The 143,800-nt window shown below is 36.2% G+C and overlaps 12 protein-coding genes and 4 pseudogenes across 14 annotated transcripts; 1 reads left to right on the plus strand and 15 right to left on the minus strand.

Moving 5' to 3' along the window:
• Nucleotides 1-2,171: 2,171 nt before the first annotated feature.
• LOC148583472 (L-type lectin-domain containing receptor kinase IV.1 pseudogene) lies at nt 2,172-4,127 on the minus strand (annotated as a pseudogene).
• A 6,835-nt stretch (nt 4,128-10,962) lies between these two features.
• LOC148583473 (L-type lectin-domain containing receptor kinase IV.1 pseudogene) lies at nt 10,963-13,163 on the minus strand (annotated as a pseudogene).
• Nucleotides 13,164-18,985: 5,822 nt separating this feature from the next.
• Nucleotides 18,986-21,092, minus strand: LOC132192254 (L-type lectin-domain containing receptor kinase IV.1 pseudogene; annotated as a pseudogene).
• Nucleotides 21,093-28,375: 7,283 nt separating this feature from the next.
• Nucleotides 28,376-30,583, minus strand: LOC132191969 (L-type lectin-domain containing receptor kinase IV.1-like). The gene is made up of 2 exons (XM_088511057.1): nt 29,717-30,583; nt 28,376-29,641 (listed from the first exon to the last, which is right to left on the minus strand). Exons 1-2 carry the CDS (start codon nt 30,561-30,563, stop codon nt 28,536-28,538), a joined length of 1,953 nt encoding a protein of 650 aa, XP_088367183.1. The 5' UTR covers nt 30,564-30,583; the 3' UTR covers nt 28,376-28,535.
• A 6,254-nt stretch (nt 30,584-36,837) lies between these two features.
• Nucleotides 36,838-38,853, minus strand: LOC132162436 (L-type lectin-domain containing receptor kinase IV.1 pseudogene; annotated as a pseudogene).
• A 1,926-nt stretch (nt 38,854-40,779) lies between these two features.
• Nucleotides 40,780-43,031, minus strand: LOC132191261 (L-type lectin-domain containing receptor kinase IV.1). 2 transcript variants are annotated; one of them, XM_059606203.2, is made up of 2 exons: nt 42,168-43,031; nt 40,780-42,086 (listed from the first exon to the last, which is right to left on the minus strand). In XM_059606203.2, the coding sequence occupies exons 1-2, from the start codon at nt 43,012-43,014 to the stop codon at nt 40,987-40,989; spliced, it is 1,947 nt and encodes a 648-aa protein (XP_059462186.2). In that variant the 5' UTR covers nt 43,015-43,031; the 3' UTR covers nt 40,780-40,986. The 2 variants fall into 2 exon arrangements, with proteins under 2 accessions (XP_059462186.2, XP_059462185.2); XM_059606202.2 differs by having other exon boundaries at nt 40,780-42,092.
• Nucleotides 43,032-45,740: 2,709 nt separating this feature from the next.
• Nucleotides 45,741-47,872, minus strand: LOC132192011 (L-type lectin-domain containing receptor kinase IV.1). The gene is made up of 2 exons (XM_059607186.2): nt 47,026-47,872; nt 45,741-46,950 (listed from the first exon to the last, which is right to left on the minus strand). The coding sequence occupies exons 1-2, from the start codon at nt 47,870-47,872 to the stop codon at nt 45,845-45,847; spliced, it is 1,953 nt and encodes a 650-aa protein (XP_059463169.2). The 3' UTR covers nt 45,741-45,844.
• Nucleotides 47,873-52,274: 4,402 nt separating this feature from the next.
• LOC132192293 (L-type lectin-domain containing receptor kinase IV.2-like) lies at nt 52,275-54,526 on the minus strand. The gene has a single exon (XM_088511234.1). It carries the CDS (start codon nt 54,487-54,489, stop codon nt 52,477-52,479), a length of 2,013 nt encoding a protein of 670 aa, XP_088367360.1. The 5' UTR covers nt 54,490-54,526; the 3' UTR covers nt 52,275-52,476.
• A 7,182-nt stretch (nt 54,527-61,708) lies between these two features.
• On the minus strand, nt 61,709-64,367 carry LOC132191320 (uncharacterized). Its single transcript, XM_059606271.2, has 3 exons — nt 64,061-64,367; nt 63,130-63,340; nt 61,709-62,457 (listed from the first exon to the last, which is right to left on the minus strand). Exons 2-3 carry the CDS (start codon nt 63,277-63,279, stop codon nt 61,816-61,818), a joined length of 792 nt encoding a protein of 263 aa, XP_059462254.2. The 5' UTR covers nt 63,280-63,340; nt 64,061-64,367; the 3' UTR covers nt 61,709-61,815.
• A 3,207-nt stretch (nt 64,368-67,574) lies between these two features.
• On the minus strand, nt 67,575-70,015 carry LOC132191900 (L-type lectin-domain containing receptor kinase IV.1). Its single transcript, XM_088511184.1, has 2 exons — nt 68,941-70,015; nt 67,575-68,865 (listed from the first exon to the last, which is right to left on the minus strand). The coding sequence occupies exons 1-2, from the start codon at nt 69,881-69,883 to the stop codon at nt 67,760-67,762; spliced, it is 2,049 nt and encodes a 682-aa protein (XP_088367310.1). The 5' UTR covers nt 69,884-70,015; the 3' UTR covers nt 67,575-67,759.
• A 5,654-nt stretch (nt 70,016-75,669) lies between these two features.
• On the plus strand, nt 75,670-77,200 carry LOC148583474 (uncharacterized). The gene is made up of 2 exons (XM_088511430.1): nt 75,670-76,092; nt 76,178-77,200. Exons 1-2 carry the CDS (start codon nt 75,742-75,744, stop codon nt 77,198-77,200), a joined length of 1,374 nt encoding a protein of 457 aa, XP_088367556.1. The 5' UTR covers nt 75,670-75,741.
• Nucleotides 77,201-84,768: 7,568 nt separating this feature from the next.
• On the minus strand, nt 84,769-87,449 carry LOC132191319 (uncharacterized). The gene is made up of 3 exons (XM_059606268.2): nt 87,146-87,449; nt 86,190-86,398; nt 84,769-85,517 (listed from the first exon to the last, which is right to left on the minus strand). The coding sequence occupies exons 2-3, from the start codon at nt 86,337-86,339 to the stop codon at nt 84,876-84,878; spliced, it is 792 nt and encodes a 263-aa protein (XP_059462251.2). The 5' UTR covers nt 86,340-86,398; nt 87,146-87,449; the 3' UTR covers nt 84,769-84,875.
• A 7,352-nt stretch (nt 87,450-94,801) lies between these two features.
• Nucleotides 94,802-97,364, minus strand: LOC132161700 (L-type lectin-domain containing receptor kinase S.4). The gene has a single exon (XM_059571876.2). It carries the CDS (start codon nt 96,998-97,000, stop codon nt 94,943-94,945), a length of 2,058 nt encoding a protein of 685 aa, XP_059427859.2. The 5' UTR covers nt 97,001-97,364; the 3' UTR covers nt 94,802-94,942.
• A 5,829-nt stretch (nt 97,365-103,193) lies between these two features.
• Nucleotides 103,194-106,372, minus strand: LOC132161736 (ribulose bisphosphate carboxylase/oxygenase activase 2, chloroplastic-like). Of its 2 annotated transcripts, XM_088510929.1 has the most exons (8): nt 106,328-106,372; nt 105,696-106,018; nt 105,424-105,529; nt 105,256-105,341; nt 104,930-105,177; nt 104,626-104,850; nt 103,410-103,690; nt 103,194-103,292 (listed from the first exon to the last, which is right to left on the minus strand). In XM_088510929.1, exons 1-8 carry the CDS (start codon nt 106,370-106,372, stop codon nt 103,194-103,196), a joined length of 1,413 nt encoding a protein of 470 aa, XP_088367055.1. The 2 variants fall into 2 exon arrangements, with proteins under 2 accessions (XP_088367055.1, XP_059427902.2); XM_059571919.2 differs by lacking the exon at nt 103,194-103,292 and having other exon boundaries at nt 103,404-103,690.
• A 2,536-nt stretch (nt 106,373-108,908) lies between these two features.
• Nucleotides 108,909-110,770, minus strand: LOC132161927 (protein PSK SIMULATOR 3-like). Its single transcript, XM_059572148.2, has one exon. It carries the CDS (start codon nt 110,548-110,550, stop codon nt 109,111-109,113), a length of 1,440 nt encoding a protein of 479 aa, XP_059428131.2. The 5' UTR covers nt 110,551-110,770; the 3' UTR covers nt 108,909-109,110.
• A 6,532-nt stretch (nt 110,771-117,302) lies between these two features.
• On the minus strand, nt 117,303-120,117 carry LOC132161943 (glycosyltransferase (DUF604)). Its single transcript, XM_059572168.2, has 3 exons — nt 119,132-120,117; nt 118,501-119,046; nt 117,303-117,527 (listed from the first exon to the last, which is right to left on the minus strand). The coding sequence occupies exons 1-3, from the start codon at nt 120,050-120,052 to the stop codon at nt 117,426-117,428; spliced, it is 1,569 nt and encodes a 522-aa protein (XP_059428151.2). The 5' UTR covers nt 120,053-120,117; the 3' UTR covers nt 117,303-117,425.
• Nucleotides 120,118-143,800: the final 23,683 nt, after the last annotated feature.

Raw genomic sequence — 143,800 nt, forward strand, 5'->3', positions numbered from 1 at the left:
TCTTTAAGATGTATTTGTGTTTTGGCGTGTGTTTTTCCTTGTATTGTTTAATTTCCCTGTGTTCGGATTGTAATAAGGCTCTTTCCTTTCTCACTTGATCTATGTTGCCATTAGGTTAATTAGTTTTGGTCCAAACCTTTGGGTCGTGGATGTGATCATTATCCTGGCCTTCGGGTCGAGGAGGAAGAGTTTTGGCATGAGAGTCTTTCCACTCTCAGGGTCGAGGAATAATTGCTATTCATGCATTTGGTTGAGTCTGTCTGTTACAGATCTAGTATAAATCTGATTTTAGTCATGGGTTAGCGGATTGGTCTCGAATCTTGTACTAAACCTAGTAATCTTGTAGCTTCATACTATGATTGCTTCAGAGCTTTGCTCTGTGATGTAAAAGTTTTATGCTCGTGATATTATTGAATGAAATGTTATGTTTTTCTCAAAAAAAAGTAAGAGAATTTTTCATATAATATTATATGCGAGAGTTTATGGAGTAAAAATCAAATACACGTGGAAAATTATTCATTAATCACTTTTTAGTGACACATTCATTGTCACATTTAATTAATTTCTCTTGTAGCTTTATAACTCCTTGCGCCTCTGGATTTTATGTGAAAGATTTCTCAGATACATATTTTACTTTCACACCCACGCACATTGCCTTATGTATAAATTATATTGTAAATTGTTATGGTAACCAATATAATATCTTTAATCATCTACGATATGTCCATATCTGCTCAATTTTTTTCCTGTAGTTTTGACTACATTTACTAATTGCAACAAATCACTGTCCCAAATTTAGCTTAGATTTTATAAGGTGGATAAACAATTTATGATTAAGCAAGTAACTAACTATTAACTAATAAGATGTATGGTGTGTTATTGTTAGAGATTTATGTTGTTTTGTGATTTTTAGTTCTATTTGTTGGCTAAAATTCAGTGATCAAAATGGTGGTCAAAGTGCCATAATCACATGGGCGTCCGGATGGGTTGCATAGCCGTCCGGATGGACATGAGTGCCGCAAAGTGTTTCTTTAACCTGAGAGCTTTGTCTGCAAGCCCGTTTGCATGGCGTCCGGACGAGATAGATGAACAAGAAAACCCGAGAGTCTCGTATGCACCGCCGTTCGAACGCACCACACCAAGAGACGCTATGAAGCGATGTTGCCCTAGCCCTAACGACAATGTACGAGAACCAGTTTTCTTGTGATATTCAAGTCCCGTTCGGATGATCCCACTTACCGTCCGGACGGCCCGTAGCTTCTATGTCTGTTTTACAATGTAATTGTGTTTTAACTAGACTAGGGGTCTTTAGGCTTTATATATGGATCTCTACAGATCTGTATAAGTACGAATTTTCACCAGAGAGTTTGTGAGAGGTTGTGCTAAGAGAGAGTTTATGTTGTGAGCTGAATCGTTCCTCTTAGAGTATTTGTTGTTTGAATTGTGTGCTTCATTGAGAAATTTATCGGAAGGGTCCGATAAATGAGAATCACGTGTGAAGAAGATTGTGAGCAAGTAGACAAGTTTGAGGCTTGTCGATCTTACAGCGCCAAGGACTTGCAAAGGGTTGTAAGTGTTCCCCATATCTGTAATCTCGAAATATTTTCTTATAGTGATTTCTTGAATTTGGCTGCTTCGGAGAGATTTTACTTTAAAACGATTTCTAAAAAGTTTCATCTTTGTCACCAAAATCATTGTGTCTGATTGATTTACTGTTTTGTTTATTTTGGTGATTGATTCTTTATAGATTGCTATCTTTTAATTCTGCATATTGTGTGATATATACCTGCATAGCATTTTTCAGTGATGTTAATTTCAATTACCACATGCTCTTTAGATGATTCTCTTCTTTTACCTACAATTATTTAGAATCAAGGTTAATTTCATCATGAGTATAGAATTTGTGGGTCAAAATTGCTTTAATTTTTGGTCCAAGAGAGAGAGAAAAAAAAACGGCACCTTCAATGCAATATGTAATATTATAGAATTAAATGGAAATGTAAAAGATCTGTTTTGGTTTTCTTTCCCCTTTTCGGTTCATGCGGTAAAATATATTATTGAAATCTCTAATCTCCATCCCAGGACATGAATAGATATACTGTTTTTATTTCATGGGCTGTAATCCATTCCATAATTAATGGCTTCCAATATGAATCCAAAAACTATAAGAATCAACGACCCCCCGAGAGAAGCGAATCTGCGACGGGAGACAAAAGCGTGAACGCATTGTCCGTTGGAGCCGGAGAAGACATGGCAAACTTTAAGCCGCTGGCACAAAGACCAACCGACGGTAACTCTGGAAAATGAACATCCCCCTCCAGGAACTGCACAACTTGGCGCATGCTTGGCCTGGCTGCAGGCTCTGAATTAGAGCACAGCAACCCAAGTTTCAATACCAACTCTACTTCCTCTGCTGCATAATCTGCACTCAAATTTGGATCCCTTGCCTCAAGAATTTCGCCTCGGTTCCAGTGAGAAAGCAAGCAATCCACCAAAATGATATCCTTTGTTCGCCCCCATGGCTCTACAGGTCTTGTTCCACAAGCAACCTCAAGCAAAAAGGCCCCGAAGGCAAACACATCGGTGCTTGTTGTGGCCTTGCTGCTTCGAGAAAGCTCTGGCGCAATATACCCAATGGTTCCAGCCAGGGGCGGATCCAAGGGGGGCTCGACTGGGGGCATATGCCCCCAGTCAACCCCTAAAAATTCTCCTTGCCATTTGGTAAAATTTTTTTGTATGCCCCTCAGCCGTGATTATATCCTCTCTCAGGCATAAGTATGCCCTTTAGCCATGATTATGCCCTCTCCCTCGTGCTTTAGCCATATATTATGCCCCTTTGTAAAATGAAATTTGAAAAAATTTAGAAACGTAGTGTTTCAGACGAATGGAACGAAGAAGACGACGAATAATACTCTAAACGGTGCGTTTTCTTTTTTGGGAATATTGACTGGGGAGTGGGGACAGGCTGCAACAAATATAAACAAAACAATAAAAAAAATTAAAGAATGATGGGGAACAGCAGCCGTGTAAGTTAAAAAAAAAAAAACAAGAAGCCAAGCCCAAAGTGGGGAACAGCGGCTGTGTAAATTAAAAACAAAATAAAAGACTTTGTAAAAATAAAACACGCGTGCTTGCCAGCCTTGTAAAAATAATTGTTCTTTTAAATGAATTGTCTTAATATTTATATAATTATACTGCTATTAAGCCTATTTTTGCTAATTGTTTTTATATTTAATTATTTATGAATTTATATAATTTTTTTTTTTCATACTTTAATTGTATAAATATATAATTGTAGTTGTCTGAAATTATGGAGAAAAATAAGGATTCTATTGACCTCCAATCAAATTCTAAACAACCTCGTGTTGAAGTAGATTTAGCAAATCTGTCCAGAGATCCTTGCTTTAGGGAAAAAAAAAAAAAAAAAAAAGTGTGATTATCATCCTAGTGATAAAGACTAAATTCGAAGAACATATCTACAAATAGGACAATTGAATTAACACTAGTAGTGACAAAAAAAAAATTGTAAGTTCTATTTATATGTTTTAAAACATAATTAAAAATTTTGTTGAATTATTCACTTATTCGGTTCATTATATTTTTGTTCAACTTTGTTTTTGTATTCATTAAAAAAATACAGCAATGCAAAAAGAAGACCAAAAAATTATTTTTTATATTTAATTATTTTTATTATTTTATTCATTAAATAAATGCCCCCACATAGGAAAAACCCTGCGTCCGCCACTGGTTCCAGCCACATGGGTTGTTTGAGGGTCAGTTCCACGGTCATAAAATCTTGCAAGACCGAAGTCTCCTAATCTAGCATTCAGTAGTTCACCATCCAGCATGATATTACTACCCTTTACATCTCTGTGAACAACAACTTGCTCCCATTCTTCGTGTCGATGAAACAGCCCCGAAGCCACACCTTTTATAATTCCAAATCTCTGGCTCCAAGCCAGAGTGAGCGTAGGCTGGTGAAAGAGGTAATTGTCTAGGCTTCCATTGGGCATGTAGTCATACACCAAAAGCAGCTCTCTCTTTCTGCGGCAATACCCCAAGAGTGGTACTAAATTCCTGTGGCCGAGCCGACCCATACTCACAATTTCTGCAACAAATTCTCTCATTCCCTGCCTTGATTCATGGGAGACCCTCTTCACAGCAATTTCAATTTTGGAGGTTGGTAGTACACCTCTATAGACCTTACCAAATCCACCGCTACCCAATACCTCTTTCTCCCTAAATCCTTTTGTGGGGAGTAAACTATGGATGGAAGGAATTGAAGTATTGATAAACTAAGAAATAACCTATAATTTGCACTATAACAATCTTCAAATTGACTGGCAAATTTGTCGGCTGACTCACCTTCTTTTTGTGTATGTGCAACAGTTTCTTCACCAACATAACGCCATAATCTCCTCCCTCTCAAAAAGACTTCCATATTTTGAGCCCACAACATATAATTGAAACCATCTAAAATATTGTCGATGGGACGGACAATATTATCAAGATTGATAGACTTTTTTTTTTTTTTTTTTCCGGGAAAATAGAAAATATAAAATAAATAAACCTGAGGGCAGTAATCCGGTGTGGTGGAGGTGCAAGTACAACCTCAGAGAGTGATCTGGTGTCGCGCGCGCACAGGAGCTATGGTGCAACCTCGAGCAGCAATCCGGTGTGACGCGGTACACAGCAAGAACAATAGACCTGCAGGCACGGATCCAGTGTGACGTGGAACACAATTGTAGAGTGGATTTGGCGCGTGGAGAGAGTGGGGAGCGTGTGGCGCGTGCAACTCACGCTCAGAGAGAGTCTCTGGCGCGTGCAGATAGGTAGAGGCGCGTGGCGGCTTCGTTTCTTCACAGACTTTCCGATTTTGCACAATAAGACCTCTAAAATTTCCATCACGTACAAAAACAACCACAACAAGCGTTTGGTGTATTGTTGAAACAAAAAGAAACACCAAAAAAAAAAAAATTCTACGGACGGGGAAGGGATGCTTAAAAGAGGCACCAAGAAAAAGGTGGCTCTGATACCATATAGAAAAAGACAACATAAAGATTATTGTAGAGAAAAAAATTATATTTATGATGTGTGTTCAATTGTACAATAGAATGTCCTATTTATAGTTAAATGAGGCCCTAAAAGAAAGGAAATACAATAATTACAAAATCATATAAAATCAGCATATTTACAATAATGAATACAATATCAAATATTTCTATAATATATTGAGAATATTACGGGAATATAATATTGCAGAAATATTATATTCTAACAGTTACATCACTACAAAAAAAAGGTCATTTCTTCACGTGCCAAACAGTAATATTTTTTTGGCACGTCAGTAAATGCTGACGTGTTAAAAGTAGCACGTCAACAAATTATTTGCTGACGTGTTAAAAGTCACACGTCAACATTTACTGACGTGTTGAAAACAACACGTCAGTATTTACTGACGTGTCACTTTGGCACGTCAGCAAATTTGAACCAAATTTACTGAGACATCATTTTAAAATTAATAAATAATTGGTTGATTTATTTATTGACGTGTCAAATACTGACACGTCAGCAATTAGTGACGTGTCAATAATTAGTGACACGTCAGCAATTGACACGTCAATATTTCTTGACGTGTCAATTTGACACGTCAATAAATCTCTTGACGTGTCACTTTGACACGTCAGTAAATATTGACGTGTCAAAGTGACACGTCAGTAAATATAATATATATATATATATATATATATATATATATATATATAAATTACATATATATAGATAATAGGATTGATCCCAAGATTATCATATTAATTTAATATTGTACAATATGATCAAATTCCAATTAACATTCAATAAAATTAATTTTTAGAAAACAAACACCTACCAGTACTAAAATATATATATACTTTTCTTTTAAAAAAATATATATATATATATATGATAAAAGGAATTCCTGACGTGCCATATGTGGCACGTCAGGAATTCCTGACGTGCCAAATCTGGCACGTCAAGAATTCCTGACGTGCCAAATTTGGCACGTCAGGAATTCTTTTATGTTTTTTTTTTTTTCTTTTTCTTTTTCTTTATATATATATATATATTCCTGACGTGCCACATAGGCACGTCAGGATGTGCCTTGGAAGGCCAGCAGGCACCCATCGGCCATCGCATTTGCATTCAATTTTTTTTTTTTTTTTTTATCTGGTTTATATATATATATATAATATTATAAATTACTGACGTGCTAATTTAGCACGTCAGTATTTTTATTTTTACTTTTTTTTAAAAAAATATCAGGTATATATATATTGTAAATTTCTGACGTGTTGATTTGGCACGTCAACATTTACTGACGTGTCAAAACTAGCACGTCAGAAATTTCTGACGTGCTAAAATTAACACGTCAAAAAATAAAAAAGCGGGACATTCAATTTAATTTTCCCTCTTCTTTCTCTCTTTTATTATTTATTATTTCTCCAGCTACTTTTCTTATTTAATTCCAAATTTTTTTTCTCTCTCTTAATCTCCCTCTTCTCTCTCAATCTCTCTGAATCTCCCTCTTCTCTCTCACTCTCTCTGCACGGCTGCTAGAAGAAAAGCAGATCAAGAAGAAAAAAAAACAAAGGAGAAGAGAAGATCGAAGAAGAGAAGGAGAAGAAAAAAAAAAAAAAAAAAAGAAGAGAAGATCAGTAGATCGAAGAAGAAAAAAAAAGAAAAAAAAAAGAGAGAAGTCAGAAGCAGAAGAAAAAAAAAAAGGAGAAGAGAAGATTGCAGAAGAGAAGCAAAAAAAAAAAGGTCACAGAAGAGAAGCAGCAGAAAGAAAAAAAAAAAGAAAAAAAAAAAAAGAAAAAGAAAAAAGAAGGTCGCAGAAGAGAAGCAGCAGAAAGAAAAAAAAAAAAAAAAAAAAAAAAAAGGAGAAGAGAAGATCGCAGAAGAGAAGCAGCAGAAAGAAGAAAAAAGCAGCAAAAAAAAAAAAAAAAAAAAGGAGAAGAGAAGAGGATCGAAGAAGAGAGATTTTTGATTTGAAGAAGCTTTTATTTGGTTTATTTTGATTTGATTTGAGAGATTTTTTATTTTTTATTTGAAGAGAAGAAGATAGAAGAAGGAAGAAGGATAAAGTTTATATTTTGATTTGGGTTTTGGATTTTTTGAAGATTTTTTGGGTTTGAGTTTTTGAAAATGGAGGAAAGAAGAGAGAGAGAGAGAGTGCAAATGGAGGAAGGAAGAAGGCAGCAGGGAGAGAGCTGGGGGAAGAAGAAACGTACTATTCTTCATACTAAAAAAAATATTTTTAATTGAAAAAAAAAATCCAGAAAAATTTTAAAAAAAGAAAAATAATTTTTTTAATAATTTTAAATTTCCTGACGTGTCAATTTTGGCACGTCAGGAAATTTAAAATTATTAAAAAAATTAATTTTTCTTTTTTTAATTTTTTTGGATTTTTTTTTAATTAAAAAAATTTACTGACGTGTCAAAATTTGACACGTCAGAAAATTTGTTGACGTGTCAAAATTTGACACGTCAAAAAATTTTCCTGACGTGTTAAATCAAACACGTCAGTATTTTCTGACGTGTTGGATCTAGCACGTCAGTAGTTCCTGACGTGCCAAAAATGACACGTCAGGAATTCCCATTTCCTGACACCCACATTCTTCACGACCGAAACACGTCAGGAAAGCCCCGTCAGGAGGATTTACTGACGTGTCAGACGACCTGACACGTCAGTAAACCTATGTCAATAAAAATTGTGTTTTTTGTAGTGCATATGAATTTACTGCAAATTCATACAAATTAATTAAAATGACATATGTTTCTTAACATGTGAAAATTACATATTTTTTTAATAATTATGAGACACATGTTTTATAATAGCATGTGTTTCTCACGTGTTTTTTTTATTTTTTTAATAGTATTAATAAAAATATATATACTTCTCAATTCTCATGTGCTTTTTTTAACATATGTCATTGTATTAGACTAATTTGTGACGCCATTGTCAAAGTAGTAGTCATCTTAAAGTTGTGTTGTGCTAAGTGAAATTAAGTCATGCACGTCTGTGGCTTGTGTTACACTTATCTATGGAGTTGACATGATTGAAGTTCAAATGATAGTAGAAGAGTCCAGGATTTTTGAATTCTATCGCCTTCTCGTAGTTGAACTCTTATAAAGTCTTTATTTTATTTTATCTTATGGTTTTGTTCTTTTATCTTTTATTTATTATCAATAAGTGGTAGTTAGGTTATATAAGGTGATATATTGTAAATTAACCAAAATGAACAATGATTAAAGTATTTTTTTATTGAAGCTCTAAGCTATTGACATGAAGTTTCTCTTTTTGTGATGTGATTCACCTTTTTTTTGGTAACGAGATTCTACCAAAATCTATTGCGAATCGATGAAGCTTTGTTTAACGTAAAATTTATTTATTTATTTATTTTTTGGTTCTTCTTTCATCTTACGTTGTTGTTATTATTATAAATAATCAACTACTTGTACAATTTTCAAAGAACCTTAAAGATATAAGAACAACTTGGTATTTGAAACTTGGTGTTATAAATAATCAACTACTTATATAAAGCACCTTAAATAATCTTACGTTGTCATCTTAAGTGACTCATCAGAGAGGACAATTTGTAAGCTTTATGTTAAGAACAACTTGGTAACATTTAAAAAACAGCAATATATATATATATATATATATATATATATATATATATATATATATATATATCACAAAAAAAGGTGAGAAAAATTGTTCACTATCTAATCTACATCATTGCATTCTTGACGGATCCATTAGCGTGGCATTACATTGGAGTTGAAATCCAATACAATATTTTTAGAGAGTCGAAATCCATGAGTCACCCGCGAAGTATATATAGTCGGCAAACCATTTTCAGCCGCCACAAAGTACAAAATAATGAAATAACAACGGATGACGGATCCCTCATTTTCTTTTTCTCGACGGAATCGATCTCTGATTTTAAGAAGGGAAAAATCCACTTTACCCCTGAAGTTTCAGGGGTTTTTCAATTTAAACCTCAAAGTTTAAAAATTAGCAATGTACTCCCCTAATATTTCAAAATTTTTCAATTTAAACATTCCGTTACTAATTTCCGTCAAATTGGTCGGAAATCTATGAAATTATGTAATTACTCTTAAGCTTTTTTAAAAAAAATTTCGTCCAATTTAACGAAAATTAGTAACGGAATGTTTAAATTGAAATTTTTTAAAACATTAGGGGGTATATTGTCAATTTTTAAACTTTAGAGTTCAAATTAAAAAAACTCCTAAAACTTCATGCGTAAAGTGAATTTTTTCCTTTTAAAAATTATAAAGCTTAAATGATATATATATATATATATATATATATATAAGCAAAGCTTAAATGATAAGATTGAAAGTAATATGCTCAATATTGGTCGTTGAATGATGGAAGCTGATTTAAAGTGGCAGCCACACGATCAGCCGCCATTCTTGAAGAACAATGGGCAAAAATTAAATGAGTCAAACGTTTGCCACTTGTCATTGGTAGAAGCCACATATCCAGTGCTCCTTTTTATGTGCGGTAAGCCACTAACGATCCCACTAGCCTCTTCAATCATATGTGATAGAGATATGCTCCTTTGCATTCTCTGCACCATCTACTCACCATCTATGTGTCTTAATTTTATTTTATTATTATTATTTTTTTTTGAAAAAGTCATGATGCACTCACATGAGATGGTGAGTAGATGGTCTTGGGAATGAAGAGAAGCATTCCTCTATGTGATATGTCTATATCTATTTTAGTTCCAGTCATGTTTCTGTAGAGCCTGTATCATCCGAAGAGCGTCACCTTCCAATTCCACCTGTATGTGTCTCAGCTCGCCACAAAACTTAGGCTCCGTTTGATAATATCAAATCAAACTCAAAATCAATTACTTTTTGCTGCAATATCGAATTAAAATCAAAACAAAATTGTTTATCAAACGAACCCTTAGCAATTGTGGCTTTTGCATTACTAGGGTCAATAATATAATCCTTCGAAGCCGACAAAAGTAGCCAACACCTTTACCTTACAATCTCGGACAATGACACCAATGTCCATCCTCTTATATCATGTGTCCATAGTTGCATGCCAATTAATTTAGTCGAGACTTGGGGTATGGAGAATCACATTGGAGGGTGAAGCGGTCCAAACAGTACTAGTAAATGTCGTGAACGCTACATAAGGAAATTTGAGTACATATGGTCAACTATTTTAGGATACTAGTTAGTTGCATCTTGAATACGAAGCAAAGTTGGGAGATTTGTCTTGTTAAACGAGAATCAAATTCTATTGTACGTAGCCAAAGTAGCAAAGTTTGATTAGCATAGATTCTTAATTGTAACTGTAACTTAAAATTTCTTACTAATTAAGAATTTAAGACAATAGGGTATTGTATCTAAAACTCTAATCTCCATCCCTTCTGCTTCGGTGAATGTGTCCGTGCCTCCCTCTTCTTCTGTTTTTGTTTCGGATCATAACAGTGTCTTTTTTACTTTAACTTCTTTCAAGTGGTTGTTGTAGTTTTTTAGTAGGGATTCTTTTTTTGCTCTTCAAACCGCTTTATGCAGCCTCCTTGAGAGGACCAAAACACTAATTTGTCCCATTTTCGATGTTTAATTTATATGTATTTTTGCACTGTATTTTAATTTTTGCATTTTAGGGTTGGTATTGGGAATTCCACTCATTTTTCCTGTTTTGCTCCATTGTACCCTTTCCTTATTCAATTAGCCAAAAAACAAAACCCCTCAAATCTCCTTTCCTGTTATGATCATATATTTTGCAACTTTACATGCTCTAACATCCGTCTACATAGATGCAATGGGAGGAAAATAATTCATTAGTGTTTTGGATTCATATTGGAAGCCATGATTAAGGAATGAATTTCACCCATTTGAAAAAAAAAAAAGAAAAAAAGTCTACATATACCGCACAACCTTAAAGAAATAAATTGTACGTAGTTCGATCATTATGATCACAAACAAACTCAGAATGGGTAGCAAATACTTTTAAGAATCAGCGACCCTCCAAGAGAAGCGAGTCTGCAACAGAAGACAAAGGCGTGAACGCATTGTCTATAGGAGCCGAAGAAGAAATGGCAAACGTTGACGGTAACTCTGGAAGACAAAAATCCCCCTCCAAAAACTGCACAACTTGGCGCATGCTTGGCCTAGCTGCAGGCTCTGAATGAGAGCAGAGCAACCCAAGTTTCAAAACCAACTCTACTTCCTCTGCTACATAATCTGCACCCAAATTTGGATCCCTTGCCCCAAGAATTTCGCCTCGGTTCCAGTGAGAAAACACCCAATCAACCAAAATGGCATCCTCTGTTTGCCACCGTGGCTCTATTGGCCTTCTTCCACAAGCAACCTCAAGCAAAAAGGCCCCGAAGGCAAACACATCGGTGCTTGTAGTGGCCTTGCGGCTTCGAGTAAGCTCCGGCGCAATATACCCAATGGTTCCAACCACATGGGTCATCTGAGGGTCAGTTCCGCGGTCATAAAATCTTGCAAGACCGAAGTCTCCTAATCTAGCATTCAGTTCACCATCTAGCAAGACATTACTAGCCTTGACATCTCTGTGAACAACAACTTGCTCCCATTCTTCGTGTAGATAAAACAGCCCCGAGGCCACACCTTTTATTACTCGAAATCTCTGGCTCCAGCACAGGGTGAGCGTAGGTTGGTAAAAAAGGTACTTGTCTAGGCTTCCACTAGGCATGAAGTCATACACCAACAGCAGCTCTTTCTTTCGCCGGCAATACCCCAAGAGTGGTACTAAATTTCTGTGGCGGAGCCGACCCATGCTGGCAATTTCTGCAACAAATTCTTTCATTCCCTGCCTTGATTCATGGGAGATCCTCTTCACCGCAATCTCAATTTTGGAGGTAGGTAGTACACCTCTATAGACCTTACCAAATCCACCTTTGCCCAATAGCTCTTTCTCCCTAAATCCTTTTGTGGCAACAAAAAGATCTTTGTATTTGAATCTCTGAGGCCCATAGTCAAGCTCCCAGTCTTCCAGCAATTCTTCGAACTTCCTCTTCCTTCTTATGACATAAATTACACCTGAAATTGCTACCGACGCTAAACTAACAATAATCACAGGCAACCCAATTGTCAAAAATTTAGATCTCTCTATACCGACTAATATCGGAGGCAGCTGAACTTGAGAGAGAAGAAGTTCTGGAGCCTGGCCATTCATCTTAAAGCTCCAAGCCAGAACATAATGGTTCGCTAGGAGCTGGCCAGTTGCGGACGAGAAGCCAACATACATGTTGTTGCCAATGATAGGTGAAAGATCGCGGGACAAAGACAATAGCGGAATTTTGGGTTTACCGACGTCAAGTGGAGCTAAAGTAACATTGATTTGCTTCTGGACACCATCGTATTCCACCCAAACTTGCATTTGCTGCCCACTTTTAAGGCTCAGGGTCCTAAACCCACCATTGTCATCATCAGCATAATATCCCCCTGTAGCAGATGCCTCGGACTGCAACCCGTTTATATTAATCCCAACATGGTTATCATTGATGTCGTCAATTTCTGGGTTCTTGGTTGTATCGAGCTCTACGCCAACGAGTTGATTCTTGGGATTAACAAAGCTGGTAGTATTGAAAAGGCCAAGGAACTGGGATAAAAAACCTGCCGGGAGTCCTCTTGTTGGAGTAATCACGAAAGCAAGCCCATAACCGCTCAAAGCGGCATCTTCAGAAACGATAGCGAAGACGAAAGTCGTAGAGAAGGAGGAAACGGCGCCATTCGACGAGTTCCTGAAGCTTATTGGATTGGGGTAGAAAGCCTGACCCATTTTAGAGTTTGTATTATTAGTGAGCTTCAAAAGGCCAGTGGAAGTGATTTCTGCTATGCCGTCTAGGTTTAGATTTGCCGACTTAAACCCGTCGAAGGTGAAGCTGGTATCTTCGGAGGATACGAAGCTGATTAGGAGAGACAGAAGCAATACTAGCTTGGACATGAACATGGCTATACTGTGCATCCGCTCCCTCTTTTCACGGTTTCATACTTCTACTTTCAAGTTTAAGACGTGGGGCTTAGTTTATATGTTATTTGATTCCATCTATTGCTATAAAAAAAAATCAACTATTTGTACAATTTTCAAAGCACCATAAAGATATAAGTGACTCATCAGAAAAGTACAATTTCTAAGCCTTTTTTTTTTTTTTTTTTTTTTTTATAAATACTTCACTCAATAAAACAATTGTATGCTTTATGTTAAGAACAACTTGGTAGTTGTAACTTGATATTATTTCATACATATAATTATAAAGCTACTACTCCAATTATTGCTTCGTAAGTCCTTTTAACCAAAGAAAAGATCGAGTGAGTAAAATTATTGGATATCTAATGTACATCATTATTACGCGCTTACACGCACGGGCCAAAAATCTTACTCTTCCATTGCTGCTGTTGAAGGTTTTTTGCTCACTTTCTTGTAATTTGCTTTGTTTTATGTCTTGTATCTATGTTTGTTCTATTTTATTGTTCTTTTGTGGGTTTTAATCTCTCATAGCTACTACATATTGATCTTTTTGTGGATATTGTTTCATCAATCAGAGGTGGTTACTCTTTTGCAACGGATCTAGATGGAAATTTAGTGTCTCTCCTTCAACAGCTTCCTTTCAGTGGGTGTTATTGTTTCAAAGTTTGTCAGCTCTTTGACTTACTTCAAACACCACTTTGATGGTGCCTTTTCTTGGTCTGTTGACCAAGTTCCAGATGATCGGGTCATTTTTTGGCTCATTTTCTATTTGTTGGTATTTTATGCATTGTATTGTTGTTTTAAGTTTATTGTTGGGAAGGCAAACTTTTCTCGGTTTTTTGATTCCATGTATACCCTATCCTTATTTGCTTTTTTCAAAAAAAAAAAAATGTACATCATTATTACAATAGAGAGTACTCAGAGCAGGATGCATGTTTCACCCACGAAGTTTCGCCCAATTTCCCGAGAAAACGATTTTTAGCCACCGCAAACTACCAAATATCACGATTTTCTATGGGATCTCTCATTTTCTTTCACTCTTTTTTTCTGGGCGCGCAGAATCTAGATGGTAGGTATTATATGTTCCATCCATATGGTCGTTCAATGTTGGAGGCTGATTTGAAGTAGCAGCCACACGATCAGCCGCTATTCTTGAAGAACATCCTTTGCGTCTAGTCATGGTAACAGGCACAGATCCGGAGCCCGTTTTTCTATGCAGACCATTTTGAATTTGAATTTGTCAAATGGGCATGCCTGTCCCCGGTGGTAGACATTAGTCACATTACCCTCTCCACTTTAACCCATTGGATTTTCTTTTATAGTCATCAAAATCGTTTATACAGTAAAGTAACAAAGAAAAATGTTTGGCTTCCAACTAAATTTTATATAAAAAAAATTACATGACGTGGCAAATATGATTGAATTTTTTAGAAGTTGAATTTATTTCATTTCTAATCATATAATAATTTTATTTTGTAAAATTTATTTATAAGCTTAACATTTCTCGAGTAACAAAGCGGACACACTTCTAAACAATTTGACTATTCTTCTGGGCTGAATGGTGGGTCTTGACTCTTGACCCAACTCTAATTCTTCAATCTGTCAAGGGGTAGGACACAGCCGTGGGCTTCTTAATTTTTCTAGGCCGGTCTACCAAGTCTGCAACAAACTAAGACACCCCAACTCAAATGCTACCATTGTTTTGATCATGCATTTGATTTGAAGATGACTGGATTTAGCTTAGGTATTGTTAAAAAATATGTAACGATCAATGGAAAAGCGCTAGTCACATAGGTGTATCATCCCAAAAGGACTAGTCAATTTAGAGTTTTCTTAAAATTCATTATAAAACTTAATTTCACCGAGTAAGTAGGCAATATAGGATTTAACACTCACGACTATCTCTTTATAAACTACCCACTTTATATGGGTTACTCATCTCTTCTCAATATAAGACTCGGGTGTTACAAAATATGTTGTAACTTTTTTAATGGATCAGATTTAATTTCAAGTTTTTTCATGAAAAAAACATGGTGGAATTAAATCTGGACCGTCACCTAAACCCAATCCAAGGTGATTAGCATTTAGCAACAGAATATGCAGGCTTTCCATACTTTCTTGAATACATCTTCATCCTTCAACTCGACTGGGAATCTTTACACTGGCACCGGTAGATTTAAGTGGGAAATGGTATAGGTTTGCAAATCTTTCATATTGATGCATCCAAAATTTTTGCTTCTTCCAAAAATTTGTTATTAAATATCATTCTTCATATTTCTATAGTAGAAATAATCATCTTGAATTTTTTAAAAAATTCTTCCAAAAAAAAAAAAGGAGAATTTTTCCCTGCCGCTCATTTTTCTCCACACGTCACTCTCCCTGTTGTGCGTCAGGTATGGTCTTTGCCTCAAAGATTGTTTGTTTCTTCTTCTTATATATACACTTAATTAAGAGCACAAAGTGTTTTGTCAAATTTTAGCATCTTCTTGCCTTGGTTGCCGTGTGGTCTTGTAGTGGGAAAGAGAGATTTGTTTTCTTGTTTTTACTCCTCACGTGCAGCTATATATATATATATATATATATATATATAATGTTTTGAAGATTTATAAATATATACATGGACTACTTTAAAGTGTATATATATATATATAATGATGGAAGTATTTATAAATACTCGTATATCTGGAATGTTCAAGATATATAGATATATATGATGATCCGAAGTATATATATAGTTGTAGCACCTCGGCGTGCATATACAGGGGCAACAAGGTTTGAAGTATACTTAGCTATATATCTATATAAATATAGAATAAATGAGAGTAATCTTTTTATAAACAGAATAATTTAAAGTATATATATATATATATATATATATATATATATCCTAGGGAGTAAAATAAATTCTGGAAATTTATTGGGAAGCATACCTAAACACCTAAATAAGTTCATTCTCAATTGATTAGCAAGCCAACTCATAATAGTAGTAGAATGTTTTGTTGTGACGTGTATGAGGGTAGTAACGTGTCTGTATATATATATATATCCTAGGGAGTAAAATAAATTCTGAAAATTTATTGGGAAGCATACCTAAACACCTAAATAAGTTCATTCTCAATTGATTAGCAAGCCAACTCATTATAGTAGTAGAATGTTTTGTTGTGACGTGTATGAGGGTAGTAACGTGTCTGTATTTCCTTCAGGAGATTAGTTAGCAGTCAAAGGAAAATTTTATTGCAATCAAGAGGTAAGTGAATTTACTATCTCTTCCATAAAAATTATCATGTCATGCTATTTATGCAACTTTGTTTCAAACTGCAAATAATTATTTTGTTTATGTTATTAAATTATGTTACATGCATGACAAGTTTGAGAAAAATAAATATTGTGAAAATAGTGATGTTTATAAAGAGAATTTTGAGAAAATGATAATAAACCCTCATACATGTTGCCCTAGAGAAGTACAAGAAATGAGAAAAGAGTGTTATAAAATGAGGTCACATGTAGGGAGAAGAGTATTTTTGGCCCCAAGAGAAACAAGAAAGAAACTCGGTACCGATGCTAAGGATGGAGGCACAACCGCTGAAAGAGGCTCTGCCAGAAGGTGGTTCCATCATAGTTTTATTTTTGCCATGCTGAGTGCACCCAGAGTTAATCGGCTGGCCAGGGGACGGGGCTGTGGCCACAGTATCTCATCCCAGTTAGCAAGGACCGCGCAACCCTAGTATACGGGGGTAACAGTATACATGGGCCCTAGTATGAGATAAAAGGCCGTCATAAATTTTATTGATTATAATATATTTTATTTGCTTTCTTTTTTCTTTAAAAATATACTGGGAAGATATGTAGTTATGAGTTCCATTTTTCAAAACGGGACAATGAGTAAAACTGCTTATGGTTGTGGATTTCACTTACTGGGCCCCCTTTGGGCTCATCAGTTTTATTTCTTGTTTCAGGTGGTAATCAGGTTGCACTAGGAGGCCAGAATGGGGGCTGGCGTATTTAGGATTTCTTGTGATTTCATATTAGTAAAGTTAATAAGTGCATTGGCACAGTTTTCTTTCAGAGAGTGATGTATTTATTTTAATAAGGAACATTATTATCGTTTGTGAGACATATTTTTGTTAAGCATAGATATTTCTGTTTATTTTAAGGACGTGATATTCTAGAGTTTCATGCATTCATTTTTATTATAGTATTGTTTAGTTGATAAACCTTATGGATCTTTGCGAGTAAAAAATTTTTTAACAAATCTAACCCTAATGGGTTGGGGATGTTACAAATTTGTCCGATGCAGACTCAATTTGGGATATATGTAGCCATTCTCCAGGCATGAGCAAAAGCACTATGCCAAAACTAGTCCTTCTCGACCCGAAAGGCCAGAAAATTATTCACGTCCTAAGCCCAAACGCCAGGACAACAAAACAAGCAAGAAAATACAGTGAAAAAAACAAAACAACAAAAAAACCACAACTCAACAACAAACATCAGAGAAAGGAGCGAAGGAGGCTGTCGGCGGCGCGAAAAAAAGGGCGATGGAGATCGGTAGCACGGTGGAGATGGCAAGGCAGAGTTACGACGACCGTTGTGCTATGTGACATGAAGAGAAAAAAGCTCTAAACAAAAACGGAACAAACAGGAAAACCGAATAGGCAGGGAGGAGGGGGAGGGGGAGGAGGGAGGAAGGCTTGCTTCCTTCTCCCACTAGTGGAGGATACTTAATGGGCCTCGAAATACAATGCAAAGTTGGCAGATTTGCCATGCTATATACGTTAAGCAAATTCTGCTACATATGAGTTATTCAAAGTAGTAGACAAACAAGTATGGATAAAGTTTGGCTAGAAGAAATTAATTATTGTATTTGTGACATTATTTTATTAGAGCGACAGCGACAAGCTTAATATTTACGATTATGACTTAAAGTGTGATTTCTTCAAAAGAATTGATGGCATTTTACTTTTTGGTCCAAAACAATAAAAAGACTCGGTTTCAATGCGAAATGTTATGGAATTAAGTGGAAATGTGCTAAAGCAAAAATGACAGATCTTGATGCAGATATGGTCATTCAAGGAAGTTGGACAGAATGCACCGTTCGAACGGCCATCCGAATGTGCAGTTCTGAGGTGGATTCTAGGAGTTGGCAAAAGACCCCGTTCGAAGGGGCGTTCGAACGGCCTATGTTTATTTCAGTTTATTTACGCTTTCAGTAGTCCCCGTTCGGACGTCTATATGTCCCGTCCGGACGCGTAGCTGCATCTTTTTTATTTAATTATCTTTATTTCGTTATTAAATTAGGGTTAGGGTTTTAGGAGTCTATATTTCTTGTTTTATTAGGTTTATGAGTCTGGGCTATAAGTATATGTTTATAGCCTCCAAAAAGTCAGTTTATGTTGATTATTGATTTTTATTAATGAGAATTACTCAGAGCTGAGTTTATTCTTCTATTTTCCTTCAAAACTTAGAGAGTATCTTTCTTTTCAAGAAGAATTCTCAGATCTTTGATAGACTCAAGATCTTGAATTTACCTATCCACTGCTTTATTGTTGTTCTTCGCTACAACCCAGCATCATATCTTCATTTTATTATTATTTTTATTATTATTTGTTTTTCTCTCCACTAGACTTTAAGATTTTTGCTTTTCTCTTTTTCAGTTCATGCCGAGTACTTTCATAACATAAATCTAATCTCTAATCTCCACCCCACGACATGGAAGTGTAGAATTTCCCTGGGTTGGAGAAAAAAATAAAAATAATAATAATAATAATCTATTACTTAACAATGGCATCCGATATAAATCCAAAACGCAGCTCAATCATTGTGGAGCATGCAAAGTTGCAAAATATATGATCTCAGAAGGCCCCATTGAGCCACAGAGCTCATCTTGTTCTAGTTTGCACATCAACAAATATAAGCATTTTTCATACTGCACTGCCATAAAACAAACTATCACTTTACTGCAAATCTGAAATCCTATCAAGGATCATTACTCAAAAGCTCACACACTACTAACAAACTCAAACAAAAGATTTTAGAATCAGCGACCTCCTGAGAGAAGCGACTGTGCAGCAAAAGATGACTGCGAGAACCTGTCCCCAGAAGACGGATAAGACATGGCAAAATCACTGAAACTACCTCCCTTATTATGCGCAAATGTTAGGCCCCTAGCACAAAGGCCAAGCGATGATAGCTCTGGAAGAGGAAAATCACCCTCCAAGAACTTCACAACTTGGCGCATACTTGGCCTAGCCGCAGGCTCTGAATGAGAGCAGAGCAACCCAAGTTTCAAAACCAGTTCTACTTCCTCTGCTACATAATCTGCACCCAAACTCACATCTCTTGCCTCAAGAATTTCGCCTCGGTTCCAATGAGAAAACACCCAATCAAGCAAAAGGACATCATCTGTTGCTCCCCTAGGCTCTATTGGTCTCCTTCCACAAGCAACTTCAAGCAAAAATGCCCCGAAAGCAAACACATCGGTGCCTGGCGTGGCCTTGCCACTTCGACTATGCTCCGGCGCAAGATACCCAAGAGTTCCAACCATATGAGTAGTTTGAGGAGCAGTTCCACGGTCATATAATCTTGCAAGACCGAAGTCTCCTAATCTGGCATTCAATTCACCATCTAGCAAGACATTACTAGCCTTTACATCTCTATGAATAACAACTTGCTCCCATTCTTCGTGTAGATAAAACAGCCCCGATGCCACACCTTTGATTACTCGAAATCTTTGGCTCCAGCTCAGGGTAACCTTTGGTTGGTCGAAGAGGTACTTGTCTAGGCTGCGGTTAGGCATGTAATCATACACCAAAAACAGCTCTCCTTTGCGCCGGCAATATCCCAAGAGTGGAACTAAATTCCTGTGACGAAGCCGACCAATGCTTACAATTTCTGCAACAAATTGTTTCATTCCCTGCCTTGATTCATGGGAGACCTTCTTCACTGCAATCTCAATTTTTGAGGTAGGTAGTATACCTCTATACACCCTACCAAATCCACCAGTGCCCAACAGCTCTTTCTCCCTAAATCCTTTTGTGGCAATATAAAGATCTTTGTATTTGAATCTGTGAGGCCCATATTGAAGCTCCCAGTCTTCTAGCAATTCTTCAAACTTCCTCTTCCTTCTTATAACATAAACTACAGCTGAAATTGCTACCGAGACTACACTAACAATAATCACAGGCAACCCAATTGTTAAAAATTTAGATTTGGGTTTACCTCCTATACGAGGCAGCTTGGGAAGTTGAGAGAGAACAAGCTCTGGAGCCTGGCCGTTCACCTTAAAGCTCCAACCCAAAACATAATGGGTTGTTAGAATTGAGCCAGTTGAGGACGAGAAGCCAACATACATGTTGTCTTCAATGACGGGTGAAATATCATAGGACAAAGACAAGAGCGGAGTTTTGGGTTTCCCGACATTTATTGGAGCCAAAGTGACCTCGATTTTCTTCTCGACACCGTCATATTCCACCCAAACTTGCATTTGGCGGCCGCTGATAAGAGTCAGGTTCGTAAACCCACCGTTGTTATCAGCATAATATCCTGCGGCAATTGATTTCTCGGACTTCAACCCATTAATATCAATCCCAACATGGTTATCATTGATGTCACCGAACTCGCTGTTCCGGAGGGTATCGAGCTCTATGGCGACAACATGATTGGTGGCATTACCATTGTTGCTACGATTGAAAAGGCCAAACCACTGGCTTGGCAGAGCTCCTGGGAGCCGTCTTGTGGGAGCCATCACGAAAGCAATTCCATGACCGCTCAAAGTGGGATATTCAGGAAAGATAGCAAATACAAAGGTCGTGGAGAAGGAGGAAACGGGGCCATTCGACGAGTTCTTGAAACTTATTGGATTGGGGTAGAAAGCAAGACCCTTTTGCTGTTTGGTGTCATTAGTGAGCTTCAAAAGGCCAGTAGAAGTGATCTCGGCTATGCCGTCAAGGCTTAGATTTGCCGATTGAAACCCGAGGTAGGTGAAGTTGGTATCTTCGGAGGCTACTAAGCTGATTAGGAGAGGCAGAAGCAATACTAGCTTGGACAACATGCCTTTAGTTTGCATCTGGTCTCCTCCTTTCACGGTTTCATAGTTCCACCTCCAAGTTTAAGACATGTAGGGTGTGTTTGCCAATGGCCCTGGAACGGTACCGTTCCTGGGCCTCCCCCAATCCCAAAAAAAAAAATTTTCCGCTTCAAAATTAATTCCAACATCTCTATTTTTTATACTACATCAATCATTTTTATTATTATTATTTAAATAAAAAAATCACTACAAAACAAATTTTTTACATTTTTTCATATAAAATATATTTTTTCATTTTTTTCCACAAAACATTTTCACTAAAACCAATTAAACATTTTTTTCCTAAAAAAAGGTTACAATACCGGCCCTGGAATGGTACTGTTCGAGGGCCGTAAGCTCCGTTTGATAAACGGTTTTACCTTGATTTTGACTTTATACTATTCATCTCATTTTTTTATTTTTTCAATATTCTTATTTTTTACATCACATCAATCATTTTTTATTATTATTTAAATAAAAAAATCACTACAAAATAAAATTTTTTCATACCAAATATTCTTACATTTTCACTTTAAAAAAACAATTCTTAATTTTTTTTACATCAATTACTTTTTGCTACAGTATTAAACCAAAATCAAAACAAAATCGTTTATCAAACAAACCCGTAGTATTGTTATTTTTATTTTTTTGGGGCTGATTAAGACAGGGAAAAGGAGGGGGGAAAGCTACAAACAAGAAAAAGAAGGGTGGGAAAAGCTGCTATGGCATCTAGGCTTAGTCTTGAATACTATTAGGATTGTAAGTGATATGCTCCATAGTCGTTGTGGAATGACGGAAGCTGATTTGAAGTAGCAGCGACACCATCAGCCGCCATTCTAGAAGGAACAGATCCTGTTCCCATTTTTCTAAGCAGACCATTCAGCATTTGTATTTGTCAAATGGACATGACCAATGTGTAATTTGAAAAGAGCACCTGGCCCCCCTTTGCCATGACCTTCTTCGGATTTTAAGTTGAATGTAAAACGAAAATGTTCAAATTTGTAGACCCTTGATGTGCGCTAAAGTAGCATTAATGGGCTCACAAGAAATTTCCGAATGTGCCAAAGCCAGATAAAGACTTCATTACAATCTTGTCCAAGTCTCTATTCGGTGCTTAATAGGAGTTTGGAAAAGTGGTCGCATTCTCAACGCCAAATTTTCCCCATGTCCATGGAAGTTCGGACTTCACAATTGTTTGCAGTGGAATATCTTCATCTCGAGTAAAACACGTCTTTAGTCGTTTTCAAGCCTTTTAAGTGAAACATGCCTCTCTTTTTTTATGGCTTAGTATTTGTAAAGAACGATTTCTATTAAAATTTTGTAAAAAATTGAGATTTTGAAATGGGTCATTCCATTACTTTTCAGGCCAATTTTGAAACGTGCAATGTCAATATTTTTACCGCATCACATTAAAATGATAATTTTAAATTTTTAAATAATTTTATTAAAAATGAAAATATTAAAATTAAAGAAAAAAGAAAAAGCCCCACCGCTTGCAACCCCAATATGGATAGCCAGTGGTCGGTTATTTTCCATTTTATTTATTTTACAAAATTTTATTTCTTAACAAAATTGTTAATGTGAAGTAGTAAAAATGTTGACGTGGCACTAACAAATGTTTTAAAATTGGCCGAAAAAGTAATAGAAAGATCAATTTCAAATTTGCGCACGACTTATGCAGTTAAAACTTGTAAAAAAAAAATAAAAATTGAGGTGTTATTTATTTTTGTGTGTTGATTTAAGGGTTTATCTCAAATTTTCCCTAAATTTTTAATAAAAAATATCAAAGTTAATTTCCTTAATACTGCTTAAAATAGTATTATATTATGAGAGCCCAAATAAAAACCCTTATTTAAAAAAAAAAAAAAAAAAAAAAAAAAAACCCCTTATCTTACAGCCTCAAATAAAAATTTGACAATTAAAAAAAAAAACTAAATACAATAGCAATAAAAATACCGGATCAACCAATCTATCGTTTGTCATCAACAAAATAGCTATGGTTGCTCTTCCACTTTAGAAAACATCAAATCTACTTACACCCACCTCTTCTGTTGAACACCGCTGTGGAAATCAACGGAAGCCACCGCATTGCCTTCTCGTTTGTATTTTAAAGCCAGTTTTCTTTGTAAAAAAAAACCAAAATAATATCATTCCATATATATATATATAGACGGTTAGTGGTTAACAGTTAGTGATTTTTTCAAAACTTAAACCGCTAACCTTAATCACATAGGCAATTAACTAATTTTCCTAACTGCCCGCCTTTTCACCCTTATTTGTGAGGAGGTGAAGAGGGCGACCCTTCTTTGATGAAAGGTCAGTCTACAAAGGGGTGGCAGCCTCCACCCTCCCCATACAAGGGGTGGTCGTTGTCACGGGCATAAGTAAGGGGTCGAAAAGGAGTCAAATCCCCCGCCCAAAAGAAAAAATTCCCTCTCCCGATTGAACTCCTAATAGTTGTGACCTTATATATATATATATATATATATATATATATATATATATATATATTACTCTATCATTTACATTCTAGTAAAAAAGGACGATTTTAAGGAGCAAAAAACCCTAGCTCTTTTCTCTCTAGCCGCCAAAGAGAAAAGCGAAACCCTTCAGCCACACAGGGGATGAGGGTTGGCCGTTTGGCTGCCTCCCTCCTCCCCTCGTCCTCCTCGCTCCGGTGCTAGTTATTTACCTAATGCCCTAGCCCCGGTGCCTCATCTCTTCCCCTTCCTTGCCACTTCTTTCCCCCTCTGTTTTTCTCGGTTTTTGGTCCTTTCCTGCCGCTTTTCTTCCCCCGCCTTCATTTTCTGCAGCGGGCTCCTTGACCTTCTTTTGGCTCTTTGTGGGTTCGGCTTGTGGGGGGCATTCTTTCAAACTCCCCCCGGATTTTGTCTGTGGTTGCCGCTTCGCCGTCCGCTATTAGGGTTTTCTTTCATGCGTCCCCACCGCGTCAAGCTCACACGCCCCTTACGCGGTGGTTTCTGGCCTGCACTGGTTCGGCTCCCTTCCGGCTACCGTCTTCCCGCTTAGTGCTCATTTTCCCTGTTTTGGTGGTTCCTTATTGTTTTTTCCGTTTTTTTCTTGTTTGTGGTTGTTTTTAGGTCCTGCTTTGCCAGTCTTCTCCCCGCCTGTTCGCCGCCCACCGTCCACTGCTGGGCCTTTCAACGCGTCCCCGCTGCGATGAGCTTCCAACGCCCCTCCGGATTTCGGTTCCCGGCAAGTGCGTGATCGGAGTGTGCTGTTTCTTTTCTTGTTTTATTTCCCTGTTTTGTTGCTTCTTTAAGATGTATTTGTGTTTTGGCATGTATTTTTTCCCTGTATTGTTTTATTTCTCTGTTTTGTTCGGCTTGTAATAAGGCTCTTTCCTTCTCACTCGATCTATGGCGCCTTCGGGTTAATTAGTTTTGGTCCAGACCTTTGGGTTGTGGATGTGATCATTATCCTGGCCTTCGGGTCTAGGAGGAAGAATTTCAGCATGAGAGTCTTTCCACTCTTAGGGTCGAGAAATAATTGTTATCCATGCATTTGGTTGAGTATGTCTGTCACAGATCTAGTATTAAATCTGATTTTAGTCATGAGTTAGCGGATTGGTCTCGAATTTTGTACTAAACCTGGTAATCTTGTAGTTTTATGATATGGTTGCTTCAAAACTTTGCTCTATGATGTAAGAGCTTTATACTCGTGGTATTATTGAATGAAATGTTATGTTTTTCTCAATATATATATATATATATATAAGCCGAGTTTTGACATAAAGAGTGCTTATTGCTTAGAATTACGACACTTGTCCTAAACCCATATTTTAGAGAGTGCCTAGAATTGCGACACGTGACATTTTAAAGAATGAACAAGTTTTGGGTATTTAAAACCTAGGGGTTTTATTTGTAATGCATTTAATTATTTTAATGAAGAAAACAAAAGGTTCCGAAATTCTCTCTCTTTATATATCAATATTGTGAGACAATTAAAACGTAGAAATTTTATTTGTAATATATTTAATTGTCTTAATGAAGAATATATATATAAGCCGAGTTTTGACGTAGAGAGTGCTTAGAATTACGACACGTGTCCTGAACCCATGTTTTAGAGAGTGCCTATAATTGCGACAGGTGGTGTTTTAAAGAATAAACAAGTTTTGGGCATTTAAAACCTAGGGGTTTTATTTGTAATACATATAATTATTTTAATGAAGAAAACAAAAGGTTCCGAAATTCTCTCTCTTTATATATCAATATTGTGAGACAATTAAAACGTAGAAATTTTATTAGTAATATATTTAATTGTCTTAAAGAAGAAAACAAAAGGTTCCCTAATTTTCTCTTTATTTCTCTATTTTTCTTTTTATCTTCTCTTACTTTTTGTTTTCGTTTGTGTCCCTTATATTTTTTTTCAAATTTATATATTATTTGTATTCAAATTGATTATTTCTCTTTTGTAAATTTTATATTAAAACGTAGGGGTATTATTTGTTATATACATCAAGCAGAGATAATGCAATTGAGCCCTGCGTCTATAGGTTTTTGATCCACCCGTGTAATAAATAGTTTACAACCTGACAATTACAATTACTAGTCTAAACACCCAATAAAAAAGAAAAGGATATAAAGTTAACCCAAAAAAAAAAAAAACAAACAAATTAAACTCGATTGAAACCCTCTCAAGACAAGTTGATTGTTAATTTAATTCTCAATCTCAAAATAATTTAAACAATAAATTCTAAATTTCCACGTTCCATTACTAGCAGCAATAATATATATATATATATATATATATATATATATATATATATATATATATATATATATATTCCACTTAGTTTGAGGTAGTTGAATTTTGTGAATTCCCTCGAACTAAACAAGGATTCATAGATAGATCCTGAAGCTTATTGATGATAGTCAAAACACCCTCCATGTTAGAGCCGTAGATTGATGGCGTGATTAACTTTGTTTAACCATCTGAATTAAGGACAACATATTTCAAACCAATTAAGGTTTCATAGTTGTCGGTAGATAAAATTGGATGCAACAAGTGTCTGAGATGCATGTAATTATGTAAACATAAAAAAAAAAACACCCCTTTTGTTTATGTCATATAGAAAAGGAGAGATCCTAACCTGTTGCTCTGCTCCTATTTCTTGCTGCTATTCTTGTCGGGTTTGCATAAAAATGAGTTTCTTAAAATGAAGAGGTGACCAATTAATTAGCAGATAAATAGATATTATTGAGATAGAATTTAATGGGGTTGGCAGTGAAGGACAATTGGTGTTAGAGAGGACCATTTGACAGCTTTTCATTTATTTTTGTAATGAATAGAATTTAATGGGGTTGGCAGTGAAGGACAATTGGTGTTAGAGAGGACCATTTGACAGCTTTTCATTTATTTTTGTAATGAATATTGGTGGTGACTGCTGACCAACTTAATTAATTTGTCGGTGTAGTTGGTTGTCTCCCCTTGCCAGTAAATTAAAGTGACCTGTATTTATTTCTTCACATGGTTTGGGTGGCAGTTGGGGGATAAATACGGAAGGAAGATGGATTTTTAGACTTTTATAATATTTCTATGAAAGTCTATAAGTGAAGTTTCTTTTCTTTCTAAAAAAAACTATTTCTAATTTAAAAAACTATATTTTCTAACACAATCACCTCTTAGAATCAGGGAAATACTTAACAATATATATCTCTTTAAAGTAGAGTTTTGACGTAAAGAATGCTTAGAATTATGATATGTATCTTGAACTCATGTTTTAAAGAATGCCTAAAATTACGATACGTGGCGTTTTAAAGAATTAACAAGTTTTGGGCATTTAAAATTTATGGGTTTTATTTGTAATGCATTTAATTATTCTAATGAAGAAAACAAAAGGTTCTAAAATTCTCTCTTTATATATCAATATTGTGAGACAATTAAAACGTATGAATTTTATTTGTAATATATTTAATTGTCTTAATGAAGAAAACAAAAGGTTCTCAAATTTTCTCTTTTTCTCTCTATTTTTCTTTTTATCTTCTCTTACTTTCTGTTTTCGTTTGTATCCCTTATATTTTTTTCAAATTTATATATTATTTTTATTCAAATTGATTATTTCTCTTTTGTAAATTTTATATTAAAACGTATGAGTTTTATTTATAATATATTTAATTATCTTAATGAAGAAAACAAAGGTTCCCAAATTTTGTCTTTTTGTCTCTATTTGTCTTTATGTCTTATATTGCTTTCTGTTTATATCCTACAATTAAAACCTAGGGGTTTTATTTAGGTTTTATTTAGGATGCATTTAATTGATGTCTTAGTGAAGAAAACAAAAGGTTTCATATTTTAGAGAATGCATAGAATTGCGACACGTGGCGTTTTAAATAATGAACAAGTTTTGGGCATTTAAAACCTATGGGTTTTATTTGTAATGCATTTAATTATTTTAATGAAGAAAACAAAAGGTTCTGAAATTCTCTCTTTATATATCAATATTGTGAGACAATTAAAAGAGATAAAACTACTAATATGGGAATAAATATTTTAATATGTTTTATGGGTCTTATGTTTTAATTGATGTCAAAGTTTTATGTGTTTTTTTTTTTTCTTTCTTTTTTTTATGATTTACTATGTATTTTTTAATGTGCTTAAATTAAAATTAATTAAGGATCTTATGTTTTAACTTATTCCAAGTTTTCTTCTCGCTGTTTTCTTTTTTCTGTACACTTTCATTTTTTTTTTTTTTTTTTTGGAAAATTGCTGATTTTATTGCATTCTCAAATTCATAATCATCACGTATACAGATCACTCTGCTCTGACTCACAAATCCTTCTTAAAGCTTCAGGGAAATCTGAGCTCCACGTTTCATCCCACATTTGATTCGTTGCCATCTGGGCCACCATATGGGCAGCTTGGTTCCATTTTAAATTACATATACGGGAATGTTTTAATATGTTTTAATTTATATGGATTAAAATTAAAATTATATATGGTCCTTATGATAATAAATTTTTATGTGATTTATATATTAATGCAATCTTATGTGTAATTGTGTCACTATGTTCAATAATATACTGTTGTATAATTTTTAGTATTTTTATTTTATTTTATTGAAATATGCATAATAGATTCTTTTACACAACTTTTTTGACTTACAATAAAAAATACAATGGAGATGTGTTATAAGTTTTAAAATTAAATTATAAAACGCTAATCTCCATCCCAGGACATGAATATATACTCTCTTTTTTCCCAAAACACTGACGAATTATTTCGGAACATGCAAAGTCATGGGAGACCCTCTTCACTGCAATCTCAATTTTTGACAACAGAAGACCCAATCGACACAGAGAGTTCATCTTGTCCATGTTTACACATCAATAAAAATTATCTACTACTTCACAGAAATCATTTAAAAGATCATTACTAAAAGGCTCACTCACTACTAACAAACTCAAACAAAAGCTTTTAGAATCAGCGACCTCCTGAGAGAAGCGACTCTGCAGCAAAAGAAGACTGTGTAAACCTATCCCCTGAAGACGGATAGGACATGGCAAAATCACTGAAACCACCTTCCCCATTATGCGCAAATGTTAAGCCGCTGGCACAAAGGCCAAGCGATGATAACTCTGGAAGAGGAAAATCACCCTCCAAGAACTGCATTACTTGGCGCATGCTTGGCCTAGCTGCAGGCTCTGAATGGGAGCAGAGCAACCCAAGTTTCAAAACCAGCTCTACTTCCTCTGCTACATAATCTGCACCTAAATTTACATCTCTTGCCTCAAGAATTTCGCCTCGGTTCCAATGAGAAAACACCCAATCAAGCAAAAGAACATCATCTGCTTCTTCCCGTGGCTCTATTGGTCTCCTACCACAAGCAACCTCAAGCAAAAATGCCCCAAAAGCGAACACATCGGTGCTTGGCGTGGCCTTGCCGCTTCGACTATGCTCCGGCGCAAGATACCCAAGAGTTCCAACCACATGGGTTGTTTGAGGATCAGTTCCATGATCATATAATCTTGCAAGACCGAAGTCTCCTAATCTGGCATTCAATTCACCATCTAGCAAGACATTACTAGCCTTGATATCTCTGTGAATAACAATCTGCTCCCATTCTTCGTGCAAATAAAACAGCCCCGACGCCACACCTATGATTACTTGAAATCTCTGGCTCCAGCTCAGGGTAACCTTTGGTTGGTCGAAGAGATACTTGTCTAGACTACCGTTGGGCATGTAGTCATACACCAAAAGCAGCTCTCCCTTGCGCCGGCAATACCCCAACAGTGGTACCAAATTCCTGTGACGAAGCCGACCAATGCTTACAATTTCTGCAACAAATTGTTTCAGTCCCTGCCTTGATTCATGGGACACCTTCTTCACTGCAATCTCAATTTTTGAGGTATGTAGTATACCTTTATAGACCCTACCAAATCCACCACTGCCCAACAGCTCTTTCTCTCTAAATCCTTTTGTGGCAATATAAAGATCTTTGTATTTGAATCGGTGAGGCCCATATTGAATCTCCCAGTCTTCTAGCAATTCAGCAAACTTCTCCTTCCTTCTTATGGCATAAACTACAGCTGAAATTGCTACCGAGACTAAACTAACAATAATCACAGGCAACCCAATTGTCAAAAATTTAGATCTGGGTTTACCTCCAATCCGAGGCAGCTTGGGAAGTTGAGAGACATCAAGTTCTGGAGCCTGGCCGTTCACCTTAAAGCTCCAACCCAAAACATAATGGGCTGTTAGAATTGACGCAGTTGAGGACGAAAAGCCAACATACATGTTGTCTTCAATGACCGGTGAAAGATCATAGGACAAAGACAAGAGCGGAGTCTTGGGTTTTCGGACATTAAATGGAGCCAAAGTGACCTCAATTTTCTTCTCGAGACCGTCATATTCCACCCACACTTGCATTTGGCGGCCACTGATAAGAGTCAGATTCCTAAACGCACCATTGTTATCATCATAATATCCTGCGGCAGCAGATTTCTCGGACGTCAAGCTATTTATATCAATCCCAACATGGTTATCATTGATGTCAGCAAACTCGCTGTTCAGGATGGTATCGAGCTCTATGGCGACAACATGATTGGTGGAATTACCATCGTTGCTATTATTGAAAAGGCCAAGGTACTGGGCTTGCAGAGCTCCAGGGAGCCCTCTTGTGGGAGCAATCACGAAAGCAAACCCATGACTGCTAAAAGTGGGATATTCAGAAATGATAGCAAATACAAAGGTGGTAGAGAAGGAGGAAGCGGTGCCATTGGACGAGTTCTTGAAGGTTATTGGATTCGGGTAGAAAGCATGACCCTTTTGCTGTTTGGTGCCATTAGTGAGCTTCAAAAGGCCAGTTGAAGTGATACCGGCTATGCCGTCTAGGCTTAGATTTGCCGATTGAAACCCGAGGTAAGTGAAGCTGGTATTTTCTGAGGCTACTAAGCTAATTGGCAGAAGCAGAAGGAATACTAGGTTGGACAACATGTCTTTATTTTGCATCTGCTCCCCTGTTTTCACCGTTTCATAGTTCCACTTCCAAGTTTAAGACATGTTGCGTTGTTGACAGGGAAAAGGAAGAGGGGGGGGGGGGGGGGGTGTGGAAGCTACAAACAAGACTTCAACAAATAGTACAAAAAGGAAGAAAAAGGGGTATAAGCAAAAATGCTATGAGATAGCCCACTTGGCTGCCAGGTGAGCCCTTCAATTGGTTTTTCTTCCAACTTTAGATGCTTCCCAACTAGAAAGACTGTTAAGCGGACTAAATGCATCTTTGATGAGGCATTCTATCCGCCATTATTGATAAGATGTGGAAGTTTTGAAGCTTACCCAATAATTAGAAAAACACCTTCGAGAAGAGTAGGCCTAGAGACAGACAACTCAGACAAGAGAAAATGCCAATTAGAAACTTGGGAGTTGAAAAATCTGCTAGTATTCTGATATTCTCACAACAATTTTCCACATGTACTTTAAACATTTCATTTGAATATCTCCATCATGCCTATTTCCACATGTCATGACAATCTTGTCCTAGTCATCTCTCTTCGGTGCTTAACAGGGGTTCGAAAAAGTGGTCGGATTCTCACGCCAAATTCTCAATTGATTGCTGTGGAATATCTTCATCATTACTAATCCACACCGTTTAAAGTTGTGGACACCAATTTACCACAAAGAAGGACGATTGACCATCTTTTGTTTTGAATTTAGCCATGGATGGATAACACAGATTCACCAAAGGAGTGAGTTGATATGGCAAATCTTATGACCAGGCTCGAGAAAATAATCAATCAATTATCCAGTCCCAAAGACGGAGGGTCTCCTCTGTGAAAAAATTTGTAGGCCTAACTCATCTCATAAAACTGGTTCAATAAGAGATGATTGTTTATTCTTTATAAACATGTTCAAGGTCTTGTCCACATGCAATATAGGACTATTTCTCAACACCTTCCCTCATGTGCAGGCCGATATTTTTCTTGGTCCTTGTCCTGGGGTAAGTAGCGTGGACCTCATTTGTCCTGTGGTAGGTTCTGATACCATGAAGAAATTCGTAAGCCTAACTCATCTCATAAAACCGGTTCAATAAGAGAGAGTTGCCTATTTCTTATAAACATACTCAAGGTCTTGTTCACAGGCAATCTAGGATTATTTCCTCAACACTCTCATCCCTTGAAATTTCACATTAAAAGATCAATTTTATACTGTGTTTTGAGCCAATTTTAATTATTTGATCTCTACCCATTATCTCAAATTTTTCCTGAAATTTATTAAAAAATATGAAATTTTATTTATGAATACATAAACTGGGTTATATATCTTTTATTTCTGTCTCAGTTCAGTATTTATAAAGATCAAATGTTTGCTTAAAATACTATTATATTATTCTTTAATAATATTTAAAAAAGATAAATATATTTAAGCCCATGAATTAACACATGTTTTGAATTTAGCCCCATAAACTCACAAGTGTGAAATTTGTATGTACCAAATTACCATTTTGTGTAAAAAAATAAAAAAATGCCCCGCTGCTGGCCGCATCAAACATTTGAATGGATGAAAAACTGGTCATGTGGCTCGCATGTGACCAATTTTACTAAAATCTTTTAAAAATACCCTCACTTTAACTACTAAAAACCATAGGTGTGTTTGTTAAAGGGTTTTTATTATATTCCTATAATATTTTTATTCTCTTAAAAATTAAAATAAAAAATAAAATAAACTATTTTTCAAAAAAAATAAATAAATAAATTCTATTAAAATATTTGACGAATTTTGTTAGATGTTACATCAACGCCAATAAAATGGTGATATGTGTCATTTTTAATAAAAAAATTAAATAAATATATTAAACTAAAAAGATTTATTTTCTTATTTATTTATTTTTTGAAGGAAAGGGGTGGCTACTGGTTGGGCAGCCACCCTTTCCTTTTTCTTTTCTTTTTCGTTGTTTTTTTAAAAATAATTTTATTAAATTTTTATTTCAATTTTTAAGAGAATAAGAGTATTGTAGGAATATAATAAAAAAGTGGTATTTTTTACATACTTTGGTAGTTTGATGTAACATTTTAGTACACTTTAAACTACATGGGCTATTTCAAAAAAGACTGTTAGTTCAATGGGTTTTTTTTTTTTTAATATATTTTTTCCAAATGTTTTTTTATTTAGATTTGTATAAACAATATTAAAATTAATTTCTTTAATATTATTTAAGAATACTTAACTTGGGTTACCGTGTCAAAAAAAAAAAAAAACTTGGGTTACATAATCTTTAATTTTTAGCTAATTATTTATGAAGATAAAAAGTTTGCTTAAAATAATATTCCAAAAAAAGTGTTTAAAATCGTGAACAGTTGTTCTTAGGGTTCGTTTGGAATTGTAATTTCAAAGAGTGCATGATGTGATTCACCTTTTTTCGGTAACAAGATTCTACCACTCTATTGCGAATCTATGGAACTTTCTTTAACGTAAAATTTATTTTTAATATATATATTTTGGTTCTTCTTTCATCTTAAGTTGTTATTATTATTATTATAAATAATCAACTACTTGTACAATTTTCAAAGAACCTTAAAGATATAAGTGACTCATCAGAAAGGACAATTTGTAATTAAGCTTTATGTTAAGATTAGCATGGTATTTGTAACTTGAAATTATTCAATGTACATAAAGCTACTCCTCCTGTTATTGCTTTAAGAGGTTAGATGGAAACATTTAAAAAACAGCAATATATATATATTTCACCCAAAAAAAAAAAAAAAAAAAGTGAGTAAAATTGTTTACTATCTAATCTACATCATTATTACGCTAGAGAGGGAGAGCATTCTCATCCAGCTCGCTATTTTGAGAAAATTCCTACTTTTAAGTGCCAAAATGCACAAGTACTCAATTTTTAGCATCCAACAGGCTCCCTATTTTTTAGGAGCATGATCACTATTCACTCCCAACATAGGAAAAAAAAAAAAACATATTAATAAAACAAAAAAAATTAAAGGGAAAAATTATATTTAGTTCTTAGGTTTTTATTCAATTTAAATTTAGTCACTGAGTTTTCAATTTTAAAAATACAGTCTTTAGATTTTGCCCAAATATAAAATAAGTTAATTTGTTATTTTATCGTCAAAATTAACGATTTGTCATCTGCTACATGTTTCATTTGACACATCATGAATGCTCTAATACAATATCACATCAACCAGTGTTAAGTCATTCATTAGAAAAAAAAAAAAAAAAAAAAAAAAAATCGATCTATTACATTGCATTCTTGACGGATCCGTTAGTGTGGCATTACATTGGAGTGTTGAGACTTGAGATTAGGGCCGGCAATTTTGACACGACTCGCGAATCCGACACGAACACGACACGAAAAAACAGGTATTGGGTTTGGGCTAATCAGGTTCGGGTCGTAATCGGGTCTACCCGATTAAGACCCGGAAATTTCGTGTCTGGCGGGTCGACCCGCCAGACACGATTACTGTGCGGGTCGACCCGCCAGACCCGCATAGTATCCGGGTCTGGCGGGTCGACCCGCCATACCCGGTTTTTTTTAAAAAAAAAAATCTTTTTCTGGACCCGCCGACCCAGTTTTTTTTTCTTGGTTTTTTTTCTGGACCCGGCAGCAGCTCACGCACAACTCTCACCTCACGTCAGTTTACTTTTTTTTTTTTTTTTTTTAACAACGTCAGTTTACTTACTTAGTTACTTTACTGAGTTTACTTACTTAGAAGACCAAGACCCTTATAACTATTCTATTATATTACACATTTTGATAAATGTATTTGTACAATTAAATAAGGGTCTTGGTCTTCTATGGCTCTCATGGAATTCAAAAATATTGAGTCTTGGCCCAGGGTTGGATGCTAAAAAAAATGTCTGAGAATTTGTGTCTTTGTTCAAATTAATTTTTTAACACTTTTGTTACATGTGGGACTAAATTATAAGTGGACTATTTTAATAAATGAACTTACTTGTTTTAACTTTTAACTTTTAAGTTTATGTGAAATTATGAGTTTAGTAATTTATTTTGGAGTACAATTTGTCAATTACGGACCATTTACGGTCACTTTCCAATTTTTTTTTTTTTTCTTATCCTTTATTAAAGCTTTTAATCTCTTAGAACTCAATTTTTTGCATTGACTATATTGATGTATTAGTATTATTATTACAATTTTGAATTTTAATTTTTTTTTAAAAAAAAATTTATAGTTTAGGGTAATCGGGTCGTGTCTACCCGTTTATACCCGGTTATTTTAAACGGGTAAAACGGGTCGTGTCGGGTTACCCGGTTATTTTCGTGTCATAATTGTGTCAAACCCGATTACTCGTTTAGCTAAACGGGTCGTGTCTGGGTATAGGCTAATCGTGTAACAGGTACCCGCGGGTCATAATCAGGTCGTGTATGGGTACCCATTTTGCCACCCTTACTTGAGATGGATATTGACGTGTCAAATGAGACACTAGTAGCCGATGACAAACTGTTAATTTTGACAGTAAAGTGATAGAGAGACATATTCTAAACTTGGGTAAAACTTAGGAATTTTATTCTTGAAATTGAAAACTCAATGACTAAATCAAATTAAAATCTAAGGACTAAATATGATTTTTTTTTTTTTCAAAAATTAAATTCTCTCTCCTTACGATTTTTTTTTTTTTGTCCCATTTCTCTCTCTCTTTCATTCTTTCTCACGCATGCATGCTCTCCCAAAACTCACAAAAATACTTCATTCCAGCTCTGGCTCCGTTAGGAAAATATAAATTCTGAAAATATGAGTGCTAGCCAAAAAAAAAAAGAAGACAAATTTAAAAAATATGACAATTAGGAAAATATAATTTCTCAAATATATAGATAATATTGGAGACAAAATAAAGAAATATTTAAATAAAAGAGTAAAAGTAGATCCTTAATTTAGGGAGCAGGATGTAGCATATTATATATGAAGATACTTTTGAAAAAAAATGAATAATTTAAATAGAAAAAAATATAAATATTTTCTTCAAAAAATAAAAATATTTTTAGAAGAGGCTATATATATATATATATATATATATATATATATGTTTGCGCACAAAGTTTGGCTCCCATAAATCCATGAGTCACCCACGAAGCATATATAGTCGGCAAACCATTTTCAGCCGCCACAAAGTACACTATCTGCCGCCATTCTTGAAGAACAATGGGCAAAAATTAAATGAGTCAACGTTTGCCACTTGTCATTGGTAGAAGCCACATATCCAGTGCTCCTTTTTATGGGCTATAAGCCACTTACGATCCCACGGGCCTCTTCAATCGGATCCGAATCACATGAAATTTTTAAGAGCATTCTAGTTTTAGATACATGCCATCTATTTTTATTCAAGAGTTATTATCTTTTCATGTTTCTCACTACTAATAAAATAATAATAAAATTTTAATGATATTAATAATCATCATTATTTTATTATTTTATTAGTAGCGGGACACGTGACTGGATAATTGTTCTTGGATGAAAATAAATGACTTCAATCTAAAATTACAAAAACTAGAATTCTCCTAGAAATTCCAAGAGATCCGAATCCTCTTCAATCAGATGTCTATATTTGTTTTGGTTCCTGTCATGTATTAACTTAAAATTTCTTACTAATTAAGAATTTAAGAAAATAGGCTATTGTATCTAAAACTGTAATCTCCATCCCTTCTGCTCCGTGAATGTGTTCGTGCCTCTCTCTCCTTCTGTTCTTGTTTCCAATCATGACAGTGCATTTTTTTTACTTTAACTTCTTTCGAGTGGTTGTTGTAGTTTTTTAGTAGGGATTCTATTTTTGCTCTTCAAACTGCTTTATGCGGCCTCCTTGAGAGGACCGAAACACTTATTTGTCTCATTTTCGATGTTTAATTTGTATGTATTTTTGCACTGTATTTTAATTTTTGCATTTTAGGGTTGGTATTGGGGATTCCACTCATTTTTCTTGTTTTGCTCCAATGTACCCTTTCCTTATTCAATTAGCCAAAAAAAAAAAAAAACCCCTCAAATCTCCTTTCCTGTTATGATCATATATTTTGCAACTTTGCATGCTCTAACATCCGTCTACATAGATGCAATGTGAGGAAAATAATTCATTAGTGTTTTGGATTCATATTGGAAGCCATTATATTAAGGAATGAATTTCACCCATTTGAAAAAAAAAAAAGAAAAAAAGAAAAAAGGGTTTACATATACCGCACAACCTTAAAGAAATAAATTGTACGTAGTTCGATGATTATGATCACAAACAAACTCACAATGGGTAACAAAAACTATAAGAATTAGGGACTCCCCGTGAGAAGCGAATCTGTGACAGAAGACAAAGGCGTGAACGCATTGTCGATTGGAGCCGGAGAAGACACGGCAAACGTTAAGCCGCTGGCACAAAGACCAACCGACGGTAACTCTGGAAAATGAACACCCCCCTCCAAGAATTGCACAACTTGGCGCATGCTTGGCCTGGCTGCAGGCTCTGAATTAGAACACAGCAACCCAAGTTTCAATACCAACTCAACTTCCTCTGCTACATAATCTGTACCCAAATTTGGATCCCTTGCCTCAAGAATTTCGCCTCGGTTCCAGTGATAAAGCAAGCAATCCACCAAAATGATATTTTCTGTTGGCCCCCGTGGCTCTATTGGCCTTCTTCCACAAGCAACCTCAAGCAAAAAGGCCCCGAAGGCAAACACATCGGTGCTTGTTGTGGCCTTGCCGCTTCGAGCAAACTCCGGCGCAATATACCCAATGGTTCCGGCCACGAGGGTCGTTTGAGGGTCACTTCCATGGTCATAAAATCTTGCAAGACCGAAGTCTCCTAATCTAGCATTCAGTTCACCATCCAGCATGATGTTACTAGCCTTTACATCTCTGTGAACAACAACTTGCTCCCATTCTTCGTGTAGATATAACAGCCCCGATGCCACACCTTTTATTACTCGAAATCTTTGGCTCCAGCACAAAGTGACGGTAGGTTGGTGAAAGAGGTACTTGTCTAGGCTTCCATTGGGCATGTAGTCATACACCAAAAGCAGCTCTCTCTTTCGCCGGCAATACCCCAAGAGTGGTACTAAATTCCTGTGGCGAAGCCGACCCAAACTCGCGATTTCTGCAACAAATTCTTTCATTCCCTGCCTTGATTCATGGGAGACCCTCTTCACCGCAATCTCAATTTTGGAGGTAGGTAGTACACCTCTATACACCTTACCAAATCCACCTCTACCCAATACCTCGTTCTCCTTAAATCCTTTCGTGGCAACAAAAAGATCTTTGTATTTGAATCTCTGAGGCCCATAATCAAGCTCCCAGTCTTCCAGCAATTCTTCAAACTTCCTCTTCCTTCTTATGACATAAACTACACCTGAAATTGAAATTGCTACCAAGACTAAACTAACAATTATCACAGGCAACCCAATTGTCAAAAATTTAGATCTCTCTATATCTAAACCTCCTAATTTCGGAGGTAGCTTGGGAAGTTGAGAGAGGAGAAGTTCTGGAGCCTGGCCATTCATCTTAAAGCTCCAACCCGGAGCATAATGGTTTGCTAGGAACATGCCCGTTGAGGACGAGAAGCCAACATACATGTTGTCTTTAATGATCGGTGAAAGATCGCAGGACAAAGACAATAGCGGAATTTTGGGCTTACCGACATCAAGTGGAGCTAAAGTAACATTGATTTGCTTCTCGACACCATCGTATTCCACCCAAACTTGCATTTGCTCGCCACTTATAAGGCTCAGGTTCCTAAACCCACCATTGTTATCATCAGCATAATATCCTGCGGAAGCAGATTTCTCGGACTTCAACCCATTTATATCAATCCCAACATGGTTATCATTGATGTCATTATATTCGACACTCCTGAATGTATCGAGCTCTATGGCAACGACTTGATTTTTGGGATTACCATTGTTTGTCGTATTGAAAATGCCAAGGAACTGGGCTGGAATACCTCCAGGGAGACCTCTTGTTGGAGCAATCACGAAAGCAAGCCCATGACCGCTCCTATGGACATCTCCAGAAAGGATAGCGAAGACGAAAGTCGTAGAGAAGGAGAAAACGGCGCCATTGGACGAGTTCTTGAAGGTTATTGGATTGGGGTAGAAAGCATGACCCATTTGCTGTTTGGTGTCATTAGTGAGCTTCAAAAGGCCAGTTGAAGTGATATCGGCTATGCCGTCAAGACTTAGATTTGCCGATTGAAATCCGAGGTAGGTGAAGCTGGTATCTTCGGAAGATACGAAGCTGAAGAGGAGAGGCAGAAGGAATACTAGGTTGGACAACATGTCTATATCCTGCATCCGCTCCCTCTTTTCACTGTTTCATACTTCCACATTCAAGTTTAAGACATGTAGCGTTGGTTTACATGTTATTATAAATAAAGAATCAACGATTTCTATAATTTTCAAAGAACCTCAAAGATAGAAGTGGCTCATCAGAAAGTACAATTTGTAAACTTTATTTTAAGAGCAACTTGGTAGTAGTTGTTACAAAAAAACAACTTGGTGGTTGTTACTAGAAATTATTCCATGTACTTGAAATATAATATGGAATAACTTGGTAATGGTAGTTGCAACTTATGACCATATGGCACCAAGGTCTTGGTCTTCTTTGTTCATCATATTTTAATTTTTAGGAAAAATTATCATACTTCTCTCACACTCTCATTTCGATCTATTTTATTATGATGTTTGGGTCCTCCTTTTGTTTCTATTGATGGTTAGCCTTACTGTATTTGTCTTGCAAACGCTTTTAGCTAATTTACATTGTTATTTCCTCTTGCTTGAAAATCTAGTGTACAACTCATATATATACCATCTTCGAAATTCAGTTCAAATTGCAATATTCTTTTAAACTTTCAATTGAATAAATGTCCTTTCACTCCACCCACAAAATGCCAATAAATTGTAATATACTCTTTTGTCCTTAAAAAAAAAATGCCCTTAAAAAGTTTTCAAAAGACATTTTTAAAAAAATTTTGAAGGAAAAAATAAAAAGAGTGACCCACCACAAAAATTGTAAAATCTCACGGCTTCTATTGTAGGTCAAGTGACTCACGTTGATTGTGGGTCTTGCGAAGACCCACAGTGGCCTTGGGTCTATTGAAAACCCATGGCTGCTATTATGGGTCTAATGACCCACAACCATCGTGACTTACCTCTTTATTTTATTTTATTTTTTCAGTTTTTTTTTTTAAAAAAAAAATTCGAATATTTTTTTAATTTTCTATTAACAATTTTTTTTGTCATTAGGGGTACATAAATATTTTTTAAAATTAAAATTACTCATGGGTTGATTTGTCAACACACTAATGATAAACATGGCTTTGCCAAAAGAAAACATCACCACATTATAGAGTCCAAGCTTTCTCTCATGGCCTAATTCTTTGTTCCTAAAAGAAAAAAACAAAAAAACAAAAACAAAAACAAAAAAAGAAGAGTAATGTTATACATGATCCTATTTCTTTGGTGTCCACACCGATTTTCACTCCCTTAGGTAGCTTTTAAAACCGCCATTAGATTTGATGTCAATCCTTATTGTAGTTTTAAAAGCCACCTAAAAGAATGTGAAAATAGATATGAGAAAGTAAAAGTGTTTTTAGCATTATTAAAAAAAAATAGCCTAATGCTTTTTGAACGGTTATAAATTAGATACAAATTGGTTTATAGTTAATTCCTACAAAACAGTCTAATAAATTGTCAAATGTCATTTAGCATGTCAGAAACACGTATTTTTTTAATAGTATGTGCTTCTCACATGCTTTAGAAATATATGTCATTGTAGAATTAACAAAAAATTAGCCCTTTTCAGACCACTTGTTATTTTATTAAGGGGGTTTTATCTCCGGTGATCCAAATTAAATCTCATTTTGAACTTTTGTTTCGAGTCAACCTGATTATAATTTCCTTAAAAATTTTAGTCCGCCTTGTTTAATGCCTTATAATTCTCACAAAATAGAATATGAATATGTCATGTGTGTCTTTTTGGGCTACAAAAGTGTTGCACATTCCTTTGGGCCGTACCTTTATTTCAATTTTCAACACATGTATATTTTTTATGAACCTCCCTTCCCTTATAAAAAGCCCACTTCTTCTTACAAATTTTCATCTTGCTTGAAAATTTGGCTGAGAAGGAATGCAGTGGGGGGAAAGTTTCTTTCACCCAAACAATTCGAGGGGCAATAGACTGGATGAATATAAAAGAGTTAATATAAATCTCTCATAATATAAATCTAATCTCTATTAACTGTGGCATCCAACATAAATCCAAAACACTGACGAATTATTTTGGAGCAAGCAAAGTTGCAAAACATATGATTGCAAATGGCCCTATCAACCCAAATATACTGCACTGCCTTAAAACAAACTATCTGCTACTTCACTACATTCATTTCAAGATCATTACTAACAAACTCAAAACAAAAGCTTTTAGAATCAGCGACCGCCTGAGAGAAGTGACTCTGCAGCAAAAGAGGACTGAGTGAACCTGTCCCCTGAAGACGGATAGGACATGGCAACATCATTGAAACCACCTTCCTTATTATGCGCAAATGTTAAGCCGCCGCCACAAAGGCCAAGCGATGATAGCTCAGGAAGAGGAAAATCACCCACCAAGAACTGCACTACTTGGCGCATGCTAGGCCTAGCCGCAGGCTCTGAATGAGAGCAGAGCAACCCAAGTTTCAAAACCAGCTCTACTTCCTCTGCTACATAATCTGCACCCAAACTCACATCCCTTGCCTCAAGAATTTCGCCTCGGTTCCAATGAGAAAACACCCAATCAAGGAGAAGGACATCATTTGCTGCCCCCCGTGGCTCTATTGGTCTCCTGCCACAAGCAACTTCAAGCAAAAATGCCCCGAAAGCATACACGTCGGTGCCTGGCGTGGCCTTGCCGCTTCGACTATGCTCCGGGGCAAGATACCCAAGAGTTCCAACCACATGAGTTGTTGGAGGATTAGCTCCATGGTCATATAATCTTGCAAGACCAAAGTCTCCTAATCTAGCATTTAATTCACCATCAAGCAAGACATTACTAGCCTTGACATCTCTATGAATAACAACTTGCTCCCATTCTTCGTGTAGATAAAACAGCCCCGAAGCCACACCTTTGATTACTCGAAATCTTTGGCTCCAGCTCAGGGTAACCTTTGGTTGGTCGAAGAGGTACTTGTCTAGGCTGCGGTTAGGCATGTAATCATACACCAAAAACAGCTCTCCTTTGCGCCGGCAATACCCCAAGAGTGGTACTAAATTCCTGTGACGAAGCCGACCAATGCTTACAATTTCTGCAACAAATTGTTTCATTCCCTGCCTTGATTCATGGGAGACCTTCTTCACTGCAATCTCAATTTTTGAGGTTGGTAGTATACCTCTATACACCCTACCAAATCCGCCAGTGCCCAACAGGTATTTGTCCCTAAATCCTTTTGTGGCAACGTAAAGATCTTTGTATTTGAATCGGTGAGGTCCATATTGACGCTCCCAGTCTTCTAGCAATTCTGCAAACTTCCTCTTCCTTCTTATGACATAAACTACAGCTGAAATTGCTACTGAGACTAAACTAACAATAATCACAGGCAACCCAATTGTCAAAAATTTAGATCTGGGTTTACCTCCAATCCGAGGCAGCTTGGGAAGTTGAGAGACATCAAGTTCTGGAGCCTCGCCGTTCACCTTAAAGCTCCAACCCAAAACATAATGGGTTGTCAGAGTTGAGCCAGTTGAGGACGAGAAGCCAACATACATGTTGTCTTCAATGATGGGTGAAAGATCATAGGACAAAGACAAGAGTGGAGTTTTGGGTTTTCCGACATTAATTGGAGCCATAGTGACCTCGATTTTCTTCTCAACACCGTCATATTCCACCCAAACTCGCATTTGGTGGGCACTGATAAGAGTCAAATTCCTAAACGCACCATTCTTATCAGCATAATATCCTGCGGGAGCAGATTTGCTGGACGTCAACCCATTTATATCAATCCCAACATGGTTATCATTGATGTCACCAAACTCGCTGTTCCGAAGTGTATCGAGCTCTATGGCGACAACATGATTGGTTGCATTACCATTGTTGCTGGTATTGAAAAGGCCAAACCACTGGCTTGGCAGAGCTCCTGGGAGCCCTCTTGTGGGGGCAATCACGAAAGCAATTCCATGACCGCTCAAAGTCGGATATTCAGGAAAGATAGCAAATACAAAGGTGGTAGAGAAGGAGGAAACAGAGCCATTGGATGAGTTCTTGAAGGTTATTGGATTGGGATAGAAAGCATGACCCATTTGCTGTTTGGTGTCATTAGTGAGCTTCAAAAGGCCAGTAGAAGTGACACCGGCTATGCCGTCTAGGCTTAGATTTGCCGATTGAAACCCGAGGTAGGTGAAGCTGGTATCTTCTGAGGCTACTAAGCTAATTAGCAGAAGCAGAAGGAATACTAGGTTGGACAACATGTCTTTATTTTGCATCTGCTCCCCTGTTTTCACCGTTTCATAGTTCCACTTCCAAGCTTAAGACATGTAGTGTTGGGTTTTTTTTTTTTTTGTCAGATTAAGACAGGGACAAGGAGGGGGGAAAAAGCTACAAACAAGACTTTTAACAAATAGTACAAAAACAAAGAAAAAGGGGGATAACCATACGTACAATGTGATGCAAGGTGAGCCCTTCAATTGGTTTTTCGGCTGAGTGCTGAGTTTAGATGCTTTTCAAACTAGGAAGATAGTTTAAGAGGACTAATAGCGTCTTTGGTGAGACATTCTATCCTCCATTCTTTCATAAGATGTGGACAGTTTTGAAGCTTTCTCAATGGTAAGAGAATCACCTTCGAGAAGAGTAGGCTTAGAGCCAAGAGAAGATGCCAATTAATCTAGAAGCTAAAAAAAGCAATTTTATTGATATGCTCCATAGTCGTCGTCGAGTGATGAAAGCTGATTTGAAGTAGCAGCCACACAATCAGCCGCCATTCTGGAACAACAATGACAAAAATTAGTCTTGGTTTGCTTGCGAGTTGTCATGGTAAAAGCAACAGATCCAGTGCCCCTTTTTCTATGCAGGTCCCTGCAGCAACTGGATTTGTCAAATGGGGCATGACCGATGTGTAATTTGCAAAGAGCACCTGGCCCCATTGCCATGACATTCTTTCAATCTTATGTTGAATATAAAATGAAAAAGTTTCAAATTTTGAGACCCTTGGTGCTAAAATTGCACAACAAATTTCAAAGTTTCCTTAAAACATTGCAATTGAATTTCTCCATCATACCTATTTAACACGGCATTGTAAAGCCAGATGGAGACTTGGTTGCACATGTCATGACAATCTTGTCAAAGTAAACATTGCATTTGAATTTCATTTGTTATTTTATTAGAAGATTTTTATTGAGAGTAAACTCTTAAGAGTATGTATAGCACTCTACTTTTTTTTTTAAGAAAAAAAAAAACTTACAAAACATTAAAAATTATTTTTATATTTATATTACATCATAACAATTTTTCAAATAAAAATAAAATGCATATTAATCCAAAACACATTATCAAACTATCCATTCCTTACGCCTTTGTGAGGGGTATAGAGGGCGACCCATCTTTGACCAAAAGGGGTGGCAGCCTCCACCCTTAAGGGGTGATGGTTGTCACGAGCAAAGGAAACTAAGATTTAAGGGGATCGAGAGGGGTCAAATCCCCTCTCCCCCAAATTTCTTTTTTTCCCCTCTCCCCCGTAGAACTCCTAATCGTTGTAACCTTAAGGTTTAAGGTTTAGGGTATCCTCCATTTTGTTTTTATCATTTTTTTTTTATTATGGATATAATTTTAATTTTTTTTAAAAAAATACATTAAAAAAATAAAATATCAATTTAATCATTTTTTAAATTTAGGAATAGTTTTAGTAATTTTGTTTAATCATTAAAAACTTTAGGAATAGTTTTAGGAATATCAATTTAATTTTTTTTAAAAATAGTTTTTTTTTTTTTTTTTTTTGTTACTCCTAGACTTGATTTAGTAATTTTTTTTTCTTTTTTAATCCTTTCTTCGCATACCATGTGCTTCAATTGAAAATTTAATACCCCATTCCTATTTGCTTTATTTATTTTTAACGCAATGATAATAGTTTTTGAAAATTATAATTTCTTATTTTAAAAACTAATGCATTAATTGATATTCCTTAAAAAAAAAAAAAAGATTTAATAAGGTGGATAAAAAATTTATGATTAAGCAAGTAACTAATAAGATGTATGGTGTGTTATTGTTATAGATTTATTTATTTATTTATTTATTTTTGAAAGGAGATTTATGTTGTTTTGTGATGTTATTTCCTTGGACTGTCATTTACGATAATCTAGCTAGGCCCCAAAACTGATTTTATTTTGTCTGACTGTGGCCTTGGAACCACATTGTTTTCTTTTTTATTTTTTTATTTATTAATACTTGGAGCATACCCAATGGTGTAGCCATATTTGGGTTTAATAGGTCAAAATTGTTTTAATTTTTGGTCCAAGAGAGAGAGGAAATTAAAAAAGAAAAAGGCACTTTCATGCAAACTGTTATAGGATTAAGTGGAAATGTGCTAAGCAGGTATGATAGATCTCCCTTAACTGTGGCATCCAATATAAATCCAAAACACCGACCAATAATTTTGGAGCATGCAAAGTGTTAGAAAATGAAAACAAATAGAAAATCGAAATTGTTAGCAATACAAAAATAGAACAATCATGTCGGTACAAAAATGAATGGAGATGATCAGAGTGTTTGGAACTTCGATGCTTTGTGCCAAGTGCACCATCAAGGCGCAACAAAAGCGACACTAGTGACCTAGTACCCACATGCGTAAGGTGACTAGAGTATAAAAACAAGTGAATTAGGATCCTTAGGATCCTTCTGTCCATTTGATATATAGATAGGATCCTGTTTTTAAACAAGTATTTACACCCAAGCATTTCTATATGTTTAAAATTCATCGGGTCTTATAAATGCTAACTACACTTTCTCTTTTTTCAATGTGAAACTCTCTTTATTAAATACTTTTTAAAATCTTTAATTTTAAAACTTTCAATTTTAAAAATTATATATATATATTAATTTTGAAAATCTTTCAACATAAAGTTGGAAAGTATATGATCACACTATCACAGAAGGCCCCATCGACCCAAATATCTTATCTTGTCCAAGTTTACACATCAATAAATATATATTTCAGTGCCTTAAAACAAACTATCTACTACTTCACTACAATCATTTCAAAGATCATTACTCATAAGCTCACTCACTACTAGTACTAACAAACTCAAACAAAAGCATTTAGAATCAGCGACCGCCTGAGAGAAGCGACTCTTTAGCAACAGATGACTGCGTGAACCTGTCCCCTGAAGACGGATAGGACATGGCAAAATCACTGAAACCGCCTTCCTTATTATGCGCAAATGTTAAGCCGGTCGCACAAAGGCCAAGCGATGATAACTCTGGAAGAGGAAATTCGCCCTCCAAGAACTGCACAATCTGGCGCATGCTTGGCCTAGCTGCAGCCTCTGAATGAGAGCAGAGCAACCCAAGTTTCAAAACCAGCTCTACTTCCTCTGCTACATAATCTGCACCCAAACTCGCATCCCTCGCTTCGAGAATTTCGCCTCGGTTCCAAAGAGAAAACACCCAATCAAGCAGAAGGACATCATCTGCAGCCCCCCGTGGCTCTATCGGTCTCTTGCCACAAGCAACTTCAAGCAAAAATGCCCCGAAAGCAAACACATCGGTTCCTGGGGTGGCCTTACCGCTTCGACAATGCTCCGGCGCAAGATACCCAAGAGTTCCAACCAGATGGGTTGTTTGAGGATCAGTTCCATGGTCATATAATCTTGCAAGACCGAAGTCTCCTAATCTGGCATTCAATTCACCATCAAGCAAGACATTACTAGCCTTGACATCTCTGTGAATAACAACTTGCTCCCATTCTTCGTGTAGATAAAACAGCCCCGATGCAACACCTATGATTATTCGGAATCTCTGGCTCCAGCTCAGGGTAACCTTTGGTTGGTCGAAAAGATACTTGTCTAGACTGCCGTTGGGCATGTAGTCGTACACCAAAAGCAGCTCTCCCTTGCGCCGGCAATAACCCAAGAGTGGTACCAAATTCCTGTGACGAAGCCGACCAATGCTTACAATTTCTGCAACAAATTGTTTCATTCCCTGCCTTGATTCATGGGAGACCCTCTTCACTGCAATCTCAATTTTTGAGGTAGGCAGTATACCTCTATACACCCTACCAAATCCACCGGCACCCAACAGCTCTTTGTCCCTAAATCCTTTTGTGGCAATATAAAGATCTTTGTATTTGAATCGGTGAGGCCCATATTGAATCTCCCAGTCTTCTAACAATTCTGCAAACTTCTTCTTCCTTCTTACGAGATAAACTACAGCTGAAATTGCTACCGAGGCTAAACTAACAATAATCACAGGCAACCCAATTGTCAAAAATTTAGATCTGGGTTTACCTCCAATCCGAGGCAGCTTGGGAAGTTTTGAGAGATCAAGTTCTGGAGCCTGGCCGTTCACCTTAAAGCTCCAACCCAAAACAGAATGGGCTGTTAGAATTGAGCCGGTTGAGGACGAGAAGCCAACATACATGTTGTCTTTAATGACCGGTGAAAGATCATAGGACAAAGACAAGAGCGGAGTCTTGGGTTTTCTGACATTAATTGGAGCCAAAGTGACCTCAATTTTCTTCTCGACACCGTCATATTCCACCCACACTTGCATTTGGCGGCCACTGATAAGAGTCAGATTCCTAAACGCACCATTGTTATCATCATAATATCCTGCGGCAGCAGATTTCTTGGACGTCATCCCATTAATATCAATCCCAACATGGTTATCATTGATGTCCTTAAACTCGCTGTTCAGGATGGTATCGAGCTCTATGGCGACAACATGATTGGTGGAATTACCATCGTTGCTATTATTGAAAAGGCCAAGGTACTGTGCTTGCAGAGCTCCTGGGAGCCCTCTTGTGGGAGCAATCACGAAAGCAAACCCATGACTGCTAAAAGTGGGATATTCAGAAATGATAGCAAATACAAAGGTGGTAGAGAAGGAGGAAGCGGTGCCATTGGACGAGTTCTTGAAGGTTATTGGATTGGGGTAGAAAGCATGACCCTTTTGCTGTTTGGTGTCATTAGTGAGCTTCAAAAGGCCAGTAGAAGTGATACTGGCTATGCCGTCAAGGCTTAGATTTGACGATTGAAAGCCGAGGTAGGTGAAGCTGGTATCTTCTGAGGCTACTGAGCTAATTAGCAGAAGCAGAAGGAATACTAGGTTGGACAACATGTCTTTATTTTGCATCAGCTCCCCTGTTTTCACCGTTTCATAGTTCCACTTCCCAGCTTAAGACATGTAGTGTTGGGTTTTTTTTTTTTTTTTTTTTTTGATCAGATTAAGACAGGGAAAAGGAGGGGGAAAGCTACAAACAAGACTTTTAACAAATAGTACAAAAACGAAGAAAAAGGGAGATAACCACAAGTACAATGTGATGCAAGGTGAGCCCTTCAATTTGTTTTTCGGCTGAGTGCTGAGTTTAGATGCCTTTCAAACTAGGAAGATAGTTTAAGAGGACTAATTATACCATTGTTAGAATATACAGAAAATATAATATATTTTATAATTATATTGATATTAAATATTCTCTATTTATGGGCTAATTATAATTAAATATTGGGACTGTAATCAAATCAAAGGAAATTAATTACTAAACTTGTATTTAGACCCTATAAATAGGGACATTTGTATTATAGACAAATCAAGTTAATCAGTACAATGTAACCCTTAAAAAAATTCTAAGTGGTAAATATAAGTGTCTAACACAAAATCATCCGTAAATTCTTTACTTTCATTTTTCTCAATATTCTCATATCATCATTATTTCAACAGCATTCTATCCTCCATTCTTTCATAAGATCTGACAGTTTTGAAGCTTTCTCAATAATAAGAGAATCACCTTCGAGAAGAGTTGGCTTAGAGCCAAGAGAACATGCCAATTAATCTGATATGCTCCATAGTCATCGTGGAATGATGTAAGCTGATGTGAAAGTAGCAGCCACACGATCAGCAGCCCTTCTAGAACAACAATGGCAGAAATTTGTCTTCGTCTGGTTGCGAGTTGTGATGCTCACGGTAGAAGCCACAGATCCAGTGCCCTTTTTTTCTATGAAGACCAATGTGTAATTTAATTTGCAAAGTGCAACTGGACCCCATGGCAATGACATTCTTTGAATTTTAAGTTGAAGATAAAATGAAAATTTTCAAATTTCTAGACCCTTGGCAGCAAATTTCAAAATGTCCTTGAAACACTGCATTTGAATGTCTCCATCATGCTTATTTAACACGGCATTGTAAAGCCAGATGGAGACTTTGTTGCAGGTGTCATGACAATCTTGTCCAAGTCGATCATCTCTATTTGGTGCTTTAATAGGAGTTTGGAAAAGTGGTAAATTTTTCTCATGTCCATGAACAATTGATTGCAGTGGAATATCTTCTTCACCATGACTAATCCACACCGTTTAAGGTCGTGGACACCAATTTCCTACAAAGAGGGCAACAAACAATATGCCACGAACAAGGACTATTGAACATCTTTTATATTTAATTTAGCCTTTGGATAACACAGATTCACCGAAGGAGTGAGTGGATATAGCAAATCTGATGACTAGGCTCGAAAAAAAAAAAAAAAAAAATCTAGAGGGAATGAACCCACTCGTGTGTGTGGACGTGGGATAAGGATTTTTCCAATTTTATGTTCTTCGTTTTTATGATTATAATTTTATTTTGTTATATTTAACGATGTATATAGTTACATAATAAATATGTTGTCACATTATTTAAAGACACCACATATATCATTAAATATAAAAAAAAATAAAATTATAATTATAAAACAAAGAACCTAAAATAGAGAAAATCCTTATCTCACGTCCACACAAACAAGTGGGTTCAATCCTTCTAGATTTTTTTTTTTTTTTTATAACATATTTGCACAAGTGGGAAGAAAAAGGAATATAAATTTGAATTAGTAATTTCTACTTCATAAGTCATTGTCTCCAATGAATCGAGTTACCTTTTAGATATTCTTTCTTCTTTCTTCTAGATTTAAGCCTTAACATCACAAAAGTTCAGACGTACTCCAAAGTCCTTATTCTAGATTGATGCATGAGGCCACCTTATTTATTTTGGTTAATTTCTTTCCTAAGTCTTCTAGAAGTGGCAAAGTAGTCGTCAATCTAGATTAATGTTTAGGTCCACCAAACCTTATTAATTTTGGGTAATGTCTTGTCAGACTCTTCAACAAATAGTTTATGATGTAGGACCCAGCTTGTGTATTAGATGAGTGTGTGGATTTGATATGAATATGTTAAAATATTGGTCAAGTAAATTTTATTTTTTTTATTAGTTTAAGCTTTTGAGATAATTGGTAATTTGATATGCTATCAAAGTTAAATGTCCTGAGATCAAACCTTAATTCCGTCAATTCACTCCATTTAAATTAAATATTCCACGTGTTGAGCTTCACTTATTAAAAAGAGTTTGAACTCACACGTGAAAGAAAGTGTTAAAATATTGATTAAGTGATTAAATTTACATATTTCTATCAACTAAATCTTTTGTGATAACTCATTACATGCATGTAATTTTAAATTGCACGTCTATTAAATTTCGACCAATGCATGAATATTAACAATTTTTTCTTTTAAATTTTTATAACAAAAAAATATGGATATTTATGATATTTTGACCAGATTTAATAAAAAATTCTAATAGATAAAAAACATTGTAAAAAGTTAAAAATTCCATACTCAAATTACGAGTTTTTGAACATTAAAAAGTAATGTCAAAACACATGAAGATTTGTGAACATTCCCTATAATAAATATAGAAGTAACCAAATTCATCGAGACGAATGTGAGGTGCCAAGGTTCCTCCCAATCTACGATCAACCCAACAAACCCACATGAAAAATACTAGAGAACCAAATAAATGAACTCAGAAAAATTTTCAAATTGACATAGCAGACCGTGAGTATCAAACAAGAGAGAGAAAATTGCATTTTTTTAATTTAAAAACCATTGCCACGTCAGTTTAAAATTTTTTCTGAATTTATTTGTTTGACTCTCTAACACTTCTCAACCCACATAGACATCTTCCGATAATCCTATCTTAATAAATCTTCCCCATCCATTTTTGGTGAAGCTTTCCTGTGATAACTAATTATTACGGAAAGCCCAGATTGTCCCTTATATGGGCCAAATGGTGGCTCTCAGCCCAACTCTAATTCTTCAATCCGTGGAATGGGCAGGGGCACAGACATAGGCCTCCTAATTTTCAAGGCTGGTCTACCAATTCTGCAACAATCTCCGACACCCCCAACTCAAATGCTACCAATCAGATATTTGGATTTGGCCCATGTTTGTAAAAAAAAAAAAAAGTATTATAATTTTTTTAATGGTTTAAATTTAATTTCAAATTTTTCATATATATATATATATATATATATATATAGTGAAATTAAATCTGAACCGGCACCGAGGCCCAATCCAAGGTGATTAGCAACAGAGTATGCATGCTTTGATTGCTTCTCTTACTTTCTTGGGTCATCTTCATCCTTCAACTCAAATTAATGGGGTCAAAAGTTATGGAAATTCAAACCACTAAGAGTCCCATAAAGGTGAATTGAAATGTGGCATTTCATACTATCAACAAACCAATTTCATACTTTCTTGTGTCATCTTAATCTTCAACTCAAATTAATGGGGGTCAAAAATTACGGAAATTCAAACCACTAAGGAGTCCCATAAAGATGAATTGAAATGTGGCATTTCATACTATCAACAAACCAATTTCATACTTTCTTGTGTCATCTTAATCTTCAACTCAAATTAATGGGGGTCAAAAATTACGGAAATTCAAACCACTAAGGAGTCCCATAAAGATGAATTGAAATGTGGCATTTCATACTATCAACAAACCAATTTCATACTTTCTTGTGTCATCTTAATCTTCAACTCAAATTAATGGGGGTCAAAAATTACGGAAATTCAAACCACTAAGGAGTCCCATAAAGATGAATTGAAATGTGGCATTTCATACTATCAACAAACGAATTTCATAGGCGTCATTGTGAGGGATCATGAGGGATATATACTTGCAACAAAGAGTACAACCAAATTGGCATCTTAGAATAGGTAGTTATGGAGGTATTGGCTGCAGTGCACAACATGTACTGAAATTTAGTCAAGATTTGGGACTATAGAAAATCGGATTGGAGAGTGATGTGGTCTAAATTATGAATGCCGTGAAAGCTACGGAATGAAATTGGAGTAGATATGGTCAATTAACGAAAGATACTAAATGGACGTTGAAATAATGAAAAGTTAGCGTAATTGTCATGAATAAAGTATAATTTTGTCAAAAGAATTGATGGTATTTTACTTTTTGGTCGCGAAAAATGGAAAGAGTCGATTTCAATGCAAAATGTTATAGAATTAAGCTGAAATGTGGTCAAGCAAATATGATAGATCTTCCTACTCTTTTTCAACTAATATTTTAAGATCTTTGCTTCTCTCTTTTTCAGTTCATGCCGACTACCGAGTACGACTTTCATTATATAAATCTAATCTCTAGTCTTCATCCGAGGATATATTCAAGGGTTGGAAAAAACAAAAAAAAATTAATTCCTTAACAATGACATCCAATCTAAATCCAAAACGCTGATGAATTATTCTGCAGGATGCAAAGTTGCAAAATAAATGAACACAGAAGGCCCCATCAACCCAGGGAGCTCATCTTGCCCATGTTTGCACATCAATAATAAATATACTGCACTGCCTGAAAACAAACTATCTACTACGATCATTTCAAAGATCATTACTAACAAACTCAAACAAAAGTTTTTAGAATCAGCGACCTCCTGAGAGAAGTGACTCTGCAGCAAAAGAGGACTGTGTAAACCTATCACCTGAAGACGGATAGGACATGGCAAAATCACTGAAACCACTTTCCTTATGATGCATAAATGTTAAGCCGTTGGCACAAAGGCCAAGCGATGATAACTCTGGAAGAGGAAAATCACCCTCCAAGAACTGCACTACTTGGCGCATGCTTGGCCTAGCAGTAGGCTCTGAATGGGAACAGAGCAACCCAAGTTTCAAAACAAGCTCTACTTCCTCTGCTACATAATCTGCACCCAATCTTACATCTCTTGCCGCAAGAATTTCGCCTCGGTTCCAATGAGAAAACACCCAATCAAGCAGAAGGACGTCATCTGCTGCTCCTCTTGGCTCTATTGGTCTCTTTCCACAAGAAACCTCAAGCAAAAACGCCCCGAAAGCAAACACATCGGTGCCTGTCGTGGCCTTGCCGCTTCGACTATGCTCCGGCGCAAGATACCCAAAAGTTCCGACCACATGGGTAGTTCGAGGAGCAGTTCCGTGGTCATATAATCTTGCAAGGCCGAAGTCTCCTAATCTGGCATTCAATTCACCATCTAGCAAGACATTACTAGCCTTGACATCTCTGTGAATAACAACCTGCTCCCATTCTTCATGCAGATAAAACAGCCCCGATGCTACACCTTTTATTACTCTAAATCTCTGGCTCCAGCTCAGTGTAACCTCAGGTTGGTCGAAGAGGTACTTGTCTAGGCTGCCGTTGGGCATGTAGTCGTACACCAAAAGCAGCTCTCCCTTGCGCCGGCAATACCCCAAGAGTGGAACTAAATTCCTGTGACGAAGCCGACCAATGCTTACAATTTCTGCAACAAATTCTTTCATCCCCTGCTTTGAGTCATGGGAGACCCTCTTCACTGCAATCTCAATTTTTGAGGTAGGTAGTATACCTCTATACACCCTACCAAATCCACCGGCACCCAACAGCTCTTTGTCCCTAAATCCTTTTGTGGCAATATAAAGATCTTTGAATTTGAATCTGTGAGGGCCATATTGAAGCTCCCAGTCTTCTAGCAATTCTGCAAACTTCCTTTTCCTTTTTATGAAATAAACTACAGCTGAAATTGCTACGGAGACTAAACTGACAATAATCACAGGCAACCCAATTGTCAAAAATTTAGATCTGGGTTTACCTCCAATCCGTGGCAGCTTGGGAAGTTGAGAGAGAACAAGTTCTGGAGCCAGGCCGTTCACCTTAAAGCTCCATCCCGTAACATAATGGGCTGTTAGGACTGAGCCGGTTGAGGAAGAGAAGCCAACATACATGTTGTCTTCAATGATGGGTGAAAGATCACTGAACAAAGACAAGAGCGGAGTTTTGGGTTTTCCGACATTAATTGGAGCCATAGTGACCTCGATTTTCTTCTCGACACCATCATATTCCACCCAAACTCGCATTTGGCGGCCGCTGATAAGACTCAAGTTCCTAAACCCACCATTGTTGTCGGCATTATATCCTGCGCGAAAAGCTTTGCTTGACTTCAACCCATTTATATCAATCCCAACATGGTTATCATTGATGTCAGCAAACTCGCTGCTCTGGATGGTATCGAGCTCTACGGCGAAAACATGGTTGGTGTCATTACCGTTGTTGTTACCATTGAAAAGGCCAAGGTACTGGCTTGGGAGAGATCCTGGGAGCCCTCTTGTGGGAGCAACAACAAAAGCAATGCCATGGCCGCTCAAAGTGGGATATTCAGAAATGATAGCAAATGCAAAGGTAGTAGAGAAGGAGGAAGCGGTGCCATTCAAGGATTTCTTGAAGCTGACCTGATTGGGGTAGAAAGCATGACCCTTTTGCTGTTTGGTGTCATTGGTGAGCCTCAAAAGGCCATTAGGGGTGATTTCAGCTATGCCGTCTAGGCTTAGATTTCCCGATCTAAACCCATTGAAGAGAAAGCTGGTATCTTCAGAGGCTACAAAGCTCACGAGGAGAGGCAGCAGGATTGCAAGTTTGGGAAACATGGCAATTGTTTTTTTGCATAAGTCGCTCTTCTCACGAAAATAGGTCCCCTTTTATCAGCATCCCAAATTCGATTGGTCAACCACCAAGTCACCGTCAACTTGCCCAGCATCGGTGAATATCTTATCTTTGAGTAGTGATTTACGGCTGCCTCAAGTGTCAGACCTTCTTTTTCTTTTTTCTTTTTTTTTTTTTTAATTGAAGAAGATAAAATATTAAAGGAGAATTTAAGTTTGAGGTATTAGTATTAAATTTGAGGTGAGAACAAAATTTAGAATGATTAAATCACTTTTGGGTGATATAATTCCTAAATGATTAATTTTTTACCCTTAGGTTTTAGTTTTAAATTCAAAAATAAATTTTGAGGCATTAGAAACTAAATATTAACTCATAAAAATTTAACCAAAAAAAAAAATCTAACAGGACTAGGAAGAGAGATTTTCCTACAATTTTTTTTTTTTTGGTTAAATACTCCAAACCCCCGGGGTTTCCCAACTTTTTTTTTTTTGGTTGAATACTCCAAACCCCCTGGGGTTTCCCAACTTTATTTTTTTTTCCCTGGAGTTTCATTTTTATCACAAGAGGTCCCTGTGATTTTGATAATAGACCAAGTTAGTCCTCCGTCAGTTGACCATTAGTTGACTTAACAGAATTCCACGTGGACCAATCACATGTTGACACGTGGCACTTCCTTAAATTTTTTTTTTAAAAAAAATAATAAATAAATAAATTGGGGGTGGCTCCTTGGCCATTTGGGGGTGGCCGAGCCACCCCCTGGGCACCAAGGGGGTGGCCGAAACCACCCCTAGGCTCCATGGGGGTGGCCGAGCCACCCCCGGTACCCACTGGGGGTGGTTTCGGCCACCCCCAAGGCTCCAAGGGCCAAGGGGGTGGCTCGGCCACCCCCAATCTTTTTTCTTTTTGTTTTTGTTTTTTTTTTTTAGAAAATACTTTTTTTAAAAAAGAAAATTAAATTAAATATGTGCCACATGTCAACATGTGATTGGTCCACGTGAAATTTCGTTAAGTCAACTAACGGTCAACTGACGGAGGACTAACTTGGTCTATACCACAAGGACCTCCTGTGATAAAAATGAAACCCCAGGGAGGAAAAAAATAAAGTTGGGAAACCCCAGAGGGGGTTTGGAGTATTTAACCCTTTTTTTTTTAATAAAGCCACATCAAACTTTAGCAGACACTTGTCTGACTCTTGGCAGCTTGATAGCCGGACTCCTTATCTTTCGGTCTTTATTTGAATTAGATTTTTTTTTAGTCTTTTATTTAGTTTACTCGTCTTTCATAAACTTTTAAATTAACTTTATTTCATTGTTATCTTAGGACTAGGAGTCTTGGGTTATAAATATATGCTTATAGCCTTTAACAATTCAAATTTGGATTATTATTGAGTTTGTTTAATAAGAATTACTCAGAGTTGAGTTTCTTATTTGTTTTCCTTCAAAACCTAAATAGCATCTAACTTTTATGAAGAAGATTTCTTAGATCCTTTAATAATCTCAAGATCTAGAAGTATTTATCTGCTGCTTAATGTTGGTATTCGCTGCAGCCCACTAAGTCATGCTCAATTTCTACAAAAGGATTATTATGCATATAAACTACAAAGAGAGAGGTTTAACGGGGGGATACTTTATGCATATTGGCTTTATATAATTTGCTTTCAAGAATTGTAATGATTAAAGTTTGAAGAAAATTAGTCCTTAGTTGTCTAATGATGTGTAATACCCCGAAATTTATAACCTAAAATAGATGTGTTCTTAGTATCAAGGAGAATGCGGATTTGTGGTTTTATTAAGATTAATGTAAAAGATGAAGGAAATTGCTATTTTGAAATTTAGTGGGTTATTAAGTGATTGGATAATTGGAAGATAATTTTTGGGTTCTTATTGTGTTAGCCGAAAATTGGGACAAGCCTTGAGTTTGCTTTGACGATCGAAAATTGGATTGATGCACTAGACGACTCTTTGATTTTGAGGAATTAATGTATTGATGATGTTTCGGTTATGAATTTAGGTAAATAGATAATGATTAACACATATTAGGTAACCTATCTAAGACCTTACATGTTAGATTTCAATTTATCAATAAGCAATGCAAATTGGTGTTTAATGATTAATGAGAGGATTTGAGGTTTCGAATAAGACTAGGAATTTCTTGTAAAAATTCCTTGTAAAAATCGGGTTTATAAATCTGTATGATTCTATAATCTTCACTGTAAGGGTAAGGTGGATTTATGATGTATTACTTTGGGTAAAGTTGGATTCACAAGGAACTATAGGATCATTGTTATGGTGCAAATTAGTGGATTTAAGGATGATTTTCTCAATGGAAATTACATTAGAATTTTATTGCAGTGCTTTGTTTGGAAGTTGTTTTTCCATAGGTATGATCCATGTTATTGTTTGAGGTAAATAGTAAGAAATATTACTATTGGTCAACAATAAATTTTTAATATCAATATGTTACAATTGCTTACAATCGCTCTACCTTTAGAACTTGGGGCATTTCATGATGGACAACAATTTTTAAGTAGCAGCCACATGACATGATCCCAAAGTCAGTTTTTCCCAACGGAGACATAATTAGGTTTAGTAAAAACTATGTTGTCTCGGGTGATAAATATTTTCATCAAAATTATATATATATATTTGAAAAAAAGAGAGAATTTTCAAAAAATATTTTTAGTCTGTTCCTTCTTATCATGTCATTTCCGGTGGAGACATAATTATGGTAAAAATTATATTCTCCGCTTGTTTCGATGTAAAATATATATTTTTTTAATTTTTGGCTTGTACGAAAAATTAGCGAGGAAACAAAATTTAAAATTTAAAACTAGAAACTATTTTCCAAAACAAAAGAATTATTTTATTTAAACTAAAAATATTTTCGGTCACATCAAAGACCGGAAAATACAAAAAATAAAAATAAAAACATTTTTCAATAAATATTTTAAGCAAAAACAAACAAAGTCTAAATTACATGAATTTAGTACACGGTCATATCTTACAATTTTTTGATATAAAACTGTAAAAATTAACTATTAAACTAATACTTACAAATAAAAAAAAAATCAATAACTAATTTTTATTATCACATTATTATAATTATGACAAACATATAATAATATTACTAAAAATCATATGATTCTTCGTATTATAATTTATAATGATACAAGTTGCAATGACTATGGTCCACACTCCATAGTGGGGGGATGATGGAATTGGAGGGTAGTGGCCACATGGTCATATTCACAGCCGCCATTCGAGAAGAAGCATGGCCGCATGTGCAAAACAAAAAACGAGTCAATTGTTTCCACTTGTCATGTCTCTCGTCACAAATTCACGCAGACAATTCGTCTCACTCGTGTTCATATCTCATTCTCAATCCTCCAAAGAAATCCAGTGATCCGTAATTGATTTGTGGCCCAGTGGCAGTCCACCTAAGATGCACTGCTCGTCTGCCTTTTTTTTTTTTTTCTTTTTTTTCTTTTTTTCCAGCAAATGATAAAAATAAAAGCATAAAAAAAAATTAAAAAGTGTTTTTTAATATTTTTTTTTTTTTTAAAAAAAATAAATCCAAACAGACGTAGAAGGGAAAGGAAGAGGAAAAGAGAGCCAAAGGTATATTACAAAGAGAAGAGAACCCCAAGTGATAAGGCTGTGAGCTCAATGATTAACACTTTCAGTCTTTTAAAAAAAAAAAGGTTTTTATTTATATATGTGTGCTAGCTGTGATTCCTAATATTCCACAAAGGCCAACCACGTGGGATCTTCATTTCCTAGTTATTTTCTGTTAAAAAGAAACAATTATTTATTAGGAGCCTTCGGAAAAGAGTAACGTGCATTTGTTTTCTTCTTTAGAAGCAGGTCACACTAAGCGGAGTTCTTTCAATTTCTTGTTGTCTACACTACTTGATTTATTCTCTACCCTTCCATTTAATTTGATTAATTGCATAGAAAGGGATATGATTTTGACTAAATAATCAAAAGAATCATATGGGTGGATTAGTCATGTAATAAAATAAAATAAAATAAAATAAAAATGTGTTAGTTCGTGCTTAGTACTAAGTGCATTTTAAATTGTGTGACGGATAATAATAAAAAAAAAGGCTTTTGAAGAAATGAATAAACTGAGGAATCAGGTAAGAAAGTGCTTATTTTATGATTCAACAACAATCACTTGAGATGGTGATGCAACTTTAGAGGTTAGTTTAAGGGTAACCTTTAAATTGTTAACCATGCCTTTGGTTAACACAAGAATACTTTTGGATCATTTTATACTGCAATGTAATTGCCTATAATTTGTCATGGATGTGCACCATTTTTTTAAAAAAAAAATTTATATATGAAGCTTGGATCTCCAAAACTGAAGACATAATTGGCCTAATTGAGCTCATCCTCTGAAGTCTTTAATTTGATCTGTATGGTTTACAAAAAGTCTTCAAATTGGAAACGTCAAGGACCCCTTAGAAATTTCATGCATCACCATCAACATTAAAGTTAAAATTAGGAGAAACTTTATTTTATACTCTTGAATTATTACGCGATTTGACAAGACCCCAAACTTCAAAACATCTTAATTTGAACTCCTCAACTTTCAATTCCAGTCAATCTGAACCCCTACGTCAGATTTAGCCATTAACTTCTAACGGCAATACCTAAAAAGATCAAAATATTCCTAATTTTTTTTAATATTTTTTATTTTTATTTTTTTTAATTGGCCTAATTGAGCTCATTTTCCAAGGTTTTTAATTTGCTGTGCATAGTTTTGTTGCGATCCTCTCTTGATTTGGAGAAATAAATTTCTAGGTAATAACTATTTTATGTAATCGTTATTCTTTTTATTTCCTTGTTAGTGTTGTTTCCACAATAAGCAGTATAAGTCAAATCTAGTCATATTAAGTACGAATTTTCATAAGAGTCTTGAATATTAATGAATTGGCCCTAATTTTTCTTGGGAATATTGTAATAACTCCTTTATTTAAAAATTGTAATGTTATGAATAAAGGAAAGAGAATAATTAATCTAAATTAGCTCTTGCTTTGTGAGGTCTACGTTTCTTCTAAAAGCCTAAATTATTCCATTACGGACTTAGGTTCGTAGCAAGTTTCTTTCTAGCTTTTTTGAGCAATTACACAGACCCTTCTCTCCCTTTTATCATAGCTTAAGAGCATATATCAAAAATATTCAAAATAGAATACTTTGGTAGCAACAACTTGAGCGACAATTTCGATAAAAAAAAAAAAAAAAAAACCAACTTGCTTGATGTTTGAGGTTTTGGCATGGTATACAAAAGTCTTCAAATTGGCAACGTCAAAGAAATTTTAGAGCAGAAATCCAAGACTTTGCATCGACATCAAGGACTACTCACTAAGGAGATCCACAAAACCATACATAAGAAAGAAATATCAAAGTAGAAATGATGAAGATCAAAAATAAATAAATAATTTAGGCTTCCACTTTTATTTAGAATATTAGTTTTATTTAAGTTATTTGAAATAATTTTATATTTATATTAAATTTTAAGAGTTAGTGTTATTTTATAATTTAATAATAGGTTTAACCCAAAATTAGTCAACTTAGCTAGGATTAAAATTTGGTCGGTATTCAATTAAGTGTTCTTTTGTATTTCAATAAAAATTAATGAATAAACGTATTTTGTTCTTTAAAATACTGTTCTTTTGTGGAATGAAAATAATGACAAGGCCCACAAGGGAATAGATGGGAGTCGGCTATTGCTGTGGGGAATCATTTGGCTACCATTTGTGTGCTTTTTTTGGGAGAATGAGAATTTTGGAATTTATAAGATTATTATGAAAGAGAATAGCACAGAATCTAATTACCATGGACGATTTCCTGGCATGGCAGTAGAGTTTAGAAAGATATATGATTCTGCTTACGCATGCAAGCTAGCTAGTCACATGCAGGAGTAGAGATGAAAGTTACCCTAAACAGTTTCATAGAAATAATGACAAGGACGGCTGGTTGATGTCGGAGAAGAAATAGAAGTGCGCAAATCGATTTACCATAGCTATGACATTTTGACTAGTAAATCTCATAGCTCATATACTTTCTCAGTTTCCAAACACATCTACTCATCATCTAGACGGAGCAATAATATAAAGAAGATTAATTTTTTTTTAAATGTAATGTAACATTTAAAATTATTAATAGATCAAAATTCAATAATTATTACTTCAAATATAATAATAATTTTAAAAATTTGAGATAATATGAAAATGTTACATTCGCACGTACAATCCTTATCGGATTGGCATGGCGGGGCAGTGGGAGCCCTAGCTCACAAGTTTCCTACAATCAGAAAATCTTGTAACTGGCAGCTGAATCTTATAATGAACGATTTCCCGGCATTGCAGTAGAGTGTACCTAAAAATATATGATTCTGCTGCTACTCACAAGTCACATGCAAGGTAACTTTCATCAGTTATCCTAAACGGGTGTGTTTGGCAAATGACTTAAAAAAAAGACAATTATTTCTCTTAAAATTAATTTCAACATTCTTACTTTCTACATTACATTAATTATTTTTTATTATTATTTAAATAAAAATATCGTTATAAAACAATTTTTTTTCCCACTTTTTCATATGAAAGCCTTATTATTTTCTCACATGAATCAAATCTACTTACCATTCTAATTCATTACCTTTTTCAAGTCCTTTGAAAAATATACCGAGAAATGACAATGGCGGCTAGTAATTGATGTCGGAGAAGAAACGGGAGGGACCCAAATGGGCAAGCTTTTGACTTTCACCTCATAGAGACGCGGGCAAATCGATTTACCACGGCCTTTTCTTTTGAACCAGCTCATACTTTCTCCAACACCAAAGCCACACTGCCACAGTACCACACAGTATACGAGTTCCTGTGAGGAACAACGACAAGACGCATCACCCACCAACTATAATAATACTTCTCACTATACAAAAAAAACTTTGGCATAACCGGACATTTTTCAAAACCATTGTTTTCTTCTGTAATGTTTTCTTGTTGCGTAGTTTTTACAGACAACCAACCTTTTTAATTGTCCGGTTTTTATTATCGGAAGAGGCATCTCTGACGTACACGTACACCAGTGTCACAGCGTCCTATGTAATTTGTATAACTTTTTTTTTTTTTTTCACAACAAAAAATAATGCTGCGCAAAATAGTATTAAGGTAGCTCTTAGCACATCAAAATAATAATATATTAGGAAACGCAGTGTTTTATTATGTTGAATTTAAACCACAATAAATACATGTGACATATATAGGCCACACTTTAATATCCTAGAGAATTTCTTACGCATTGATTCTACAAATTCCCCACTCGTCCAATCCTCAAAGAAATTGGAAACTTGACAGTCTTCTGGTCTTGTCCATCTTCAGTACTCCAAGCATGCTTAAATTCCTCAACAACACCATCGCTCAAAGGCTCCACACCCTTCTCCCTCGCCGTTTGATACCCTGACCATGATCTTAAGTAGGTGAAATAATGATCCAAATCCATCAATTTTTCAGTCTCAAACTGAAATGGCCCAGTGTGATCAACTCCATCCACCGGCTCAAATGGAAAATCGATGCTTCTATACTTGTCCTCTACTAATTTAACTGGCGGCTCCAAATAGGGATCAACAGTGTTGTAATAGCGATGGAGGACTGCGTCGACTGAGTCATTGACTTGTGGGATGAAGTAGGTCCATGCAGCAATGACACCATGGGGTTTTTTGAGCACCCATTTCACTTGTTGATAGAAATTAGGAAGGTCGAACCAGTGGAGGGCCACAGCAATAGTCACAACATCGATGCTTGATTCGGCGGCAACATTTCTTTCAACCTCGGCTATAGACATGGTGGGAGGGGTTTGTTGGTATCTTATATTGGGTAGCCTCGGCGCCAATGAGAGCTGTTTTGGGCTTGTATCTGTGGCTATCACATTCTTGTACATCTCAGCTAACTGCAAATATGGTTAAACTGGAATTACATGTCTCTAATCGACACCAATGAGCAATGACATGACAATTATATGTCTCTATGTTGCTTGGGCAAGATAGGACATCCTTATTCCTTATAATAAAAGTGTAAGAAACAATGCAGAATGTGTTCCTATTTCTTAGTGAGCATTATCTATCTGTTTGTTAGTTTATCATGTTGCAAGTTGAGTCCTTTAGTTTAGGAGTTTAAGTTACTTAATAGTCCATGTCATTCTAGTAGTGGTTAAGTGGGTGCTTGTTTTTAGGAGAGAGTGGTTCAATTGTAGTCTATTTAAATATTTTACTTAATGAATGATAATATCAGTTTATCTAGATCTAGAATATATCTGATTTCACTTTGTTTTCCGTCTCTCATCCTAACAATTGTAGGGAAAAGACTATTGCTTGTGCATCTATCCTTTTTTATTCTTAACAAAAAGAGTAATGATACAATAAATTTGTTCTATTAAGTTATTTTTACTCTCCCAATATATTTTGGATTCCTCCGCATGATTTGGGAGTGTTAAACTCCATTCATATTCGTCTGGTCTAATGCTAATAGGAGTTTAAATACCCTATACAAAATTCCCAATATTAACCTATACAACAAAATGTTAGAATTTGTAGGAGAGAAGGAAAGGAAAAACGAAACTCACGGATCGAGCAGCCTGGCCGTTTCCGGTGCCGGCGTCCCACGCAAGGTCATGAGAGGGTGTCTTGGAAGCAATGAATTGAAACAGTTCTTGAGGGTAAATTGGCCGGCCGTCTGCATAATTCTCCGCTTGATTAAGGAACAATTCTGCCATCTCTCTCTCTGTCTCTGGTTTTCAGGTTTGATCAAGTTTAACTTTGGCTATCATTTATAGGCTGAAAAAGATTGAAGACAATAATATCGCATGTGAACCAAACCTACTTGCTACCTGCCAATAGACTCACGACTTTATGGGAAGGACGACTTTTTCTTCCAACAGACTTTTTAACTCTTAAAAACACTTTAAGGCTACGCAAACAGGCTCCAAGTCAGGAAGCATCACGGTAATTTCGTATCTCATTGTGCTAGAATCACTTTTGACCGACATTTCATTCCAGCCGATGCCTATTGTTGTGGGGAATCATTTGGAATAGCAAATAATTTGGCTTTGTCTTTTTCAGTCAATGTGTTCCAAGTTGGTGTTCCATTATTTTATAAAAATTATTCTCTTTGAATGAGTGTTCTTTGTGTGATAATGATGTAAAGATAAAAGGAGTTTTGAGTTGTTTTTTTTCTTTTTTTGGGTGAAAATGTATAAGGCGACTGCTCAGCGTAGCCCTCTAAATTCTTTTACAAAAGCTACAATTGAAGATTAATAAATGGGATCTACATTCCAAACAACCTCTACAAAACACATAAATGATCATTTTCATTATATCTCCAACTAATTAAGCAGTCTATCCCTTGTTAATTAAGTCTATTCCGGACAACCAGCCATAAAATGAAAGGTTGTCGTGAAAGGGTCCAAGGGGGAACCAAATCAGGCTCCACCATACAACATGCATGTAACTTTTTATCTCTAATATATTCACATATCTCAGTACAATCATACGTACCTATTTTAGAAATACTCCAAGTGCGTTGATCGGGCGAGTTGGAGGTGTTCAAGATCGGCTCGTATGTACTGTTCACAAGCTCAAGCTCGAGCTCGTCTTCTAGGCCAGCCGAGTGTCTTATCGAGCACTCGGCTCGGCTCGCCAATTTCTCACCTTTCTTGACCCACTCTGTCGGCTAAGCCCCAAAATCGCCACCATCTTAGCCGCACACAGTGTTTCTCGCTCTTTCCCCCCCCTCTCTCTCTCTCTCTCTGATGTAAAGCAATATGCAGGGGAGCGGAGACAACGGCGTGGGAGAGAGAAGGGGAAGAAGAAAAGAAAAATGAAAGATTGGAAAGGGCTACGTGTTTTACCTCCCTTTTTTTTGTTTTCTTTTGCTAAGGCTAAGGGGATAAGATATCCCCATATAGCCAATCAAAGCCACACACGTGGCAGTATGTACATTTTCTTTTTAATTCAAACCTCTCACTTTTTTAAACTACACTACTGCCCTCACCTTTTTTTATTTCCATCATTTGTTAATTAATATTTAACCCCTTATTTAATTTAACTACAATTTACTATTACAAATAATTATTTATGACACTAGTACTTATTATTCCTATTTTATTATTCTATTCAAGATTAATTCCTGAATATCCCTTTAATTTAATTAATTCAAATTACTTATAGAGATATTCAACGTGAAAATCAAGTGGACGTGGGATTAGAATTTTCTCAATTTTAGGTTCTTCATTTTTATGAGTAGAATTTTCTTTTGTTATATTTAACAATGTATATAGTTACATAGTAAATATGTTGTCACATTGTTTAGAGACACCATATACATCATTAAATATAACAAAATAAATTATAATCACAAAACAAAGAACCTAAAAAGAAGAAAATCCTTATCCCACGTCCACACACACAAGTGGGTTCAATCCCTCTAGATATTTTATTTTATTTTATTTTATTCTTTTTAACATGTTTGCACAAGTAAGAGGAAAATGGGATGTAAATTCGAACTAGTAATCTATATTTTATAAGGCGTAGTCTTCAACTGATCGAGCTACTTTTTAAGTATTCTTCCCTCTAGATTTAAGCCTTAACATCACGAAAGTTCAGATGGACTCCAAAGTCCTCATTCTAGATTGATGTATTAGGCCACCTTATTTATTTTGGTTAATTTCTTGCCTGAGTCTTCTAGAAGTAGCAACGTAGTCTTCAATCTAGATTAATGCTTAGGTCCACCAAACCTTATTAATTTTGGGTAATGTCTTGTCAGACTCTTCGACAAATAGTTTATGATGTACTACCCAGCTTTTGTGTATGCGATAAGTGCTAATTTGATATGCTCTAATATGTTAAAATATTGATTAAGTAATTAAATTTATTTTTTAATCAGTTTAATTTTTTGAAATAATTGATAATTTAACATAGTATCAAAGTCGAATGTACTGAATCGAATATTGACTCCGTCAATTCACTCTCATTTAAATTAAATATTTCACGTGTTGAACCTTATCTATTAAAAAAAGTTTGAGTCCACACGTGAATGAGAGTGTTGAAATATTAATTAACTGATTAAATTTACTTTTTCCTATCAACTAAAGCTTTTGAGATAACTCCTAATTTAACAAGATAGGTATTTGGATTGATGGAATTTCAAACTGCCAGAATAATTACTTGAGCATGTAAGAGCAGCCTCTTACATTTGCTCATTACATGCATGTAAATTTAAATTGCACGTCTATTAAATTTCGACCGGTGCATGAATATTAACAATTTTTTCTTTTAAACTTTTATAACAAAAAAAATATCGATATTTATGATATTTTGATAAGATTTAATGAAAAATCCTAATAAAAAAAAACATTGTAAAAAATTAAAAATTTCATTCTCAAATTAAGAGTTTTTAAACATTAAAAAGTAATGTCAAAATACATGAGGATTTGTAAACTTTCCCTATAATAAATATAGAAGTCTCGTCGCTGAAAAATGTGAGAGAGAACCAAATTCACAAAGACAAATATAGAAATCTCGTAAATTTTTTTTTTTTTTTTCCCCGGCTTCCCAAGGTGCCAAGGTTCCTCCCAATCTACGATCAACCCAACAAACCTGCATGAGAAGTGTTAGGGAGCTGAACAAATGAATCCAAAAAAAATTTCAAACTAACGTGGTAGACCGTGAGTGGCAAACAAGGGAGAGAGAATTGCATTTTTTTTTTAAAATTTAAAAACCTTTGCCACGTCAATTTAAAAATTTTCTTGAGTTTATTTGTTTGGCTCTTTATCACTTCTCAACCCGCAAAGCCATCTTCCGATAATCCTATCTTAATAAATCTTCTCCATCCATTTTTGGTGAAGCTTTCCGGTGATAACTAATTATTATGGAAAGCCCAGATCGTCACTTATATGGGCCAAATGGTGGCTCTCGGCCCAACTCTAATTCTTCAATCCGTGGAATGGGCAGGGGCACAGACATAGGCCTCCTAATTTTCTAGCTGGTCTACCAATTCTGCAACAAACTCCGACACCCCCAACTCAAAAGCTACCATTGTTTTGATCAGATCCTTGGATTTGGCCCATGTTTGTAAAAAAATGTATTATAATTTTTTTAATGGTTTAAATTTAATTTCAAATTTTTCATAAATCTGAAACGGCACCGAGGCCCAAACCAAGGTGATTAGCATCAGAATATGCATGCTTTCCTTACTTTCTTGTGTCATCTTCATCCTTCAACTCAAATTCATGGGGTCAAAAATTACGGAAATTCAAACCACTTAGAGTCCCATAAAGGTGAATTGAAATGTGGCATTTCATACTTTCTTGTGTCATCTTTATCCTTCAACTCAAATTAATGGAGGTAAAAAATTATGGAAATTCAAACCACTAAGAGTCCCATAAAGGTGAGTTGAAATGTGCCATTTCATACTATCAACAAACGAATTTCCTAGGCATCATTGTGAGGATCATGAGGGATATATACTTACAGCAAAGAGTACAACCAAATTGGTATCTTAGAATGGGCAGTGATGGAGGCATTGGCTGCAGTGCACAACACGTACTGAAATTTAGTTGAGATTTGAGACTATAGAAAATCGGATTGGAGGGTGATGCGGTCTAAATTATGAATGCCGTGAAAGCTATGGAATGTTTTTGTTGTAGATATAATCAATTAGCGAATGATGCTAAATGGGTCTTGAAATAATGAAAAGTTTGTGTAATTGTCATGAATAAAGTATAATTTTGTCAAAAGAATTGATGGTATTTTACTTTTTGGTCCCAAAAAATCGAAAGAGTCGATTTCAATGCAAAATGTTATAGAATTAAGCTGAAATGTGGTAAAGCAAATATGATAGATCTTCCTTCTCTTCTTCCACTTATATTTTAAGATTTTTGCTTCCCTCTTTTCCAGTTCATGCTGACTGCCGAGTACGACTTTCATTATATAAATCTAATCTCTAGTCTTCATCCGATGATATATTCAAGGGTTGGAAAAAACAAAAAAAAAATTTATTCCAAAACGCTGATGAATTATTCTGCAGGATGCAAAGTTGGAAAATAAATGATCACAGAAGGCCCCATCAACCCAGGGAGCTCATCTTGTCCATGTTTGCACATCAATAATAAATATACTGCACTGCCTGAAAACAAACTATCTACTACAATCATTTCAAAGATCATTACTAACAAACTCAAACAAAAGTTTTTAGAATCAGCGACCTCCTGAGAGAAGTGACTCTGCAACAAAAGAGGACTGTGTAAACCTGTCCCTTGAAGACGGATAGGTCATGGCAAAATCACTGAAACCACCTTCCTTATGATGCGTAAATGTTAAGCCGTTGGCACAAAGGCCAAGCGATGATAAATCTGGAAGAGGAAAATCACCCTCCAAGAACTGTACTACTTGGCGCATGCTTGGCCTAGCAGTAGGCTCTGAATGGGAACAGAGCAACCCAAGTTTCAAAACAAGCTCTACTTCCTCTGCTACATAATCTGCACCCAAACTTACATCTCTTGCCGCAAGAATTTCGCCTCGGTTCCAATGAGAAAACACCCTTTCAAGCAGAAGGACGTCATCTGCTGCTCCTCTTGGCTCTATTGGTCTCCTTCCACAAGAAACCTCAAGCAAAAACGCCCCGAAAGCAAACACATCGGTGCCAGTCGTGGCCTTACCGCTTCGACTATGCTCCGGCGCAAGATACCCAAAAGTTCCGACCACATGGGTAGTTTGAGGAGCAGTTCCATGATCATATAATCTTGCAAGGCCGAAGTCTCCTAATCTGGCATTCAATTCACCATCTAGCAAGACATTACTAGCCTTGACATCTCTGTGAATAACAACCTGCTCCCATTCTTCATGCAGATAAAACAGCCCCGATGCTACACCTTTTATCACTCGAAATCTCTGGCTCCAGCTCAGTGTAAGCTCAGGTTGGTCGAAGAGGTACTTGTCTAGGCTGCCGTAGGGCATGTAGTCGTACACCAAAAGCAGCTCTCCCTTGCGCCGGCAATACCCCAAGAGTGGAACTAAATTCCTGTGACGAAGACGACCAATGCTTACAATTTCTGCGACAAATTCTTTCATCCCCTGTCTTGATTCATGGGAGACCCTCTTCACTGCAATCTCAATTTTTGAGGTAGGTAGTATACCTCTATACACCCTACCAAATCCGCCAGTGCCCAACAGGTATTTGTCCCTAAATCCTTTTGTGGCAATATAAAGATCTTTGAATTTGAATCTGTGAGGCCCATATTGAAGCTCCCAGTCTTCAAGCACTTCTGCAAACTTCCTTTTCCTTTTTATGAAATAAACTGCAGCTGAAATTGCTACGGAGACTAAACTGACAATAATCACAGGCAACCCAATTGTCAAAAATTTAGATCTGGGTTTACCTCCAATCCTTGGCAGCTTGGGAAGTTGAGAGAGATCAAGTTCTGGAGCCAGGCCGTTCACCTTAAAGCTCCATCCCGTAACATAATGGGCTGTTAGGACTGAGCCGGTTGAGGAAGAGAAGCCAACATACATGTTGTCTTCAATGATGGGTGAAAGATCACGGAACAAAGACAAGAGCGGAGTTTTGGGTTTTCCGACATTAATTGGAGCCATAGTGACCTCGATTTTCTTCTCGACACCATCATATTCCACCCAAACTCGCATTTGGCGGCCGCTGATAAGACTCAGGTTCCTAAACCCACCATTGTTGTCGGCATTATATCCTGCGGGAAAAGATTTGTTTGACTTCAACCCATTTATATCAATCCCAACATGGTTATCATTGATGTCAGCAAACTCGCTGCTCTGGATGGTATCGAGCTCTACGGCGAAAACATGGTTGGTGTCATTACCGTTGTTGCTACCATTGAAAAGGCCAAGGTACTGGCTTGGGAGAGCTCCTGGGAGCCCTCTTGTCGGAGCAACAACAAAAGCAATGCCATGGCCGCTCAAAGCCGGATATTCAGAAATGATAGCAAATACAAAGGTAGTAGAGAAGGAGGAAGCGGTGCCATTCAAGGATTTCTTGAAGCTGACCTGATTGGGGTAGAAAGCATGACCCTTTTGCTGTCTGGTGTCATTGGTGAGCCTCAAAAGGCCATTAGGGGTGATTTCAGCTATGCCGTCTAGGCTTAGATTTCCCGATCTAAACCCATTGAAGAGAAAGCTGGTATCTTCAGAGGCTACAAAGCTCACGAGGAGAGGCAGCAGGATTGCCAGTTTGGGAAACATGGCAATTTTTTTTTTTGCATAATTCGCTCTTCTCACGAAAATAGGTCCCCTTTTGTCAGCATCCCAAATTCGATTGGTCAACCACCAAGTCTCTCTCAACTTTCCCAGCATGCGTTTCTAAGCCCGCCGAAATCTCCTATAAACTGCGTTCTTATTGAACCTCTCTATCTCCACGAAAGGATTATTATGCGTATAAACTACAAAGAGAGAGGTTTAACGGGGGATATTTTATGCATATTGGCTTTATATAATTTGCTTTTAAGAATTGTAATGATTAAAGTTGGAAGAAAATTAGTCCTCAGTTATCTGATGATGTGTAATACCCGAAATTTATAACCTAAAATAAATGTGTTCTTAATATTAAGGAGAAGGAGGATTGGCAATTTTATTAAGATTAATGTGAAAAATGAAAAAAATTGCTAGTTCAAAATTTAGTAGGTTATTAAGTGATTGGATGATTGGAAGATAATTTTTGGGTTCTTATTGTGTTAGCCGAAAATTGGTACAAGCCTTTGAGTTTGCTCTGACGATCGAAAGTTGGATTGATGCACTAGACGACTCTTTGAGTTTGAGGAATTAATGTGTTGATGATGTTTCGATTATGAATTTAGGTAAATAGATGATGATTAACACATATTAGATAACCTATCTAAGGCCTTGCATGTTAGATTTCAATTTATCAATAAGCAAAGAAAATTGGTGTTTAATGATTAATGAAAGGATTTGAGGTTTCGAATGAGACTTAAAATTTCTTGTAAAAATTGATAGTTCTATAATCTTCACTATAAGGATAAGGTGGATTTATGATGTATTACTTTGGGAGTTTGGGTAAAGTTGGATTCATAAGGACTATAGGATTATTTTTATATATGGTGCGAATTAGTTGATTTAAGGATGATTTTCTCTGAAGAAATTGCATCAAAATTTTATTGCAGTTCTTTGTTTGAAAGTTGTTTTTCCATAAGTATGATCCATGTTATTGTTTGAGGTAAATAGTTAAAAAGATTACTATTAGTCAACAAAAAATTTTTAATATCAATATGTTACAATTGTTCACAATCGCTCTGCCTTTAGAACTTGGAGCGTTTCATCATGGACGACAATTTTTAAGTAGTAGCCACATGACATGATCCCAAAGTCATTTTTTCCAATCGGAGACATATAATTAGGTTTAGTAAAAACTATGTTGTCTCATGTGATAAATATTTTCATCAAAATTATATATATATATATATATATATATATATATATATATATATTAGAAAAAAAGAGAATTTTCAAAAAATATTTTTAGTCCGTTCCTTCTCATCATGTCATTTCCGGTGGAGGCATAATTATGGTAAAAATTATAGTCTCCGCTTGTTTCAACGTAAAATATTTTTTTAATTTTTGGCTCATACGAAAAATTAGCGAGAAAAGAAAATACAAAATTTAAAACCATAAACTATTTTCCAAAACAAAAGAATTCTTTTATTTAAACCAAAAATATTTTCGGTGACATCAAAGACCGGAAAATACATAAAAATAAAAACATTTTTCAAAAAATATTTTAAGCAAAAACAAACAAAGTCTAAATTACATGAATTTAGTTCACGGTCCTATCGTACAATTTTTTGATATAAAACTGTAAAAATCAACTATTAAACTAACACTTATAAATAAATAAAAAATTAATAACTATTTTTTATTATCACATTATTATAATTATGGCAAACATATAATAATATTACTAAAAATCATATGATTCTTCGTATTATAATTTATAATGATACAAGTTGCAATGACTATGGTCCACACTCCATAGTGGGCGGATGATGGAATTGGAGGGTAGCGGCCACATGATCACGTTAAGAGCCGCCATTCAAGAAGAAACATGGCAGCATGTGCAAAATAAAAAACGCGTCAATTATTGCCACCTGTCATGTCACTCGTCACAGTCACAAATCCACGCAGTCAATTCAGCTAACTCGTGTTCATTTTGGATTCAATTCCCTCCGATTAAGAATAAATTAGAGATTCTTTAATTGTTAATTGTGATTTTTTATTTTAAATTTAATTATATATAAAATTATTTAAATTTCGATAAAATAAAAGTTAACATTTAATGTTTTAGTTATATAAAAGTAATTGATATTTTATAGACTATTAAATTTAAAATGAAGGGCCATAATTAATAATTGAAAAATCTCTAATTAAAATGACATTTTAATATTTATTTTTTATTTTTTATTTTTTAAATCCAAACAGGCGTAGAAGGGAAAGGGAGAGGAAAAGAGAGCCAAAGGTATATTACAAAGAGAAGAGAACCCCAAGTGATAAGGCTGTGAGCTCAATAATTAACACTTTCAGTCTTTGGAAAAAAACAAGAAGAAGAAGTTTTTATTTAGGGATAACTTCAGAAAACCCCCCTGAAGTTCCAGCCGATTTGAAAAACCCCCCCTGAATTTCCAAATCTCTCAATTAGCCCCCCTGAACTTTGCTTTTCTCTCACATAACACCCTTCCGTCCATATGAATCGTTAAAGCCTAACGGATGCCCACTCACGTGATTTTCACGTGATAATTTTCGGCTTGCTTACCCATTTTGCCCTCATTAGTGCTAACCGAAATTCCCAAACTGCCCGCATTCGAAAAGTGGTAAAAATTAAAACCTAATTCCGCAGATTATCGAGCCAAAATTCCCAAAAATTCCCAAACGCTTCTAGAAGGGTCTGCTCGTGCGAACCATCGTCTTCGTTGTCGGTGAACCATTTTGGCTGGAGTTTGGGTATCGATCTGCGACGGTTTAGTCAGAAATCCCATCTAAATCACTTGGGATCCACGATAATCAAGTAAGTTTCGTTATCCCGAAAATATACATTTAGGGTTTGTTATAAATTTTCTGAGATTTGTGTTTGACCAACAATTTGTATCGGATGTTTTGGGGGTTTTGCATGTAACGCGTTTGGAATGGATTTTGTTGAGATTTTAGTTTAGGGTTTTATTTATTTGAAGTTGGTCATTATTTATGGTGTTTGTCAGACAATGCGTTTAAAGTTGTCATGTGTTTATTGTTTAGGATCGTTTGTTTTGTTGGAAGTTGTTGTTCTTTTGTCTGATGTAGATGTGGTCCCCTAGGTTCGACTTGTGTTGGCCACGTGAGTAGCAGCATGAGTTTATACTATGAATAAAGTAGTAAAGTGGTCCCTTCCATTACCTGTAAGGGAAAGAAGTGATCGTGCTTTAACATAGAATTTTTGGTTGCTGACCTTATAAGGGACAACTGTGCTTAGTGTATTGGCAGAGAGTTTCAGTTGTTGTGGAGTTGTTGCTTTTGGTTTAGGGGTAATGTAGTCATTTGGGTATAGGAAAAAACGTGACCACGACCACACTTCTTACATTTGGTTTTGAAATTACTACTTAAACCTTGTGGTTTGTTTGTGGCTGCTATGAGTACAGGGGTAAGATGGATAATTTTTATTAAAGGGACAATTGTATTAAAAAATGTGTTTGTGATATGAATTAGGATAAAATATATGCTTATTAGGATAAAATATATGCTTTAGGGTTGTTTTTACTCTGCTGAAATTGTGGGTTGGGTTGTTTTTACTTTGATGAAACTTAGGGGTTGGTTGTTTTTACTTTGCTGGAATTGGGGTTGGTTGTTTTTACTTTGCTGGAATTGTGGGCTGGGTAGTTATTTTTACCCTAAATATATGCTGAGTACTTTGAGTTAGGGTTGGGTCATTTGTGTGCTGTTTTGGGTTGTTACTTTGGTTAAATTTTTACCTTGATGGATTTTACAACAATTAATGATTACTTTAAAAATTTTCCTGGTTAGTTTATTTCAAATGTCTAACTTTGTGTGCATTCATAAACCCTAAATATATGCTGAGTACTTTGAGTTAGGGTTGGTCATTTGTGTGCTGTTTTGGGTTGTTACTTTGGTTTAATTTTTACCTTGATGGATTTTACAACAATTAATGATTACTTTAAAAATTTTCCTGGTTAGTTTATTTCAAATGTCTAACTTTGTGTGCATTCATAAACCCTAAATATATGCTGAGTACTTTGAGTTAGGGTTGGTCATTTGTGTGCTGTTTTGGGTTGTTACTTTGGTTTAATTTTTACCTTGATGGATTTTACAACAATTAATGATTACTTAAAAAAATTCCTGTTTAGTTTATTTCAAATGTCTAACCTTGTGTGCATTCATAAACCCTAAATATATGCTGAGTACTTTGAGTTAGGGTTGGTCATTTGTGTGCTGTTTTGGGTTGTTACTTTGGTTTAATTTTTACCTTGATGGATTTTACAACAATTAATGATTACTTAAAAAAATTCCTGTTTAGTTTATTTCAAATGTCTAACCTTGTGTGCATTCATAAACCCTAAATATATGCTGAGTACTTTGAGTTAGGGTTGGTCATTTGTGTGCTGTTTTGGGTTGTTACTTTGGTTTAATTTTTACCTTGATGGATTTTACAACAATTAATGATTACTTAAAAAAATTCCTGTTTAGTTTATTTCAAATGTCTAACCTTGTGTGCATTCATAAACCCTAAATATATGCTGAGTACTTTGAGTTAGGGTTGGTCATTTGTGTGCTGTTTTGGGTTGTTACTTTGGTTTAATTTTTACCTTGATGGATTTTACAACAATTAATGATTACTTAAAAAATTTTCCTGGTTAGTTTATTTCAAATGTCTAACTTTGTGTGCATTCATAAACCCTAAATATGAGTACTATGGCTATAATATTAAACTACCTTTCAATGTAATGAATGTGGCAGGATACGAGATGGGTACACGTTATATCATGTTTGAGGTGCACTATGGGGGTGTTTTTAACAGGCAATGTAGGATTCATTATGTTGGGGGTAATGTTAGTCATGACCCAAACTCGTATGATGTGCACAAGATGAAATTTTCTGACATAGAGGATGTGTGTAGTAGATATGGCTATAGGTCTGGGGACCTTGTGTATTATAGTTTACCAGGATTGCCTTTAGACCAAGGCTTAAGACTTATGTCATCTGACTACAATGTGAATGAAATGGTTTCCAAACATTTAGATCATGATCTGGTAGTGTTGTATATAGTAAGTTATGGTGTAGTGGATGATGTAGTTGGTGAAGAGGAAGAGGAGGATTCAGAGAATGAGAGGGCAGCTGTGTTTAGGAAGGATGCCTTCTGGGATTCAGTGCTTAGTGATGATACAGATTGTGTTGATTCTGAGGATGATGTTACTGTTCCTAGTGGGGACATCCATGAGGGGGTTGGAAATTTTGAAGGGGTTGTTGAAGATGCATATGTGGATGGGGATGTTGGGGATGTTGGGGATGTTGGGGATGCTGGTGAGGGTGATGCTAGTGAGGATGCTGGTGAGGGTGGGGAAGAAAGTGATGATAGTGTAGAGAAGTATGGTAGTGATCATCTAGAATCACCCCCTTCTAGTGATGATGATAGTACAGTTCACATAATCCGTAGGGATGTAACCACTAGAGTTCCTTTTGATCCCACTGATATGGATAATCCGACATTGGTTGTTGGGAATACATTTCGTGATGCAGCTGAATTTAGAAAAGCCGTGAGACAGTACAATATTATCAGAGGGAAGGATCTGAAATTCAAGAAAAATGAAAAGAAGAGGATTGTGATTGTTTGCAAAGATACAAATTGTAGGTATAGGGTATATGGGAGGCAGTTGGAGAATGAGATGACATTCCTTTTAGTATCCCTTAGGCCCAAACACAGCTGTTCCAGGAAGTACCACAATCATATGGTCACTTCAACTTGGATTGCTGAGTGTTGCATGGATTCTTTTAGGGAGCAGCCAAACATGCCCATAGATGTGTTGCAAAAAAAAGTGAAATCCAAATATAATGTGGATGTCCATGTCAGTTCTCTGTATAGGGCTAGGAAAAAAGCAAGAGAATCAATCTATGGAAAATTTGATGAGCAGTACCATCGGCTGTGGGATTATTGCAACATGGTTAGGAGCACTAATGTAGGTAGTTGTTTGGTATTGATGGTTGAGAGACCAATGCCTCAGGTGCCATGCAGATTTCAGAGGATTTATATTTCATTGGCAGCCATGAAGAATGGTTTTCTTGAAGGGTGTAGGCCTGTTGTGGGTCTTGATGCATGTTTTCTGAAGGGAACGTATAAGGGGCAGTTGATGTCTGCTGTGGGCAGGGATGCCAACAACAACATGTACCCTATTGCAATGGCTGTCGTGGAGGCTGAGACGAAGGATAGCTGGACATGGTTTCTTGAGGCACTTGTTGCAGATCTTGGCCCTACTCCACATGGGTTGACTTTCATTTCGGATCGACAAAAGGTAAAATACTTGTATTCATTTATTATTCATATCAATTTAGTATTTATTGTAACGCAACTAATTATTTTTTTCAACTATTGTGCAGGGCCTGATTCCAAGCCTAGAACAAGTATGTCCGCAGTCTGAGCATCGTACATGTGTTAGGCACTTGTACGCGAATTTCAGAAGCGCTGGTCATCGGGGGGTGCTATTGAAGGACCTTCTTTGGCGAGCTGCCGCATCATACACAAAGAATGAGTTCTATGGAGTAATGGATGAGCTGAAGATGGTTAGCAAGGATGCGCATGCTTACCTAGAGAAGATAGATCCTAACACTTGGTGTAGGGGATGGTTCAATACACATTGTAAGTCCAGCCTCTTACACAACAATACTTGTGAGAGTTTCAATTCATGGATCAAAAAATTCCGTGACCAGACAATCTTGAGCATGTTGGAAGGGATTAGATGTAAGTTGATGAGAAGGTATGTGAGGAAGAAAGAGTTGATAAGTTCAATGGAGGAGGCCTTAGGGCCAAAGATTAGGAAGAGGCTAGAAAAAGAAGAGGATGCAGGCAGTAATTGTTGGTGTACATATGCCGGTCAGGGTATGTTTGAGGTGGAGTGCCTTGGGAGAAAATTTGTTGTAGATATGGAAGCTGGCACTTGTGGCTGCAGAAAATGGGATGTGACTGGTATCCCCTGTGCGCATGCAATTTCTGCCATTTTACACCAAGGTGGGGAACCAACTGAGTATGTAAGTGAGTACTATGGCAAGGAAAAGTACCTCAAGGCTTATGACCACGTTGTCTATCCTGTGCCAAGTGAAGAGCAATGGCCTAGAAGCAACCAACCAAAGATTGAGCCACCCAAGGCTAGGGCACCTCCTGGTAGACCTAAGAAAGTAAGAGATAGGTCTGTTGATGAACCAAGAAATCCTAATACAATTAGAAAGGGGGGGCAGAAAAATAAATGTGGGTACTGCATGAAATTTGGCCACAACAAGAGGTCATGTGTTGCTAGGCAGAGACAAGATGAAAGAAGGGCACGTGTCAAAAAGTACTACAGGGATAATGCATCAACTGACTGGAATTTGGACATGGTATCTACTCACTTGCTGATTATTGTTTAATTCACTAAATTTATTTACATATTTGCATACTTATTTATTTCTTCATTTTTCCTGTCAGTTGATGCAGGATGGATCTTCACCTGCCACTACAACTACCAGCAGGAAAAGGGGAAGAGTGAACACACCATTAGGTTCACAAAGGGCAGGAGGATCAGCAACTGGTGGTTGTTCAACAACCACAACTCAAAGACCTTCACAGCCGGCATCAGATCATGTCTCACAGCCTATATTGAGGCCAGCATCAGATATTGCATCTCCTCACAGCTCCTGCCAGCCTGCATTTAGGGCAGCATCAGATATTGCATCCCATCCTGCAACACAGGCTGCATTAAGGCCATGTTCAGATATTGCATCACAGCTTGTGGGAGTAGCAACCTCTGCCACCCAACCAGGAAATGCACCTGCTGCCACCCAACCAGCCAAAACAGCAACACCTTATGCCTACAAACAAAATGTGAGTCATTCTTCATATCCATGTAATTAAGAGTCACAAAAAAAATATAAGGGCCTAATTGTATACTTTGCTGAAATGCAGGCATCTACCATTTTTGGGAACAAGGATAAAAGAACCCTAGGGTTGGCAACAAGGACGAGAGCAAGTGGTAGGCTGAGGGAACATGTTAGAAGTGGAAGAGAACCTGGCAATAGGCAGAAGCTTGTTGTTGATCTGACTGGCAGTCCTACTGGGCCACCACCAATTCCAGGGGGTGGACCATTATGCTCTTGGGGTCCTCCCAGAGTTGGCGGTATGACATTTAGAACAGCCCCGCATGATTTCGACATACAAAAGGGCCAAGGGACAGCTGATAACCATCCACCAGGTTTTGATGAACATGTTCGAAGAATGGACAAAGGGAAGAAGAAAATGCATTGACCATGACAAGATGAAAGAATGTGTGAACTAACCTTTTTCTTTTTTGTGTTTGGGGTGGTATGTAAGCATTGTAAACCCTAAACTTTATTATAAGTTGTAGCTGTTTGATGTATTTTGTAAACACTGTAATCATTGACCTCTTTGGACATGTGCCGGTTTGGTGTCAACTTTATTTTGTGTTTGACCACTCACGGTTTGTAACTCTTTGGGCTATTTTTTGTAAACAATGTAACTCTTTGGGCTCTTTGTTTTGTGTTTGACCACTTACAGCTTGTAAGTATTTGGGGTATTGTGTATACATTGTAATGGACACATTGTAGATGATGGTCATGTATTTTATGGATGTGGATGATGTAACTTTTAGTACTTTTGGATTTAGATTGAGGTATAATTTCTTAAGTATTAAACACTATCTACATATAGTTTTTGCTATAAATTCTTTACTACTTGTTATTTTGGAATTGAGTTGAGGTATAATTTCTTAAGTAGTAAACACTATCTATACATAGTGTTTGCTATGACTTTGATAGTTGGATTAATTTACAAGTGCTTATACATTTAGTGTTCTTGTGGTATTAATTAGGTTAAATTAAGTACATGTGGATGATGTAACTTTTAATACTTTTGGAATTGAGTTGAGGTATAATTTCTTAAGTAGTAAACACTATCTATACATAGTGTTTGCTATGACTTTGATAGTTGGATTAATTTACAAGTGCTTATACATTTAGTGTTCTTGTGGTATTAATTACGTTAAATTGAGTACATGTGGATGATGTAACTTTTAATACTTTTGGATTTAAATTGAGTTCAATTGACAACATTTTGCCAATGTTTTATTTCCCAAGTGAAGGTAACACAGCATCAACCAATAAGAGAAATTGCGGTCACAAGTGGGTTGGAAAGTTTTGTGAACCAATCAATTTGGATGCTTCTAAATTTGTACCAAGAAAATTCATACAAACCATGCCAAATATTACACAAAAGTTGGGTACAAAAAAGATAACCATATGGTCAATTGATACAAGTCTGATACAAATAAAGACAACAAACTGTCTTTTTCAGCTGCTTAACATCAGATTTGATGCAAGTCCATTAGAAAAAGGGAAACACAACAATACAGCAACAAGACACCAACAACATGCAAGTGCAACCCGAAACTTCAGCTGCATCGAACGATACTTATTCTCAACCCTTTCAAGTTTAAGTGCAAAATTAGCAGCATCAACTTCACTTTTTGACTTGTACTCAGCAAGTTCAATCTTGCATTTCAACACTTCCATTGCCCTTTCGGACTTCAAATCGTGCTGCCACGCCAACAACATTGACATCAGTCGATCACCGCACACACAAAAATCTGGTTCAACCCATTTAAAAAAATTGCAACCACGATTTGTTTCATTCTGCATAATCACACAAATTAGGGTCATACAAATTAGAGTTTAATCCATCATTAAATGATTTAGGCATAACGGGAAGAGCAGCAAATTTATGTGAAAATAATGAGGTAAATTCTCAAACACATCTTACCACATAATTTACACAGGCATAAAACCTTTTTCCATGATTTTTAGTTGTTGATGCTGTTTTGACAACGGTTTTGCTCCCACATTTGCAAATTGGATAGCTCGATCCTGAATCGCTTAGCTCACCCTCGGAGTGCTCCATCTTTAACCGTCGTCACCTCGCTGGTACTGGACAGTGAGTAAGTTTGCCGGTGGATGATTTTCGCCGGTCTGGGTCTCGCCGTCGTCGGGGATTCTTCGCCGCCAGATGTACTTATATTCAGCTTTCTTTCTTCGACTCTCTTTCTAAGCCTTCGAATCGATGGCTGGAACCCAATCAACCCATCAGCTTCCACATTTTCTCCTCAACCTTCGGCTGTGGGTCTTCGTCTTCCAGTTTGGTGTGCTTGGACGAGTGAGCGTGTCTAAGGGTGAGAGTGAAGGGTTAGTAAGACACTAATGAGGGCAAAATGGGTAAGCAAGCCGAAAATTATCACGTGAAAATCACGTGAGTGGGCGTCCGTTAGACTTTAACGATTCATATGGACGGAAGGGTGTTATGTGAGAGAAAAGCAAAGTTCAGGGGGGCTAATTGAGAGATTTGGAAATTCAGGGGGGGTTTTTCAAATCGGCTGGAACTTCAGGGGGGTTTTCTGAAGTTTCCCCTTTTATTTATATATGTGTGCTAGCTGTGATTTCCTACTATTCCACAAAGGCCAACCACGTGGGATCTTCAATTCCTAGTTATTTTCTGTTAAAAAGAAACAATTATTTATGAGGAGCCTTGGGAAAAGGGTAACGTCCATTTGTTTTCTTCTATACATGTAGGTCACACTAAGCGGAGTTCTTTCAATTTCTTGTTGTCTACACTACTTGATTTATTCTCTACCCTTCCATTTAATTTGATTAATTGCATAGAAAGGGATATGATTTTGACTAAATAATCAAAAGAATCATATGGGTGGATTAGTCATGTAATAAAATAAAATAAAATAAAATAAAAATGTGTTAGTTCGTGCTCAGTATTAAGTGCATTTAATAAAATAAAATAAAATAAAATAAAAATGTGTTAGTTCGTGCTTAGTATTAAGTGCATTTTAAATTGTGTGACAGATAACAATAAAAAAAAGGCTTTTGAAGAAATGAATAAACTGAGGAATCAGGTAAGAAAGTGCTTATTTTATGATTCAACAACAATCACTTGAGATGGTGATGCAACTTTAGAAGTTAGTTTAAGGGTAACCTTTAAATTGTTAACCATGCCTTTGGTTAACACAAGAATACTTTTGGATCATTTTATACTGCAATGTAATTGCCTATAATTTGTCATGGATGTGCACCATTTTTTTTAAAAAAAATTTTATACATGAAGCTTGGATCTCCAAAACTGAAGACATAATTGGCCTAATTGAGCTCATCCTCTGTAGTCTTTAATTTGATCAGTATGGTTTACAAAAAGTCTTCAAATTGGAAACGTCAAGGACCCCTTAGAAATTTCATGCATCACCATCAACGTTAAAGTTAAAATTAGGAGAAACTTTACTTTATACTTCTGAATTATTACGCGATTTGACAAGACCCCAAACTTCAAAACATCTTAATTTGAACTCCTCAACTTTCAATTCCAGTCAATCTGAACCCCTACGTCAGATTTAGCCATTAACTTCTAACGGCAATATCTAAAAAGACCAAAATATCCCTAATTTTTTTTTAATATTTTTTATTTTTATTTTTTTTAATTGGCCTAATTGAGCTCATTTTCCAAGGTTTTTAATTTGCTGTGCATAGTTTTGTTGCGATCCTCTCTTGATTTGGAGAAATAAATTTCTAGGTAATAACTATTTTATGTAATCGTTATTCTTTTTATTTCCTTGTTAGTGTTGTTTCCACAATAAGCAGTATAAGTCAAATCTAGTCATATTAAGTACGAATTTTCATAAGAGTCTTGAATATTAATGAATTGGCCCTAATTTTTCTTGGGAATATTGTAATAACTCCTTTATTTAAAAATTGTAATGTTATGAATAAAGGAAAGAGAATAATTAATCTAAATTAGCTCTTGCTTTGTGAGGTCTACGTTTCTTCTAAAAGCCTAAATTATTCCATTACGGACTTAGGTTCGTAGCAAGTTTCTTTCTAGCTTTTTTGAGCAATTACACAGACCCTTCTCTCCCTTTTATCATAGCTTAAGAGCATATATCAAAAATATTCAAAATAGAATACTTTGGTAGCAACAACTTGAGCGACAATTTCGATAAAAAAAAAAAAAAAAAAACCAACTTGCTTGATGTTTGAGGTTTTGGCATGGTATACAAAAGTCTTCAAATTGGCAACGTCAAAGAAATTTTAGAGCAGAAATCCAAGACTTTGCATCGACATCAAGGACTACTCACTAAGGAGATCCACAAAACCATACATAAGAAAGAAATATCAAAGTAGAAATGATGAAGATCAAAAATAAATAAATAATTTAGGCTTCCACTTTTATTTAGAATATTAGTTTTATTTAAGTTATTTGAAATAATTTTATATTTATATTAAATTTTAAGAGTTAGTGTTATTTTATAATTTAATAATAGGTTTAACCCAAAATTAGTCAACTTAGCTAGGATTAAAATTTGGTCGGTATTCAATTAAGTGTTCTTTTGTATTTCAATAAAAATTAATGAATAAACGTATTTTGTTCTTTAAAATACTGTTCTTTTGTGGAATGAAAATAATGACAAGGCCCACAAGGGAATAGATGGGAGTCGGCTATTGCTGTGGGGAATCATTTGGCTACCATTTGTGTGCTTTTTTTGGGAGAATGAGAATTTTGGAATTTATAAGATTATTATGAAAGAGAATAGCACAGAATCTAATTACCATGGACGATTTCCTGGCATGGCAGTAGAGTTTAGAAAGATATATGATTCTGCTTACGCATGCAAGCTAGCTAGTCACATGCAGGAGTAGAGATGAAAGTTACCCTAAACAGTTTCATAGAAATAATGACAAGGACGGCTGGTTGATGTCGGAGAAGAAATAGAAGTGCGCAAATCGATTTACCATAGCTATGACATTTTGACTAGTAAATCTCATAGCTCATATACTTTCTCAGTTTCCAAACACATCTACTCATCATCTAGACGGAGCAATAATATAAAGAAGATTAATTTTTTTTTAAATGTAATGTAACATTTAAAATTATTAATAGATCAAAATTCAATAATTATTACTTCAAATATAATAATAATTTTAAAAATTTGAGATAATATGAAAATGTTACATTCGCACGTACAATCCTTATCGGATTGGCATGGCGGGGCAGTGGGAGCCCTAGCTCACAAGTTTCCTACAATCAGAAAATCTTGTAACTGGCAGCTGAATCTTATAATGAACGATTTCCCGGCATTGCAGTAGAGTGTACCTAAAAATATATGATTCTGCTGCTACTCACAAGTCACATGCAAGGTAACTTTCATCAGTTATCCTAAACGGGTGTGTTTGGCAAATGACTTAAAAAAAAGACAATTATTTCTCTTAAAATTAATTTCAACATTCTTACTTTCTACATTACATTAATTATTTTTTATTATTATTTAAATAAAAATATCGTTATAAAACAATTTTTTTTCCCACTTTTTCATATGAAAGCCTTATTATTTTCTCACATGAATCAAATCTACTTACCATTCTAATTCATTACCTTTTTCAAGTCCTTTGAAAAATATACCGAGAAATGACAATGGCGGCTAGTAATTGATGTCGGAGAAGAAACGGGAGGGACCCAAATGGGCAAGCTTTTGACTTTCACCTCATAGAGACGCGGGCAAATCGATTTACCACGGCCTTTTCTTTTGAACCAGCTCATACTTTCTCCAACACCAAAGCCACACTGCCACAGTACCACACAGTATACGAGTTCCTGTGAGGAACAACGACAAGACGCATCACCCACCAACTATAATAATACTTCTCACTATACAAAAAAAACTTTGGCATAACCGGACATTTTTCAAAACCATTGTTTTCTTCAGTAATGTTTTCTTGTTGCGTAGTTTTTACAGACAACCAACCTTTTTAATTGTCCGGTTTTTATTATCGGAAGAGGCATCTCTGACGTACATGTACATATGGGTGTAAACGAGCCGAGCTTGACCGAGCTTCCATTGTTCAGGCTTGGCTTGTTTAAATTTTACTCGAGCTCGAGCTCGAGTCGAGCTTAAGGGCGAGCCAAAAAAATCGAGCTCGAGCTAATAATAAGTCGAGCCGAGTCAGCTCGTGAGCTGGCTCTTATATTTAATGTTTTTGTTTCTAAATTTTTTTTTAACTTCAAGTACTCTTAAACGGCTTAAGAAGTTAGTTTGCATATGAGCATTTGCTTAGCCTGACTAGTCGTGTATGGAGCCTGAGTCAATACAGCAAGACATTTGGTTTCAAAGAGAGAGGATATGCATCATTTTATAGATAAACAAACTTGGAGATTGATGTTTTCTTAATAATGTGGAACAAGTTAACATGTTGCATTCAAACTGCATTGGGACAACACCCCCTACAAAAAAATATTTTTTTAACGTTTCTCTCTCAATCCGCCTCACCAGTCACAACGGATCTTCCACTTAAATTCTCATTTCCCACTTTCTCACTCTGACTCACCAGATAGGTAGTAATAGTGTTTGAGTCTGTTTGATTCTTCTTCCTTTCGTTTGGATATGCTCTAATTGAATCGAGGTCTTTTTAATAATTGCCCTCTCTCTCTTTGATCACGAAGGGTCTAAAATTTTCCATTCTCTAACGCTTAAATATAAATGCAATTTTAAGGTTTTAATAATTATGAGATTTATAATTAATTATGTATTACTTAGTTTTTATATATATATATATATATATATACACACACTCGAGCTTATACGAGCTGTTCGCGAGCTTAGCCGAGTCGAGCCGAGCTTGCTTCGTTTAATATTCGAGCTAGGATTTGTGTTCATGAAGTGCTTCATTTAATATTCGAGCCGAGCTTATGCGAGCCAAGCCCAAGCTTGCTTGCGAGACGCTTCGCTCACTTAACAGCCCTACATGTATACCAGTGTCATAGCGTCCTATGTAATTTGTATAACTTTTTTTTTTTTTTTTTTTTTTTTTTCACAACAAAAAAAAAATGCTGCGCAAAATAGTATTAAGGTAGCTCTTAGCACATCAAAATAATAATATATTAGGAAACGCAGTGTTTTATTATGTTGAATTTAAACCACAATAAATACATGTGACATATATAGGCCACACTTTAATATCCTAGAGAATTTCTTACGCATTGATTCTACAAATTCCCCACTCGTCCAATCCTCAAAGAAATTGGAAACTTGACAGTCTTCTGGTCTTGTCCATCTTCAGTACTCCAAGCATGCTTAAATTCCTCAACAACACCATCGCTCAAAGGCTCCACACCCTTCTCCCTCGCCGTTTGATACCCTGACCATGATCTTAAGTAGGTGAAATAATGATCCAAATCCATCAATTTTTCAGTCTCAAACTGAAATGGCCCAGTGTGATCAACTCCATCCACCGGCTCAAATGGAAAATCGATGCTTCTATACTTGTCCTCTACTAATTTAACTGGCGGCTCCAAATAGGGATCAACAGTTTTGTAATAGCGATGGAGGACTGCGTCGACCGAGTCATTGACTTGTGGGATGAAGTAGGTCCATGCAGCAATGACACCATGGGGTTTTTTGAGCACCCATTTCACTTGTTGATAGAAATTAGGAAGGTCGAACCAGTGGAGGGCCACAGCAATAGTCACAACATCGATGCTTGATTCGGCAGCAATATTTCTTTCAACCTCGGCTATAGACATGGTGGGAGGGGTTTGTTGGTATCTTATATTGGGTAGCCTCGGCGCCAATGAGAGCTGTTTTGGGCTTGTATCTGTGGCTATCACATTCTTGTACATCTCAGCTAACTGCAAATATGGTTAAACTGGAATTACATGTCTCTAATCGACACCAATGAGCAATGACATGACAATTATATGTCTCTATGTTGCTTGGGCAAGATAGGACATCCTTATTCCTTATAATAAAAGTGTAAGAAACAATGCAGAATGTGTTCCTATTTCTTAGTGAGCATTATCTATCTGTTTGTTAGTTTATCATGTTGCAAGTTGAGTCCTTTAGTTTAGGAGTTTAAGTTACTTAATAGTCCATGTCATTCTAGTAGTGGTTAAGTGGGTGCTTGTTTTTAGGAGAGAGTGGTTCAATTGTAGTCTATTTAAATATTTTACTTAATGAATGATAATATCAGTTTATCTAGATCTAGAATATATCTGATTTCACTTTGTTTTCCGTCTCTCATCCTAACAATTGTAGGGAAAAGACTATTGCTTGTGCATCTATCTTTTTTATTCTTAACAAAAAGAGTAATGATACAATAAATTTGTTCTATTAAGTTATTTTTACTCTTCCCAATATATTTTGGATTCCTCCGCATGATTTGGGAGTGTTAAACTCCATTCATATTCGTCTGGTCTAATGCTAATAGGAGTTTAAATACCCTATACAAAATTCCCAATATTAACCTATACAACAAAATGTTAGAATTTGTAGGAGAGAAGGAAAGGAAAAACGAAACTCACGGATCGAGCAGCCTGGCCGTTTCCGGTGCCGGCGTCCCACGCAAGGTCATGAGAGGGTGTCTTGGAAGCAATGAATTGAAACAGTTCTTGAGGGTAAATTGGCCGGCCGTCTGCATAATTCTCCGCCTGATTAAGGAACAATTCTGCCATCTCTCTGTGTCTCTGGTTTTCAGGTTTGATCAGGTTAAACTTTGGCTATCATTTATAGGCTGAAAAAGATTGAAGACAATAATATCGCATGTGAACCAAACCTACTTGCTACCTGCCAATAGACTCACGACTTTATGGGAAGGACGACTTTTTCTTCCAACAGACTTTTTAACTCTTAAAAACACGTTAAGGCCACCCAAACAGGCTCTAACTCAGGAAGCATCACGGTAATTTCGTATCTCATTGTGCTAGAATCACTTTTGACCGACATTTCATTCCAGCCGACGCCTACTGTTGTGGGGAATCATTTGGAATAGCAAATAATTTGGCTTTGTCTTTTTCAGTCAATGTGTTCCAAGTTGGTGTTCCATTATTTTATAAAAATTATTCTCTTTGAATGAGTGTTCTTTGTGTGATAATGATGTAAAGATAAAAGGAGTTTTGAGTTGTTTTTTTTTTTTTGGGGGGGGGGAGGGGGATGTAAAGATAAAAGGAGTTTTGAGTTGTTTTTTTTTTTTGGGGTGGGGGCTCTAAATTATTTTACAAAAGCTACAATTGAAGATTAATAAATGGGATCTACATTCCAAACAACCTCTACAAAACACATAAATGATCATTTTCATTATATCTCCAACTAATTAAGCAGTCTATCCCTTGTTAATTAAGTCTATTCCGGACAACCAGCCATAAAATGAAAGGCTGTCGTGAAAGGGTCCAAGGGGGAACCAAATCAGCCTCCACCATACAACATGCATGTAACTTTTTATCTCTAATACATTCACATATCTCAGTACAATTATACGTACCTATTTTAGAAATACTCCAAGTGCGTTGATCATGGTCTCTAATATGCACCAAAGGTAGCTGACTTTGAATAATAACTAATTAGAGGGGGCCAACTCCAATTTTGATCACAAATGACTAGAGCCGAGCTCGGGCGAGTTGGAGGTGTTCAAGATTGGCTCGTATATACTGTTCACAAGCTCGAGCTCGTCTTCTAGGCGAGCCGAGTGTCTTATCAAGCACTCGGCTCGGCTCGCCAATTTCTTACCTTTCTTGAGCCACTCTGTCGGCTAAGCCCCAAAATCGCCACTGTCTTAGCTGTACACAGTGTTTCACGTGTTTTACCAAAAAAAAATAAGGGCTTGGTCCCTTTTTTTTGTTTTCTTTTGCTTAAGGCTAAGGGCATAAGATATTCCCATATAGCCAATAAAAACCACACACGTGGCAGTATTTTGATTTTCTTTTTAATTCAAACCTCTCACTTTTTTAAACTACACTAACACTACTGCCCTCCCCTTATTTTATTTCCATCATTTGTTAATTAATATTTAACCCCTTATTTAATTTAACTACAATTTACTATTACAAATAAGAGTGATGATAAACAGTACCTGGGCGCACGCCGGCGTGCTGTGAATCATCACTCTACAAATAATTATTTATGACACTACTTATTATTACTATTTTATTATTCTATTCAAGATTAATTCCTGAATATCCCTTTAATTTAATTAATTCAAATTACTTTTGAGATATTTAACGTGAAAATCAAGTGGGAACTCTAGAAAAAGCAACTGCAAAATAATCTTGCAATGTGTTTAATGCTATAAACTATAGTGATAATACATCAATACTTAAATGTTATGAAACTTACACCATAAATCTTTATCTATGCTTACTAAGTTACTTAACTAGTAATTATATGTTCATATGGCAAAATATTAGACCATATGATAATGTGACTAAATTAGAATGATAATTCATATGATATAAAATCTAAATTACAATGATAATACTTAATTTGTGATTGTAACAAACATTTTTTTTTTTTTAGAGCATAATGCTCCAAACATAATAAGAGCATATAGCTCTAAACAAACACATTGTTGATTCTAATATTAATCACTTAATTTGTGATATATATGATCATATGATATAATAATTCACATAATTTTGTTTTTGTTTTGTTTTTTTTTTTTTTTTTTCTAATTACAGTTCACATAATCTTTAGGTCATGTGATCTACCACTTAACTTAATAGTAATACTAAGTTAGTATATATTAACTAACAAGTATGTATATTATATATTCATATATATAATACTCATACAAATATTACGTAACATATAATTTTTTTGTTTGTCAAAATAACCTATAGTTAATTATACTAAGTTAGTAATTTAATATATATAAAATCATTAGAGGTAACAAGCTTCCAGAGAAACTGTGTAGATTAAGATTTGTAACAATGGGAAAGATGAAGCCCAACCAGAACAGATTAAACAAAAAGCAACAGAAGAAAACAAATTAACTATATTTTAATTTGATAAACGTGAAAAATAGATTAACTTTGTGTAGGGTGCGTTTGACAGAGATTTGTAGATTAGAATTGTAGTAGATTTGATTAATGTTAAAAAAAAAAAAAATATAAGAATATTTATATGAAAAAGTAAAAAGTGTTTGATGTGATGTAGAAAATAAAAATGTTAGGAGAGATAAATAGTGTGAGATGTTTTTTTTGTGTCCAAAATCCACTCCTTTGGCAAACAGAGTCGTAATTATCCTCGATGAACTCGGGTAAATGGGCGGATTCTAGGCCTTCCAGTGCAAGCCGCGCCGAATGGTCCACTTCCTGACAGAGAAAATCTTAAGTAAAATAAAATTCTCAGTTGCAGTTTGAATGATTATTATTATTATAAGTATTGACGTAGACATACATATTTGTGTGAATTTATAAACAATTATAATATTTATTTTATATAAATATAAAGAAATAAATAAGTTAATTAAACAACTCGTGAACTATTTCAAATTGGTTCAAAAAAACAAATAAATCAAACTTTAGTAGATTATTTAAGTCGAAAACAAGCTCAAAATTGCATTATATTAAAAATAAGGAAAAAGTTTACATACTCTCTTTAAGCTACTACCAAATTAACAATGTTTTTTTTCAAACTTTCAATTGCAATAATGCTCCTTCCAAATTATCAAAATTATCAATGTTCTTTCTAATGAAGAAAATATCCTTAATAAATTTTTTTTTTTTTTAAAGAAACTATAACTATTATTTTTTTAAAAAAGTATATATATATATATATATATATATATATATATATATATATATAAAATTTAGAAAGATATATATTTTTTTTTTGACAAAAATTTGAAGTTATTTTTATCTTTTATTTGGCCTTGTGAGAAATATTGACAATTTTTTAATAGTTTAAGGTATATACATGGTCCCAATTAAACATTTAAATGAGACATTATTAATTAAGTATGGTTTAAAAGAATAGGTCGACTTTTTCTTAAAATTAAATAAACGTAATTTGAATATCCCGTAGTTTGACTCATGTCACTCAACTCGAGTACTCTTTTGTGGTACAAAGAAAGATGCCTTTAAGTTTTAAGACTGTGACTCCTCCGTAGTACTTGTCTATGACTTTGTTTGGCAATTGAATGGAAAATTAGAGTGGATGTAACAAATTTTATTGATATGAGAAAAAAAAATGTTTTATATAAAAAATTAAAAAAATTTGTCTTATAGTAATTTTTTTATTTAAATAATAATAAAAAGTGATTAATGTAATGTAAAAAGTAAAAATATTAAAGTTAATTTTGAGAATTTTTTTTTAAAATTTTTTTGGTCCATTCTTATCCAACCCTTTGCAAAACACAACTTGAATTCGTATGGATATTTGGTTCAATGGATCCATCCCAATACCATCATTTCTCTGACATCTATCAAGATATGTCCTTCAAATTTGACGTGGACCGTGTCTTCTAGAAGCTAAAATAAAAGAAAAAAAAATTGCAATTTGTTCAAATTTGTTTTTTTACTACACATCATCTAGTTAAATAAAAATTGTAAATGAATTTATTAAATATCATTACTATTTTTTAAATAAGTCAACTAATCAAATTGTATATGATGTCCAAAGTCCCCCCCTCTAATATCAATTCCATGGCACTCCAATCATAATTCTATTGTTTGGGCCCAGCCCAAATTTTCCGATCCTAACCAAATCAAAATGCTTTTGTGTTCCAACCCGTTGGAGTTAAAAGACCAATCCCCAAAGCAATAATTAGTCATTAAATTGTTATATAATTACTATATGATTACATTGTTGTTTGCATTTGCATTTAGATTAATAATGAGCATATCATATCTCCCCCCAACAACATCCCTACCTACCCATTGCCTGTACCACCTCCAGAGCATCCCATTTTAATATGACCTTCGTGAACTCCATATTAATACAAAATTTAGAAACTTTCCAGACCCCCATCGCCTCTGCAACTGTGGAGTCTGTGATGTAGAGACGTGATGCACTAAGAACTGCCACAACTTGACCAACATGATCGAGCGCCACAATTCCTATGCCCATCTTTTGCCCCGCCTTGTCCACCGCCACATCCCAATTGAGTTTTACGAACCCATCTGCAGGTCTCTTCCACTTTGGAGCATTTGGTTCTCCTGTACGAATCTGGGGTGTCTTCCTCCCTCTTTCCGCCATTTTGAAAGCCTCCATCTGGTCTTGCGCTCTACGAATAATCTCAGAAGGCGAAATGAAATCCCCCCAAAAACCACCGCATTTCGTCTCAACCATACCTGCCTCATTATCATTGCCACCAAGTGTAATTCTTCCGCACTAAACCATTCTTGAAGCATCTCAAATGTATTCAGGATTGCATCTTCCATACTTGGGCATTTATGAAGTTTTTTTATGCATTCAGTCCAAACGTCATGAGCTGAAGGACAACTCCATAAGATATGGCCTGCTGTTTCACTTTCCATTCCATAAATAGGACAAAGTGGGTCAGAAATAATCTTCTGTTTGAGGAGATTAGCTCTAGTAGGCAATATCTCGTTGCATGCTTGCCACATTTGTAACAGACTCTTAGTTATTAGTTATTTTTTGTGACTCATACGAATTTCAAGCATATGATATGGAACTTGAAAAACATAAATAAAAAAAAGTCTCCCACTAAGTTCAAATCATTTGACTTATATGTAACGCAAGTTGAATATCAATCGGATAGGTGCACAAAAGCTCTTAGTTTCATGATCTCATCTTCCAATTTAACAGGATTTTTGAAATTTTTGTCAATAACTTCTTTATGAATGCCTTCTTTAAAAGTAAAACTCCTTTTCCTCCAAATTTTTCAGACCACTATGAATGGTCACAATTGGCTCTCTCAATAATTTCCGCTGCACAATAATTTTTCAATTTTATTGGAATTTAACACAAATAAAGTCATTTGAGTCATTCATTGAAATGATAACACAAAAACATTAGTTCGAATCCCCCTCTCTCTTCTTGTGCGGACATGTCAAAAAAAAAAAAAACACACAAAAGCATTAAACAACAAAATTAAATGTTATGGAGATATCGTATATTTACTTTTCTTTATTCCACGTCTACAATATTCAAAAAAGAAAGAACCCATGAAATGATAAACAAATCAAAAATCATATTCTAAACAAATCTTGTTTTAAATTTGATATATATATATATATATATATATATATATATATATATATATTAGGGTGCTTAGAATCTTGGGTTGCTTAAATGGCTGATTAGCAGCCATATCATCTTATGTTCTATTAATGTACACAGATATTGCTGCACCAAATAGAAAACTAGATGTCATGCATGCATGACGCATCAAGATTTGCTAATACTAAGAGCACTAGTAGTAATTTCTCTTAGATTTTTCTTAAATGTAGAAAATCAAATAACTTTTTGCTTTCTTATTCAAACAAGCTTCACAATAATTTCTCTTATGAAAAATGTTTTATTTCCTCATTTCGTTCTTCTCTCATCCTCTCACTTTTCAAAATCACCAATGAATTTGGAGGGCCTATGTATGAGATCGATAGCCCCACAGATTTGATAGTGATTTTAATAAGTAAGAGAACGAAATGTATAATGCATATCTTGCTTCAAATAACCGCACTTCTCGTCATAGTCCCTACATGTAGATCCTTAGAGATCAAGGCACTTATTGCGTTGATCTGCAAAGTATTGGTAATAATTTGTTGTTTCTTGTTTTGCTTATATGGCTGATTAGCAGCCATTCATTACAAACAAAAGACTATGATTGATATTAGACCGGCCAACTACCTACTCGAACAAGTGAATTTTATAAAAGACCTACTCACATTATTACTCAAATTACAAAATATTTGGGCCACTGTGGATTCCCTCCCCCCCCCCCCCCCACCGGGGCAATAAAAAAGAAGAAACAAATTATAGAATGTTGAAATTGATGTTAAATGGGTCACCCAAACAAGCCCCTACTAAAAATAAGTTGTCATGTCATTCATTAAGTTAGCATGCCGTAATTGACATGCTTGACAAGTTTATAAAACGGTTCAAATTCGTGTCAACCTAAACTGGTTGACGGGTTTAGTGAGTCAACTTGAACTTGACTCGCCAATTTACCAATTTTCAACTCTAAACAAAAATAAATAAATAAAAGGAAACAAATGATAAAAAGCTGAAAGTGATGTTAAATGGCATGGTTATCATATTAAATAACAAAATACAAAAGAAACCCCAAGGCGGTGCACTTCTCCCTGGACACTTCCAGCCGGGTCCGCCGACAAAAAGAAAAGTACAGACTACAGGCATCCCCCTGTTGCTTTGTGGGCAGAGGATAACATGTGTCGCCCAACTTGATGCCTTGCATGATGATTTCCCCTATTTCTTTTTAGTCCTCTAAAATCTAATATGTAAACTCTCTCATCCTAATTATAGATTCTACATCGGTCAATGGGGACTTGTTTGCGGGAAGAATGCAGTTTTTAAGAGAGAATTGCTACACTTACAAAACTTTTTACAGACAAAGCTTTACAAACTGACGTGGCAAAGAAAAAGACAAAAAATTTGGCCGACGGCGGGTCTGTCCACGACCCCCGGCCCCGGGTCTGGCCGAGACCTGCCAGGCCAGACCCGCCTGGATCTAGCCTGACCCCGCTGGGTCTCGGCCAGACCCAGCGGGGGTCTGATTCTTTTCTTTTTCTTTGTTTCTTCTTATCTCCACACCGCCGGCCTCACTCCTTCCCTCCCTATCTTCTTCTCATCCCTCACATTGCATATCCACCGCATAGCGCATAATTTTCACCTCAAGAGATGTATGGATTTATTTTTGGGTTAGTTTGCTTTTGTTTTGGAAGAATCTTTCCAAGCATGAACATACAGGAGAGTTCTTGATGTTGTAGGTAGCTTATCCACCGCATAACGCATACTTTTCACACTGATCTGCCTAGGATGTTATACCCAGCCATGGGTCACCAGACCCACGGCGGGGTCAGGCCAGACCCACAACGGGTCTCAGCCAGACCCAGCGTGGGGGTTGTGGCCAGAAATATTTTGATGGAGGCTTTTCTTCCACATCAAAACTGCTGGACAAAAACTCTTTTAGCCTCTTCTTTTCTGTATTTACAGTTCAAGAAGGTAGAGAACAAGAAGAAACAGGCTCAGATCCGCGAACTTCATCTTGATTTGAGACATTTTGCTTGATTTCTCTCACGGGCAGCTTGGTCTCTCACGGGCAGCCTGGTCCCAAGTTTTTTTTGTCCTTTTCCTTGCAACGTCAGTTTGTAAGGCTTTGTTTGTAAAAAAGCCTTTGTAAGTGTAGCAATTCTCTTTTTAAGATGCTTTTTGCCAAGTACACTGTACAAGATGCTTTATATATATATATATATATATATATATATATATATTAATTAGGATTAACAATTTTTAACAAAATATATAAATTCAACACAAATTTAACACAAAATTAAAGAATTAGGGTTAAAAAATTTGACCTATTTAATTAAATAAATCGAGTTAGACATAACTTATATAATCTTATATTTACACCTCGATATTACTCAAACTCGACAAGTGACATAATAGTTGACAATTTTTGACATGACTTGCAAACCCGATACAAAATTACAAAATTGTGGCCGAGAGTTTTGACTCGTTTAATTAAATTGATCGGATTAGAGTTAACCTATATAATCTTTCATGCCTTTGACACTACATGAACCCTATACGCGAACACGAATTGTCACCCTTAATTTTAACTCAAGTAGAAGGCAATCGTTAAGAATTGATATTTGTCCTCCTAACAAGATCAACAAAGTTAGTATGAAATTCCCATTATAAGCCTCACTCCAAATTAGTCTAGAAGAAATATCCTTCAACCCATTTAAAATAGTGCAAAGTGTTTATAAACATTTAAAAAACACATTAAATTTTTAACGTAACATTTTACTAATTTAGACTAAATTTAATGTGTATTTTAAATGTTTATAGACATTTTGCACTATTTTAAATTGGTAGGAAAATACTTCGTTCATACCGATTTTCATGAAATTTCTGTCCTTCTAAAACGGAGAGGAAAAAAAATAAAAAATAAAAAACCTATATGCATAATAGGAAGCTCAACCATTTGGATGTAAATTTGTTAGCTTTTTTCCTTCAAGACGTATATATTTTTTGGAAAATTTTCGAACAAATCAAATGAAACCTCAGAAGAAAAAAATAATAATACAAAAACAAAAGAAAAAAAACAAAACAAAAGAAACTTTACCAAACACTACCTAGTCACCCCTCCTCTCCCATTGAGTAGGGAGAGAGGGGAAGAAGAAAGAGAAGCAAAACTATTCTCCATACCTCTATTCCTCGTGAACGCGTCGGAGCTCATCTTACCATTCGATGAAGACGCAAATGAGTGCACAAAATTTTCGAACCCCTCCACGTGGCCCTTCCCTCCATTGTACTCGCTCGGTGCTCTCAAGTCGTCCAAGATCTCAGCCTCTCCTTCCAAATACATCACCACGTGTCTCATGCTGGGCCGTGCTATAGCCGCATTGTTTGAACACATCAGCCCTAACTTCAGCACCATCACCACCTCACCCTCATCGTACTGCCCATTCATCCGACGGTCCACCACGTCAAGCAGCCTCCCTTCTATGAACCTGTCCCACACCCAATCCACCAAAACTAACTCTTCGGGCATTGCCTTTGGCTCAATCGGCCGGCGGCCGCAAACAACCTCTAGCAAAAGCGCGCCAAATGCGAACACATCGGAGCCGGCGGTGGCCTTGCCGGTTCTAGGCAGCTCCGGTGCAAGATACCCGAGAGTGCCTACGACCCGAGTGGTGCTTGGGTTTGCCCCGTGTTCGTACAATCTCGCAAGCCCAAAATCGCCTAATCTTCCGTTGAGCTCACCGTCGAGCAGCACATTGCTCGCCTTCACGTCTCTGTGAATCACAACCTGTTCATAGCCTTCGTGTAAATACAGAAGCCCAGAAGCGACGCCCTTTATGATATTGAACCTTTCCTCCCAACTTAGAACTGTTTTTGGCTCATCAAACAAGAACTTGTCTAAGCTACCATTAGCCATAAAATCATACACAAGAAGAAGATCGCCTCCTCTGCGACACCAACCCAATAACTGAACCAAATTCCGGTGGCGAAGCCGGCCGATGCTAGCGATTTCGGAGATGAACTCAGGCAGACCCTGTTTGGAATCGTGCGAGATTCTCTTAACGGCAACTTCGGTCTTCGAATTTGGAATCGTACCTTTGTAAACTCGACCGAATCCGCCATGCCCGAGTAGCTCTTTGTCTTTGAAGCCATTGGTTGCTTTCTTCAGTTCTTCGTAAGAGTACCGATGCGGGCCTAGTTCGAGCTCCCAATCTTCGATTATGTCGGCGTTCTTTATCTTTCTGAAGATGTAAATGGCAAAGGCGATTGCAGCTAGTGCAAGAATAACCGCTGCAACAGAACCCCCCACTGTTAGAGCTGTGTGGTTCTTCTTGGGTCCTGGTAGAGAAGGCAGAGAAGAGAGATGAAGGGCTGGAGCTTCCCCGTTAATCTTGAAGCTCCATCCCAAGAGGTGGTGTGAGCTGGCGAGCAAACCGGTTGAAGCAGAGAACCCGACGAACATATATTCCAGGAGGATCGGTGAGAGATCTACGTGAAATGACAAGATTGGCTTTCTGGGTTTTGAAGAAGACGGCGAAATCGTTACGTGGAGAACATTTCCAACCGAATCGTAGTCGATCCAGACCTGAATAGCTCTCCCACTCTTGAGGTTAAGATCCTGTTTGGTCGAATCGTCGGTGAAATAAGCTGCGGCAGCGGAGTCGTTGGAGGTTAAGCTGTTGATGTCGACGCCGACATGGTTGTCGTTGATGTCTCCGAACTCGAAGTCTTGGACAGTGTCGAATTCAACCGCGAAGAGATGGTTGGAGAAATTTCCCATATCGCTGGAATTAAGAAGTCCCAAGTACTGGCTGGGCAGAGATTTCAGATTCTTGGTGGGTGCGATTGTGAAAGCCAAGCCATGGCCTCCAAGCTTTGGATACTCGGGGACTATGGCAAAAACAAAAGAGGTGGAGAAAGAGAAAGCTTTACCATCGGTGGAGTTCTTGAACTGAAAAGGAGAGGCATAGAAGGCATGCCCCATTAACCGACTGGTCTCGTTGGTTAACTCAAGAATCCCTGTTTTTTGGATATTAGCGATGCCGTTTAAGGTTAGGTTGGTGCCAACATCTTTGAATCCGGGAAAGAAGAGCTGGTTGAGCTGGGATGAAACTGGGATTGCTAGGAAGATAAGCGCAGAGAAAATCCAAAGAGATATGGCCATGGATTTGGGACAAAGATTCAAGTCATGAGATTTAGAAGAGGTAGGTGAGATTAGGAAGTATTATAGGATTTAAGAGAAGCAGCCAGGTAGGTGAGGTTAGATTAGAATGAGTTGATCGAATTTGAATGAAACTATGGAAGTGGTTGACGCAAGAGATCTGAAATTTGTGGCGGAAGCACATTAAGACAGCAACAGGGGCATTCAGGCAATTGGGACTCACATGGGCTGGGTAGCAGTTACGGATGATAAAGCAGACAGCAACCTACGAATTTGAAAAAAGCACCATCGTATGTGTCTGTGTTTCCATTTTGTAGCTGGACACCTAGAACTACACAACAGAACACTCTCGAACTCTGAACTCTGAACTCACACTGTAAATCATCTTTATTTTCGTTTTATATAATTTTTTTATTTAAAAATAATTCTTATCACCTTTTAGTATGTAAAGATATTAATTAAGTTTTTATTTTCAAGTTTTTTAATATCTCTTTTTTAATTGATAATATGACTAATACACTAAATTTTTTTTGTGACATTGTCGATTTAAAAAATATTTATGTATATCTGAAATTGTTCAAACTTATCTAAATTTAAGAAATAGTTTAATTTATTATTTATAAGAAATAACTAATTCTAAAAAAAATCTTCAGTAGAACGTGTCGTCTCGTGGTTGACATTATGGTCGAATTATTTCTTTCTAGGAATTATACGAAATTCAGGTTATATTTCATGAAATAGAGATAGATTTCTATTGACTGGGCCCTCTTATTAAGACTTTCTAAAAATTAAAGTTTCCATCTTCTCTTATCTCTTTTGATCATTTAATTCCCAACGTATTCAATACAAGTGGGAAATGATGCAGTGGGTTGTTGTTGTTGTATCTTTAAGCATTGAATGCGACTTTCCTCTACTTTCTAATTAGAAAAGATACATTGTTGTATCTTTACCCTTTATTTTTATTTTATTTTTTCAAAGGCTTAGTCATTGTATTTTTTTTTTATGTAATATTTATTTATCATAATTAGGTTCTTAATTTTTTTTATTTTTTTATTCATGGAATGGGCCCTAGACAACCACCCTAATTAGGCTTATGGAAGAGCCGCTTTTGGGTAGTATTTTTTTATCAATATTCAATGACTTAATACTAAGTTTACACATGGTTTTAAGATATTTTAATCCATTTTATAAGTCGCTCTGTCTGTGACTCGATGATAAAGTTGTAACCCATTTGATTTCATACTCGACGTGGTGGGCAGCTCTTATACTGAATGATATAAAATCTTGAGTAGAATTAACTCTCACAAACTAACTTATAAGAAAGAGAAATGCTATAATTTTTTTTGGTGTTCTCCTAGTATTCTTCGGGTCATATGTGAATTTTTTTTTTATTATTTTTTTATGAGGGACCAGTATGGTAAGTATCTTTTTATACTTTTTTTTAGAAAACAATATTTACGTAAAAAAAAAACACCGAAATTAGAATTTGAACTTACTATTCACATTTTTATAAGACGCATTTTGAATTTTTTTTTGGAATTTTTTTTTATTTTTTCAGTGCAATGGCGTCATGCAGGTAAAAAAATGTGGCCCAAATTGGAAATTTGACAAATTGTAGTTCAACTATAATCTCAGACAGAGAAACAATGTTCTCCTCTTCGTTCAACTAACACTATGCAGTCCAACATTGAGGACTTGGGTAAATTAATGCTTGTTGCTAATTACCATTAGCCATTAGGTGAAGACGAATCTCTGATTTTATCAACTTCAACGAGACTTTCACCAATTTCACCCACTTTCCGCACTGTCTCCACTCTCCACTGTCTCCAATGTCTTTAGTCTTTATCTAAGGAAAACATTGCCCCTGATTGTGCTAACGTGTTTCCCATTATTAAATTATTTGTTTTCATGATTATGTTTATATCACATTAAAATTAAAATTATGACCGGTAATTTTTGATATTATTCGTAAACTTAACACGAAATTAAAGTATTACGATTGGTGAGTTTGATCCGTTTAATTAAATGGGTCGGGTTATAGTTGACTTAAATAGTTTTATAATACTTATGTATCGACATGGCCTGAATTTGACACGCGATACAATGATTGGCAATTTTTGACATAACCCGCGAATCCGACATGAACCCAATACAAAATATTAAGGTTATGGTCGAAGAGTTTGACTTGTTTAACTATAGTCTTGTATCATACTTTGACAAAGACTCAAATTCAACACGCAAATATGAATTGTCACCCTATTTTTTTTTTTTAATTTTTTTTAAATACCCAAAATACAATATCCAACGTAACCAGATCATTGTTTTCTTTACAACAATAAGGCAACTTTTCACAAAATTGAAAGAAGTAATTTGGTGAACATGAAAGCCTTATAATATTTTTAGCATGGAGGATAAGTATCCGATTTCAGCCACTTGCACTTGCACATATATCTTACGGTTTGAAAGATGATTGGACATAGGGGATTACAACATCAAACCCACTAGCTCAATTTATAATTCATTTTTGGACCGAAAAGGAACGTGGCCACAAAACTTTAGGTTATATAATTAAATAATCTGCTTAATTTATTATAGTTGTATCATGATATCATCTTGTGCTGGAAAACATTTTATATCTATGGGCATGAAACCAACGTCAAAGGGAATAAAGAATTGGTGCCAACTGTAACGCCCCCACTTAAATCATACGATTCTATAGATAAGCTGAATAATGGTGCATATTCCACTTGCATGGTGCTACTTTAAACTTATGATTCACATTGCTTAAATTGCACGCATCTTTTCTTTTTTTCTTTGCTTTTGAAACCACAGAATCTTTTTTTTATTCCTATGAAATTCCTCTTTATTTAAACAGTACTGTACATCTTAATATCTGCCGGCAGATATTAACATACTTTAAATTATACGGTTCATAGTCAATAAATATGCGTAACAAATCATAGCACGTAAAACATTTCAGTACGTACGATTGGAAAGATTTACTTATACTTTTGCTTAACTCATGCTTAGATCCTTCTGGAATGCGTTTATGCTTGTTTGCATTCATGTTACAACTATACGTATGATATAACAATCCATCTCTTTCTCTTTGAAAAGCTTTTTCAACTTTTCATTTTTGGACAATCCTGATTAATTGGACAGATTGCCACCGCAGTGCGACCGGGGCTCTCCACCCTTTTCTCACTATGCCACTTGTCACTAATCTCCGGTCGAGAGGGATGACCCACCAGTTGAACGATTAGTTTGTTCCTCAAAGCTTTTTAAGTTTTTGTGTCTAATTTCTAGACGTGGGTAGTTGTTTGACGCCTTCAACTCTAATCACTTACGGTTTTTCTTGTCATAGTCAGGACATATATTTTATTATTATTTACACCTTTCAATTTTCTCGGACGTTACACTGACCGCGAACTACTAAGATCCCATATGTAGACATGGTTGCACTTATTATATGTCATGCACACGCCATGATGAGAAACTAGCATAACATATTCAAATTAACATGGCTCTATACCGGATGAGTGGCTTTGTTGGGTGTGATCCGAAGACACATCTAAATGCGTTGCTGACTAGAAAAAAGAAGAAGCAAATATGCTCTTTTTCTTTAGGTCGTTGATGAAAGGGCGAGGAGCTGGTGGCACCTTGTGCCTTGGCCCACGAATAATTGTTGTACACCTTATATATGGTGATGTCTTATTTAATAAAAAGGACTATTCAAATGTTAATTAAATAATTAAAATTTAATTATTATGGTGATGTGGGTCAAAAACCACTCCTACAAGACTTTGGGCTAGCTCGTTGAGGAAATCAGTAGGGAACTTCCTATGCCCAAGTTTTTGATTCTGCAAGTTGTTTTGAAAAAGAAATACACACTTTAGACTATAGTGCTTAATTAGTTGACCCATGGTAATAATTGGTATGTACATTTTATTTTTGTAACTAGGGTCCAACTCCAGGCCATCTTTTGTTTGGGTCCCGTTTTTGCTTTATTTGGAGCAAACATGAAAGCTTGTGAGAGAAAAAGGCAATAATTAATCAAATACTTCTATTGTAAAATAAAGCATCGTAGCATAAAATAATGTATTAATGACATTAACATCTTGATCAGCTTGACTGTTACATCATTCTATTTAATTTATGACCTACGTCCACACGTTATGCATTACAAGAGACCCAACTCTATTTATGCATTAAGAAAATGGTTGTTTTTCACAAACTTAAACATCAGGCAGCCATCAAGACACAAAAGTAAAAGAATAATGAAGAAAAAATGCCAAGCATTGTTAAAAAAAACATCAAATATTCTTCTACCATCAACCCTAATATCTCTCATCTTTTGATCTAGTGAAGGTTATCCATTATTTATATTTTATACATGAGTTTGGCCCATGAGAAGAAAAGAGAGTTAACTCTCTATATCGAGATTAAGATCTCCTATAATTTTAAAAAAAATTATAAATTCTTAAATTATAAAATTTTGACAATTTTTAGGCATCAAAACACTTGGAAAATATCATCTAGTAAAACTGTGGCAAGTTATTGATCCATTAATGAAATTTACTGAAATGGAAAACGGAAAAAGTGAGGTAATTAAATTATTTAAAGATTTATTGCATTGCCAATTAAGGTTATCTCAAGTTGAGCAAAGTCGCCTTAATATCTGAATGGGAAAATTATATTTTATCCCCCCCAAAGTTTGAGACAATTTGCAATTCGACCTCAAAAGTTTCAATTTTGGCAATCTAGCCCCCAAAGTTTCAAATGTTTGCAATTTGACCAATTGTATTCAAAACTTTCTATATTGCCCATAATTTTTAATTCTTTTATGTTTTATAAAAGATTAAAAAAAAAATTCGGGGTGGCCGTAGTCATCCCTTTGGCATTTAGCCATTTTTGCACCCCCAAATTTTTTTTTTTAATAAAAAATAAAAATTAGGGGCATTGTGGGAATTTTAAGATAATATTGGTCGAATTACAAAAATTTAAAACTTTAGGGGAGTTGATTGCCAAAATTGAAACTTTAGAGGTCGAATAATTGCATATCATTTCAAACTTTGAGGAGCTAAAATGTAATTTTCCCTAGTCACATGTCAACCGAGCCTCAAGTGACCTTAAAAGTTAAAACAGCCATGGTCATCTTTATAGTAGTATTTCGTTACTCCTTCCTTTGTGGCGCAACACCAAAAGAACAAATATGGCGACAAATGATGTGTTAGTACAAGTCGCCTTGACAACTATAAGTTATTCTTAGGACGAAAGGGTTGTTTAGGACTGGAAAAATACAAACAAAAAAATAAAAGACGTATTTAATAAACCACCACTTATTTCAAAATTATATATAAAATAATTCATTAAGTGGTGATTTAATATCTTAGAATATTAATTAAATAATTAACTATTAAATATTTTTTTATCGGTTTAAACTTTTGTGATGAATTATGACTAATAATTATTAATGCCCCTACGCTTAGGGAAGAACCAAACAATTTTGAGGGGCAAAATTGTCCAAAAAAGTGAAATTACAATTTTGCCCCTCAAATTTCAATCAACCGGTTTCTCTCAATTTCTTTTGAAGTTAAGAAGATCCCATTCCAGAGAAGTAGGGCATCCATTTGATTGCTTCACTTGCATTCATTTTCTTGATTACCTCATCAACAAGCAATATATGGAATGAGCTTTAACTACCATAACTTATCCATTGAGCTAACGAACAAGCAACGGATGAAAGCGTTAGCCCGTCTTTTACTTCATCTATCTTAACTTACCTAATTGGCACTTGCTGCTAATAGAAAAAGTACTTATTTGACCCAGCTTTAACATGGTATTAAAGTCAAAATCCTTGAGTTTGAACCTTACCATCATTATTTAGCTCTCATTTCAGTTAAATATTTCATGTGGAGGAAATGTTTTAATATTAACTATTTATTAAGAGGGAGTTTAAGCCCCACGTGGGGATAGTGTTAGACAATTAACTAAACGAAAAATTTCTTATCGCCCAAACTTTTGGAATAAACAACAATTTAACAGTATTCGGTATTAGACAATTACAAGACACTATTTTTTTTTATTTTTTTTTTCTTTCGAAATAGAATTAATTACACTCTTTCTCTGAGGTTTTTCTTTCCCCACCCCCCCCCCCCCCCCCCCCGCGATGACAATATATACTCAAATGACAGACCTAAAATTGGTACAGGCAGCTCCCATCATCACTCCTAGCAGCTGTTGGATTGGTGCAGCCTTCGGGAACAGGAAGGTTAACCTGTTGGGTCACTTTGCCTGCATCCAAACAATTATTAATCTCTTCTCAACTCTTTGTTTCCTATCCTATATAATCCCAAAGCCAGATGATTCAAACTCCCATCAAAGCCTTTAGGATGAAGAATCATATCTAAGCATAGAAGTTTCCAGTTTTAATGGCGTCTTCATTTGCATCCCCAAGAGCTGCCTCACTCAAGTACTTGCCAGCCAATTGGACTCTCTTTACATTCTCCTGCTCTTGGACAAGCATGTTTCCATACCCAAGCAGCTCCTCCAGAGCCATATTTGGTTGGTCGAAGGTTGGAGGTCCCTCCTTTGAGTTCACAAGCCTTTTCCCAACATTTTGTACCCCGACACTTGATATCCATTTCCTCACTTCATCATCATACACTCTTGCCCTGAGGGCACCAAAGAAGTCTGCACGCAAACACAATGATATTAATCTCTTGACTTCTGTTCATTAGTAGTCTTTCAGGGTTTCAAATTCGATAGCATATGATCACAGCCACCCAATTCAAAGGTGATTTGAGTCCACCTTTCTTATGATATATTCATACAGAAAACTGTTCCATTATTGTCTACCATTTTTCTGTTTCACTCATAGCCACGTTACTCTTCGCACCAATTTTTCATATCCATGTCACACCAACTGACATATCGTGTTTTAAGTAGCTGACATGGAAAGTCACTTAAAACACACCATATTAAATGATTATGATTGTTTACTAGGTTCAAGACCAAAAGATAAAGAGTAAGCTATTTATAAGTAGACTGCTGAACGACTTATATACAACTATTAAATAATCTAGCAGTCGTATAATAATCTACTAAATAACATCACTAAAAAATAAATATTAAAGAAATAGTAGAAGTTAATCCTGTCTCTCCCTAATTTCTATTTCTTCCTTCCTCCCACTTTCAAACAGATCTGGAAGTTCCATTTTTTAAAAGTTTTTAAATAGTTCTAACTGGTCCTTAAATATTCCTTTTCGAATCTGTCTATATTGCAGGGTTCAAAATAAAAAAAATAAATTAATTTCATAAGTGGTTTCTTGCTCCATATTATGTCAACCTTTTCATTAAAACCTTCCCCTAAAAGTATTTTAACAAAGCATATGTTCCTTTTCTATCCAAGTCAGCATTTCATACGAAGGCTAGCCATTCTGTCTTGTCTTTTGTCATCCATGATAAACCAGTTGTTGCCCCCCATGGTTTTATATATATAATCATCATCACTTTTTTCTTTGATATTTTTCTATTTACAAATTACTTAATCTACGCGCATGAGATATATAAATATATAATATACTAATAATCAATTCAAATCTACCATATAATCAATATATATTTACCAATGGACTGTCCAGGGAAGGTGTCCACAAGCTTCACTATGTCCTCTTTGGGTATTCTGTCTGTCTTGAAGATACCAGAGCAGACACCAATGCAGTCTTCCCGAGATGGTGCCCAGTAGAACTTTTCCATCCGACCATCCCGGATGAGAGGGGCATACAATGTGGAGAAGTCATTACCGGTGACGACGACGGGAACCCGGGGATTCTCCTCCTTGTTATACATACCTGTTAGAATATTGATTTACTGATTAAATTTATTTTTTCAAACTTTGTTTTTGTCATTTAGTTGAGATTTTAGCAATACCAGGAAGCTGGACATTGGTTGGGCTATCAGCAATGTTCATGAGGGTGGCATTCACCATCTGGTTGTTCACCGTGTATTGTGTGGTTCCGCCGAGCCGGCCGGCTCCGGCATCCAGGTCATTGATGAATAGGCAGCACATTTTTCCTTTCCTGATGATATCTGCTGCTTCTCGGTACCTTTGCCTAATCAGTTTTGCAGGTTCCCCAGCGTTCCCACTTTCTAATTCTCCAGCACTCATCATGATGGGGCTGAAAATTCCCAAGACATTCTATTAACATTTTCACAATTCCTATGTGGAATAAGAGACGTGGAAGAAATTGACTCACTTGATTCCCATTTTGGCAAAGACAAGCTCACATTGGAATGATTTTCCTTGTCCTTTGCCTCCCCAGATACCCAAGATGAGAGGAACCTGTCACAATTCTTCACAAATCATCCAAATCTCTGAAAAATTTAAACATTACTTGTAAACTTTGGAATAGTTCAATGCAAACCTTAATGTTTGGCAAGCTCAAGAAGTTTTTGGTGATGTGAACAACAACCTTGTCCATGAACGCGGGAGCAATGTAAAATCCATCCATGATGTTATCAAGGTTGAATCTGGAGAATCAAAAGACAGACACACATCTGATATGTTCTCAAAAAAAGAAAAACAGATCCTGGTAATAACCAAAAATCATTCTCCAACATCTATGTTATTCAAGGTTTTAGTTACTAATTAAAGTTAAAATCGAAGACCCATGTGATCAAAACACGAATTACTTACTGGCGAAGGCCAGCGCTGGCGTAATCGTAGGAGCTCATGACAGCATGGTGAGTCCCGGAACCCATGGGAGCTTGGAAGAGAGTGTCCACCATTCCCTTTCCTCGAGTAATATCCTGCTGATCGTCGGAAATGTCGAAGGCTAGTCCTCCCCATCTGTCCTTGGAGCTCTGCTTCTCCTCATTGTATTCTGCAACAGCCCTGAAATTCCCAGATGATATCCTCTGGTGGGTGATCTTGGAAATGGAGCTCACCCTCTTAAAGCTTTTGCCCAAAAATGCCGCGCTTGGAGCCAAAGTTCCTGCCCGAGAGCCATTCGATTTCAACTGCAAAAAAATTCTCCTTTCTTTACACCCAATAAACTACAAGATTCAAATGAAACCACTGATTCCATTAACTAATTTTGACAAACCCAGGTGCAAAATTAAACCTTTTTTTTTTAAATGAGAATGAATTGATAACAGAGGAAAAAACTCGAAACTCTAAAGCAACATGCGGAAGAAGTGCATACGAAACTGGCTGAATTCTTGGATGAAAACAATTGAAGAGAGCAAATACAAGAACGTATTCGGTGAAAACAGAGTAAAATGGAAATCGAGTTGTATGGTATGAAAAGGGCGGGAAAAACGTAGTACCGGTGCTCTGTTAACAGCCCCTACAGTTGGAACAGAGGCGGCCATTGATTGTAGAAGGCCCAAACAATTCTGATCAAGTGGCCGGGACTGAAACTATTTTGGGATGTTGTCTTCGAGAGGAAGAGAGAGAGGAGGAGGGTGAGAGGGACTTTATAGGGGGTGCGCTCTGGAGTGTGGAGAAGAGTGAAAATGAAATGGAAATCCTGTGGATTGGCTTACGAATTTCCTAACGGCCAAACAAATGGTATTGGCTGTATTGCGCGGCTCTTGGGTGAGATCAGAGATGGACGTTGGTTTTGGAGTGTGGGCTAAGCTTAGACCATGTAATTTGGTTTACAAACAAAATGGAGGCTTCTCGGGATTGGGATCGCTGCTGGACAGTAGTCGAACAACCTAAAATTTATTTAGACAAGTAAATTTTATATGAACTCTTTCGGTTGTTCTGACTTTCCGAAACTCAATTGGTTTGAGGTTGGAGTTTAATAAGCTTCTCTCTCCTCTCACCCAAAATTATTGCACAAACTGAGATATTGGCCTAAATTGGAGCATTTATTTTGAAGTAGGCTTAGGATTTATGCTTAAAGGGTGGCATCTATTTCTTTATATCTTCAATTTACTTAAAAACATTACAATTGTCAAGCGTGGGTTTGGTTTTTGCTAAGCAATTAGGCATGGCTTTTTGTCTGGTTCTAGGTTAAACAATACATCATTCGAACACTTGCATATCTCTAAGCTGCATGTGGTTTATGATCGACATGTTTGTCGTGTTGTAGAGCACGTAGTGGAGTGGGCAAAATGACCTTCCGGGGGTTGCACCATGCTGGTGACGGGTGTAGTGGGTCCAGGAATGGAGGAGATTTGCTATCTTGGGCTCTCTTTTCCATACGCTTATTTTTGTCGGGAACAAATTCAATTTGGTCGTAGACATTTGCTAAAGCAGTCCGGCCCACCGAAGCAAACCTCTTGGGCCCATCCTCCAGGTGTCCAATAGGCCCATTTGGCCACAGAATAGTACAGGCCTTTGTTGGGGACCCATCTAACCCAAGCCCACAAAAAAAGAACAGCAAATAGTAACTTGGACTCCCAAACCACCTCCATGCCCCCCAACGAAACCCTTTTTTTTTTTAAAAAAAAAAAATTTATGAAAAAATTAACCTGAAAAAAAAAAAAAAATTTATTGAAGAATGATGTGGCTCATTTTTTGTCCTTGGATTTTTTAAAAGAAATCCCAACTGTGAACTGAATATACTGATGAGAATCCGGTTCCAATCTTCTTGCTTAATATATAACTACTCTCTACAAATTGTTTTATGATTACCTTAGAAAAATTGTTACAAATCGATTATATTGTTACTTGTGCCACATAATTTTTTTTTTTTTTTTTGATATGTCCGCACAAGGGGGAGGAGGGAGATTCAAACTAGTGACTTCCACTTCATTAAGTGTGATCCCAACCGATTGAGCTATCTCTTGGGAACATAAATACTTAGCTAATGTTTTACTATATCATGTATTTATATGTATACAAGTTTGAGATTTTGTATTTATATTCTAATTATGTATGCCTAAATTTACGTACACTTCACTGTGACAAAACGATTGGTGAAGACTGAAGAGTTCTTATATGCCATTAATTAGACAGCAAATGATTGGTTATCTATAAATTCGTATGGTCTACCCTTGTTGTCGCCCCGTTTTGGGCATATGAAAAGGTCCACCGCCTTCTTTCTCTCGTCTTCCGTTGAATAAAATAGTAAAAATCTTTCAAACCCCAATTTTGAGGATATCCAATATTCAATTTCCCTCCATTCTCACCAAACTCCCATGCATGCATGCCAAACTGTTAATTATTTAAGAGGAAGATATATCTATACAGCTATATATCCTACGTTAAGTTCAACAAGAAGAAGATATATATATCCATACGGCTATCCGATGTCGTTTACCCTTTGGACCATCTGCCTACAATAATTAATTCTTAAATTCAACAACAAAAAATAAATCCAGGAATCATTCCCTTCATGATTTTTCTTTTCCAATACTACACTTTCATATCAAGACCTACACCTTGATTTGGAATTGAATTTGTTAAGCCAGCATTAACTTCATGATCAGTACTATAGGAAGTTCCATATATATATATATGGTGATATGCGCCATATCACCAAGAATAAGACCGACAAGGGGTGGCTGCTATTGGGGTGGTTCGCCACTCCTTTAATTTGTTTAACTACACTAAACTTAGAGAACTATTTGTCAAAATTTCAAACTATATGGACTAAAAGTGTGCTTATCCATTTCCATAATTTAGATGACTTAGGTTTGATATATCATTGTCCATACTGGAAAATGGATCTTAGATATATCGGTAGTAAGCACATGATTTCCAAACAAACAAATGGATCGAAAGGAATTCAGAAAGATGAAAATTTTAAACATAACCATAACCAAACGATGAGTATAAAATAACAAGAACTCCTTTGGGTTCAGTTCTCCAGATTCTTGAAATAATGAACATAACCAAAACATTTATCATCATCTTTATCTCTTCTTGAAAAAAGAAAAGAAAAACAAGTTGAGAAAAATCAAAAACAATCTCACCCAAGTGAAAAGAATATCGTATAAGATCGATCAACTAATCAAAAAAAAAAAAAAAAATAAAGAAACAAAACTGATCAGGCAAAAGAGTCGATCGAGGACTTGAAAACCCAGCATGATGATGATGATCTCCAGTCTCCACCCACTGAACAGCACAAGAACAAGGCCAGGCATGCAAATTGCAATCAGCGAGGCTCATACCTATATATACAACTCAACCCCACCAAAACCTCCACAATAGCAGCCTCCGCCTTCTCCAAATCGGAGTAATGCAGCGTCTGCAACAACAGCACCGTCGGCTTCGGGTCAAACTTCTGCCTCTCATAGTTCCTCTCCGCCTGCCACTTCACCGTGTCGTGAGCAAGTGGTCCCAGCCACCTCATTATCTCCTCCAGCGCGTCCCTCCACCCCGATGCCAGCGAGTGCCCATCGCACCCATTTGACTCCTCCTCCTTCTTCGCCCAATGGCTTTTCAGCTTCGCCCTCACCGTCGCCCTCATACTCCCCGGCAACATCTCGTACAGCGTTTCACGCGCGTCCTGGCATATGGTCGCCGGCGCGTACAAACACCTCTCTGCGCATATTATCACGTTCGCGTAGCGCAGCGACAGCCCCGACCCTCCCACCGTCGACTCCGGAGCCAAACTGAAAACCTGGTTGTACTTCCCTATAGCTCCGCAATTCACGTCGCTCGTGAACCCGATTTCGTCGGAAAGAAAGTTGTTCGATTCGCTGCTGAAGAACCTCACTATCTCCTTCTTCTGACAAGTCTTCGGCATCGGACCCGACCTCGAACCCGGCTTTTCGTTTGCGTCTCGGATTTCGAACCAAAAGATTTGCTTTTTCTGATTTGAATTACCCGGACGCATATTCTTCGACAGAGATGGTAGACCCGAAATGTAGGGTCCGAAAACGGTGCAGATTCGGGCGTAGACGATGCAAACGGTTCGCGCCATCAGCCCCACGCTCCGGTCGAAGCTCTGGCTCCACAACGAGATTTCTTTGTAGTGTTGCACCTGTTTTCTCTGAAACGTGATTTTCTGCTTTAGATATTCCGAATTTGTTCTCTGTTTGTTTCCGAGACAGTTCCTCCACCGGTCAACTTTTCGCTCCGAAACTTCCAACTCGGCGAGCGATTCCAACGCCGCGTACAGATTCGCAGTAGTGGATATCGATTTCTCCATTCTGTCAATGATTTTCTGGACGCCTCTCGTGTCGAATTCGAGTTTGCTTATGTCGATGATCCCCAGCTTCAAATCGTTGTACACAGTGTCGAACTGGTTAAGCCCGAAATCGGCGCACTTCTGGCCGAGACGGGAGACGGTCTGGGCGGCGTGATTGAGATCCTCGAGCCTTTCGGCGCAAGCAAGCTTGAGAAGAAATCCTTCGTCTTGGGTGTTCAAGTAGACGACGCCTTTAGACCTCATGGTCTCTTTTCTGAGCTTCAAGATCTCGTCGTCGGCAAGGGACCTGTAGAGGGAGACGAGTCGGGTCATCGTCTTCGCTGTCTCGAACGCCAGAATTCCGAGCGTCGGCGGGTGCGATTTGTCGTGGTGCGAGAAGAGATGGTGCAGGGAGATGCTCTTAGTGGCCCCCGAGAGCCAGGCCATGGTTGCTACAACCATGCCACGTGGATGATCTGTAGGGTTTTAGTGCGGAGATTATAGAAGGGAGAGTCTCTGGTATTTGAAGGTGCGGTGGGATTTGGAGGATCTTTCGCGGCTCGTTCATGCGGACGCGTTTCAGAAAAAAATTGCAGAGTACGATGTCGAAATGTGTTCGACAAAAGAATGATGATGGGAGAGACAAAGAGTGACTATGATTGGGTCTACTCGCCACGTAGGATTCGGGTTTTTTTTTTTTTTTGGTCGGGTTGAGACAAATAATATTAATATTGGGTGTGTGAGGATTGTTCTACTGAGTTTCCGATTTGAGCGAGTCAGTGGCTCTTAATTTGTACGTTGCAGTTCTTAAGATGATGGTGCTATTTATATATCTATATCCGAGTCTTGCGGGGGGGCAAAGCTTTCTTCAACAAAATTTGTGGACAAAGATATTTCACACTTGTTTCTGCGTACGTACGTGCAATCTGTAACGATTCACCGGTGCGCTTTACCTCCGTGTTTTACGTGGTGTGAAAGCACAAAAGTTGGGGATAGAAATAGCTCCACCTACTTTTTTTTTTTCACTCTGTAATTTTTTAATATCCATATTTCCTTTTGCCACATCGATCAAGCTGAAAATTATGTTTATTTATCCTTAAATTTATCATATAATTGACGAAAACGCTTGACCTATAACTCTTTTATAATTTTTTTTTACAATTTGTTATCCTGTATCATTAAAAGCCTGTTTAGATTGCGTTTAAGTAAAAAAAAAAAGCTTTTTAGCAAAAGCTTAAAAATAAAGTTTTTGTCAATAGTATTTTTTTGTTGCTATTTTTAAGTTTTTTAGATCATTAAAAGCGTTTTTTATTTTTTTATCAAACGCATACTTTTTTCTTTAAACGAACTTTTTAAGTACTATTAAAAGCACTTTTAGGCCCCTCAAACACAATCCCAAACAGGTTCTTAGAGCCTGCTTGAGATTGCGTTTGAGAAATAGATCTTTCAGGTCAAAAAGAGTTTTTGTGCAAAAGTTTCATTTTTAAGCTTTTTGTCAAAAGTACTTTTTAGTCATTTTTCGACTTTTTAAACCATTAAAAACGCTTTTAATTTTTTTATCAAATGAGTATTTTTTTTTCAAACGAAATTAGTGCCTTGATGGCATGGAAGTTAGAATTACAAGATTTTTCGGAGGAATGATAGTTAATATACTAATTAAACTAGTAGTTGTTTTGCAGGGATCCATTACAAGTCTATTAATTAAACCTATATATATATATATATATATGCCTTATAGAGTACTTTACCTCTAAATATTTGATATATAAATGGCATAATATTTCGTGTTATAATAAGGGTTAGTTGAAATTGTTACTATTTTTCTTAAAAATAAGTGAAATACGACCGACCACAAAGTAAAAAGTAAATTGGATGTGAAAGGATGAATGAAATAATAACCTCGTGAAATTACGTACAGTGTGAGAACACAAATTTGAAAGTGAGATGTGAAATAATATATACTTTTAAGTATTCATAACATTTTGTTTTACGTGTTGGAAGTCCTGCAGACATTGCAGACCCTTTTTACATCTTGATCTTTTAGTCTTTTGGTTTTGTAATTTTCTATGTTGTCTGTTTTTTTTTGTGACGATGAAGTCAAGGCTATGAAGTCATAACCGTGTGTCTTGAACCTCATTTTCGCCTTTTCCCACGGAGATCGATGATGTAGTCATAGAGTCATAGTCATAGAGTCATAGTCATAGTCATAGTCATAGTATCAAACCTGAATTCACACACCGGAGAGTGGAGAACCTCTCAGAGACTCCAACTAGGGGAACTTGCATATATGGCCCCACCATTAGAAGAATTTAGAGTGTATCCATTGAAACTATACAATGATCATTTTCAGGTCGTGAGCTTAGTCAAGAAGAAGACTTTGACCAACCACAGACTTCAACTAGATATTTTATGATGCTATCATGATTTTTAAGTAATCCCCCCATGGGAAAACAAGAATATCGAGGTATGAAAGTAAAGTACGTACCAAGACATCAACCTTCGTAGGTTTCCTCTCAGATTCCTAAGTACTTCCCGGTCACGCAAGAGATGATGAATAATCTAATTTATTCAATCAATGAAATGAATACGACCCTATGAACATGATAAAGAAAAAGAGATGAAAAAAAATTAAAAATTATAATTGTTTTTAGATTATATATATAGGTGTGATGTATATCTGACTGTCAGGATACATAGATAAATCAGGGTAAGTGAATTCTTGCCTTCACACAAAACTATTCACATAACACGACTAATTGTCTTTTTTCTTTTCTTTTTTTAACATGTCCGCACAAAAGTAAAGAGGGAGATTCGAACTAGTAAACTCCATTTTATAAGGCATGATCCCAATTGATTGACCTACCCCTTAGGAACAATTAATTGTCTATTCAAATATTCAAGAAGTCATGAGTACTGGTTGTCGCAATGAATTAGTGAATCAAAAATTTCAAAGAATGCTAATGGTTGATTTTGACCGTCACATCATTAACTACGTTATATAACAGATGTATTAAATAACATTATTTGTTTTGAAATTGTTTTGACTGTTATTATATAAGAGCCTACTAAGAGTATCTCTAATAGATAAAAATTAAAATACCTAGTGAAAAAACGAAATTCTCTACTCTCCAATTTTTTTTTTTTTCCCTCTACTTGCTCTAAAATATTATTTCTCGCTCTTTTTATTATTATTATTATTATTATACTATCATAAAAAACAAAGAAACAAGAAATAATTAAAATGTAACATGGAGAGAAAATAAAATATTATCTAGTGTGTTATAATGAATATTAAAATATTGCTATTTACTATAGCACTTTATGCATTTTACCTAAATTCTAACTAATTTGTTGGAGAAATAAAAGTGATCATATTAGCTAAATATGGAACTTTAACCTTTTTTTGGTTATTATTTTTGTGGGCAGGTTTACACAAGGGAAGGAGGGAGGATTCGAATTAGTGAACTTTACTCTTTTTTTTTTTCTTCTTCTTCTTCTAATAACTAGTGATTTTCACTTCATAAGACGTAGTTTCCGGCCGATTGAACTACTCCATGGAGACAAATATGAAACTTTTACCTAATCCGTTAAGAAATGCTCTAAATTGCACTATTTCGGGATCGTGCTGGCCTGTAGACTTTTGCCACACTATATGTTATCCAGTGTCTTTGCCTCTTTTTTTTTTTTTTTTTTGGGGGGGGGGGGGGGGGGGGGGGTCATTGAGTTGCACAATTTGTGTGAAAGTATTTAACACTAAACTGGTGGGCTACCCACAGCAAGGCCCATTAATATTAGGGCTAGTGGCCCAATATAATCGTTCTTTAAATGGGTCATATGTGCATGGTAATTAGAAAGGCAATCACAAAAATAGTGACCTTGAACGAGCCTCAGAACTCGTGACTTTGTAGATTATTTAGAGTTTGCAGGCCCATTTATAAGTAAATGGGCCCATCTATATTTAACCCCTACCTTAAACAAACGGATGTTAGCATCCATAATGAGCTTTCTAAAAGTTCTCCAAATTTTAGCTAAAAAATATATTTTTATATAGTTTAACTAGTAGTTATGCAAAATATTTCACACTAAACTGGTGGGCTAACCATAGCAAGGCCCACTAATATTAGGGCAAGTGGCCCAATATAATCATTCTTTAAAGGGTCATATGGGCATGGTAATTAGAAAGCCAATCACACAAATAGTGACCTTGAACGATCCTCAGAACTCGTGACTTTGCAGATTATTTAGAGTTTGCAGGCCCATTTATATATAGGAAAGTAGGTCCGTCTATATTTAACCCCTACCTTAAACAAACGGATGTTAGAGCATCCTTAATGAGCTCTCTAAAATTTCTCCAAATTTTAGCTACAAAGTATATATTTTTTTTCTAGTTTAACTAGTAGCTAGGCAAAGTATTTCACACTAAATTGGTGGGCTAACCACAACAAGGCCCACTAATATTAGAGCTAGTGGCACAATATAATCATTCTTTAAATGGGTCATATGGGCATGGTAATTAGAAAGGCAATCAGCAGTACAAAAAAATGTAGTATTAGTAACGTGTGTATTGTTCATTATTTTTCGCCACGTTACCATTTAGTAACGTGTCACTTTACCCACGTTACTAAATGGTAACGTGTCAAATTTGACACGTTACTAAATGGTAACGTGTTTGACACATTATTAACTCAAAAACTGGAAAAAGATAAAATTAAAAAATAAAAATTCGAAAACTTTAGTAACGTGTCAAATTTGACACGTTACTAATTTGAAAACTAAAAAACTAAAAAATAAAAAAAAATCGAAAACTTTAGAAAATTTGACACGTTACTAATTCGAAAACTTAAAAAAAAAAATAAAAAAATAAAAAAAATTAATAAAAAATAAAAAATTGAAAAGTTTAGTAACGTGTCTTTGACACGTTACTAATTCGAAAACTGGAAAAAAAAAAAAATCGACAACTTTAGCGACACGTTACCAACGGGCATTGGAAACATGCGCTAACTGCTTTCCTTTTTTTTCATTTCTTTTTTCTTCCTTCCCTGCGGCGCTTTTTCTTTCTTCTTCTCTATTTCTCTCTTTTGCTCTCACGCCCACTATACCCCCATGGCATCTCTCTTTTCTCTCAAATAGGAAGAAGAAAAAGAAGAGAAGATAAGAAGAAAATGAAAAAGACAAGAAAATTTTTTTTGCTGGGTTTGGGTTTGGGTGTTTGAAATTTTTCTGGGTCTGATTTTCTGGTTGGTTTGGTTTGATTTTTCAGGTTGAATCCACTTGGGGAACGGACATTGTACACTCTAATGGGTAATTTTTCTGATTTTTATGATTAATTTTTTTGATCTTTTTATCTCTTTCAAATTAATTAATTATTTGCAACTTGTTTAGTTTCTTTTCTTAATTACATGAGTATTGTTGACCCAAGATACTATAGAGGAATAAGACAGAGACCGTGGAGGAAATGGGCAGCCGGGATTCGAGACCCACAGAAAGCAGCAAGAGTTTGGCTTGGGATCATAATAAAGGCTTTGAAATTATTTTTAATGAAAAAACACAAAACTTGCAGGCCTAAGAGCACTACTCGTCCAAATTTCGGAAATAAATTTGAAAAAAAAAATTACTAATTTTTTAAACTTTAGTAACGTGCCATTTTTGACACGTTACTAAAGTTTAGTAATGTGTCTGAAATTGACACGTAACGTGTTAGAAACTGACACGTTACTAATATGAATTTAGTAACACCCAAATTAGTAACACACCGCACACGTTATTAATCACATGTTGCTAACATTTAGTAACGTGTCAAGCCTATTGACACGTTACTAATGTGTTGTTACTAATCATAAAGTTTTTTGTAGTGCACAAAAGTAGTGACCATGAATGATCCTTAGAACTTGTGACTTTGTAAATTATTTAGAGTTTCCAGGTCCATTTATATGTAAGTAGGCCCGTCTATATTTAACCCCTACGTTAAACAAACGGATGTTAGAGCATCCTTAATTAACAAGCTCTCTAAGATTTCCCTAAATTTTAACAAAAAAATATACTTTTTCTAATTTAACTAGTAACTATGCAAAAGTATCAAATAATAAACTCTATAAATTTTACTCTATTATATTTAAATATAATTTTTAATTTTATCTTCATTCTTTTTTTTTTCTCAAAAGCACCCCACAAAGTTACAAACTCATAAATGTCATGAGAGAAAAAGAAAGTGTGGGGGGAAATATAAAAACATAAAAAATAGAGTAGAAAAATGATTTTATTCTCTAAATGTGAGGAGAGATTTGACAAGCTTTAAAATGAAGAAGGGAATAGAGAGCTTGATAGAGCTTGCTTTTTGTAAAATTTAACAAAATTTTAGCTAAAAGTTGATTTTAAAGAGTTCATGGAGGATGCTCTTAGAGAACACACAAAAAAATTCAATTGAAATTTGCAAATAGCATCAAATGACTAAATTAAAATGTTGCATTTACTTAGGGAGTAAATGGCCTACACACTTGAGATTTACTTCATTTAATGTTCTAAAAACTTGCCATCTGGTGCTGGTCGCCATTTCTTCTAGTTTGGGTTCTGTGGAAGAGGAAACCCTTTTGTAATTGCTGTCTATTCCTCTTGCAATTCCTACAAGCCGTATCATACCCACTCCAACTTATCTTGCAAGAGTTGTTGGGGATGAAGATTCACGGCAATTTTAAAGAAATTGCCGGATCCACAATAGCTACAATCCAATGTACGTGGGTACGTGCACCCCTCGACGTGCTTTAAAAATCACGTTGCTAAAAATGCCTCAGCCAAATATTACCATCATTTTTGGCTTAATATATAGTTACATTGACAGGCATTAATTTACCTGACTTGGTCTATGGAATAACACTCATCAATAAGGGTGAGGCTATATATAGCCCTTCATCGGATGGTTTAAGACATTAGAGAATTGCATAATAATGTGAGTGATTGTGTGTGTTAAGAAGTGATAATCTCTCTCGCTCATTGTGTACTTTCTAGTGTTCTTAATTAAACTGTGGGTTTAGAAATATTATTCTAATTTTTTCCTTAAAATTTGAAGAAAATTGTTGTTTAGAGGATGTTGACCTTAAATGCATTTTGGATAAAAAGAGCAAGAGAAAAAGAAAGAACAAAGACAAAAACAAAAATAACATATGGGTCATATGTGTAAAACTCAATATCATGTATCTATATGGTGAGGAGATCGACTTAATTAATTCTTTTATACAAACAGTACCTTACATGGTGGACTAACTTCTCTCATATAATAAAGAAAAAAAGAAAGAAAGAAAGAAAAAAAGTAGGTCACTAACTTCAATACTTATAGACAACTACTATGGAGGAGTCACAGTCTCAAAGTGGTTGCAGCCTCTGATCTTGACCTGAACCACCGAATCTGAACCGTTGATAACGTCGCAGCAGTGTCTACGTGGCGCCTACACATTAATCAATAATCTCCAATAAATTAGGCACTAATCAATCACCACCGCCAAAAACTCCATAAAATCAAGACAAAAAATATTCAAACCGGCCTAGCTAGCTAACTTTATTTATCATATGCTGCAACAATTGCGCATAAATTGTTGGACGTACGATCGTCCACGAAATGTACGATAATATTTTTGAATTGGTATTCGTGCCCAAACAACATTCCTAAATTAAGGCCACATTCTACCTACACCACTTCGACAAAGATCTGTCTAACCATGATGTTGAAGCAGTTGAAGTTGTTTAGGTCCTCCAAATCGGGTGACCCACCACAGAATGTCGATCAACTAAATTCCCCGTCATTTTAAATGACAATTAAATCATTTATCTATCAAATCATGATTAGAATTTTTAATAATTTATTGTTTAACAATTATTATAGGGTTAAGCTCCCCCTCCCAAAAAAAAGAAAATTACAGTTTACCTTTCTTAAAGTTGACATTATTTTTTAATTTGAGCACCAAAATTTTAATTTTTGTAATTCATCATTTTAAAGTTTCAAATTTTTATAATTTAACCAATTGTATCCAAAACTTCTCATATTGTTCATAATTTTTTATTTTAAATTTTTTATAAATTTTTTTTTTAAAAAAAAAAAAATCAGGGTGGCCGTAGTTACCCCTTTGGCCATTTGGTCATTTTTGCACATTTAAATTTGATTTTTTTTTTTAAATAATAATAATATTAGTCGAATTGAAAAAAATTGAAATTTTGTGAGGGTGAATTGTAAAAATTAAAACTTAAGTATTTGAATTGAAAAACGTGTCAACTTTAAGGAAGTAAACTGTAATTAAAAAAAAAAAAAAAAAAAAAAAAAAAAAAAGAAAGGGCATGTGAGTCTTATCAATGGAGGAGTGACAAAATAGAAAACGTCTTGGTGCAATTTTTATCTACCAAAGAATAATGCTCACAAAATATCACCTTTTTCCACAAATCAGGGTTGAAATTGGGAGCTGAGACTTTGAAAGACCGGACAGCGAAGGCACGTGCATATTCGCCCCGCTCGCACACCTCTTCCCACCTGTTGACGGACCTGTTGTACGTGGTGAGTGTCCCACCCTGACCGACCCGTTCAACCCGGTCCAAGTAATAGATAACCGGTCGCTCACACGGGTCCGCACTGACGGGCCGTGTGTTGAAGGTGAACAGCTTGTTGGTCCCACCCTTCCACGTCCGGAACGTCTGAAACGCCGTTTCGAGCTTCTGAGTCGTCACCAACGACGGGAACAACTGAACGGTGTAACCCCAAGACACCGAGACGGACCAGTTGCGTCTCGGGTCGTAACAGAAAGTTTGCTGCAGGGTCCGAGCCGGGTCCGTTTTGTAAGCCGTGATTAGCTTCCTGACCGAGTCTTTCTGCGTCACGTTTGGAAACAGAGACTGGACGTAGTCAAGGTGGTGCAGCGACACCAATGGCGCTAATGGGTGCGCCGCTAGTAAACCGTACGGGCTTCCTCGTATGTCGATCTGAAATTTAATTAAATTTATTCAGAGATAATTAATTAAGTTTGGAATTGGAATAATTAAAATTAAAATTAAAATTAAATCAGACCTGATGAAAACCAAGCTCTTTGGTGATTGGTACGCCAATCTCGCTCAAGCAGCCCTGGACCTTCTGATCGGAGCCGTAGAAAGTGGCGTACCGATCAATGCAGCCATCGAGAACCCTGACGAGCTCGGCGGCCAAAGGGTGGCTAATGGCGAACCCACCACCGCCGTAAGCCATCGTGTACGAGTGCGTCACATCCTGCTCCACGCTCTCAGAATTCCCACCGATGTAATACATTTGATTATGATCGTATTTCTGCAAAACATTCACCAAATTCTCGGTGAAAAACACCGTGTCGTCGTCGCCCATCACGAACCACCTCACATTTTCCGACCCCAACTCAAAGCTCTCCTTCACGATGCGCGCAATCCGGATCGCAGAGCGCGAGCCGTACCAGCAGCTGTACTTGAACCTGGACGTATTCCCGGACACTTTGTATGGCGGCGAGGTCACAGGCCAAGTCACGCCGCCCGGAGGCTTCTCCTCGAGCCAAACGAACCCGCGGGTGACGTTAGGCTTCCACCAAAGCTCAGAGTAATGCCGGCGGTTGTTCCACGTCTTAGCGGAGCCTCCGATGCCGAACAGAATATGGGATATATTTGTCTTTTCGTGAGCGGCGAAGATATCAACGTCAGTGTCCTTCTTGTTGGTGATTGAAACAGTTCTGTGGCATTCCGGGCAACCGAGGATGTGGGCGGAGAAAGCAAAGTAGCAGATGAAAGAGATTGAAACGACGGTGAAGAAGACAGAAAAGGCATAGCCGGCTCTGATTGTTGGGAAAAGAAGGTATTTCCAGGGTTTGAAGGGGTCCTGAATTGTTTCTCTCGTAGTAGACATCTCTCTTCCTTCCATGGGAATCCTAGGAAAAAAATATTGTATATTATGAGGAATAAAAGAAAGAAAATATTTAACCTGTTTTTTCATTCAAAATTTGTCGTTGTCGTCGTTGATGGAAGTCGAAAGAAATCCCTCAAGAACTGCATAGCATTTCATGACCCAGTCCCAGTAGACCCAGTCCCTGTAATTTGTCGCCTTCACGTTTGCCTTTTTATATACTTTTCAACCCCTCTTCTTATTATTTCTTTTATATATATATATTTACAACGTGCTTTACGGCGGAGTAAATTGATTATGGCTGTTTTTTCTGCATATTTTCAAAGCTTTAGTACCTTCTTCTCTTCTCTTCATTTATTTTTATCGTACTTGCTCGATCCTAAAAACACTCAATAAAATTATAAAATTTATTTTTATTGTTATGTTGCATCAACACACTTTTTCAATTAAAAATAAAATTAAAAAAAAAACCTTCAAAATACATTGACAAATATACTTATATTGTTTTTTTGGAAAAAAAATAAATACAAAATCATTCTATTCTATGTAGTTACATTGATTTATAATAAGGGGTATAAAAATACGTTAAGAGCTCACTCTGTTATGTAAAAATAACAAAGATCTTTGTACGGTTGTACCCAACATATTCATCAATTTAATTGTTTTTTTATTATTTTTATAGATTCATTTGCTTCAAATAGCTTAGGATGTGTGATTCACTCATTCTGAGCAAGTGGACAGGCGCTACAACACTATTCTTTAAGGAGGCTGTTTAAATTTTTATATTATTCAAACAACTTAATAATATAAAATCTCAAATCGCATTAGTATAGGAACTTAGTAAGCAAATTAATTAATTAACTTTCGGTAGTTAGTACATACACAATTGTATTAAGAGTTTGAATGTTCCCTAAACTTGGTTATTTTAGAGCATTTCTAGTGAATCTCTCTATTTTTTAGTTATAACTTTACTAAAAAACTCACTTTTTATTTCTTTTATTTTTAAATTTAGCTAACTACTTTTTAAAATCACCACACAACAAACTCACTAAATATTTCTCAACTTTATTTAAATATTTATTTTTATTGGTTCTAGTTGGTTCAACTCAACTGCCATGAAACGGAATAAACCAATTTCAGATTTAGCTAAATTTTCTTTACCAAGAAATAAAAACCAAAGCTTTACGATTGTGCAGTTAAATTTATAACAGGGGCTCTCTTGTCATCAACATGTTCATCTTTTTGTCAAATGTTGTCAAAACTTTCAATATATATATATATATATATATATATATATATATATATATATATATTCTAATGGTTCAGTACAACAAACCCAAGATTGAAGCTCATGATAGATACCCAATTTCAACCGATCTCTAATTCGAAACATCCAAGGCAATTGCTATCAATCAACCAATCTCATACCTTTTCTTGGTTCCTCAGTGTCAAAACTTTCATGACCCAAAGGTTTGATATATCTTTGATCCATTTTCCAACGATTGACCAAGAAACTGAGTCTTTTACTTCTATTTTGAGTGAAAAAGAAAAGGGGATTTAGGGTTTCATTTCTTACAACCAAGGAACAAAATTCTTTTCTTCTTCTTCGTCAAGACACAGGAGCTCCCGTGGAACAAAATGCAAGGCAGCGGCTGTTGGAGATGCATATTAAATGCTTTGTTCCCATTTTAATATTAATATTAAAATGGGAACAAAGCATTTGGTGAAACTTTTGTTTGAGATTTTGACAAAACACAAAATGGCGAAAGAATAGAGAGCTTGGTAAACTACCCTTTTTGTGAATTTTCAACGACTTCTAGCGAAACTCATGAAATAGGGAGCTCGTTGCAGATGCTCTTAGGCTCCATTTATTTCAACTTAAAATGATTTCCATAAAATGATTTCTGTATTTTACGGTGTTTACTTCGACGTAAAATAGTGGTCAACGAAAAATATTTTTCTTTTGATCGAAAAATCTTTTTTAATTTTCGAAAAATGGTTTACGGTTTTAAAAACCGTAAACTATTTTCCGACTATGAGCATCTCATTCTTAAATCGAAGGGCCTTACCAAGACCCACCCAGAACCTCGTCGGGACTTGACAGGGATCCGCCCGGGACTTAACCGGGACTTGCCCAGGACTCGCCCGAGATCTGATAGGGACCCTCCTGGGACTTGACCGGGACCTGCCCGGGACCTGACCTGGACCCGCCCGGGACCTGATCGAGACCCGCCCGGGACCTGTCCGGGACCCCGGTGGGACCTGCCCGGGACTTGACCAGGACCCTCCCAGGACTTGACCTAGACTCGCCCAGGACTTACCTGGGACTCGCCTAGGACTTGCCTAAGACTTGACCGGGACCCGCCTAGGACCTGACCGGGACCTAACCTGGACCTGACTAGGACTCGCTTGGGACCTGCCTGGGACTTGCCCGAGACTTGACCGGGACCAGCTCGGGACCTGACCGGGACCCGCCCGAGACTTCACCGAGACCCCGGCGGGACCCGCCTGGGACTCGACTGGGACCCATCAGGGACTTGCCCAGGACCCCGGCGGGACCCGCCTGGGACCTGACCGGGACTTGACAGAGACCCGCTCGAGACCTGCTCGAAACTTGACTGGGACCCGCCCGGGACATGCCTGGGACCTGCCCTGGACTTGACCGAGACTTGCTCGGGTCCCGGCTAGGTCCAGAGCAAGTCTTGGGGGGGGTCCCGGTCAAGTCCCGGCGGGTTCCGGTCAAGTCTCGACGGGGTCCTTGATAAGTCCCGGGAGGGTCCCGAGCAAGTCCCAGCGGGGTCTCGGTCAAGTCCCGGGCAGGTCCCGAGCAAGTCCCGGTTAGGTCTCGGTCAAGTCCTGGGAGGGTCCCAGCGGGGTCCCGGGCAGGTCCCTGCGGGGTCTCGAACATGTCCCGTGCAGGTCCCTGCGGGGACCTTATTAGAAAAAAAGTATATATAAAAAAGATATTAAAAAATATATATATTTTTTTCCTGTACAAGGTAAACGCCGTAAAATGTTTTCGACGGAAAATATTTTCAGAAAAAATGACTTTACTGAAAATATTTTACGAAGGAAACCATTTTACATCGAAGTAAACGGAGCCTTAGTCTCATCGTTTGCACTTTGCATGCAAAAAGTCATCATGGATAAAGTTGGGAATATAAATTACAAGTGGACTCTATTTAATCGGTCTCTATATGAAAGATAATGAGACCAATAAAAGAAAACAAATCAACACACTTTAAAAAAAAAAAAAAAACATTAGTGACATGGTTATTTGGGCCCTTTTTGACTAAAAGAAGTCACAATTGATTTCGTAACCCTTGATTAGGGACCCTTGGGAGACTTTAATTAGGATACCGACTGGAATATAAGTTCAAGGCGCTTTTTATTGAAAAACGACTCGGAAATTGGGCATTTGAAACAAAGCAGCCCCTTTTTGAAAAAGGGGCTCTTGGAAGTGTTGAAGCGCCCCCATTTTTATATGAGGGCACTTCAACATTAAAACGTCCCCTAAATAATATATATGGGAAAAAAAAAATTCCCTATACAATACAGTCCAATCCAATCCATATTTTCTCCTGATGTACAATACACAATACAATTCATAAAAGTCAAATATACATTTTCTCCATTCATCAATCTCATACAATCTTATATCTCATAAGACAATCTCATATCTCATAAATACAAAGTGTTCCACATCTTAAAGAGTTAGCAAAAATTGTACAATACATATGAAATAAAATATCCAAAACGATATCATAAACACAAAGTGTCTCCATCACAAAGTGTACATTTTCACCACATCTTAAAGAGTTAACAAAAATTGTACCATACATATGAAATAAAATATCCAAAAAACGATATGATAAACACAAAGTGTCTTCACCACACCTCAAAGAGTTAACAAAAATTGCATCATATATACATATGAAATAAAATATAAACGACTGGTTCGCTTTTCATTCGGCATCCAAGACGTACCCAACTTAACAAGTCAAGTGTACGTACGTCACTTAATGATTACCTGCAAATGATGAAACCAAAAAAAACCTATATCTAACTATTTTGGAATTGCAAACCTATGTATAACTAGATTTTATATTACAAGTAAGTGACACAGATATGAAGATCTACACATACTTTGTGATGATCCACGATGATCGCCTTCTACATGATCAGCTGTATGCTCATCTTCATTTGTTAATGAATTCTCACCTACATATAATTCGTTGCGAATGTATATTACACAATCATATATATGTTCTTAAGTCAACTACAATGTGAAAGTAACATTTATAATCATGAAACTGTAAATATAACTAATATAAAGTAATTAAGTTAATTACCCAGTTGACTAGCAACTGATGATCTCGCTCTCACAAGTCCCATACACTCGGTGTCATGTGGAGTACACATGTTTACGTTGCTCGTTTCTTGGCTCACTAACAAAGTTTCCATCAATTTATGGACGTTGACATAGGCAAATGTTAACGCAGCAATATGTTCGGCTTGTTTGGAAATATGTTGGTCTTGTTCATTTATACGCTCAAGTAGTGTAGGGACTTGTGCAGCTGAGGCCAATGATCTCTGTTAGTTCTTGTGTTGGCTTAATTCAGTTCCAAAATGCAGATGCTACTGTTCACGGCTCAAACACTGATATAGAATGCTCCGAATCCAATCTCCACCGTTCATAATGTAGATTCATGTGTTATGAACGTCCCTGCAAAATTTCAGCTCAATCGGACCACAAACGCCCATCGATCGGAGTTGTTGATGAAGACTGGACAGTCCGGGTCCGGACCTCCAGAAGCCGGGTCCGGACCCCATTTCCAGAAACTTGATTTTTCAAGCAGGGTCCGGACCTCAATTCCCCGGGTCCGGACCCCAGTTCCCGAAAGTGCATTTTATGAGGCATGTCCGGACCTCAGATCTGCAGGGTCCGGACCTGGCTGACTTATTAGGGTTATTTTCTATTTAAACACGATTTTGCTACATTTAGATGTACGTATTTTGGAGAGCAAAATCAGAGAGCTTAGAGAGAGATATTTTTCTAGCTTATTTGAGAAGGGATTAAATACGTGAAGCCAATCGGAGTTCCGGTGAAAGGAAATCGTATAGAAGAATTGTGCCAGATGTTCTGGAAAGGGCTACTGCGGTAGAAGTCAAGTGGGTCGCTTGTCGTGTACAAGGAAGAGTAGATTGCAAAGGTTTTGTAATTCTTCTTGTATTCCTTATTCTTCTTATAGTGGATTGATTTCCTGGGTTTGGCTGCCCCGGAGAGGTTTTACATTTAGAGAGTTCTCTAAATGGTTTCCTCTTCGTAACCAAATATCTGTGTTCTTGATTTTCATTACATATCTGTATTTGGTTGATTATTGATTGTTAGGTCAGATCTTATTCCGCTTAATATTTGTGAATCACCTAGACATTTGACTAGGTGTCGTTTGGAGTCGTTTTAGAATTTTCAATTGGTATCAGAGCGGGTTCACTCTGTCAAAGGATTAAATTCCTGAGTGTGATCCTATATACTTTCTAGATGTCCCAAACTTTTGATTGTTTTGAAGCTATTATGTCTTCTGATAAACAGTATTATTCTGATTATGATTCTGATAATGAAATTGATCTTCAGGAGACTTATAATTTGTTGTTTGTGAAATTCTCTGAGCTACAAGTTATTAATTCCAAGAATCTAAAGAAACTCAGAGAGGCTAAACATGATAAAGATGAGCTAATTGGTGAATTGAGTGATTCTCTTGATTTGTGTAAAACATTGAAATCTGAAAATCATGATCTTGCTAATAAAGTTGAGTCATTAGAGAATGAATTAAAGGAGTTCAAAACTCTATTGGAAAAATTCTCTAAAGATAATCTTGAAAAAATTTTGCATACCCAAAAATCTACTTGTGATAAACCTGGGATTGATTTTGACAAGATTATTGCTCCTTCCTCTAACCTTGCTTCTTCTTCCAAGAAAGTTTTTGTTGAAACAGAAAACTTGGAAGAGTCATTGGATAAAGATAAGCTAGTTGCTGTTCACTCTTCAAGAAGAAGAGGAAAAGAAGTCTTAAAGAAAAAGAAGAAAACAACCACTGCGACTTCAAGAGATAAGAGGGGAAAGAAAGGTAAGTACCATTGTGCTGAGAACTTTTTACCTAGAAGCAATTCCAACATTGTTTACCTTGCAAGGAACCAACCTTCTCAAAGGTTCATTCCTACATGCCACCATTGTGGGATTATTGGTCATATTAGACCAAATTGTTCTAAGTTGAAATTCCAAAGACCTTGGAATAAAAAGGCTGCTCCTAAGAAAGAAAAAGGTGGTGTAGAGTCATGTTTGTCTAGATCTAAGTATATGTATATCCCTCCTCATATGAGACAAGCTTCTCCGAAATTTGTCCATACCTGCCATCATTGTGGCAAAGTTGGTCATATTCGACCTAACTGTTTTAAGTTGAGACCTCGTGAGCATAAGAGTGAGAATTCATATTCTAGGAAAGGTTTTGAGGGGCTATGCATAATGATGAAAGGAGTGTTATCTAGGTTAGATGAGTTTGACAAGAGTCACAAATCTGTACCTAGGGTTAAGAAGGTTTGGGTCAAGAAGATTAATACCATTCACCCATTGAGGGGGAGTGGTAATGGACTCACCTAGATTAGGTGGGCACATAGACCATGCCTAGAAATTGAGCATATTGATATTTGTCTATAGCTGTTCTAGGGCATTTTTGTTTCTTTTTGAATTTTTGTTTGCTTTGTTTTTATTTTCTTTGATTATTTTTTTATTCGTTTAGATTGTTTTAATTGTTGGATACTCAGTTTCTCATGTCTTGTGCTCAAATGAATATTTTACATATGCGTGGGGTCAATATTTCTGCAATTTACATCTATTGCTCCATATGTTTCTGATAAACCTTGTTTTTCTGAAGACTGTTAAAGGAGTAAGAGTCAGTTTTTCTCATGTTCGAAATTGTGCACTTTTTGCCCCCATTAGGTTTAGATTTTTGTTATGTGTTTGGGAATTTGGAGCAAACATTTTGCTTGGAAGATAGGTTGTGTCAGTTCTATCCACTTGACCAACTCGTTAGTTGAACCTAGCTCCTAAAAATTCCAACATTTTCAAAAAAAAAAAAAAAAAAAAAAAAGGGCATAAAATAAGTTCAAATGACTTAGTTTTGCTTCTGTCTGTCCCTAAAGAAAGAATCAGTGATCAAATCATTGCGGAAATAGATGATTACTAAAGGACATGGTAAAAGCGAATGATTAGTCTCAGGGGGAGTGTATCGGATGAGGGAATCTAGGTCCTAACATTATAAGGTTTTACTGTGGCTTGAATCAGACTGTTTGTCGTTCCTTTACAAAATGTCTGCCTAGATTTACCTTTCATTGATGAAATCTTAGTTAATGGGAGTACTCACACACTACACCATCACATGAGATTTCTGATTATTGCCTACTTGACTGCATTCACAGACCAAGGTTGTGTCATGCATATGGTACATTTACGGTGTAAGTGTAGCTTGTTGATCACTCCGAATTGTTCAGATATTCATACGAGCATGCATGATCTATTGCTTATCTATACAAGTTTTCTTTGGTGTTTTGTTTTTTGTTTTTAAAAAAAAAAAAGAAAAAAAAGAAAAAAGAAAAAGGAAAGCTTTTGGATATTCATTGTGCAATACATGAGTCATTGATGTGTTATCATGTGTGTTCATTTAACTTTTAAAGGGGGAGAAACATGCTTTGCATTTCCAGTTTCCTGTTGTTAATTGAGTCATACATTGAGGGGGAGTTTTGCTGATGTTTCTTTATAATCACGCATCATTTTTTTTCATGAGTTTTATTTATGTCTTCTTGTTCCACATATGCCTTGATGTATTTTGTGAAGTGTTTCAGGAAACATGAAGACCTTTTGTCATTCTGTGACAAAAAGGGGGAGTAAATATGGGGAGATGATGGGATTGGCTCGACATTTTGGTTTTGTCACTGAATTGCCAAAGGGGGAGTTTGTTAGTTCTTGTGTTGGCTTAATTCAGTTCCAAAATGCAGATGCTACTGTTCATGGCTCAAACACTGATATAGAATGCTCCGAATCCAATCTCCACCGTTCATAATGTAGATTCATGTGTTATGAACGTCCCTGCAAAATTTCAGCTCAATCGGACCACAAACGCCCATCGATCGGAGTTGTTGATGAAGACTGGACAGTCCGGGTCCGGACCTCCAGAATCTGGGTCCGGACCCCATTTCCAGAAACTTGATTTTTCAAGCAGGGTCCGGACCTCAATTCCCCGGGTCCGGACCCCAGTTCCCGAAAGTGCATTTTATGAGGCATGTCCGGACCTCAGATCTGCAGGGTCCGGACCTGGCTGACTTATTAGGGTTATTTTTTATTTAAACACGATTTTGCTACATTTAGATGTACGTATTTTGGAGAGCAAAATCAGAGAGCTTAGAGAGAGATATTTTTCTAGCTTATTTGAGAAGGGATTAAATACGTGAAGCCAATCGGAGTTCCGGTGAAAGGAAATCGTATAGAAGAATTGTGCCAGATGTTCTGGAAAGGGCTACTGCGGTAGAAGTCAAGTGGGTCGCTTGTCGTGTACAAGGAAGAGTAGATTGCAAAGGTTTTGTAATTCTTCTTGTATTCCTTATTCTTCTTATAGTGGATTGATTTCCTGGGTTTGGCTGCCCCGGAGAGGTTTTATATTTAGAGAGTTCTCTAAATGGTTTCCTCTTCGTAACCAAATATCTGTGTTCTTGATTTTCATTACATATCTGTATTTGGTTGATTATTGATTGTTAGGTCAGATCTTATTCCGCTTAATATTTGTGAATCACCTAGACATTTGACTAGGTGTCGTTTGGAGTCGTTTTAGAATTTTCAATCTCTTTGCATATGTGCTGCCTTTGACTGGTAGATGCCCAGGTCCCATTCCTCGTACACGTCCAGTGTATTTTGCCTTCCCCATGACCGTGGCATAAGCGTCGTCAGATAAATTTATTGATTCCTGCGTCAAGCTCTTCAAGCTTGTTGCAGTGTCTTGTGAACTCAAAGCCCTCATCTTCTCCTATATATAGAATATGGAAAAATGTTATGCACCAACTAATCGACTCTTAAAGATTTACAATATTACTGCGTTTTTGAAAAATTCAACACATGCATACACAAATTAAATCTAAAAGTTAAGCACATACAACTTTGACCGCAATGTCGTCATTGAGGAAGGAGTCATCATTTCTCGTGTGGGTTACATTGAAAATGACTGCCCTTGTAGGTGTTTTCCCTTTTTTCTTTTTTTTTTCTTTTCTTTTTTTTATAAAAAAAAAAAAGAACATAAAATTCATTATACACAAATATATATTAATACAATTAAGTATGTCGAAAATAACTTACAATATCATGTACAATATCGGCATAGATCCTCAACCTAGTCGAGTGTGGCATATTTCTCTCGTATTTCCTTGTTCTTTTGAGCCAAATCCTCAACATGTTCCAGATTTCTCCCTTTTTATGATCTGCAATCTGCTTCCAAGTAGGTGCACCTATGCCCACAATATCACTAGTACGAACAAGATTTCTAGTGCACATACGTAATTTCTGACCGCTTTGACCTACAGGCTGACCCGCACTATTGAACTCAACGACAATCCTCTCCCAATTTTCCATACCCCACATATTAAGCGGACCACTTACAGTGCACACATGAAATTTAGGAAAAATTACACTTTACCCCCCCCCCCCCAAAGTTTGGGGCGATTTGCAATTCGACCTCCAAAGTTTCAATTTTGGCAATTCATCCACCCAAAGTTTCAAATTTTTACAATTCGACCAATATCATCCCAAAATTTCCATATTGCCCATAATTTTTATTTTTTATAAAAAAAAAAATTAAAAAAAAAAGAGGGGTGCAAAAATGGCCAAATGGCCAAATGGGTGGCTCGAATTTTTTTTTTTTTTTATAATTTTTTTATTTTATAAAAAATTAAAAAATTAGGGGAAACATTTGAAGTTTTGGATACAATTGGTCAAATTGCAAAAATTGAAACTTGGGAGGGGGGGTGGGGGGGTGTGGATTGTCAAAATTGAAACTTTGGAGATCGAATTGCAAATCGCCCAAAACTTTTGGAGGTAAAATATAATTTTTCCTAAAATTTATTTTCTTTATCTGTATTTATGTTTAACACATGAATCACGTATAAAGTTATATGTAATAATTATAGCATATGAACGACATCACTATAAGATTTATAACATAAATAAATATGGAACATATATGTACCTATTGTTTGGACCTCATTACGTGCTAACACAGGATGATCATCCGGCTCCTATATGTCATCTGTCACATAATATTGCCCATCCGGCTCCTGTGTGTCAACTATCTCATAATCCCACCGATGTGTGGAGTGAGGCCTATTCTCATCATCGCCATTGAACGGATTGAATTGTGGGTCGATTAGCCTATCCATGTTATTATATAAATGTTGATCATTAGCTCATTCACCGTCATCATGAACTTGATCCTGAGGTGGTATAGGTCGGTATATTCTGGCCTGTAGGTCTTGTGTTTCATCATTGTCGTATGAAGCCGATTGTTGTGATGACGTCTTTTCACCGAAATCTCTCGTACTGGTAACTTCAAGTATGCTCTTTTCCTTGGCATATTTTTCTCCTACAGGATAAACAAGGAAGGTGAGATCACACTCAAATACATTAGAATAAATATATATACAATTATTGTAATTACAAACAATTATAATAATTAAAAAAAAAACGGATACCCATGTCGTTTGGAAGTAGGTCGTTTAGTCTTTTGTTGTTTGGAGCGTATGGGTATGTCGGTTGGAGGTAGGTCGTTTCGACAACATTCAACGACATCGTCCGGATCATGAGTAATGTTCAGGTTGAGCGGCTCACTCTCATGGTAATTAGCACATGAATCATCAGTGCCTTCATCGTCACCAATGTCGTACACATTTTGAGGTGTAGTCTTTACAACACAAGATCAATTGGGGTGCCTTTCATCGGCGACGTAAAATACTTGTGACACTTGCGAAGATAACAGATACGGCTCATCAATAATTTGTTCTCCTGTGTGTATCAAGTTTTTAAAATTCACAAGCGTGAACCCATAATGGTCCACCTTGTAGCCCATATCCATTCTTATGTCCGCCGAGTCATACTTGAACAACACATATCTAATGTTGTCATAGTACTCTACTTTGATTATTCTAGTCAACTTCTCATGGCTATCAACTGTTGGCACGCACACGCCACTGTTTTGAGTCTTTCTACCTTCATCGTGGGCCAAAGTGTCAAACAATGAACCTTCCGCAATAGACCCTTCTAGTGCAAATTTGTTGCGCACGTCATTTTTTAATACTCCAAAGACTCCTGCATACATTTAACCACCTTGCTCATAGAAGTCATTCATTATATATATACATTACACACACACATATTTGAATATCTCTCAGTCGGATACATCCACCGTAGTGCTACCGGTCCACCAAGTCGGCATTTCGAACTAAATGCACAGCAGCATGCACCATGCATGATGGTAAAAAATCCGGGTGAAAATATTTGTTCCAATTTACACAAAATTATGATGATATCACTCTCGAGTCGGTTTAGATTTGATTCTAACAATGTTTTCGAACGTATGTCTCGAAATGACAACTCTAGTAGAGGCCTAATAACCTTGTTTGACAAGGATCCGTACAACGCAATAAGCATACGTTGTTAAAATATAAATGGGTATGGGAGGCTTTGGGTAAAGTTGTGCCAGTGGTATTATGTCCTGCATTTACGTCATTGAAGATGACGGCTTAATGCATTCCTCCGCTACCGATTCTGCGTAGCTGTGCTATCAAGTTTTTTCAGAGTTATTATTAGACGATCTCAGCACCATTCTGCATATCTTTTTTTTTTTTTTTTTTTAGGTGCTATCAAGTTTTTTAAGAGCTAGGATCTGAGCGGTAGTCAAAATATCTACCTAAAAAATACAAATTTTAAATTTAGTTACTATTTTTTTGGGATTTTCTTTTTTGCATTCTACCCACTATCTCTCTACCATCTCTTCTCTCTTTACTTTTTTTTTTTTTTTTTTTTTTAGTTTATTATTTTATTATTTTTAAAATATATATAATATTTTATTATTTTTTTTATTATTGTCACAGATGTTTCATCTATGGTTCAAGATCTCTCATTTGAACATTAACTGTCTAGAAAGATCCTAACGGTCCATTTCCAAATGGACAGAGAGGATTGTGTTCAATGAATTGATTCTTTTAAGGTGTATAATTTGCATTGGAACTTGTCAAAGAACAACGATTAATTGCATTAATATCGTGCAGGTTTGGTGTTGGCTCCTATAAATCGTCAACTAAAAATGAACAAATCACTTATCCAGTTTCAGTTTCATATTCTGTGTGAGATCGAGAGATTTCTGTGAGATCGAGAGATTGAGAGATGGGAAATACCTGGGCGTTGGGGGAGTGAGAGAGAGAGGGACCTGGGCGCCGGGGAGTGAGAGAGAGAGGGAGCTGATGATGACAGGGTTTGTTGTTGGTAGAGGGGGAAGAGGGATCTGATGATTAGAGGGTTTGCCAGCCAGTGAGAGAGAGCACTATCTGGCCAGCCGGTTTGACTGTGGGAGATGGTGGGTGGGGATTGGTGGGACACTGGGTGGGTGGAGATAGGGAATCGGAGATGGAGAGGGGGCACTGGCGGGGGAGAGGGAAAATATTGAGGGGAAACTAGGCACCGGGAGCGAGGGAGAGGCAAAATTAAGTGCGCGCTTCCCAAAAATAATTTCGGGGTGACTGCTATCCAAGTGTGGGGGTGGGAAAATATTGAGGGGAAACTAGGCATGGGGAGAGGAAAAATCTATCCAAGCGTCCTTAATTTGGAGCGCTTTCAAGTTAAACGCCTTTTATGGCAAGTGTTTATAATTAAGGGCGTCTGACTGACAAGTGCTCCTAATTAAGTGCGCTTAGATAGCAAGCACCCCGAATTAAGGACGCTTGACCAAAAGGCGCCTTTAATTAGGGGCGCTTGCCAGCCAGGTGCCCCTAATTATGGGCACATGGATAGCAAGCGCCTCGAATTAAGGACGCTTGGCCAGAAAGCGCCCTTAATTAATTAAATTGGGGCGTGCCCTATTGGAACGCTCCTTTTTAAGGGGGCGTTTTTCTGCACAAACGTTGTTAATTTTATTTCGAGTCATTTACACATTAAAATGTCTGCTTATATGGATGTTTTATTAAAGCACCCCTATTCCAAGCGTTAGTAAACTTTTTTTTTTTTTTTTCTTTAGTGACACTATGAGGATCTCCTTCCATTAATGAAATATATATGGTAAATCACACTATACAAGGAAAATCACACTTTAGTGGTATCTAGGCTATTATCATATTGGACAAAGAGCCTCTCCTATAAAAGGGGTACACCTCCATTTTAAATAAAAGAAATTGAAGGAATTTGAAATGGAGAAAATCCTTTCCCCACACAAATAAATTAATGTACTCCCAAAAAAATAACTCACGTGATCCCAACTCCCAAGACCCATAATTGTGAAGAAAAAAAAAGAATTGAGCTCGAAAAGGAAACTAAAAAATATGGGAAAGGCTTAGGTGCGGAAGTCCAAAACTACCGCACCCTGCGGTAGCCCAAAACGTGGTCGTTTTGGGCATTAAACGACCACGTTTTAGGCTACCAAAGTGAAATAGAAAGAAAAATAATAAAATATTAAAATATTCAATAATTAAAAAATAAAAGCTATTAAAAAATTAAAAAAAAAATTAAAGAAAAAGAAAAATTGAAAAATTAAAGGGGTGGCTCCTTTGCCAAAATGGTGGCCGAACCACCCCATTTTTGTCAAGGGGGTGGCTCTAGCCACCCCATGAACGGACTGGGGGTGGACAAACCACCCCCATGGACAAGGGGTGGTCCGGCCACCCCCAAAAGGCCAAAAGAAAAAAGAAAAAAGAAAAAAGAAAAACGGTTTGGGTTTTGGGGGTGGCCGGATCACCCCAAACCACCCCCACACGTACACACACAGAATGGTTGGTTTGCCTTGCCGGAAAACACAGAACTAGTCCTCCAAAATCTCCTCCAGGTAAGTCTCTTCAAATTTCCTTCACAAAGCTACACACTCCAAAAACCTAAAATCTTCTAAGCTCAAAAACCTCAATCTAAATTGCTAAAACCTTCCCATCGCATTGGTTTTGCAGTGACCCAAACTACACCCACTAAATCAAACTCTTTACTAACCCATCAAAAATTGTTGCTTTCTTTGATATAACTATGTGGGTCTCTGCAAAACCTTCAATTTCTAACATTTCTTTGCTTTCTATTCATTCACACCAAAACCCATTTCTCAGTTTGCCCCATATCTCACTCCCACATAATCATTCTCAATCTTTGCAAAAGACCCATGTTTATTGTGGTATCCGTGAGCGGATTGATACTATAAAAAATACCCAAAAAACTCTTCTCTTCACTTCACTTCCACCTCTGTTGCCATGTTGAATGATCAGAGACTCACAAGCACTAGCCATGAAGAAGACAATCAGGATCAAGAAGAACAAATCCGGAACATCCACGCCCTGACCCCACCACCACCGGCAAATCGTGGCCGTCGAAGAGAAGTTTGGGAAACAAGCAGCCACAGATCATCTTCCATGTCCATCCTTTTCTTTTTCTTTTATTTTTTTAATAGTTTTTATTTTTTAATTATTGAATATTTTAATATTTAATGAATTTTATATTATTACTTTTAATATTTTAATATTTTTCTTTTTTATTTCATTTTGTAGCCCAAAAGGTGGTCGTTTAATGCCCAAAACGATCACGTTTTGGGCTACCGCAGGGTGCGGTAGTTTTGGACTACCGCACCTAAGCCTTGCCCAAAAAATATAATATTTTGTTAGCAAGATTCTGACTATCCAGTACTAGGTGGCGAATTCAGTTGGATTAGTTACAACCTACCTTAATTAATAAATGGTATCAAAATTTGGATGGCCGTAATCACATATAACTTGCTTCTTGTTTTCATGATCAGTGTTGTGCCCTTGGAATTATGATCCTCTTCAATTTATTTAAATTTGATAATATCCAATTAGTTATAATATAAGAGTATTTTTGTCATCTCAAAAAATAAAAAAACAAAAATACTCTTCCACTATAAGAATCGTGTTCCCCGTTACTATTTGATCAGGCTTTTCATAAAGTAAAATGTTCCATCAATAATTCTTAGTGGCAGTGCGATGCTAATCGAGGAAGAATAGGATAGCTGTAAACTTTGTCCAACTTTCAGAAATTGAAAAAAAAAATCGAAAGAATAAGGACCACTATTTTTTTTTTTTTTTTTGATAAAAAAAAAAAAATCAATAACTGGGCTTATTGTATGCCTGCAAAAATAAAGGGCTTATGGCAACTTGTGGGACGGATATTAAAATGAAGCCCACGGGGCTTATGGCAACTTGTGGGACGGATATTAAAATGAAGCCCACGAACCCTTCTCAGCTTCAACTAAACATTATAAACGTTATGTGCACTTAATTCCAAGTGTATACTTTCCCTTTTCCCTCATCTTAATTAGCAAAAAAAAAAAAAAAAAAAAAATTCCAAGTGTATAATTTCTGATTTAACAGTTAAAATTACTATTGGATATAAAATTTAATGATGATTTGTACTATTATGCATTTGAGATTACATGTACCATTTATCATTAGAGTAATGCTATTCAATGTACCTTTGGATCAACACCGTTTAAAAAAAAAAAAAAAAAAAAAATTGTAAGTGCTGATTCAATATTGGTTAATTTGTATTGTCACTTTATCTAGTTGTATAGAATTATGAATCTACTAAATATTATTACTCATCTCATTAAACATTACAGTATGAATATGAGGGCAAAGCACCCCAACCATCTCAGTAGCCAAAAAAGACCATTCTCTCCCTAATATATAAGAGGCTATTAGCTCACATGATACATCATGGGCCTATTAGCTCATGATAGTCTAGGGGTGACAAAATGGATACCTAATACGACCCGATTATGATCAGCGGGTACCAATTACACGATTAGTCTATACATAGATATGACCCGTTTAGCTAAACGGGTAATCGGGTCTGACACGATTATGACACGAAAATAGTCGGGTAACCCGACACGACCCGTTTAAAATAACCGGGTCTAATCGGGTAGACACGACTCGACATGACCCGTTAAAAAAAAAAAAATCAAAATTGTAATAATAATACATCAATACACTGTCAATGCAAAAAATTGAGTTCCAAGATATTAAAGGCTCTAATAAAGGATAAGAAAAAAAAAATGGAAAGTGACCGTAATTGTACTCCAAAAGAAATTACTAAACTCATGATTTCACCTAAACTTAAAACAAGCAAGCATATTGACTAAGTTCATTTATTAAAATAATTTTTAGTATAAAGAAATTTAATTTTGCTCAAATTCCATTCCACTAAAAAAGAATTATGTATATTTCAACACGAAATATGATATCTGTAATCTGTTGAAATTAAATGTCTCATAACAGAGATGAATTTTGCAAATCATTTGAAAAAAAAGAAAAATTAAGGGCAAAAAGCAAGAAGAATGTTTTTAAATTAAAATCATTTAATTAAATATTTAAATATAAAAAAGGCCCTACCTAAATTTGTTATCTTAGGCCTCAAAATCTATTAAGTCGGATTTACTCGAGGAGTTGGCTTGAACGCTAGCTTGGTTACTAGTAAGCCACTTGGCCCTCATCGATACCTCATAAAGCATAAAGTCTAAGTAAGGACAAAACTAAAATTTTTATTTGAAACTGATCAAAATATGAATGAGATTGAGGGGTAAATTGTGTCAACATTTCCATCATAGCAATAAAGAAAAATATAATACAAAAAAGCTAACAAAAACAAAATAATAATAATAAAAAAGAAACAAAACTCAAAACTACATCAACATTAAATTCATAATTCATTGCAAATACTTGTCCACTTGAAGGTCTTGAAGGATCCATGATCCATCTCATGTAATCAAAGATATGAATTATGAAACACTATAAATATGCTTATTTATTTATTTATTTTTAACTGGGTCTGGTGGATACCCGTCAGACCTAGATAGTAACTGGGTCTAACGGGTACTTGCCAGACCTGAACAGTAACAGGGTCTAACGGGTACCTACTAGACCTGAACAGTAACCGTGTCAGGCGGATCGACCTGCCAGACACGAATTAACCGGGTCTTAAACGGGTAGACCTGATTAAGACCCGAACCTGATAAGACCAAACCCAATACCTATTTTTTTGTGTCGGGTTCACGGGTCGTGTCAAAATTGTTAGCCCTAATGATACATCATAGGCCTCAAGACCAATATCAACTCACCAGAAGAATAACGGGCTACAACTCTCAGCACATCTAAGGCAAGTCTAAGTAGATGACTTAATTTTAGCCATAGGCCTTTATACCAGGTATAAGCCATAAACTTAATTATTGGATATTTGGCAGATTTTTCTCAAATGAACTAACTTAGGCATCAGAGTGCGACGCGCTGACACCCCACCGACGAGTCCTCTAATGATTTATTGTCTTGTAGGAGCGTAAAGATTAAAGAGAAAAAAAAAAAAAAAGCCTCGAAGAGCACGAAGAACATGCATATCTCACAAATCAGAAACTGTTAGACAAAAAAATGTCCTGGGTGCCGGGGGAGTGAGAGGGAGAGGGACCTAGGCGCCAAGGAGTGAGAGAGAGAGAGAGGGAGTTGATGATGAGAGGGTTTGCTGGTGGAGGGATCTGAAGATTAGAGGGTTTGCCGGCCAGTGAGAAAGAGCTCTATTTGGCCGGCCGGTTTGGACTGTGGGAGATGGTGGGTGGGGATTCGCGGGACACTAGGCGCTGGAGAGAGAGAGATAGGGAACTGGAGATGGAGAGGGGGGACTGGCGGGGGAGAGGGAAAATATTGAGGGGGAAACTAGGCACTGGGTGCAGGGGAGAGGGAAAATTAAGTGTGCGCTCCCCAAGGGCGCCTACTATCCACGCATCCTTAATTCGGGGCGCTTTCTAGCCAGACGCCCTTATTTAAGAGTGCATGGCTGGCAAGCGCCCATAATTAAGTGTGTTTGGATAGCAAGCACCCCGAATTAAGGACGCCTGGCCAGAAGGCGCCCTTAATTAGGAGCGCTTGGCAGCCAAGTACCCTTAATTATGGGCACATAGATAGCAAGCGCCCCGAATTAAGGACGCCTAGCTAGAAAGCGCCCTTAATTAATTAAATTGGTGCTCGCCTATTGGAACGCCCATTTTTAAAGGGGCGTTTTTCTGCACAAGCGTTGTTAATTTTATTTCGGGTCATTTACACATTAAAACGCTGCTTATAGGGACATTTTATTAAAGCTTCCCTATTCCAAGCATTAGTAAACTTTTTTTTTTTTTTTGGTGGCACTACGAGAATCTCCTTCCATTAATGAAATATATATGGTAAATCACACTATACAAGGAAAATCACACCTTAGTGGTATCTAGGCTATCATATTGGACAAAGAGCCTCTCCTATAAAAAGGGGTACACCTCCAAGCTAGGTACATATTATGTTCATTTTCTCCTCTCTCCACATGCACCCAACATTTTTTTCTAAATTTAAAAAACAAAATTATTTTTATTGCCCTATCCACATATATCCTAATATAGGTTCCCTTAATTTTGATCTATATCATTAAAATAGTATTTTTACTTTTTACTTTTTTTTAAAAAAAAAAAAAATTCCAGAAACTGTTTTCTTTTCACTTGCTAGCTCCTCCTTCTCTTTCTCTTTCTCTTCTGCATATGAGTCTTCTCTCTCCTCTCATCTCGTCCGTCTTCTCTCTCTTTTGCGTATCTTAATCTTCTCTCTCCTCTCATCTCTATCTCTCTCATCGTCTATGTCTCTCAAAGGCTCAATCGCTCTCTCTTTCTCATCTCCATCTCTCTTGTCTCCACCTTCTCTGTCGTTTTTCTCTCTCTCTCTCTCTCTCTCTCTCTCATCGTCTGTTTCTGTCTCTCTCTCTAGTCGTCTTCATCTCAGTAGAACAAATCATGAGATGAAAAATGTCTTAGGCCCATTGGAGTTTGTTTTATTTTCCTTTTAGGTCCATTCTCAAGATGATTATTACCCTTTTGGGATTGAACTAAATGCACAAGGAGTAGAACCCCAAGTGGTGGGGTGATAGGGTTGGTGAAAGACCTGGTTTTCCAAGTCCTACTCTAATTAGGATTCAGATGTCTATCTAAAGGAGTCTTGTGTAAGTGAGCCCACAATTTTTGGTCACAGATTATAATTGAGGAGAAGATCTTAAGGTCTCTAAATCCTAACCCTAGATATACAAAACCAAGAAGAGAAAGCAAACCCTAGCTGTCATCCAACAAAGGTATGTGATCATACCTTGTATTGCATGCTTTTCCATGTTTTGAAAAATCTGGTACTATGTTTACATAGCTCTCGTTCTTTGGGAATCTTATGTTGTTTATGATGTGATTAATTCACACACATGTTCTCAAAAATTAGCATCAGAGCGTGGCTTCATCGTTTACTTGGCTCGGATTGAAGTTTTGAAGAAAAATTCTTGTTTTCCATGGAATATGTGATTTGGTGTGCTTGCTAGAATTTTTTCCAATAAGCTTTGATGCTCTTTATCTCATATTTGTAGGTCCTTACTCCTTTGTGACGTTTATAAACATTTTAGGACCATGATTTGATCATTAAATGAAGTTGGTTGCATGATTAGATTGTGTTTCATGCGATTACATCCAAACTGGTTTCTATATATAGCAACTAGTTTTCATGTTAATCAACTCTCGTTTGCTTTACTATCATGAAAGATTGTTTTTTTTTTTTTTTTTTTTTTTTTTTTTGGATTGGAATAGCATGGTTAAGATTAGCATGAAAATCACGTTTATGATTTTTTTTTTTTTCATAACATTTCATGTGATTTTTTAAGTGTTAAGGTTGTTAGAATTTTTTTCAGCAACAAATATTCATGTCTTGTTTTAATCTTGTTTGTATAATGAAGAAAGATTGTTTCTTTGATTAAAAAACATGTTTAGAATTGTGTATAACATCATTGATTCATTATAACATGATTAAATCAATTCTTAACATGATTATAGTATGTTCTTAATTAGTTGATTCAACATACTCTTGAATGGTTAAACATACCTTTGATGTTTAAGCATAATTGATGCTTGTATGCACTCTTTGGACGTTGTCTTGTACGTTTTAATCTACTTTTATTATTCATAGGTCCATTGAAAAGAAGAATTTGATGTTATGATCGGGGGCAGAACTACATGGCCCCTTGGAGGGCCAGGGGCTGGGACCCCCCAAGGGGCCATGTAGTCCTCAATTTTTTTATTTTTTATTTTTAAATGTCCTTAAATTTTTTTAAAAAATTAAAATTTTACCCTAAATTTTTTCATCCCAAACTCTATTCACCCCTAAATTTTTTAATTTTGCCCCCCAAACTCTAAATGCTAGTCCCTCCCCTAGTTATATATGATCTAACATTATACATTGAAAAAGGAAAAAAGAAACATCGATCAATGAGATATAATAATATATATAAGGTAATTGGAATTGATTTTTTTTTTTTTTGAGAAGATATTTAAGGTCCTTTCACAAATTAAGTAAAAATAATTGTGTAATGTATTAAGTAAAATTCATTCGCGGAACGCTACTCATCAACTACCTAGCACACTGACACAAGCCATGGGCCCTCTTTATTAATTTGTTATTTGGTTATTGAGCTGTGGACTCACAGTTCCACAAGTAAAACACTTGTTTTACAGAGAGTGAGCACATTAAGGCAAATGACGAGGTCCTAATTAAGTAATTGATAGGCGAGAGTGTCAAGGGTATTTTGACTTAGCTAGAGGTAGATACTAGTATGTAAAAGTGACCATTTGTAGCTAATAGGTGGGATATGATATGATGTTTAGTTAAAGTTGCGAGTTGATAATGATGTAATTGTGTATATATACAGAAGTTTAACATTCTTATGCTTAGTGCATGCATGCTCTAATGAACTTTAGAATGATACTTTTAGTACAAAGAAAAAGAAAAAATTATAGCTATTTTCGCTATAAAATTTAATGCAAGGCATAGTATAGTAGCTAGGACCGTGGATTGCCGAAACTGCACCACAATGTTGTTGACCTAGGTCCAGTTGGGCTACTTACCGGCTTGGAAGGCCTGAGAACCATTGGCCTTGTGATGGATTGAGTTTTATGGTAGAACTAGGAATACCGAATCTGACGAATGCTCGTGATATATAGTGTGTGTCTCGCATGAATACGTGAAGTAGACACGCAGAACAGAGGTCGCTAGTGCGAGCGAGGTGCATGAAGGAACGTTAGTTTGGTTGGGTGACGCATGAAGGCACATGCAGTGATTGATCGAACTGAAACTGCAAAGATCCACCGATTTGGGGCTAGAAAATCGATTTTGGTGGTTGTTTTGCTGAAAATATATCTCGCGACAACGTTTGAGGTGCATGGACGAATTGACATTGACGTGCGTGGAAAGTCTATTGGCCTCGAGTTTTCATAGATCGACAAACCTGTACCTTACAAACTTGATTATGGTTTTAGATTTTTAAAATCAGTTTTGAGGAAGGTTGGGGGAGTACTAACAACAACGCAATGAGGCACATGGTTGAACTTGCAAAGTATTCAGGTGATGTGAAGGAAAATATTATCTTAAAAAGAACCAAAATTAATATTATAACATTTCCGCTCACATTTGGGCTCAAACTCCTCCTTAATAAGTAAGACCCAACACGTGAAATGTTTAATTTAAACAAGAAATAAATTGTTGAGTCAGGGTTTGAACTCATGACCTCTGCTTTGATATTATGTTAAATCGATCATAACTTATTCTAAAAGCTTAGCTTATAGAAAATAATAGATTTAATTGTCTAATTAATATTCTAACTTATTCTCACATGTAGGTTCAAACTCTCCCTTAGTAAGTAAGGTTCAACACGTGAAATGTTTAATTGAAATATGAGATAAATTATGGAGTTAGGGTTCGAACACATGGCATTTACTTTGATACAATGTTAAATTATCAGTTATAGCACTAGCAACTGCTTCTCTTATATTTTTCTTAAATTTAGAGAACCAAACTACTTTATGATTTTCTATTCAAATAAATTCTCCAATAGCTTCCATTATCATTTTCCTATACTATTTAAATATTATTTTATATTAAATGGTAGAAGAAATAGAGGAAATAGAAAACTATTTAAATATTGTTTCAAATAAATGTTATAAGAAAGTGAGAGAAAAGAGAAAGTTTTTTTATATTAAACTAATGTTAGGGTAACACTTTTTGTTCCCTTGATTTAGAACATTTACAACAACTACCCTATAGTTGCTTCACTTTCGTAAATATAGGGTTAATCTAAAAAAAACCATAAGAAATCACTTGCAACATCTTTCCAATAGGTTTCATTGGGTATGCTATAGTGCTATCCAATGTATAGGGAAGCTTTATCCATTATTTTAACACAAAATATTTGTCTCTCCTCTCTTATTGGAGACTGTATTGAAATTTTGTAAAAAATATGAGAGTAAGTAAGAAACTTATATTTTGTATAAAAAGAATATTTAATTGGTATATAGAAATATAAGAGGAGTTATTATGGAGTGTATTTGGATAGAAAAGCAAGAAATAGTTTGGTTTCCTAAATTTATTGAAAATCAAAAGAAAGCTACTATGAATGCTTTTAGGGAATACATTTAGGGAATAAAGTGACACTACAAAAAAACAGGCATTTTTTGACGTGGCTACAATATCATATTTTTTGCCACGTCAGCAATTTTCTGACATTTAAAATTTAAAAAGTCAGAAAAATTTTTTCTGACGTGTAAAATATTTGAACGTCAAGAAAATATTTTAGATTTCAAAAGATAAACATTTATATAATTGCTGACGTGGTGAGACCTACCACGTCAGAATTGACGTGTGGATGTACGACGTGGCACTGTAGCACGTCAGAAAATTTTGACGTGCTTCAGTGCCACGTCAGAATTTTGCTGACCTGGTAGTTTGCCACGTCAGCAAAATTATATATATAGCTATATATATTTATATAGATAATTATTTATTATTTTTTTGAGTAGATTCCTGACGTGCCATGTGTGGCACGTCAGAAATTCCTGACGTGCGACACCTGGCACGTCAGAAAATCACCTCAAGTGGCCCAACAAAACTCAAAAAATAAGCGGAATTTTAAACTTTTTTTCCCTCTTTTTATTTCCACCCTCAACTTTTTCCCTCTTCATTTATTTTCCCCACACATGTGCATCCTCTCTCCTGCATGTCTAAATCTCCCTGCTTCTGTGCAGTGTGCACCGACTGCACGGCACCTCTAAAGGAAGAAGAAAAACAGAAGGTGAGAAGGGAAAAAATTGAGAAGCATGCAGCAGATCGAAGCAGAAGAAGAAGAAAAAGAAAAGGAGAAGAGAAGAAGAAGAAGAAGAAAAAAAAAAAATGGAGAAGAGAAGAAGAAGAAGAGGAGAAGATCGATAAGAAGATTTTTCGGGTTTGTCAGATTGATTTTTTGATGGTTGGTTTTAATTTTTTGAAGATTTTTTCGGTTTGAGTTTTTGAAAATATTTTCAAAAACTCAAACCTGCAGAACTGCACCATGGAGATCGAAAAGAAGAGGGGGATAGTGAGAAAATGGAGAAAAGGGAGAGCTCATGGAGAAAAGAAGAGAGCTAGAGAGAGAGAGAAAAGAAGAGAAAAGAAGAGAGGGAGTGGCCATGGCAGATC

The sequence above is a fragment of the Corylus avellana genome, chromosome 10 (genome assembly GCF_965113065.1).
Source record: "Corylus avellana chromosome 10, dhCorAvel1.hap1.2, whole genome shotgun sequence".
NCBI classification, from domain to species: Eukaryota; Viridiplantae; Streptophyta; class Magnoliopsida; order Fagales; family Betulaceae; genus Corylus; species Corylus avellana.

Bases quoted from the DNA above. Each gene is read 5' to 3' on its own strand.
- LOC132191969 (XM_088511057.1), bottom strand. From the start codon at position 30,563: ATGCAAAATAAAGACATGTTGTCCAACCTAGTATTCCTTCTGCTTCTG. The intron at 29,642-29,716 runs GTAAACCCAGAT...TAGCAATTTCAG, and splicing joins CAAGCTGCCTCGGATTGGAG to CTGTAGTTTATGCCATAAGA.
- LOC132191261 (XM_059606202.2), bottom strand. From the start codon at position 43,014: ATGCAAAATAAAGACATGTTGTCCAACCTAGTATTCCTTCTGCTTCTG. The intron at 42,093-42,167 runs GTAAACCCAGAT...TAGCAATTTCAG, and splicing joins CAAGCTGCCTCGGATTGGAG to CTGTAGTTTATGTCATAAGA.
- LOC132192011 (XM_059607186.2), bottom strand. From the start codon at position 47,872: ATGCAAAATAAAGACATGTTGTCCAACCTAGTATTCCTTCTGCTTCTG. The intron at 46,951-47,025 runs GTAAACCCAGAT...TAGCAATTTCAG, and splicing joins CAAGCTGCCTCGGATTGGAG to CTGTAGTTTATCTCGTAAGA.
- LOC132192293 (XM_088511234.1), bottom strand. From the start codon at position 54,489: ATGTTTCCCAAACTTGCAATCCTGCTGCCTCTCCTCGTGAGCTTTGTA.
- LOC132191320 (XM_059606271.2), bottom strand. From the start codon at position 63,279: ATGGCAGAATTGTTCCTTAATCAAGCGGAGAATTATGCAGACGGCCGG. The intron at 62,458-63,129 runs GTGAGTTTCGTT...CCATATTTGCAG, and splicing joins ACGGCCAGGCTGCTCGATCC to TTAGCTGAGATGTACAAGAA.
- LOC132191900 (XM_088511184.1), bottom strand. From the start codon at position 69,883: ATGCTGGGAAAGTTGAGAGAGACTTGGTGGTTGACCAATCGAATTTGG. The intron at 68,866-68,940 runs GTAAACCCAGAT...TAGCAATTTCAG, and splicing joins CAAGCTGCCAAGGATTGGAG to CTGCAGTTTATTTCATAAAA.
- LOC148583474 (XM_088511430.1), top strand. From the start codon at position 75,742: ATGGTTAGGAGCACTAATGTAGGTAGTTGTTTGGTATTGATGGTTGAG. The intron at 76,093-76,177 runs GTAAAATACTTG...ACTATTGTGCAG, and splicing joins TCATTTCGGATCGACAAAAG to GGCCTGATTCCAAGCCTAGA.
- LOC132191319 (XM_059606268.2), bottom strand. From the start codon at position 86,339: ATGGCAGAATTGTTCCTTAATCAGGCGGAGAATTATGCAGACGGCCGG. The intron at 85,518-86,189 runs GTGAGTTTCGTT...CCATATTTGCAG, and splicing joins ACGGCCAGGCTGCTCGATCC to TTAGCTGAGATGTACAAGAA.
- LOC132161700 (XM_059571876.2), bottom strand. From the start codon at position 97,000: ATGGCCATATCTCTTTGGATTTTCTCTGCGCTTATCTTCCTAGCAATC.
- LOC132161736 (XM_088510929.1), bottom strand. From the start codon at position 106,372: ATGGCCGCCTCTGTTCCAACTGTAGGGGCTGTTAACAGAGCACCG. The intron at 103,691-104,625 runs GTAAATATATAT...GTTTGCGTGCAG, and splicing joins CTTCCCTGGACAGTCCATTG to ACTTCTTTGGTGCCCTCAGG. The intron at 103,293-103,409 runs GCTTAGATATGA...TGTTTGGATGCA, and splicing joins TTAAAACTGGAAACTTCTAT to GGCAAAGTGACCCAACAGGT.
- LOC132161927 (XM_059572148.2), bottom strand. From the start codon at position 110,550: ATGGTTGTAGCAACCATGGCCTGGCTCTCGGGGGCCACTAAGAGCATC.
- LOC132161943 (XM_059572168.2), bottom strand. From the start codon at position 120,052: ATGAAAAAACAGGTTAAATATTTTCTTTCTTTTATTCCTCATAATATA. The intron at 119,047-119,131 runs GTCTGATTTAAT...ATTAAATTTCAG, and splicing joins AAGAGCTTGGTTTTCATCAG to ATCGACATACGAGGAAGCCC. The intron at 117,528-118,500 runs GTGATATTTTGT...ATTAATGTGTAG, and splicing joins ACCCTGATTTGTGGAAAAAG to GCGCCACGTAGACACTGCTG.